General features: G+C 37.8%; 1 protein-coding gene across 1 annotated transcript; it reads left to right on the forward strand.

Annotated features, from left to right (window-relative positions):
- The first annotated feature begins 31,671 nt into the window (after window positions 1-31,671).
- On the forward strand, window positions 31,672-103,841 carry ptchd1 (patched domain containing 1). Its single transcript, XM_004911662.4, has 4 exons — window positions 31,672-31,763; window positions 31,904-33,299; window positions 63,984-64,644; window positions 101,509-103,841. Exons 2-4 carry the CDS (start codon window positions 32,871-32,873, stop codon window positions 103,161-103,163), a joined length of 2,745 nt encoding a protein of 914 aa, XP_004911719.1. The 5' UTR covers window positions 31,672-31,763; window positions 31,904-32,870; the 3' UTR covers window positions 103,164-103,841.
- Window positions 103,842-144,179: the final 40,338 nt, after the last annotated feature.

The following is a 144,179-nucleotide window of genomic DNA, read 5'->3' on the forward strand; positions in this document are numbered from 1 at the left end:
TAATGCACAGAACGCCTTAATGTTGATAGCAAATTGATAATAGGTGAGTACAGAGGAGCTCTCTTTTTCACCTGTTTGTCAAAGTTGCCTAATTTGAAGTATCCAAAAGTGATCAATAAGATGTTTGTTGTTTGCAGGTGGCCAGAAAATCAAATGCTACCTGCTGGTTACATTGGGTTACTGCATCTAGGCAAACGTAGGGTCTTTTATAACATAACACTATTCATTTTTAAAACATGACTTTGACAGGTGTGAGGCCACATGGGAAGAGTTGCACTTAAAGGGTTATGAAAACATGTAGGTACTAATAGCTGAGCATGACTACATTGATCCATTGGCCCGGAGTCAGGGTCTCCTGGTTGCAGCTTTTCACTCCTTTGTCACATGGGATTGAAGTGAATACATTCATACAGACATTGTCTATCGTGCTGCTTATGAGCATTGATTGAATTCTAATGAAAGCTTTGTTCGTTTGAAACATGTAGAACGCATACTTAATGGATTGCTGTGAACCCTGTTCTCTCAATTAAAAAAAAACGAATTTGCAGATATTTTCACTGAGTTTTGCAAATGTTTTGGTGAAGCGAAATGGGACAGATTCACTCCAGGCTTTCCATAAGTTGGATCCAATGCTTTGTCTACTAAAAATAATATAAACATTAATTAAAATATTTGTTTTGCCTCCAGTAAGGATTAATTATATCTTAGTTGGGATCAAGTACAAGGTACTGTTTTATTATTACAGAGATAAAGGAAATCATTTTTTAGAATTTGAATTATTTGTTTAAAATGGCGTCTATGGGACATGGCCTTCCTGTAATTCAGAACTTTCTGGATAATGGGTTTTTGGAGAACAGATCCTATACCCGTATTTAATTTTATTTAGTATATTAGAGATTGTTTAAATGATTTGTCTTTCTGATCTGTTCTGCTTCTGATATATTTCTCTATAGGCTTTTTTCTATGTACTTTCCAGTCTGTCGTTTAAACAACTGGATTTGGATCAGTGACCCTGGCAAAAACGTAGGTGTTGAAATGCAATGCTGTAAAGGTAAAGAACCAAAATGTGTCATAGTTTTAAAACACACAAAAGAAAATGACAATAGCATTCATTTTTAGATAACCACATAAGACTACAAAGGGTTTATCATGAATCTGAAATGTGCAATTGTTGTTCTGGTATTCAGCACAAGGAATTGAACTATTTCTCCAATGCATTAATAGCTAATATGTATCTAATTATACAAGATTCTGTCACTCTCTTAATCATTAACAGCGATGCTAGATGTGTAGCAGCAACCAATAAACCACAGGTCACTGGTTGACTGGATACTGTCATGTTTTTAATGGTGTACTTTTTATTTCTAAATTACACTGTTTACATAGCAAATAATTCACTCTACCATTTAGTATATTGTTTTTAGTTAATATTGGTGTGTAGGCGCCATCTCAGTGCATTGTGCTTGAGTCTGAGCTTTCAGAAGTAGCCAGTGCTACATAAAGCTGCTTTCAGGTAACCGATAGTTTCTCCTACTCCTATGTAACTGGAGGAGTCCAAAGCCGGACTTGGATTTCTTACTACTGAGTGCTATTCTGATATCTACTGGGAACTGCTATCTTGCTACCTTCCCATTGTTCTGCTGATCGGCTGCTGGGAGGGGGGTGATATCACTCCAACTTGCAGCTCAGCAGTAAAGTGTGACTGAAGTTTATCAGAGCACAGGTCACATGGTTGTGGCACCCTGGGAAATAAAGAATATGACTAGCCCCATGTGAAATTTCAAAATTAAATATAAAAAAATCTGTTTGTGTTTTTGAAAAATGGATGCTGGAGAAGCTCTATTACCTGATGTATTTTGAAAAAACATGTTTTCCCATGACAGTATTCCTTCAAATATTGACATTATTAACATGCAGAGATGATACTTACCCGTAACATTCTGCAGAAAAAGAAAAAAAACCTTCCTGCAATACTGTTTTACTTAACTTTCTACCTCTACCTTGTTCTGTGTTGCAGATGGTTGTACTACAGATGGAACACCTAATCTGCCAAACAAGATCACTGATTTCCAAGGGACGATCTAATATAGGAAATTATTATTAAATATTGTGTTGCTAATTTCATATCAATCTTAAAACATTGGCAACTAACCAGATCATCTTCATTCTTTGCACCAATGTAACTCCAAAAGCTTTCCCACCATTTTGGTGCACCAACAGATGCATGCTTGGGTGAAGAAAAGGTCACCACAGCTCTAGGTATATTCACAAAGCTTTTGCCCAGCAGTATTATAATACACTGACCCATTTAGTCCTGAATTCATTATACATTTTGGCTAAACCAAAATCAGTTTTCATGGGAGGATCCCCTCTAAAGGTAATTATTGTTTGCATATAGTATTGCTGATTTCAAACCAATCTCATGACATTGTGAAGGGAAGAGGTAGAAAATGTAGCAAAAACATGACCCATTTTGAAGTACTTTAGATTACCATGTGCTAACCAGTGAGAACCTCTTCATGTTTTTTACCTTTTGTCTTTCCAAATGAAAACCTCACTTCAGTTTTGGTGCAGTTGGATGCTTGGGAGGAGAAAAGATATTCAGAGCCATAGGTATATTCACAAAGTGTTGTCCAGCTGGTATTCTACCCATTTCTCCATGGATTCACTATTTTTGGCATGTGAAAAGCATTAGGGAGTCCACGCTAAGCATTTGTTTTAAGGTTTATCCTAGACCACATCAGGGAGAGGAGTATTGCAGGAAGTTAAGATGGGGGTCTGAAGACCTTGGCGCTGAAATCCTCATTTGTCATTTAGTGACCCATGTATAATAATTACAATATTTGATTCAAAGACTCACTTTCAAAGAAAACAAAAGCAAATGGCAAAAATATATTTACCCCTACAGCACTGGTATAATAAAACAAATGTAATTGCTGTTAGAATGGCATTAAATAGTTCGTTTACAATTGGGTCATAATTCTAACATCCCAGCTGCTGCACTGGCACAATTTTACAATAATTCATTGTTTCTTGTTGATCAATTAAACATAATTGTGAGATAGAGCACTGAAAGATGTGGGTTACTATAATTAAACTTCATTTTCACATCCCTCACTTAACTGGGCTATTAAACATTGCTACAAATGGTAATGTATGAGTTGAATAAAGTGTGCTTTCCAATTAATTATTCACAGTGAATGAATGACTGAATGAATAAAGCATGGAAAAACAGGGAAAAAACTATTGAAATGAATTCCTGTGGATCATTGGGGGTCTTTTCATTGGTTCAGTTTTTTATATAGTTACATAGGGTTGAAAAAAGACTCCATCAAGTTCAACTGGAGTCAGGAAAAGGTTTTAACCCTCAGTGCAGATTGGCTGAGCACTGGAGCATTTCTTGCCTTCTCTGGATCATCATATGCATGCGTGTGTAGAGTGGGAGCATGTGTGAGGGGGTGCGTGTGTAGAGGGGTGGATGGGTTAGTGTGTATGTTGAGGGGTGGGTGCTTGTGTAGAGATATGGGTGGATAAGTGAGTGTATGGAGGAGTGGATGGGGGTATGTGTGTAGAGGGGCGGTTGGAGAAGTTTGCATAGAGGGAGAAGTGGAGGTGTGTGTAGAGTGGTTGGTGGGTAGAGGGTTGATTGTGTAGAGTAATCATGTCCCCTCACAAGCGCCTTTATTATTACTATTATTTATTATTATTAATTTCATCCCTTGAGTCAATGCCCTTTTTTATACAAGACAGCACTTTATTTGCTTTAGTAGCCACAGAATGACACTGCCTGGAATTAGACAACTTGTTATCTACAAAAACCCCAGATCCTTCTCCATTAAGGATACCCATAACACACTACCATTTATCGTATAACTCGCCTTTATATTATTTCTACCAAAGTGCATAACTTTGCATTTGTCCACATTGAACCTCATTTTCCAGTTTGCTGCCCAGTTTTCCAATTTTGTCAAATCGCTCTGCAAAGCGGCAGCATCCTGCATGGAACTTATAGTTTTGCACAATTTTGTGTCATCAGCAAAAATAGAAACAGTACTCTCTATGCCCACCTCCAGGTCATTAATAAACAAGTTAAAAAGCAAAGGACCAAGGACTGACCCCTGTGATACTCCACTAACAACACTGGTCCAATTGGAAAATGTTCCTTTTGCAGTATATTTTTTATTTTTTTATGTAAATCATAACAAAGTCTTCAAACTATGAACAGATAAAATGTCATCGAATTAACTTGTCTATAGATGAGATACAGTATTAATATTCCAAATCATATGAGAAAAGTAGGGACTAGTGATGAGCGAATTGGCCCTGTTTCGCTGAAAAATTCACTAAACTTTGAAAAAATTAGCGACACATGAAAAATTGTCACACACTTCAAAAAAATTATGTGCGTGACAATTTTTTTTCTCCCCATAGATGTGTACTCACTCCCACTACCCATAATATAATTTGGCAAGGTAGGGAGCAAACATTTTGGAGAAAGGATACTCAATGAAATAGGAAAATATTATATTTAGTGGGTTAGAGAAGGAAAAGGAATCATACGTGATAAAGGGGATGCTGTAGCCTTACTATTAACCTTTGAACAACAGGAGTGGCAGATTTCAAAGAGGCTGTTCAATGATTTGGAGATCTGAATTAGGGAAAGATCCTGAAAACCCTAGGTCCCAGGTCACATTTTCGTGAATCTGCTCTAGAATTTTGCCATACATTTTGTGTTGCTGGAAAAAAATCATACATTGACAGTCTCAAAACTTGTAAAGGGGCAGATTTATCAAAATGTGAGATTATAGTTTAGTATATAAAAGCTTTCACCCACTGATTGATGCGCTAAAATTCCCATAGGAATGAATAGAATATATTTGATTAGAATCCTGATTTTTTTTTTTTTTTAAAATCGAAATATAATTTGAATTTGAGTTTTTTTAGCACACAAAAACTTGAATTGTGAAAAAAGTCATTGATAATTCTCCCCCTAATAGTTCAGCATTCTAGGGGCAATATAACCTCTGAATTTAATAATAGTGATGGGCGAAATGTTTTGCCAGGCATGGATTCGTGAAATGCATGAAAAAATTTGCCACGGAAAAATTCGCCACACGTCCAAAAATTGTCGCCAGCGTCAAAAAAGAATAGTTGCGGGCGTCAAAAGAATAGCCGCGCAATGGAATAATAGCCGCGGGCGACACAAGAATAGCCATGCGACAAAATAATAGCCGCGGGTGACAAAAGAATAGCCGCAGGTGACAAAAGAATAGCCGCGGGCGACAATTTTTTTTGCCGCACAACATTTTCGCCGTTTCGTGAATTTTTTGCGGAACAGGCATGGATTTGTGGTGAATTTCTGCGTTTCGCCATTGGCGGATTGTTTAGCGAAATGGATGAAAATATTTGCCGTGGAAAAATTAGTCGCGGGTGTCAAAAGAATAGCCTCTCGACAAAATAATAGCCGCGGGCGACAAAAGAATAGCCATGCGACAAAATAATACCTGCCGTTTTGCGAATTTTTCGCTATTTCGCGGATCTTTTGAAAGATTCGCTAAATTTTTTCGGTGAAGCCAAACAGAACAGATTCACTCATCACTATTTAATAACTAAAATAATGAATTATAATTGACTTGCAGAATGCAGAAACACTCATTTGTAAGAGCTCTTAGTGACACACAGCATTACAGTGTTGGCTGCGGAAGGGAAGAAAATATTAAGTTGAAGAATTTAAAACTGTTTGCGGAACAGATTTATTAAACTTCCAGTGCAGTTTAGTGTATGTTTATAATACATTGGTTCCCCTATAAATATAACATATAACATTCATATTCAAGGTTTAAACTAGAGGTCATTTTTACGAGTAGGGTACAGATGTTGCAGTCATTGTGGGAAACAAAAATAAATCACTGCCCCTTTGACAGCTGACACATTTAATACCACAATTTAACTTTCCTGTATATCTGAATTCTGATTGGAGAACAAAAGTCAAGCTATTTTAGATTTGGGGGTCATGCCAGATCATGTTATTTAAATGATCCCTAAGGCTTTCTTTGGAGTAACGTGAAGAATAACACTCTATCCATATTGTTGTCACATGAAAGATAAATGGTTTTAAAGCTGAGATACACACAATGGTGCTTCTAATCAAAATGAATGATGAAAGAGAGATCATGGCACCGCAATCTTTCAAAAAATGAAAAACAATTTATAGGCTCACCTGATAGCAAAAAATATCAGTGAAACATGCCATAGGCCTGTTATTTATCTACACTTTAGTAGGAAGAATAAAATCCTCAGATCTGTTTATGTCTGTAAGCAAGCAAGTCCAATTCTTATATACTGTATTTTTTACACCACCCTGCCATGTAACCTGATTTGGCTATTTACCTCTTATATAGATAGCCATTAAATGAAATAACTTTCCAGAGTTCAACTGAATATTTCCCAGAAAACGGATCATTTTAGCTTCAAGACCAAGGTCATTAACAAAGAACACAAAGAATCACTCACTCCAATTTTCAAAACACAGACCTTGAAAATGGCAAGAGAGTTTCAATACCATTATCATTAACAAGGTTAAAGCCTGAAAGGGGTTGATTACACATGGATGATAATGCCATTATTAGATAAAGAGCATATGATTTAAAGGACCTTGCTGATGTATTCTCACTTAACTGCAAAACACATAAAGCTCAAATAAATGTCCAGTCGATGGGTTAAAATAAAATTGCAGTTAATCAGTAAAACTCCAGTTAATGGGATGAGCGAATTTTTTCATCTGATACTGATTTTGATATGTGCTTTGTTGCTCTGGAAACAAAGCATGATTTTTGTATAAAAAAAACCAAAAATTGCAAAAAACTACACATTGATTCCAATGCATTTGTTGCGGGGGAGAAAAATAGCCATTGACTTCATTGCATTTAGCACTAGAACCGTGGCAAAAAATGGCAATTGACATCAATGCAAATTTCTTCCCTGAGCTTTCAGGGAAGCAAAATGGGGCAGTTTTGCTCATCAATAGCTATAATTTATTAATTAAAAAAATGTATGAATCACAAGTAAATATACCACTCTGTACACTGCCTGCCCTGACTCCTTGCCTGACTTTGATAGGATTTCTGTTTACCCTTTCCTGTACTGTGCTTTGGATCAAACTGCACAGTGTTGAGGTTCTCTCTGCTGATCCAAAACAGAAAGTCTCGGGGGCCCCAAAAGAGCCACAGTGAAGACTGGTCCTGGCATGGATCCCTTGCTCAGTGAAGAGTGTGATTGCTCGTAGTGGTTAAGTTCATGACTGTGTGTTGTCTCTTTGTTTTCCTGTACCAGAGACACCCAGCTCTCTCCTCTCTCCCCTCTCCTGCTCCCCCCTCCCTCAAGAATGCTAAGAACTCCCTCCCCCCCTCCCTTAGGAATGTGCGATCTGAGCCAATCAGCAGGAAGCTTCCTCATAGTCTTACAAACTGAGCATGTACGCCGGTCTTGGTCTTGGGGCAGGAGTAAGGCATTATGGGAACTTTCTTTACAGAGTTTTTTTTTTCCTATGAGGCTTCTGATCATCTGAACGGGAGAAATATGGGGAGACTTAAGGGCACTATTGATACAACTGAAGGTATGCCTGCAGCTTGAGATTAACTCTTTATTAGCCTTTCCTTCTCCTTTAATCCTAATAAGTCTGAGCCCCATTCTGATAAGACTATTCTGTGAGTTGTGGAAAATGTAGGTTTTTCATCTTGAACTCTGTTTCTGCATATAAGATCTATAAGTATGTTGTTAAAGGAAGTGTTTTTTTGAAAATCTACCAAGATCTAAAGTAAAACATGTACAAGTACTCAGTTAAAACCACTTGAAAAACCGATGAGTGATTATATTAACTTCGATAAAAACTGATCCTGAAGGACTGGACTGAAAAAAAAACACAAAAATAGATCTCTTCTCCCAGGCAATTAAACATTAGAACAAACTAAAGTGAACTTGTGGTTTTCCAGATAAAGGATCTTTCCGTAATTTTGATCTCCATTCAAAAAATTATTTAAAAAACCCAATGGAATTGTTTTGTTTCCTGTAAGGATTAAGGATTAATTATTAGTTGGGATCAAGTACAAGTTACTGCTCTATTATTACAGAGATAAAAGAAATCATTTTCAAAAATGTGAATTATTTTATTAAAATAGAACCTATGGGAGACGGCCTTCCTGTAATTCAGAACTTTCTTGACAACGGGTTTTCGTATAACAGATCCCATACCCATAGTTTCAATTGTGAGAGTTCTTGAGACTATTAGGTTTTTCCAAGATGGGAATGTCCCAGTTAATAAGAAGCAATCTATTATGGATGGCATCAATGCCATTTTAAAACCTAATTATTTCTAATTTGAGCACCAGTTTTATCTGCATTTCTGTATCACTGACATGGGGACTTTTGTATCAATTATTTTTATTGCTTTTGTTTTGCAAAAGATCAATAAACAGTGAAACAAAGGAAAACCTTGATATTACAGCTCATATGGTTATAGTACAAATGTACAAATATAGTACAAGAATTGATTGCAAGTGTACTGAGCACCATACTATGTTATCAAACAAAGGAGTGAAAAGTAATTAGTAAACTACCTAATAAGCTAAGGATATGGGGACTTTATGTGAACCCAGTTATGTTCTGCAGTGCAAAGGAGCCCTGTAGTAAATGCTTGCCTGGTATTTATTATAGAGCTTCCAATGCCAACTGACATTCCTGTTTGCATGTCATGACATTTACTAGTTACTACTTATATAGACTAATGATCTATTAAAATTAAATGAATAAAATGTAAGTTGACTTTTTCAGTTGTTCGTTTTAATATATTGGGCACTTTATTCTACACAGAGACATTTATTAGGCTATATTGAGTCAGTCAGTAAGAATGGTAACTGAGATAAACGTAGATAACGACTCTAATAACAGGATGTCCTTTGTTTGCCACTTTTTTCCTACAAGGTTTTATTTTGTGATTTCCTGGGAATCTGGACCTATAAGAAGTGGTTATACTATGACGGCTAATGATGCTGCCACTTCTAACAATAAAGTCAAGCAGGAATGGATGTATTTCGTTTACCAGCCGCCTACCTATCTATCTCTCATACTACTATGTTTCTAATACAAACACTACTTCACCTGTATGTGGCATTTCATTGTGTTATGTTGTACAGTTTCCACTGCCTCTTCCACCTTCCAGTTCTGAACCATCTTTCAATATCTATCATTTACAACATTAAATAGTATCCATAGTCTAATAATATCCATAGTCTAATAAATCAACACTAAACATGCTCGAATGCAAGCTTTGGACCCGCTGGTTTATTTTGCCCTGGATTCAGCCTGGCCTGGCCATTCAGAAACCATTGATGCCTATGCTATTATTTTAGTCATTTAATAAGGGCAGCACTCTAGGGTGGAAGACTGATGTCACTGGGTACAAATTGTACATTGTGGTTCATTCATAAATCACCTCCCTTGACCCTTTTAGAGCATTAGGTCAACTGGAAAATTCTCTCTACCTGGTGCATCTATGGCTTCTTAATAAAACATATTTTAGGTCACATGAGAGATTACATTCTGACGTCTGGGACATCGCATCTCCACTTTCAAGATGGTCAATACCTAGCTGGCTGCTGTTCTTGATGACAAAAAAGCAGGCTGAAAGGTCAGAAAATGTATCTCTGTTTCTAAGAAGGAAATGATTGCTAAAAGAAAAAAATCAGTTAAACTGCAGTTGTTAAATCTCACAAATGGTGTTTATTTTTTGCAATTCTTTACATTCAAAACTCTTTATTTGGGATCGCCTCTAACATTGTTTTCCAGCCACAAACAACATGCTCACTGATATCATGGATCAAACTGGTTGATTCCAGCATAAGAAATCTGCAATGCAGACTGACAAACAGTATTTTTAAAAGGAAAACTATACCCCCAAACAATGTAGGTCTCTATAAAAATATATTGCATAAACAAGCTCATATGTAAAACCTCACTAAATAAACCATTTTAGTAGTATGTGCCATTGGGTAATCCTATATAGAAAACTGCCATATTAAGTATCTGTTGGTTAAGTGTTCATTCTGGGGTATAGTTTTCTTTAAACTGTTTACAGCTAATAACTGATATTGCATGAAACAAATGACAGCAGAATAGCTCAGAATATTTTTCACTGATTTTTAACTATACATGTAAATCATAGGTTAGTTTTTAGGGTGGCAGATCATTTTCTGCTAGCAAGGCTTGAAAAAAAATAAAAAGAGTAAAGAACATGTTACGACACCACCAGATGTTTTTCATGAAGCTGTTCATGTGGGGAAGTGCAAGGATTATAGCCCTGAGGAGACCTAAGAAGCTCATGACGGGACAGAATCCTATAATCGGAATATCCAATCAATGTTGAAAGCACAGTGCAATGTGTACTGACATTATATCTTTCATAAAGATATGAGAAAGACCAGGGAAAAAATTCCAATACTTGAATCTCTTTATGGAATGAAGTACAATAAAAATCTTTTAGACCATATACCTACAAAATATCAAATTCTAATATATAAAATCATTTTTAAATATTAAAATTATCTCCTTAAAATGGACTCTATGGGATGACCTTCCCGTCATCCGGAGCATTCTGGATGACAGGTTTCAGAATAGCGCCCATTCTATAACATACAGAAAGTTAACTTAATGGTGAACCCATACCTCCCAACTGTTCCGATTTTCACAGGTCAGTCACGATTTTAACAGCTCAGGCCGCAGTCCCGGATTCATATTGAAAAGTCCCTCATTTCCCTTTGATCTACTGCGCTGAACGTAAAAAAAAGATACAATGTTTCTCAAACTTAATTAAATAAATAGGCTTTTGGCAGAGAGCCCAGAAAACTTAACGAGTAACACCTGCACTTAGATACAATTATAACTAATCAGCTGAACAGGTCTCTTGGGGGAATTGAGACTCGCAGCCTAAAGGGCAATTTTACCTTTTTTAGCAAAACTGTAATAACACATAAAACAAGACCCCAAACACTGGTAAAGTGTTCAAACTTTAAATAACCTGCCAAATTTTGTAAAAATGGGAGTGGTATTAAGGGGATGTGGTCACAAAACTGTGCATGCGTTTCTTTTTGTCCCTCTTTACATTTTTCAAATGTTGGGAGGAATAGTGAACCGCACATTGAATGAAATATATAAAATTTATCACAAGTAAATTCCGTGGCCTCTATGAAAAAAATAGAGCTTGACTTTTTTCTTGTATTTGTAGAGCTGAATTTGTCTTCTGTTACCACTATTAAAGGGCAGATTTATCAAAATGTGAGTTTAGAGCTTAATGTGTAAAAACTCTCCCATGTTCTATTCATTCCTATGGGATTTTTAGAAGCGTATTTATCAAATAGTTAACTCTAAGGGGCCCATTAACCATCTGATTTTTTTTTTCCTCAAGTCGGATTTTTAGAGCTAAAAGTCATCGAAAAAAAAGTTGGAATTTTTTTGAGATTTACTATACATCCAAACAGCTAAAAATCCAAATCCAACAATTCGACATCTAAAGCTTGCCGAGTTCATTTAGAAATCAATGGCAGACGTCCATTCCCTTTCCTGGAAGATCCTTCTTTTGTCTCAATTTGGATTTTTGACACTGGTTTTGTGTTACAATTCAAGTTTTGGAGCGACAATTTGAAAAATTTGAGTTTTTGCATCTTTTTCTCATAAAGACTTTTTCTATCGGATTTTTTTAGTAAATGATAGATATTCGAGAAAATTAGTTTAGTAGAGTTTGAAAATAACAAAAAAAGAGAAATTATAGAGTTTTAGTAAAAAAAACCCACCCACTGATAAATATGCTTCTAAAAATTCCCTAGGAATGAATAGAAACTGGGTGAGTTTTAAGCTCTAAACTCACATTTTAATAAATCTTTAGGGCAACCAAAATCTTTTTCCCGAATGTCTAATATTTACTATTTATTACGGAAAAGTAGCTGTGAGAAAAGTTGTAAAAAACATTTTTGAATTGTCACCTTGAAAATCCCGGTTTTATCAAATTGTCACTGCGACAATTTGAAAAAGTCATGATTTTCAGAAAAAAAACAGGTTAACCTGTAAAGATTCAAGATAAAAGAAAAAAACTTCAAGGAAAGGGACCTTTGCCATTGACTTCAATGGTTAGTAAATGAGCCCCTTAGTTTTACTATTTCTCTGAGCAGCATTTCTTTGACTTTACTGACTTTTCAGCTCTTAAATAGTACCTATGAACAGTTAGGACTAGATTTTTAAATGGTCATATTTTTTCCCGCATTTTTTTTGTATTTAGTTGGTGCTAATAAAAAAATTTGCCAATTTATTAGTCAAAACCTGTAAAAAGTGCAAATGTAAAGATACACCATCCAATTGCTTCAAGCTCATGTAGAAGTCAATGAGAGCTGTCGTCACTTTCAATTTTTAATTTTTTTTTACGTTTTTGTGTCCAAGTTTTTTTTTTTTTTTAATAGGCAAGGAAACAATTGTTGAATGTTGTCAAGGTTAAAAAAAATTCTAAAATAACACAAATATGAATTTTGCTAAATCTGCCCCTAGGACCTGAGTTAGACTCATGGACAGTTTGAGATTCCTGAGCCGAAGGTGAAGTAAATATGAACTAGTGCTCAGCATGTTGCAAATACATGTTGCGAGGTTATTGATCAAATCCACAGTATAAACAAAGTACCTCCACTTAATACAAGTACTGGATTTGTTGTGCAGCTAGCTGTAGGCACCTTCTGGCTATTATACAAATAAACTATGTGCCTGGCAAATGTTCAAACACACTTCCAAATATGTCCCGGCTCTAGTACAGACACAGCCACCATGGTGAAAGCATCTCATATTAAAAATGCTCAAGATAATAAAAGGTCACAATGCATGACTAGGCTTTCCTATTAATATCAAACGAACCATTTTTCAGCTTTAGCAGCGAAACACCCAATATCATTTGTAGAATACACTACAAAAAAATAATTCATTTGCTGATGATATATTGCAAAGAACACATTTTTTAAACATAAAGTAAGAATGGAAAATAGCCCGTAGCAGTGGCAAAACTATTGGGAATAGCGATGAGCGAATCAGTCCCGTTTCATTTTGAATGAAGAAACGATAAAAAACACGCGAAACGGCAAAAATGTTGTATGTAAAAAAAAATTGTAGTATTCTGAATTTTTTTTGGCACGCATGTTACACTGTGCACATGTTACATTGTGCGTGTAAAAAAAAAACAACATGTGACAATTTTTTTGCCATGCGTCATTTCCTTTTATGCACCTGCTTTGCAAAACAATCTGCCAATCGCGAAACGCGGAAATTCTGCATAAATCACTCATCACTAATTGTGAAAGCCAAAGAGTGGGTCCCAAACCGCAGGGTCTGCTTCCTGGGTAGAAATCCAGCAGCTCTCCTAGCAAAGAGCTAGAAAAGAGTGGGGGACACAAAGGACGGGAGGTCAGACACGCAGGTAGGGGGGGCCAGGTAGGAGTGGATATGTGCACTGGGCCCCTCCATAGATCTTTTTTGTGAAAGGGGCCTGGCCACATATAGTTACCCCAGTGGCCTGCAGTGGACACACTTGAAATGTAGATTTGATGCTATTGGTTGGTATTTAACTCCAGCAATGTAGAATCTAAGGGGCTGATTTATCAATATGTGAGTTTAGAGCTTAATACCTAAAAACATAACCACATTCTTTCCTATGGGATTTTTAGAAGCGTATTTATCAAATGGTGAGCTCTAACTTTGACCCACTGATAAATGCGCTTCTAAAAATCCCATAGGAGTGAATATGTGAGGATGAGTTTTTATTTATTTTGATTAAAACTCACATTTTGATAAATCTTCCCTTTAAGCATTTTATATTCTAAAGGATGGGGGGGGGGGGGGGTCAAGCTTTTAAAGCTAGCTGAGCAGTACTTTCCCATTTAAATAATATTTCCAAATTGTTGTCATTGTTTATTTCTTGAAAGCTTTTTAAAAGGGTGATTTACCCTTAAGTTAACTTTTACAATGTTATAGAATACCCTATTCCTAGCAATTTTGCAAAGGTTTATTCATTATATTTTTAATTTTTTTAATTATTTGTTTTCTTCTTTTTCTCGCTCTTTCCAGCTTTTAAAATAATGTCACTGACAATGGCAGCTAAAAAATATGGCTCTGTGAGCTACAATTTTGCTATTATTACTTTTTATTACTTATCTTTCTATGCAGGCACTCTCCTATTCATAGTTAAGTCTCTCATTCAAGTCACTGCCTGGTTGCTATAGTAAATATGATGCTAACAACCAGATAGCTGCTAAAATACCAAACTTGAGAGGTGCTAAACAAAAAGCTACATAACTGAAAAACCATACAACTTAAAAATGAGGACCAATTGCACATTGTCTCAGAATAGTAATATCTACATCATACTATAAGTTTATTTAAATGTAAACTACCCCTTTAAATGTGAGCATCCACTTTAATATTTTCTATTAAACATCAGCATTTTGTAGTGTGATGTAGTGTAGTACTCTTAAAACTATTGCTAGTTTGGAATTATGCAGATTCATTAGAAGCAATTGTATCTTAAATTCTTACCAAGGTCAGTGAAAATCCAAATGAACTGTTCAAATAAATAGATATGGAATACAGGTATTTCTATTTATTTTTGTTTTGTATTTAACGTAATTACAGTACAAGTATGGGACCTGTTATCCAGAATGCTCGGGACCAGGGGTTTTCCGGATAAGGGATCTTTCCATAATTTGGATCTCCATAACTTAAGTCTGCTAAAAATAATTTAAAAATTTAATAAACCCAATAGGGCTGTTTTGCCCGCAATGAGGATTAATTATATCTTAGTTGGGATCAAGTACAGGTACTATTTTATTATTACAGAGAAAAGGGAATCATTTAACCATGAAATAAACCCAATAGGGCTGTTCTGCCCCAATAAGGATTAATTATATTTTAGTTGGGATCAAGTACAGGTACTGTTTTATTATTACAGAGAAAAAGGAAATCATTTTATGATATTAAAATTATTTGCATATAATGGAGTCTATGGGAGATGGCCTTTCCGTAATTTGGAACTTTCTGGATAATTGTTTCCGGATAAGGGATCCTATACCTATTCTTGCACATTCTGTATTTAATACATATCTCAATATAAGTTGTAACATTGGATTCCACACTAATAAAAAATGCAATCTAATATGAAATGGGTGAAGTAATGCAGCAGCAGTAGCAGCTCAATTAATCCCCATATAAAAGAGATACCTCTTGCTAATCATTAGTGATGGCAGCCAAAGCTTACATGCAGATGTTGTATTTGTAGAAAATATTTACAGTTTGATTTAGAGTTCTTCTCTTGAGAGCTTTAAAACCACCTTTTTTTTTATCATCTGGAGGGAATATAATTTAGATCGAATAGTCCCTTTAACCCAGATGAGTCAATGTTTTCAGCAAGATGTGTTCCTTTTGTAAAGTATGTTAGGGCTTGTGTTGTTGTCTCTCTTGTAAGGTTAATAAAGCATGTGTTGACATCTCCTTCAATGAACCTCACCTATCCTTTCCAGTCTCCTGTTCTTGTGCAAGAAAGAAAGAAAAAGAAAGGTATTTGTAAAACAGCAACAGTGAAGATGTTTTAATGGAAAAAGGGAAAACTGTTATCACGCATACAAAGAAGCCATCAGAGCCTCAGTTAAGGCCTGGCTACTGTACCAGCTAGCATGTACGAAGGTAAAAGGGAAACAGAAAACAAGGAAAGTGGGAAAGGTGGCCATAATACAGACAAAAAGGGAAGCATGTGACAAAAGTGGCAGAAAATAAGGATTTGGGGGAGTAACAGACGAGATTCCGAAAGTGATCAGGAAGGAAATGCAGAAACACACAATGTGAAAGGGGTTCTCTATATTAAAAGTAACATCTAAAATGAAAGGGTTTTAAAGGAATGACAATAAAATGTACTGTTGCCCTGCACTGGAAAAACTGGGTTTTTCCAGTGGTTGCTCTGTAGCCATGGGGGCAGCCATTCAAGCACAGGATACATAATAGATAACAGATAAGCTGTTTAAAATCCCATTTGTATACAGCAGAACAGTATATTTTAGTTGAATTACTTTAAAACACTGTCATAATTTCTGTTGTTTGAAAATGTCACAAAAATGTGTTTCTTGGACGTACGAAAATATCGTGGTTACAATCTGAAAGTTACAAAATTTTCGTATCCGAACGAACGTAAATGGCATGAAAACCTTCAATGCATGATTTTGGAAGCCTCCCATAGGGCTCAATGGCACTCTGCAGCTCCAACCTGGCCCAAGGAAAGTCTCCCATAGGGCTCAATGGCACTCTGCAGCTCCAACCTGGCCCAAGGAAAGTCTCCCATAGGGCTCAATGGCACTCTGCAGCTCCAACCCGGCCCAAGGAAAGTCTCCCATAGGGCTCAATGGCACTCTGCAGCTCCAACCCGGCCCAAGGAAAGTCTCCCATAGGGCTCAATGGCACTCTGCAGCTTCAACCCGGCCCAAGGAAAGTCTCCCATAGGGCTCAATGGCACTCTGCAGCTCCAACCTGGCCCAAGGAAAGTCTCCCATAGGGCTCAATGGCACTCTGCAGCTCCAACCTGGCCCAAGGAAAGTCTCCCATAGGGCTCAATGGCACTCTGCAGCTCCAACCCGGCCCAAGGAAAGTCTCCCATAGGACTCAATGGCACTCTGCAGCTCCAACCTGGCCCAAGGAAAGTCTCCCATAGGGCTCAATGGCACTCTGCAGCTCCAACCTGGCCCAAGGAAAGTCTCCCATAGGGCTCAATGGCACTCTGCAGCTCCAGGGTCTCAAGATATATATTATGGAACCATACCTGTACTTTGCATACAATTCAGAATCAGTGCTCTATGTACTGAAGTGCCAAAACAAATATTACATAGTATATATTAATTGGTCTTACATCAAGTAAAAATTTCAGAAAGGGCTGATGATATTAGAAAGTTGTTACTGTGAGTATAAAGCAAAATGGATTTAGAAATTGTACTATATATAAATGGAGTCATGAACTTTTAAATATTATTTGTAATAAAACTAAGAATTTTGAGTCAGTCTGAATTATACAGTATATTCATAAAATGAATGACTGTGGTAGGGTAGGACAATCTCTCTACAGGCATACAGTACAACTATAGGACCAAAGGTATTCTGGATAAGGGGTCTTTCCATAATTTGGATCTCCATCCCTTAAGTCTACTAAAAAAATCAATAAAACATGAATTAAACCCAATAGCATTGTTTTGCATCCACTAAGGATTAATTTTATATCTTAGTTGGGGTCAATTACAAGGTACTGTTTTATTATTTCAGAGAAAAAGGAAATCAGTTTTATAATTCTGAATTATTTTATTAAAATGGAGTCTATGGGAGACAGGCTTTCCGTAATTCAGAGCTTTCTGGATAATGGGTTTCCGGATAAGGGATCCCATACCTGTATATATTTTTTTAGCAGTTACTGGTAGTAATTTGTTTTATGGTTGTTGAACTGGATGAATTTGAGTTGTAAAAGATTTTAGTATGCTGTTAAATACTTCACTGTCATATGTAACTAAATGGTGTTATGTTTTCTGGGGGAGACCACTAGATGGCAGTGCTCGGTTTGAGGTTTATTTTCATCTTCTAAACCATAGAGCTTGTGTTTTTGTGTGTTTAAGAGGATATAAATATCCATTAATATGTGTCTTTCTATAACAAGCACCTGGTAATGTGCAACATTTCTTATATAGTAAATGCACATATAGACATCATCGATTGTTTGACATCTCAATATACCATAAATTTCTCTGTACAGGTATGGGACTGGTTATCCAGAACACTCGGGACCTGGGGTCTTTTGGATAAGGGACTTTTCTGTCTACTATAAAATAATTTAACAATCAAATAAACCCAATAGGGCTGTTCTGCCCCAATAAGAATTAATTATATCTTAGTTGGGATCAAGTACAGGTACTGTTTTATTATTACAGAGAAAAGGGAATCATTTAACCATGAAATAAACCCAATAGGGCTGTTCTGCCCCAATAAGGGGTAATTATATCTTAGTTTGGATCAAGTACAAGGTACTGTTTTATTATTACAGAGAAAAATTAAATAATTTCCAAAAACTAGAATTATTTGTTTAAAATAACAAGAGCTCTTCCCATAATTCTGAAATTTTCGGATCACTGGTTTACGGATAATGGGTCCTATGCCTGTAGCTTTTGAAAGAGCATATACATTGGTTGAGGGGGCCATATTATTACAGGATCAGGAACTGTTACTAAACTCCCTCAAATATTTTGCCCAATGTTCTTCCCCTCAACTGGTATATACCATCTTTTTTATTTATTCTATCTGCCATTACATTTTGGCCAAAGGAAGGAGGGGTCTAGAGGCAGAGTTATCTAGAGATGAAGAGAGTAGAGCATTTTAAAATACATTCATGATTCCATGTTCAAAACTTAAGGACATGGAGCCAAGTAAAACCATGCTTCATCATACACAAACAGTATGTTACACTATGTTACACAAGCTATGGGGTTGGGGATAAAACATATGTTATAGAACTCAGGTCACACTGAGGGATGCAGGAAGATAAGAGTTAAAAAATAAAGAAAATACAACTTCATTTTGCAAGAATAATTTTCTAGGACCAAATAATTATTAAAAATAATACTTATTATGCAGTCAAATTTCTAGTACCTAATAATAATCTCCCCTCTAATTATAAAAACCGTACTTTCCAAGTTTTTTTCTATTGAACCATTTTAATATCTCGGCCGTTATAGCATACACGTTTAATTAGTTAATTTCACACAGAAAAAACGAATTAATTCATTGAAAGAATTAATTCTACTATTTCCCGATACTCTTTAAAAGTGAAAATAGAAAATAAATGAGGCAAAACACTTATTAATCATATTGAATTAATGAAATATTGATTTCCTCATGCAACAAATGTTTATTATAGTTTTTGATTTAGAAACTGGCATCACTGATCTCAGCCTGAATAAATGTGTATTCCCAGGCCTCTTGCAGATTCTATTAAGGAGGTGTTCTTTTAAATGACTCAGGAAGTGGGGGTATTCAATAGAAATACAACAATGCCAAATGTATGCTAGTGGCTGCAGCCAGAATGCTTCCAAGAAAAATAGGTAAGAGATAAATGAGATGTTCTTGTAATAAGTATGTCACTTTTTAGTCTATGTTTTAGGTGGGCTTCAGTAGTACATTTCTTCATTTTATTTCTATTCATTTCTATTGCTTTAGGAAGAGGGGCTTTAAGAAAATGAATTTTGGGGAATGGAATTTCTCCTGAATGTAGATGCACCTTGCAAACAGTTCAGGTTGCAATATATTTCCATATTTGTAGTAAACTTGAAAACTTCCACTTTTCCCTGTGCAGATACAAGACACATATGAATATCAGAAAAAATTCAAAGCTGGACCCAGTGCTATGCTATTAAACTGCGACCATTTGGCTACAGGGCAGGGTGCAGAGTGCAAAAACACAGGTACAAGCTGTCAGGTGCAAGTGCATTTTGAATCATCCTAAGGCTGATGCCACACGTGGCGTTTTTACGCTGCGTATTTTCTAATTCTCTCGGCGGCTGAAAAACGCACAATATCATCATCCATAGAAATAACTTGAAAAGACTCGAAGGAAAACACACAATGCGTAAATACGCTAGAAAACGCCTTACCACAGATTTTTCAAGCGTTTGCCGAAATACGCTGTTATTTGCACAGCAACCTATTCCTATGTATACACAAAGGCAGCTGCCAGACCTAGCGGAAATAGGCAGCATTTTTTACTATTTCGCACTATTAGCACCATGAAAACGGGATTTGCTACGTCACCAGTACTAGGCTGAAAAACGCCATAGTCAGGAGCTGTGTGGCTTGTGCGGCGTTTTTAGGCTGAGAAAATACGCAGTGTAAAAACGCTACATGTGGCATCAGCCTAATGGTTCCGATTCCCCCCACCCTTAGTGCTCTAGCACTTGAACCTGAGGTCTTATTTAAATGACCCCTAACTTTTAGGCAAGTCTGTAGTACAACCAGTCTACATGGTTAAATAAGCAACCCCAAAACCTTTTGTAATAAGGAGTGGTTAAATTGAAGGACTTATTTACGACTGCAAGAGTAGTATGCAAAAGGGCAAAACTGGGCAAAAGTCACCATGTTTTACCCACAATGCAGTGTTTTTTTTTTTTTTTGCAATAATTCCAGAATCAGGGCTTCCACCAGGAAAAGGTGTACTTGCACTTCAATGCAAATTGGACAGGATTGCGCTAAAAATATTAAGCTACAGGATTTTGTTTCCAGTGATCAACTTCAAAATGATGTCTGTGCTTTATTCCGTCGGGACAAGTGTGCTGCATATATTGATGCAGGCTGCTGTGGGAATACTGACACTACTGCCATATGTCAATAAGTGAACTGTCAAATTATCCAGACAGACTAGTGAGAGTATTGACACTTCCTTCAAAACACACAAGTGCAAGGAGTGGCTTTAGACACAAGTACCTTTAATGAATTGCACTGAATAATGCAACGACTGTGTCCATCTTCGAACCCACCACAACTGCAGTTGTGCTTCATAAATGAGCTCTCAAGTGATCTTAAAGAGTATCTAATATAGACTGACACATTTGAAGACTGGATTAACAGGGACAATCCCTTTAAGTAGAGAAGTAGATTTATATTACACTGTGTACATTGCAAATAATTTATTTTACCATTTACCATTGTATTCTTGATCCAATAAATATATATAAATAGTTGTAATATTGGTGTATAGGCAGCCATCTAAGGGCATTGTGCCTTGTCCTGTATTGATCCTGTGCTTTCAGGAAGAGCCAGCACTTCTCAATGGAACTGCTTTCAGATAAGCCAGGGGTCCCCCAGCGGCCCACTTGAAAGCCGCCCATGGCCCGGTACTGGTCTGCGGCCCGGCAGTTGGGGACCCCTGAGATAAGCTACTCAATCCCCTACTCAATGTAACAGTAGGATTCATGACTGGACTTGGGTGTTTTACTATTGGCTGCTATTCTCATTATCTACCACTAGGTAGATGGTTCTAACTTTCAGCACGTATCAATAGAATGTAGACAGAATCACCTTTCCATTAAAAAGTCACTTTTATTCAGTCCATTAAAAACATTACAGAGTCTTACAACAAGCTGTTGGTGTAATACTCTGTGATGTTTTTAATGGTCTAAATAAAAGTGACTTTTTAATGAAAAGGGGATTTCAGTGCTCCGTCTACATTCTATTGATATTGGCTAAGCTGTTCCTGGATCGGGGTTGCTTGGAGACATAGTACAGTTATGGGATCCCTTATGCGGAAACCCATTATCCAGAAAGTTCCAAATTACGTAAAGGTCATCTCCCATAGACTCAATTTTAAACAAATAATTCAGATTTTTAAGAATGATTTGCTTTTTCTCTATAATAATGAAACAGTACCTTGTATTTGATCCCAACTAAGATATAATTAATCCTTCTTGGATGCAAAACCATTCTACTGGGTTTATTTAATGTTTGAATTATTTTTAGTAGACTTAAGGTATGGAGATCCAAATTATGGAAAGATCCCTTATCCGGAAAACCACAGGTCCCGAGCATTCTGGATAACAGGTTCCGTACCTGTAGCACAGTGCATCCTGTTGCAGCTAAATATGGCGAGTGCTCCTCTGTATTGATTTATCCAACTTTCAGCATAGCATAAAAGAGTGACTATATTTAATCAGAGCACAAGCTGCATGGCTGTGGCACCTGAAAAACTAAAAACAAGTTCAAACAAAATTAAATTTAAAAAAAAAATAATATTGCTTTTTTGAAAAAATTGATTTTTAATACAGAATTCTGCTGGAGAAGCACTAATGCATTTTGTAAAACACAATCCCTTTAAAATACATGTAAAATACCTGCCGTTCCTGTCGTTCAAAGGTTAATAGTAAGGCTACAGCATCCCCTTAATCACTTGGGATTCCTTCTCCTCCTCTAACTGACTCATCCCCCTCCCTTAGGAGTTGACTTTGGCTCTTGGCTTACTTGGCATGCTCAGTTCTTTTTAACTCAGGTTACTAAACACACCCTTCAGTCTAGCAGCCAATGAAGAGATGGAAATGATGCTATAGCTGCGCACTCTGCAGGAGAAACATGTTTTTTCTTATAACCTCCTTTTTTGAGCTCAGTAACCGTTACAGAGCGCAATCCAATCAGGACTTTTTATCAAAGTAAATCCTGCCTTTGTAAGCCTGCATTCTTCATTGCATGAACTTTACATTGCACATGTGCTGTTTGCAGATGTAAATGTCCCTAAAGATGTTAGAGAAAAAAAATGGCCACTGGGTGAAAGCTGCTTCATGTTTTAGGAAAATGTGATGGTGGCAGAGATGTGCCCAACTTATATACATAGTAGGAAATTGTAGGGTTTATGTGTTCTTTAATCGCATTTGCCTCATGTGCTTTTGCACAATATAAATCATGAAAATGATAGAAATAAATAAAAATAAATTTGCCATTTCATGTCTGCGTATTCATTTATTTCATTAGCACGAGTAATTTTACTATTTATGGTGATTTATTCACTTGGCTAGTAGTGATGTATTAGTATCAAACTGGGGAATCTTGTAGGATTTCCTATTTGACAAAACTCTCCTAACTTCTAGCAATATTTTCCTGACAGTCAGAAAAATATGAAAGAATTAGCTCATTTATCAAACCTGGTAACCATATCAACCAACCAGAGTCTACCAGTCACAGTCACATACTATTGGGATCTATGGAGTAGTAGTACTCAGTTGCCTTTTGTAACTGGACAATTTGGCACCTGGCAATAACTAATAGTAGCCAATCAGTGATTTGTTCAGACGGCTACAGGTACATGTAGAACAAAATTTAATTGGCAGCCATAGAATAATGTCGAGGTGCAAATTTGCCTGGCCTTGGTAAGCAAGCATCATTGTTTTAGAATGTGAAAGCAGTGAAACCTAAGTGCCAGCAAACCCTAATCCTTAAGCAACATACTCAATATCTCTCTAAGTCTATTTCAAGATACGCCTTCCAAGGTCAGCCTTCACAATTTCATTTTTAAGCTGATGAACATACTGATTGGAAAACTGACACAAAATATGAGTACTGTCTCTGGACAGTTTGGGGGTACAAAGATTATGAACAAGCAACATCTCAAAATAATCTGTAGATATAGTAAAGCTATCAAATAATATGAAATAGCCAATAAAAAAGCTTACTCTTCAGATTGAATGAATACTTTGCCTGGGGGAAAAATACATGTGAATAAAAAAGTTAAAGTTTTTGTGAAGCAATATTACTAAAGCAGATTACGCTGATGATAATTTTCCACTCCTGTGCATTTAATGCTGATGGTATGACCCAGACAGAATATAGCCTAGCAAAATCCTGCACGTGACATCTGTGGGCCTATGCACCAGGCCTTTAGAAAAAAAATGACGTCTTGCTAAGGTCTACAGTGGCTTGACAAAGTCATCTGACAATAAGTCTATAAGTGTTAAAATCTGTATCCTGACAGAACAAATAGATGAATATTAAAAACAAATTACGATAATGTAGAACATACTCCTGTTGTAAAAAAGAAAAATATTAAGATATTATCACAATGAGTTCATTGACTATATAAACTTTTTATGTACAGGTATGGGATCTGTTATCCAGAAAGTTATGAATAATGGGAAGGTCATCTTCCATAGACTCCATTTTAATGAAATAATTCACCTTTTTTCAAAATGATTTCCGTTTTCTCTGTAATAATAAAACAGTGCCTTGTATTTGATCCCAACTAAGATATAATTAATCCTTATTGGAGACAAAACAATACTATTATTTAAATAATTCTTAGACTTGAATTATTGAAACAGACCCAATTAAAGAAAGACCCGTTATCTGGAAAACCCCAGGCCCTGAGTATTCTGGATTACAGTTCCCATACCTGTATTATATTTGAATGAATGTGTACATCATAATATAATACACCTGTTCTGTAAGTCATGTGACACAAGAAACATCCCGAAGGCAGTGGACCTCTCTAAGCTCCATTGATGACTGATGACATACCTAACAGGCCTCTGTTCACTAAGGTCTGGAATTACCTGTGATGCCCTCTTCCACGCCTTGGAACTAACTGACTGATGAGAACCATGCCATGTGGGGGAGTGAAAGCCCAAGTAGGGGATTACCTATAGTTCACATTGAGACCCCTCCTAGGTTATGTGGAGGTAACACTATGGGGAGGCAATTTCTATTGTTTGATTATTTCTCACAATTCATATTTTTGCACCAGAATACGATTTTGTCACGAAATCTCTGATAATTAGATTTGGATTTACTTTGGAGGACCAATTTTGATTAGGAGTTTATCCTATACCTTTTATAATATTATCTATAAATTAGTTTGGCCTTGATGCTCTAAATGAACGCTAGCCTGAAAGTGTGTAAGTGTGTGCCTTAGCCCTCTGCATGTTGTATGTTGGTTAACCATTTGACTGCTTGTAGGAAAAGTGTGTGTCCCAATTACATTAACCCTTTTACTAGAGTGCTTGGAACTCTCATCACCAGTGTTAAGAATGAGTGTGGTGGCAGCAAGTTTTGTGTGAGTTTTGTGGGTGTTGGTTGGTCTTTGGGGTACTGTGTCGCTAGTAGTGATGAGCGAATCTGTCCCGTTTTGCTTTGCCAAAAAATTTGCGTATCTTTCAAAAGATTCGCGACTATTCTTTTGACGCTCAACTTCAATTTTGGCACCCGCAACTATTCTTTTTACGCCTGCGACTATTCTTACAACAGTTTTTGAACGTGCGACTATTCTTTTGACGCCCGCGACTATTCTTGTGACAATGTTTGAATGCGCAACTATTCTTGAGACAATTTTTGGCTGTGCGACTATTCTTGTGACAATTTTTGGACACGCGGCAAATTTTTCCGCGGCAGATTTTTTCATCCATTTAGCAAAACAATTCGCCAATGACGAAACGTGGAATATCGGCGTGAATCCATGCCTGGCAAAACATTTCGCCAATCACTAGTCGCTAGTCTAGCCTGTGTACAAGGTGCTTGGGAGACTGAACTGGTGACCATTTATAGCCATGCCTAAAGTCACATGTGGTTGAAAGTGTTGTAATCATGAAAGATCCTTTTTAACTGTTATGTATTTGCTGAAACATTCATTCAAACCATCACTACAGTATGTCAGTGCAATAAATAATTTTTCCAGTTGGGGTGCACATATATAGTAACTAATAGCAGCACTGGCAATGCTCATGCCTACTCACAAGTGTTGATATACTGTACGTTTTACACTGCACAATTCTCCATACCGCTCTGCTTTACATGACATAATCAGACAATATGAGCAGAAGAAATATATATTGTATGGCAATCAAACTTGATCTTGCCTTTTTATAATAATCTTGTTTCCATCAAGGTGATCATCATTCATTCTTTTTTAATGTTTTAACTTATTATTCCATTCTCTGACAGTCTCACTATGAATACCACCAACCTTGCTCATCTAATTATTTACCATAGGTTTTAGAACTCTCGCTGTATTGATGACATTGAGCTGTACATTCGCCTCCGCTCCCCACATTCATGTTTCAATATTAATTATAATTCAATCTTTGACAAAGACAGGTTTGGTTCTGTATATCATTTGTAAAAGGGGGACCTTTCATGAAAGGAAGAAAAACAATGTTGCAATATCAGCGTTATCCCATAGAAATAATAGACAATTAAATTCTAAACTAAATTCTAAACAATCAAGTTTCTCTTTACTGTCCCTCAGGTTCTAAGTCATAATTATATATCTCTTTTGGTTTTTCTAGTACAGAAGGCACTTCATAATGAATATTATTATCTTAATAGTTAATGTCCAGATATCCGAGTAAGTCATATTACATCTACAGTGACTTGTATCATCTCCAGTACATTTCCCTTCATGTTCCATTCATGGAAGCCAGATTGCTACATAATCATTGTATTTGCCATAAATAGAAGCTGTGATTTCCTCCATAAGGCAAAATTCTTTACCATGTGAATCAAATTTTCTATGATAGTAGGATTTTTTCTTTTCCAGTCCATAAGTATTAAAGCTTTAGCTGCAATTAACAATTGTAGTAAGATATCCCTTTTGGTAGTATTTTCTACAGTGGTCCAAATATACGTAAGAATTATATGGCCAGGCATGGATTTGCAGCAAATTTCCAGGTTTCGCCATTGGCAAATTGTTTTGCGAAACTTCTGCAAAAATCCGTCATGGAAAAATTCCTTGCGCGTCAAAAAAAGTCACAGTCGCGTAAAAACGGGCACAGTTGTGTCAAAATAGGCGTGGCCACAGCAAAAAAATACATGGGCGACACGGTCGCGCGCCAAACACATTTCACAGATTTTTCACCATTTCGCGAATTTTCTGGTTGCTAAAGCAAATAAAGTGTTGTATTGCATAAAAAAGGGCTTTAACTCAAGGGTTGAAAACATAATTTTGCCCTTTTATAGGTCCCTGGTAAGGCCTCACCTTGAGTATGCAGTGCAGTTTTGGGCTCCAGTCCTTAAGAAGGATATTAATGAGCTGGAGAGAGTGCAGAGACTGCAACTAAACTGGTAAAGGGGATGAAAGATTTAAACTATGAGGTGAGACTGTCGAGGTTGGGGTTGTTTTCTCTGGAAAAAAGGTGCTTGCGAGGGGACATGATTACTCTGTACAAGTACATTAGAGGGGATCGGGGGTTTTCCCCATAAAAACAATCAGCACACCAGAGGCCCCCCCTTTAGATTAGAGGAACAGAGCTTCCATTTGAAGCAGCGTAGGTGGGTTTTCACGGTGAGGGCAGTGAGGTTGGGGAATGCCCTTCCTAGAGATGTGGTAATGGCAGATTCTGTCAATGCCTATAAGAGGGGCCTGGATGAGTTCTTGAACAAACATAGTATCCAAGGCTATTGTGATACTAATATCTACAGTTAATATTGATGTTGGTATATATTGTTCATAAAAAAGCAAGTAAAAAATAATACAGATTTAATACCATTTTTTACACAGCGCAATCTGGCAATGTGAGGCAAATGTTGTTGTCGTTTTTTACACAGCATAATAAATCTGCCCCTAAAAGTCATTTCTAGTTTAAACTCAAGTGTGCAAGGGGGATATTCCTATTTTAATGCTTGCCAAATCTTCTTTTCTGCATGTTTTTCAGTTGTGTAATCATACTGGCAAAGTTCAATTTTGTGGGCAGAGATTTTAGATAAGATAAAGTTATGTTTTTTGAACTCACAGAATCCTCAGCTGAGCTTCTTGCATGCCTTGGGGCTATCCTGCATCCATGCTGTGCAGCCAGTAACTGCGGGGATTCATTTGTTTTAGGCATTTTACAATCCTCACCTCCCATCTCTATGTTTCTTGTGTTTTTCCAGGATGATCAGTGTCTCCTGATGTATAATCTAGGTAGCAATCTCTTAGCATGTTTTCGGCCAGGTTCCGCAGTCAGCCCCGCCCCTGCCTACTGATTTATTGCAGCAATTGAGTTGTTTGTTTGTGAATATATTAGCGCTAGTTTACGAGGTGGAAGGCAGGTTACAAAGAGCAAAAAAAGGGACACAATCAAGCATTTTTTGGATAATGTATTTTGTTTTGCAAGCTGTCTGAATTGCTGCAGATCTCTGTTTCAGAGCACAGTCAGAGACCTGAAGCTAACTCCATTAATACAGTGCTGCCAGCATTCAGCTGCACTGTATTCATAACAGCATGGCAGAGGGAGACATGGAAGCATCCCCCCCACCCTGTGTCTCTTAAGGGAGTGGCAGAGGATGCTGGCGCAGCAGGGCCCAGTCCTTATGTCTGTCCTGTGAGACAGGTGTAAGGACTGAGGTTCATGGGGGCTAGACAGCTATAACCCAAAGCTGAAACAGTAGTATTAGCTTGGTAGCCATAGTTTACATTTCTACAGAATTGCATTGTTATGTAATAAAATACACTAATTTGCCCAGGTGCAGTAACCAGTAGCAACCAATGAGCAGGGTGCATTCCCAGATCACCTATTTAAAAAAAAAAACATCTTGTTGGTTGCAAGGAGGTTACTGCACCTGGGCAAACTTGATGCGTTTCATACATATAGGGAATAGAGCATTGCAAGAGAAAACTAACTAGGATAAAAAGAGACAGCACAATAGAAAACTAGTTCCTCTGATAAGCCAAGAACACTATATATTTAACATTTTATGACTTGGTTATGCCACAATGAGCTGTTGAGCGGCTTCTGCAGTTAGCAAAATTGTAAATAATGAATTATGAACCTGTTTTATCATGCTTTCTCTCTTTTAAGGGTAGATTTATGGGTAGGCATAAAGGAAAACACACTGCAACCATTCAATATTTTCTGTCAGCTTCAAAGGTTTGGATTTAATGACCATGTGACTAAAGTGAAAAATCGACAGAGCCACAAATAGAAATTTTCGAGATGTCAGATGCTTGAGAATGCATAGTAAGTCATTAACTACTGTTAATAGACTAACGTTAAAAGAATAAAGGCTATTAGTCTTCTCTCCTTGTTAGCCATTGCTTAAAGGACTGATGCCTCTGAACCACATTGATAAATCAATAATGCTGGTTATAGCCACAACACACTTACCCGAGTGTCCATAAGTCTCTATAACCTTCATGTCTGCTCCACCTTGACTTTTCCTCACAATTTTAGGAATAACTGATGTTTTCTCAGAGATTTTAAACCTTTTTCATTCAGAGTGAGCTTGTATACTTATAAAACTTTATGGAGTTGTTAATAATGTAATACAGAATAGAAGCATAATGGATATTCATATTTCATGTGTATATTATTTTGACATATTGGATACATTTTACTTTTTATGTAACATTGCATAACAGGTCATGCTTTAAAAAGTGTTGTAAAATGAACAGAGCAGAGCAAGTATCCACAAGCAGATGGCACTATTTCATTTTGTGAATGATGCTTAATTTCCTGTTTATCAGATGCATAAAAATATATGTGAGTAAAATGCCTCAGAGCAAAATGTAGTAATATAAATATGACAGTACATAAATGAACTGGTCTTCTCATTGCTTCTTAACTGCATTGTAACAATATAATGCATGGATATGATTTTATTGATATTTACAAAGTGACAAACACAGACAGGTGATAAATAGATAGATATTAATACATGCATACACACATTCTTTCAAAGGCAGATATATTATGGATATACAGATGGGGAAACAAAAAGAGGGAGAGAGAGAGACATACATGAAGATAGATAGGTAGATAGATGATAGATAGATAGATAGATAGATAGATAGATAGATATTAATACAATCAAACATATATTCATTCATAGGCAGATATTTTATGGATATACAGATGGGGAAACAAAAAGAGGGAGAGAGAGAGAGACATACATGGAGATAGATAGGTAGATAGATGATAGATAGATAGATAGATAGATAGATATTAATCCATCCAAACATATATTCATTCATAGGCAGATATTTTATGGATATACAGATGGTGATACAAAAAGGGAGAGACAGACAGACAGAAAGCCAATACATTGGAGATACATAGATAGATAGATAATAGATAGATAGATGATAGATAGATAGAAAGATTGATAGATAGATAGATAGATAGATATATAATTGTAGATGAAGATATACATTCGTAGACTTTTATATGTATTATCACTATTATAATCAATATTAGTATGGACAATAGTTATAAGTTATAAGTGCCAACATATGCTGCAGCACTACACAAATGAAGAGTAAAATACCTCAACATACAAATTCCATACAATAACAGATCTATATATGTGTATAGGGGGCCCAACTCAACAGAGCTTACATTCTAAAAGTATGTGAACAGACATAGATGACTAATAGAAGAAAAGGAGAGAGAAAGTGTAGATTGTAGATTGTAAGCTCTTTTGGGCAGGGCTCTCTTCACCTCTTATATCGTTTATTGATTGCTTTATATGTTACTCTGTATGTCCAATGTATGTAACCCACTTATTGTACAGCGCTGCGGAATATGTTGGCGCTTTATAAATAAATGTTAATGTAATGTAATGTAAAGTGGGCATAATAATGGGTATAAGATATAACAAAGAAACAGATACATTGCAAATAGATGACAGATATATGATAGATGGATTGATTGATTGATAGATGAGAGAGAGAGAGAGAAAGTGAGAGAGAGAGAAGGAGATGGGGGAGGATGGGGGGTAGCAGCCCATGGTGGAGGTTGCTGCTACATATCAGGCAGATGACTGAACAAATCAGTTGCGGGACCTGTCCGTGGTGCTGAAGGCGCAGCGGCAGAGATGCAGGGAGGCTTTGCAGACAAGTGACAGATACCACGTTAACAAGAGGTGGGCAGTGAGCATGATTGGATCGCGCAGGCTTTTTTACTACTGGACTTGCGACTGAGTGATGAAGATGATGATCACACTCCCTAACAGAAGTTTAACAAATAAAAGATGATGAATAAGGCTGCAGGCGCGTTATACTGCGGCTCATTCAGCGACTCCTGCGCAACACAAACACACTTTTCATGGCTTCTGACGTCACACAAAGCCAACAGTACATCTGATTAATTAACATTACATTGGCGGAAAGATAATTAAGCCTGCATTGTGCAAGCACTAAATCTAAAAGGTTGGATACGTGTAAACCTGTTTCTATTCTAAAAAGGTTTCTCTTTTGCTTTAGCCATGGTCATTGTATGGCCGTCTCTAAAGGCTAAAGGCGTCTGAACATTCTGCTCACAGATATCTAATAAATGCAAACAGGTTTTTTTTTTTTAACAGCAAAGCCTGTTGCTAATGTTCGAGCCTGACAGTAGGACAAAGGGGGGGAGTTGGAGTCCAGCCTGGGCTTTGCACTCATGAGATAAAGCCGCGCAATAACGCGCATACAGAGCTGGAGAACTGCGCCCTGGGGAGGGAGGGGCCAATTCTGCAGCCCAGAAAGGTTATTAAACCAGACACACGGTACATGCAGCTCTGACCTGCTACTCTTACTGCTGATGCAGACACGGCCCCTGGGAATGTGCTACAGTATACATACCTGCACTGTAATACATTGTGCATAGTGAGAACACATGAATGTGTATGTGCCTGGGTATATATAGATACAGATTCACTGACACACACCTTTCCCTTCCCCAACACTGTAACTAATTGCTCATTAATGAGAAATATCTCTCGCAGCCAGGTTATCGCAGCAGTGTTCGGGATCAATGCAATGAAGCAGTTCTAGCAGAAACACTAACGCGATTTTAACGATCCCTGGCACGTCCGTCTGTGTTAGTTCTAGCGATTCCTTGTGTAGGAGACGCCGCACAATAGCGGCACAATCTCTGCTTCTTGTGTCTGGCAACAATCGCTCCCCTAACAGAGAGACCGGGCAATAATGACAAGGAGGCGAATGCCAATCCTGAAAGTATTTCATGGTGATTTATTTCAATCAGCTTGTATTTCTTTCTAGAAGGAGGGGCAGCCCCTGTGGCAGTTGATTGAGGGAGGAGCGGCCGGGGAGGGGGTGGGAGATAGGGATGTGCAGTATAGTATTGAATTAGAAGACATCTTACTGCTTCATGGGGCTGTACCTTTATATTTATTAGTAAGGTTTCTGCTGCCCACAAGCTGGAGACGCCTTGCCATGTTCCCTGGTAAGATGCAAGTTTTCAAGTTCAATTAGTGGCTGCTGTACATCTCTGTGCCAGAGTGACAGACATTGGGTGGGCAGCCTGCCTGTTGTATCTTCCCATTCTACATTCCCTCTTACTTTATCGCTGCCTTCTTGTTTCAGACCTGCGAGTGGATGATTCATTGGGAGCCAAGCCTGGGAGAATTCCTGCCTTACTATGCAAGAGGGGATGCAGCTGCACGGTGGCAGCGACAGGGAGAGATTTCTGACATCTCCTAGACGTTTCTGGTGCCTGTAGGATTTTTGCTGTGTCCCCCCATGATGTGCTGACAGATAGATAATCGCCTGAGACCAATGAAATACACAAAATTGTATCTATGCGGTGATCTTCCCAGTGCAACAATGAAGCAGGTTTATTCCCATCTCTGGCTGAGACCCTATCAAATACTGATGGGGTTCTAAGAGGGGAGTTACTTTAACTTTTATATTCATCTTATTGACAAGGCGAGCTGCCATATCATCTATATCTCTGTATACTAGCACCTATCAGTCTTTTATCTCCCTGTGATTTTGCCTCTTGCTCTGCAAAGTCATGGGACTCACCTAAAGTGATTAGATACTTTCCATCACTGGATGCTGCAAGATGGTTAAATGAACAGCTGGGAAGTCACACTCACCTGGACCATGGCCACATATTTCCATCTCCATAGGAACATGGGACGCCAGCAATTAATAGCCTGTTACTACTGAGATTACCAGTGCAGCAAGCGGACTGCTCAAATGCAGCTTTCCCGACTGTCACTAGAGTAACCGATCAGTTGCAGGCAGTGCTAATAAATTAACCAGGTAAGAGCTGCTTCCTTCAGGATGATGAGGATTGGCTAGCTGTCCAGATTCCTGAATATGCTTTTACACTTACTTGAGACATTGGGAAGGCAGAGATATGCAACGACTCTAATCTTTCAGCCAAACTTTATATTGCACAGCTTACATTTCCATTTAGTTAAAACTGAGCCACAGAGTAAGATATCTTTACACACAGACTGTACTTGCTGATGGTCTATGTTCTGGAGCATCATATTTTTCACATGCTAATTAAGAGAACATCTCCGTATGTTTGTGGTCCCTGATGGTCCTGGCCAGGCTCTGGGGGAGCTTCCAATCTCAGCCTGTGACTCTCCCCCTCCTAAGCTCCCTCTGCACTAGGATGTTGCGGAAGGTTCTGCACAGGGGGCTGAGAAATTGCTTTTCGAGACTTGGCTTTTTTATTGCCAGCCATCCAGTATTTTTTATCTCGGCTCCAGTACTGATCTCAATCTTGCTGGGGGCCAGTTTCAGTAGGTATAGGGTGGAGGAGAACATAGAATATTTGCTTGCCCCTAAACACAGCCTGGCCAAGATAGAGAGGAACCTAGTGGATAGCCTGTTCCCAGTAAACCGATCCAAGCATCGTCTGTATTCTGATCTGCAAACTCCTGGGAGGTACGGCAGAGTCATCATCACATCTTCTAGAAGAGCCAACATGTTGGACCAGCATCACACTGATCTTATCCTAAAGGTAAGTGACTGCCACAGACACTGCTGCATTTTACTTGGCTGCCACAGACACTGCTTCACTCCACTTGTTGCCTTGTTATGATTTACTAAGTATCAACCCAACACATCTGTATAAATCTCCTCCCTTAGCACCCATCCAAACACATACATTCATTTTATAATAGTCATATTCTGCCTTGGGTATTTGCTAACTTGCTGTGTGAGAGGGGATTGGAAAGCAACATACTGTATGTTTAGCGACAACAAGGGGCAGATTTATCAAAATGTGAGTTTAGAGCTTAATACAGAAAAACTCACCCACATTCTATTTTTTTCCTATCTGATTTTTAGGAGTGTATTTATCGAGTAGTGAGTTCTAACTTTCACCAGTTAATAAATATGCTTCTAAAAATCCCATAGGAATAAATAGAATGTAGGTGAGTTTGTATGTATTAAGCTCTAAACTCACGTTTTGCTAAATCTGCCCCTATATGTTTAGCATTATTACATTTCATATAAAGCCCCATTGTTGCAAAGTACAGGGCTTGTATTTTAGGGATTCCAAACAATGTTTTTGAAGATTAAATTCTTCTAACTGATGTCATAATGGTTAATGCAGAAATATTGCTATTATTTAATCCCCCCCCCCCCGATGTCATGAACAATATAATGCAAAAAATAGTTTCACTCACATTAGGGTAAAACACTTTTCTACACTGGCCTTTAGGTTTGCTAGTAAGTGAGTGAGTGTCATCATACATGCAGTACCTTTACTTTAAATACTTTATGTAGCAAAAGTTTTCTGGGCAGATATGTCCTGTGGTAAGTTAGTAATAGGCAACTTAACAGGAGGATATGTAAAATGAACTGCAAAAACATGGGCATCTCATGAATTTTGGTGTTTAGATGAAGGAAATGAAAAGAGAGATAATTTTACGTGGGATGCACTTTAATTGAAGTGTAAATGCATAAATAAATGTGAAATGATAGGGCCACTGAGAAATACTCACCATACAAGCATCTACACTGTGCACTTATTTCCAGCATTTGGCACATCTTAATATCAGCAGTGGCCTAACTAGAAGTCATAGAGCGCCCTTGCAAAAAAAAAAAAAGTTTGATCCCCTGCCCCCACCTGTTGACCTGTTGGCCAGCTAATGTTAGCATCCCCCTGTTGTACAGAGACTATAATAACCCTGTGCATGGCTGTGGGCCTCTGGAATACCCAGTGGTGTGCCAATGTAGTGGCCCTGTCAGATAACAAAAAGCTTATTTATTTCATTATTCATTTATGTCATTATTTCAAAAATGGACTGTGGGTTTGAATAGGATCTGTGCCACTGTGATAGAATGCTCTGCTATAAAGATAGCTAGAATCTCAGCCATAAAGCAGGGCAGGACTGCTGATTCTCTGTGGGTTTCTCTGGAATACCGAGTGTGCCAATATAGTGGCCCTGGTAGATAAAAAAAACTTGTTTTATTTCAATAAAGGAATGTGGGTTTGGATAGGATCTGTGCCACTGTGGCAGAATGTTCTGCGATACCGATAGCTAAAATCTTAGCAAAAAACAGGGTTGAACTGGGGGGTTCAGGGCCCACCTTGCCTGGTGATCAACCCGGGTTATGTGTGCCCCCTCTCTTGTCCTGCCCCTCGTGTTGCTAAGGGCAGCATCGTATATCAATCACAAGTCCTCAACACAGTGAGGGTGCCTGGGCCATGTGACCAATTAGGTAGTGTCTGGCAGGGAAAACTACTGTACGGCACTGCACGTGCCTAGGATTGCCACACAGCTGGTATTTTACTGGCCTAGCCTGTAAAATACCTGCCAAGGCTGGGGCCACTACCATAAACTTACTGGCAATGTACTTGTGGGTAAATTTGTAACTCTTCCTCTAGTCCCAGCCTGCTCCTGATCTGCCTCCGATCCACCCCTGCCTGCCTCCAATCCCCTTTCCCAAGTTGGCCCTCTACCCGGCGTTACTCCCTTAGTTTATGTGATGTCACAGCCCTGCCCCAGTTGCATCACAAATCTGCCCCTAATTTCATTGCCCCATTTTTTTACAGACACATCCCCACCGGTTTTAAAGAATACAAAAGGTGGCAACCCTAGAGATGCCAAAAAAGTGGTTAGTTAGTTTATTAACCTGTTAAAACATCAAATAAAATCCTTTCCAGGCCTGCTTCTCCCCTCCCCACCACCAGCTGTTGAATCCTCTTCCTCAGTTGTTACACCACTAAATATCAGCGTCTGTGAGAGCAAATTACAACCTAAGTATTGTTTTTGTAAAGGATTGGGACAGTTACTGAATATACATTATTCCATAGAGTAGCATAGTGGCCATAAAAGTGTATATGATTGCTTGTAATGCAAAAAATGAAAATTACATAACAGGCATCAAATGCATATTGCTTTTATATGCCCAGTCATCCAAGTGCAGATCATCAGCTGAAGTCCTGGCCTGCAAATATTTTCAAGCAATGTTTTAAATCCCTTAGGGCCCTTAGACACTGGCGTTTGAACGTGCATCTATTGAAATGAATGCTGAAAGTATGCAAAGGAGTATAACTATGCTAAAACACAAATCTGAGAGATGATGGGTAATTCCAGGCAATATACAGTGGAATCAGTTAGCTCATGCATTTGAAACATCTCTGACTAGTGATCAGCGTATCTGACCCATTTCAATTTGCTGAAAAAATTTTTTTTGCTGCAACTTTTTCCATATTGCAGTTTTTTTTTACTTCTTTGCAGCCAGTGGAGTCTGTGGCCGTGTTATCACAGCAAAAAATTCTGCTCATCACTATCCCTTCTGCCCCTCCTACAAAAATCCTGTAGTTAAAGGCCCTTTGGTCCTCCCAGGACTTCTGCAGTCCAATGACAAATAGCATGGAAACCCATGGAGCACTGAAGGACCGAAGCTTATATTAGAAGAGAGATATCTAGGATAGCCACCTGTCTGGTTTAGACCCCACCAGTCCGGATTTCGGAAGGGCTGTCTGGGTCAAAACCTCCTGCCCGATTTCCCAAATTAGGAAAACTGAGCAGGATTCATTGACATTGATGTGGCAATCGACAGATTGGTGATCGCTGTGTCATAGCCCCACCCCGTGACATCATGACCCTGCCCCTTCTCTGCCCCGCAAAGTCACGGCCCCATCTCTTCTCGACCCCCTTGACGTCACCCGGCCCCCTACCCGACAAAGAAAGCCAGCAGAGATGGCAACCCTAGAGATATCTTATGACATATAGGGCCTCATTCACTAATGGACTAAGTTGAAAGTGCAAAACTGAACTGAAAGTTTCCAAGGTTTCCCCCTACACACACATGAGAATTAGCTCAAAAATGTGCCCCAGGCAGTTTGGCCACAACTTTTTAATACACAGAGAGGGGTTGTACAGGCTGGAGATGCCAGCCTATGAAAAATATGACACAAGGTAAATAGTAGCCAAGGGCCAGTTTTGACTGAAAACATTACATTAGGGTAATGCTAGACAAGAGAATCTGAATTTATTCTTTAGAACTTGTTTTAGTAAACAATCCCCAGGATTCAAGTCTTGGATCCCTTATCGGGAAATCTATTATCCAGAAAGCTCAGAATTACAGAAAGACCATCTCTGATAGTCCATCGTAAGAAAATAATTAGAATTTATTTCCTTTATCTCTGTAACAATACAACAGTACCTTGTACTTGATCCCAATTAAACGGCATGAATCCATATTGGAGGAAAAACAATCCTATTGGGTTTATTTTTTTAATGTTTAGTTAATTTTTAGCAATTTTTAGAATTATTATTCAGAAACCCTAGTTCCCAAGCATTTCAGATATAATATTCTATACCTGTACATTTAAATGGATTAAAACAGTACATGCGAGTGATAAAAAAAACAAGTATAATGTGAAGGCAATGCAGTAATGTGCTAACGTGCACTTCTATTTGTTTTTATGAAATTGCCTTTGCTGCACTATGCTATTCAAAAATAAATATTTGCTCTGTATACTGTATTTATTGCATTTTCAAAGGATTACAGGCAAACACACATTTGTTTTCATTAGTCGGACTATACTAATGGTGCATATTGATCTCTGCACTTGACTGCACTGCACCACCATAGAAACTGAAGGTTGGAGTTATATCACAGTATTTTACTTTGCTATAGCAAGAAAGTAGGGGTCATTTATTTTGAGCCCAAATGCAAATGCAAAGGTACTAAAGCACTTTCCTTAATTCTCATTCAGAAGGCCCAGTTGCTTTCTGCACTGCTCCCTAACTTGTGTGCCTGAATGACACCTTTGTGCCCTTGCCCCATCCAACCCTCATGTAGACAGCACTGCCAAATGGTTCCCTTATGTTATTTTGGTGTTGTAGAAACAGCTGACCAGTTAGTGTGCCCCAGAAAGAGGTGTCTGAGAGAGCTTCAAGGTTTACTGTTCTGGATCCAGGTTGAACATACAAGGTTGGGGCTGCTGTTACCTCTTCGGTGTCAGAGCACGTCAAGGAGGGGCTGTGTCGCTAATGCAGAGAGCACTATTGTCTAAACTAGCAACACAGTAACTGAACACTTACCTTGCCTCATAGAAGGAGTTGCCCTGATGGCTCTGTTCACTTCAGCTAGTGTGGGTTGAGGGGTAGTGATGAGCGAAACTTTGCAAAGTTTCACGAAACGGTGGCTAAAGGAATCCTGGGATTAATGATGTAAGGCGTGCCTCCATTTTAAAGTTAAATGTATTTTAAAAATAGATTTGTACAGAATTATGTGTGAGGAGCCCAATTAATTGATGTGTGTCATTTTAGACAATTACAGTTTGGCTCAAATAAATTTGCAGTGATATATTCTGAGAATTGACACAAATGCTTTTTTATTATAATGAATAGAGTTTTTAGTGCCTATGGCAAACGTGATTACTCCCTACACTGCATTCTGGGCCAATCACTGTCCTTTTGTGCTGCAAGCACTGCAGTTCCCATTGAGTGTAATGTGAAGTGATTGGCAGCAGTTCTTGACATTTTGTCAATGGGATTTTTACAGAGGGCAAAAAGCATAGGGCTTAAATGCCATCTGTCATTGCCCTTAAGTTAAAAACTTGCCCTTTTACTAAAATCATTTTGTAACACAGTGTACTATCCCTTATTTGTAAAAACATTCACAGTTGGCCGGTGCGAAGTACAGAACTCCCTTAGCTCCTTGCACCCATAGGTACCCACTTTTGTACCTAGGGAATAGCACTCAAGTAAAGGGCATGTAGGTGGGTACTCATGCCCTGCTCTCATGGCACCCTTTATGGGGCAGAAGCCAGGAACATCTTGTTCACAAATGATGAGATTTCACGGTACAGTGGTTTCAATTATGCTTTAAATGGGCTATAATTATGTATTGTGGCTACAGAAAATGTCAATTTGCACCTATTTTTGCACTTTGTACCACTAATGAGCCTTATTTTCTTTGACAGATACATCATGCTTATGTGTGTGTGTATCTATGCTTTGTACAAAAGAGTGCATCTGCATATACAGAGTAATATAAGGATATGTGTCTCACACCTCCCTAATGAAATTTAGCGACATACGGATCCATCCAGAGTAATAAAACAATTTGTCACAGTGTGCAAACTTAAATAGCTGCTTCAAGAATCAACTATTAGAAACAGTAATAATATAACTATTTGAATGACAAGTTATACCTTTGTGCAGTAATACAGCAACAGTAGGATAGAATATTTTGGATTCACTTGTAGGTCATGTTTCGCTACTGCCATGCTATTCTTTGTCATTATGGATATTTTCCAATCCTATTTTTAAGGAATGCCATAATTTTGAGTCAAAAGCAAGTGTATGAATGTAGATCATTTTAAGCAGGAGGAAATGAATGAAAGGTCTGTGATGATCTCAGTTTGCTGTGTGATTAATTTTGGGTGACAAGACTTCAGCAGAATGACACACAAACAGTTTGTGAGATGAGATAGCAGCCATAGGAATGTTATGGGGAGATAGGAAGCGCTAGTAATCATCAGGTGTCAGATCAGTTGGGAAGCAGAGAACAGAAGGCCCAGGAGAGCTTTGAGGCAGTTGAACACCGACAGGGAAACACTGTCTTCCATAAGGAAACCCTTTAACTGTATCTGCCAGGAATGTAATCTTTATGTAGAAATTTGGCCATAAAACAAAAAAAAAGAATGTTGGTTATATACAGTAGAATCTAGTTACAAGGGATACATGTGGCTACATGCTGTGAATAATCACTGCCCTCCCTTTGTTTCAAGACAAGTACAAAATTTGTACTTAAAAGCTCCCAAATACAAATCAGGTGTAGGCCCTTAGTGTCTCATAGTGTTTCATTTTTGAAATTAATGAAATTCTGAATAAATCAGGATCATTTTTAGGTAGGACTTTGTACACTATCTATAAATCCCTTTTTGGCAACAGCGGTGTATAGAAATAATTTTAAAAATGCACCAAATCAATTCCATGTGTTGACAGTGTTTTTCTGGCCAACAAAATAATGCAAAAAATAAAGATTTACCATTATGATTACTATAGTGCTTACTGCAATTTTTTTTTGCCCGATTGGGTCACAACCTGCTTTATGATAATCTCATGATTTTTGTATTAAAAGTTCATCCTACAGAGCAGGGTTGTCTGACTGGAGGCCCATGTGACCGCGCTAAAATATTTTTATGGCACCAGTCAGCTCAAAGGCTCCATAAATTTCACTGTATGACATAATCATTTTAATTTAAGCAAACATTCTTCATGTGAAATAATTGACCCATTACATGTACAACACTGCTATAGCAAAATCTGAATCTGAGTTTTTTCCTTATTGAATTAAATCTTTATATTTTTACATTGTAGGTTATTTGCACTATAACCCCAACAGCTGTTATAAACCAGTTTATTCAAATAAAAAACAGTAATTATACATTTCAAAAAACTTTTGAATAATATTTAGAACCAAAACAAATGTAAATGGGCGTTCATTTCCACGAATCCTCTTTCTTTTTCCCAAACAGGAATTGCTCCAGCAGCCATTTTAGGAGTATTGGCATTCATTCTTAAAAACAATAATGTGTTTAAGTTTCACTTGAAACTGGGTGAAATAGAAAACAATGATGGGGTTAACTTCCCCTTGAAACTGAGTGACAAAGAAAACAATGATTGGATTAACTTCCCTTTGTAAATGTGTCTAGGGCAGGCTGTCACTGACAGCCAAAAAAAGTTAACTCAGCATTAATATATCATGAATTATGGGGGTTTATTTAAAAAAAAAAAAAACATTTTGAAAAAATATTGGAAAAATCATAAATCTTGACAATATCTAAACATAAAAAAATGAAATTTTCTCAAAATAGTGCCGTATTTGTATATTTGCTTTCTGGGAAAAGTGCAGAACAGGGTGTTAATGAGCAAAAAACATATTGGTTTGTGCCTGTTTTTGAACCCTGTATTGCTCTGTGCAGGTCTTAAATTGTTGTACAGTGGGGTAGAAATACTGCACATTATGTTTTGGGCTTCTGTACCAGCCCAAGGCAACCACAGCCCTTTAGCCAGGAAGATCTGTGCCTCCAAATGTGCCCCCTGTAGCTCCCCATATTCCAGGGGTCTCAAACTCGCGGCCCGCAGGCCATTTGCGGCCCTCGGTACAGTATTTTGTGGCCCGCACCAACGCCTTCTCAAAAGCAATGAATGGATCGCGATTTTTATTGCGATTCAAGGGATAATGCAAGGCACGGCGGGCGGGTGCTGTTGATTGCGGAAATGACGTTATGCCATCATAACAGTTATTATGGGAAGACGTTCTGTGTGCACAACTAGCTGCTAAGGAGCTAATTGTGCACACAGAACGTCTTCCCATAATAACTGTTATGATGGCATAACGTCATTTCCACAATCAGCAGCTCCCGCCTGCCGTGCCTTGCATTATCCCTTGAAAGACAATTTTTTGTGAAATCCCTTATGCGACCCAGTCTCATCCTGACTTTGCCTCCTGCGGCCCCCAGGTAAATTGAGTTTGAGCCCCCTGCCATATTTTTTTCTGATGATTTAGTTGTAATTAATTACAATACAAGGCTGATTAGTAATTCATTTAGACTGACATTGCACAGCAGCCCAGAAACCAGTACAGTAAGCATCATTATTTAGTTATCAGCCCTGTACATCAGCTTCTTTGAAATGTAAACCACATTTTTTGCTTGGTGATTTGAGATGAGCCCTAAGCTTAGTGTCACAACACTGAGCATGCTCAGAGCACACTGAGATGTGGAAACTTTACGCTGGTTCAGTAAGTTTTATAAAAGTTTATAAAAATTATATATAGCCACATTCTTTAATATTGTCCACATTTACAATTAAAAAAGAAACAGTTCACTTAGCTGCAAACATCTCCTACACCTAAGATGCATTGCCTCAATATTGAATTTTATGTTTAGAAAATGAACATGAAAATGAATGAGAAAATAATTTGTTAGCCAAGCCTAATTTATTTATGGTTCCTGACCTCAGAAAAAGAGTTGCTTTATTCCCCTGGAGATAAATAACCTTCAGTAGTATTTGGTTTTGTAAAAAATGTGTGGTTAGTATTAGAAAACCTCAGACTTTATCAATGCTTAACTCAGTGTTTATCTCCAAGCTGCATATATAATTGGTAAGTGTACCCAGGTGGCAGTGTGTACCAACAGATAGCTGATTAGCTAAATATTTGTTCTAAGAATATATTAAATGTGCAATGAAAACAAACAGGTACAGTTTGCATCAAACCCCACTGTGAATGTCATACTTATTGACATTATAAACCGTGAACATATGTAGAATATTCAGTCCTTGTCAAACTGTAAATGAAATGTAATGGTGCTTAATCCGTTTTAGTAGCCACGCAGGCCACATTCCATCTGATTGGTTGAACTCTTGAAGTGAATAAAAAATATGATTTTTGCATCCTATATAGAAATCTGAGCAACCAATGTTGAATACCTTAAATACACAAAGCAATTGTTACCCACAGGCCATGGGGAAGGGATAGGGTTGCCACCTCTCCTGCTTGGGAACTCTGGGCAGGGAGGCGGGGCATGCTGTCACTGGGCAGAGCAGTGATGTTTGTATTGGGGGGGGTAGGTCTGCGTTATCACATGGGTGGTGCTAAGACATGGTGATCAGTGATTTCTAAATTGTGATAACCAGGCAGGCAGTTTTGACCTGGACAGCCCTGACTAAAACCGGGCTGTCTGGGTCAAAACCGGACAGGTGGCAACCCTAGGAAGGGACTTCCATTTTCACTCCAAAAAGAGTGATAGTGGGACAAGACATCATAGAAGAGGAAATGGCAGGAAATTGTATTTTCTGCCTTGGTGGCACATAAAAATATATATAGTTACATATTTTGTGGCACATAGCATATTCAGGTCAGCTGACCACTACAACCCTAACTTTTTAAATTTATTTATCTACTCAAAACATGTGGTACGGTATGTGCTTCTTTAGGTGGTATCACTCAAAAGTGCCCTTGTGCTACATGCTTTAATGTAATTACTGTATTTGTAGATACACTGCTATTCTGTAGCATCATAGCCCAAAGACTTCCCTTGATAGCAGCGTCGCACTGGTTTGCTAGGGAAAATTCCGGTGGACCCAGGTCCTGCTGGGGCCCAGGCCTCCCTCTCACTAATCCCACCCACTAGTTCCACTTGCAACCTGCCATGGCGCCACTGACAGTTTAGGAGCTTTGTCTATTAGTGATTAGCAATAGTAGCAGGGAGTGGGGACGTTAGCGCAGTGTGCCAAGGATCTGCAGCGTTGATGGGGATGTGTTAGTGCGGCATGTGGAGGATCTGTAGCAGCCGGCAGGGAAGGGGAGCTCTAGACGTTGGGTTCCCAATGAGCCTACACTAGCTCAGTCTGACACTGCTTGATAGAACAGGAAATTAAAGTCCTGCTGTATAGTGTCCTAGGCAATAATTCATTAGTGTACACATTAAGTTTCGTTCCCTGATATTTATTAAATCTGCAGCTGGATTCAGGATAACATGGGGGAAAAAGTTTAACACTTGTGTTAATTATAGTATAAAGGACAGTCATACAGTATAGCTGTGGACCTCACACAAGGGATTGCAATAATGAGTCCTAAACAGAAGACTAGTGATTGGCGAAATAATTCACCCAGGGAAGTGAAACAGGACAGATTCGCTCATCACTACAGAAGACCAAATATCATAACATGGCTGTGGTTTCACAGGAAGGAGATAGGCAGGGCTAGGATTGGTTATCTTCCTTGTATATAAGTATATAGCATATAGCATTACTATGGGGCTGATTTACTTACCCACGAACGGGTCGAATGGAGTCCGATTGCGTTTTTTTCGTAATGATCGGTATTTTGCGATTTTTTCGTATGTTTTGCGATTTTTTCGGATTCTTTACGAATTTTTCGTTACCAATACGATTTTTGCGTAAAAACGCGAGTTTTCCTATCCATTACGAAAGTTGCGTAAAAAGTTGCGCATTTTTCGTAGCGTTAAAACTTACGCGAAAAATGCGCAACTTTTCGCGTAAGTTTTAACGCTACGAAAAATGCGCAACTTTTTACGCAACTTTCGTAATGGATACGAAAAACTCGCGTTTTTACGCAAAAATCGTATTGGTAACGAAAAATTCGTACAGAATCCGAAAAAATCGCAAAACATACGAAAAAGTCGCAAAATGTTCGTTTTCAAGTCGGAACGTTTCCAATTCGGGTCGGATTCGTGGGTTAGTAAATCAGCCCCTATGTGTGCATACTGTTTTTTTGTTCCTGATGTGAAGGCTATTGCATCACATGACATTTACATTTCAAACAAACAGGCAGTAAACAGTGTCTGGCACAGGTTACATAGCAGATAACAGATAAGCATTGTAGAACACCACTGTATTTACAGAGTTTATCTGTTATTTGCTATGCAACCTTTGCCTTTTCTCCTTTTTTTATCTTGAATGGTATGCCCCCCATGGTTGTAAGTGAAACAGGGACTGTCTATGTGTTCATAATAAGAAATATCCAACTAACAAAAAGTTATATAGCTTATGTTAATGATTGTTCTACAGTATATGCTTAGGAATATGTCAGACTTTATAAATAAAGACTTGTTATTATTAATAATAATAATAGCACTGAGTTTTTTGTTGGCTTTAGTTATCCTTTCACACAGTAGAAAAGCTGCACTTATTGAAGCATTTTAATGGCACACATGAGGAAAATTGCTCAACTCCCTTGATATCGCCCTAAGAAGCACAAATCGTGTGCATTGTGATAAAACACATTAATGGATGTCTTTGTCTATTAGGAAGCAGGTTATGCATTTTTAATTGATCTGACATTATGAGCAGCTTACAGCTAACGTGCCGAGGGTCATTAACAATTAGTTGAATCTGCATGGGATGGCCAGTATGTTAAACCCATCTTTTAATAATTAAAGGCAGATATGAGGGAAAGAAACATTATATTCAGCACACACACATTTATTCAAACCCTGTAATTATGGGTACATTATAGAAGTATATAACCTATAAGCCTAATATTTCTCAAAATCCTAGGCTTATAGGTTTGCCACAGGTTAAGTGGGTTTAAATACTTAAAGAAACAGTAACACCAAAAAATAAAAGTACATTGAAAGTAATTAAAATATTATGTACTGTTGCGCTACACTGATAAAAGGTTTGTTTTGTTTTAGATAAACTACATATAAACAAGCTGCAGTTTAGCCATGGGGGCAGCCATTCAAGTTGAAATAAGGATAAATGGCACAGGTTACATAGCAGATAACAGATAAGCACTGTAGAACACCATTGTATTCTACAGAGCTTGTCAGTTATCTGCTATGCAACCTGTGCCTAATCTCATTTTATATCTTGAATGGCTGCCTTCATGGCTACACAGCAGTTTATTTATATAAAGCAAACACAACTTTTACTGGTGTAGGGAAACAGTGCATTATATTTTATTTTCTCGAAAATACTTCATTCTTTTTTTCAATCATTTTTTGGTGTTTCTGTTCCTTTAAGAAAAAGGAAGAGAAGTCCTGTTTCTTTTATGTGAGGCTTTTGTTCTTTAATAGACAGGAGGCCCAGATTGGCAATCTGTGGGTAGGTTTGATGGCGTTTTTTGTACTAAGTCACAGCTGGTGGGAAATACTTTCTATTTGGGGGTATATTCCCAGTGATTATTACAACTAAGTAGCCTACTGGATTTAAGGCTGGCACACTGTGGGCATGGATCCCACAAAGTCGTGCCAATTGGTTACCTGGCTTCAGTTGTCTATGTTCTCCCTAGGGATTAGGTGGCCGGTATGTCAGGTAGACCAGAATGGCTCTGCCAATCATTCCTTAAGGGGTCATTTTGTTTTTTATTCATTTACATTTGTCACATTATATGTGCTTTGACCTTTTCAATCCCAAATTGAATGTCATTCATTGACTTACTGGGGGCTTAGGGGGTAGAAGAAATGTATTTTGGGAATATCTGCCATCTTGACACTTGGCATACTATATACGCTTTCATTTCATGTAAGTTGTTGGTTCATGGTTTTAATTCAGTAATCATTCTGTCACTAGTTTTTAGCAGATATCGATACCTGGAAGATGTCAAAAATAGGTGCAAAAGGGTTATCTGGATCCCAATCCCCCAAAAGACTGGCACTGATATTTAATTCTGCAAGACATACAGGAAGAATGCATTCTGTATTTGTTTAAATAATAGGATTTGTGCTATGCAATCTTCCATTCTTCCTACCTCGCTCCTGGATCAATAATGCCCATAAATCTTGTGCTGTGCTGCTTTAACCATATATTTTACACACTGTGCTACATATATATGTAAGCAATTACTTAACAAAGGATAGTGAGCTATTACTGTATTGACATAGATATAAAGCGTTTGAATTGTTGGAAGTCCAGTCCCAGCAGGTAAATTTTACATGACAAAGAGAAAATATTATATCCTCATGGTTGTTTAAGGGTCAGCTTTAATTAAAGCCTGTCTGGCTTTTCCTTTTTATTATCGTGCCATATTTGCCTGTTATTTCCATGCTAGATGAAGCAACATATCACTGTTGTCTCGGATGCAAGTTTATACTGCATCATTTCCCATTGCTGTTTGTGGCAGCACAGACTGTGTTGGGAAGCTATAAAAATTATTTTTGTAGGGTTATTGGGCTATGAATTTTAGATGCCTGTTTTTAACTAATATTTCAGGCTAACACAATTACATTTGGTCTTTATTTAATACCCTTGTGCACATTAGCTTCAAAAATATCTTGTTTTCATACATACATATATGCCTATAATACATAGTATGATGCAACTGTATTGAAAGGAATTCATGCATGTAACATGTTTGTCCCACCAGTCAGAAAAATAAAAAACATTATCATTCCTCTCTATGGAGTCCCCAGGGCTGCTTTAAACCAGAAGGAAAGGTAAAAATTGAGTAAGCTTTATCAGAAAGGTGTAAATACAGCCATAAGCACTCACAGAAAAGTCCTCTTTCAAAAGAAACAGGATTTCTTTTATTCTTTTGTGTATGCAAGTTCTTCTGTGTCTTCTCTCACAAAAACCCTTCAGGGCACAACTCCTCTCAACTCCTCCATCTCTCACTCCCCCTCCCAACTTTGCTGTGTAATCTGAGCTACCAGCAGCCAGAGCTGCAGCCTGGAAGCTACTGAGACCAGTCTAAAATGGCAGCTGCTATCTTAAACAGAGGGAGCTTCTTGGGCTGTTTACTCAGGTACAGTGTTCTAGCTTGCACTATTGTGACTAATATATTGGAAATAAAATGCCAAAATGCCTTTCCTTCTTCTTTAAGGTAACTAGGGCAAAGAAGTCATTGGTGGACCCTCTTAACTGTCCTAAGAGATTTGTAGCAGTACTAACTAAAATATAATTAGGCAGGCAATAATAAAAGCAACCAAGAGATCTAATTTTGGGCAGCCTTGCATCTTTGGGGTCCTAGGATCGATTCCAGCAAGGCTTGTAAGTTCCCTGTATACTTGTATTCTTCCCGCACTCCAAGACATATGTCAATTGGTCAATAACATTGGCCGTAGTGTGTGTGAATGCGATAGTGAGCCCTTCCTGATTCACAACAGCAAGGACTGAAATGAATGATTTTATTGTGTAAAGCTATGCAGAATATGTTGGCACTACTGTATGTTAATGTAAACAAGTAGAACTTCACAACCCACCTTTATGTGGGACACCCCCCAAAAAAACCATAGCTATTAAAGATATGAGCTTAGGAATATTTGTTCCAAGAAAAAGTTGAATAAAAACTGGTATGTTGCAGAGCTTTTTCAATTTGTTATTTCTGGGGATGTTTCATGCAAAAGTATAGGCAGACAGAAGGTCTGATGGAGTGCTATTGCGTCCTGTGGGCTCTGAAACATGCCACTTTGGTGCATTATTAAGAGGGTGAAGTGTCCTGGAAGTCATGTCACATTGATTTAACTGCAACTGATTAGATCCAGTTTTGGATAGTGCCTTTCCCTTTAAATATTGATTTAGAATTCATTGCTAGGGAAGCACAATGCAGGATGTTGCCACTTGGCAAAAAGATTTGACTTAATTGTAGAACTGGCCATCAATTTGATTTGGCAAATGAAGTTCATTAATGACCCTTATGTGTTTCAGAATATTGTGCCTCATTGTATTAATAACATTTACATTAATAAATAACTTAGCATAAGACCGTTTTAGTATAAATTGTTTACATTTAGTAATGAGTGAATTTTTTTGGCAGGCATGGATTTGCAGGGAATTTCCACTTTTGGCCATTGGTGAATTGTTTTGCGGAACTTCAATGAAAATTAGTCATGGAAAAATTTGTCATGCGTCAAAAAAAGTTGCGGCCGCATCAAATTGGGCACAGTCGCATCAAAATAGGCGCGGTAGCATCAAATTGGGCGTTGTCACATCAAAATAGCCATGGTCACAGCAAAGACAAAAAAAACCACGCGGGCAACAATAAAGTCGCTGAACAAATGCATTTTGCAGATTTTTCCGCATTTCGCAAATTTTCTTGTCGTTTCGCAAATTTTTCACTGAAGCAAAATGCAAAATTTGCTCATCACTATTTTGATTGTTTTATCATGCTGATTATATATAGTTATATGTAATTAATTATAAAGAATAACCTAAACTGAAATATAAAGTATAAAAATGTAAGATATGAATGTCCAAACTATTATTGAACCTCTGTTGACAGCATCCTTCCACAGCATTATTCTAAATTCACAGTAATGCTTACATTCACACTTTAAATATGCTCACTGGATACAAACATAAGTGATGTCACAGCTGGTTTTGCTAATCAGAAAAAGGCTTTGCTTTAGCTGCTTCACAATTTAGAACATCAGGTTGGACATCAATGACTTATACCAGTATTTGAATTTGTGCTACACAGAGATGCTCAAGTGAATTACAGTTAGCGGCCAATGGGTTACCTAACTTTAGTCGTACAAACACTGCTAAAATATACTGCTTACTTTGTTAATAATGCCTTTATTCAACCATGTTTGTAAATTAGCTCCTCAATATTATTATTAAATACATATCATCATAGGCCAATGGTTGCTAGGCTGTATTCTTTTTTTATATAGAAGCTGCATCTGCTTTCTAACAGATTACTTGCTGCTGCTACTGCTCATTCACTGCATACGTCATTGATCTTATGAATGAGGGATGCCAAGTTCACATTTGCCATTCACTTTTAGCAGCCCGATTCCCAATTATGCATGCTAGAGTAGGGGAGATTTCCAGTTGATATGTTCCTACTACACATAAAAGCAGCTTTATATAAATGTACTATAACCAAATGATAAGTCAGAAGGCTTTATTTGCCCTTCTAAAGAATCATTTGTAAACTGGGGTTTGTTATTATCATTAATAATTATGCCTTTGTCCTAGTTCTAAATGATAAATTCATTTTGTTGAATTATTTGGAAATAAAATCTTTCAGACATGAAAGCACTAATTTATCACATTCTGAATGGGTGCCTTATTTATTTCATTAAGAAATTGGTTTCACACACATTCTAGAAAATGAAAACAAATACATAAAAAATCAGACTAATTAAAGGTCTTAGTTATAAATCTTCTGTAAAGAAGTTATTGTGTATTGCAAGGTACCAATCACATATAGGTATAGCCATTTATATAGCTGTGCTGCATATCTAGATATCTCTAATGATCCCAAGCATGGTTTTACATATCCATTTACCCAAAACCCATAGTCACTATTCTATCCAGACCTAGAAGGGAAAAATATTATGATTTTAATGAACAATGCATATAATTTCACTAAAGTAAATAAAGTGTTCAGAGAATCAAAGTTGACTCCATTCTCAATTACCTATTAACAGTACTGTGCATCCAAAACATAAAGGAGCATTACACTTAAAGTAATACTGTCGCTGGAAAATATGTTTTTTTTTTTTTGGTTTTTTTTCAAAATGCACCGGTAATGGAGCTTCTCCAGCAAAATCCTGCATCGAAACATATGTAATTTTGCAATTTCACATGGGGCTAGCTGTGGTCTCTATTCCCCAGGGTGCCACAGTCATGTTACTTGTGCTCTGATAAACTTCAGTCACACTTTACTCTCCTTCCCCCCCCCCCCAGCAGCCGACCAACAGAACAATGGGAAGGAAGCAAGATAGCAGCTCCCAGTAGATATCAGAATAGCGCTCAATAGTAAAAAATCCAAGTCCGGCTTGGGACTCCTCCAGTTACAAGGGAGTAGGAGAAACAATAGGTTACCTGAAAGCAGTTCTAATGTGTAGCGCTGGCTCCTTCTGAAAGCTCAGACTCAGGCACAATGCACTGAGATGGCGCCTACACACCAATATTACAGCTAAAAAATACATTTGTTGGTTCAAGAATAACATTTTAAATGGTAGAGTGAATTAATTGCTATGTAAACAGTGTAATTTAAAAATAAATAGTATAATCATAAAAATCATGACAGAATCCCTGTAGTCCCAGTTACCACACTGTAATTTGCTCCCTTCAAGGCCACGTCCTCAGTGGCAATATAGAAGCAAAGAGCAGAGAAAGCATTTAGCATGTGTTATAATGAACATGGAAATAGTGAGTAGGCTTCACACTACTAGGGGCTTCAGTTACTAAACATGATTGATGGTTTTAAGTGTAAATTCACTGGGGCTGAATAATGAATAATGTTACACTGGAGCTTATGGGTCTCTGTGTACCTCAGTAGTACCCTACTGATGCAATATTCATGTTACTAAAATGTGTCTTACTGACACAAGGCATTAGCTGGCCTTCTAGTAAGAAACTAAACATCACTATTTTATTCACTTCCATTATGCAATTTTGTTACATGACTTCCATTAAAAATTCCTACATCAGAGTATAACAATACCTTTAAACTATGCTACGTGCATAAAGGTGCATTTGGCACTCCATGGGGGGGTAGCTCAGATTACCCAGAGTTGGGAGGGGGAGCAAATTCTGATGGGAGGAGGAGGGAGGGGAAGAGGCAGAGAGGAGAGAGCTGTGCAGACTCCTGTCTGTGTCCTGAAGGATTTTTCTCAGAGCAGGAAGTCTGAAGAAGAACATGTTTACAAAATCCTGTGTTTCTTTTGATAGAGGACTCAGTGCAGCATTTCTGTAAGTGCTTATGGCTGTATTTACATAGACTTTTCTGATAAATCTTACTTAGTTTTTACCTTTCCTTCCCCTTTAATTTAGTAGGCGATTATACGCTGCTTTGATGTGATGCACTTATCCAGTGGCACAATCCTTGAAAAATACAGCTGGGTAAAAGACTTATGGGGTTATGTAATATAGGTAACTAAGTTTGTCCAGGAGCAGTAACCCATAGCAACCAATCAGCAGGTAGCATTAACTGGTCACAAGTTTAAAAGCTGACATCTAATTGGTTGCTATGGGTTACTGCCTGTTAATACATATGATGGTAATAGCTTAAAAGTTATACACTGTGCAAATCGTGATATTTACATATGTGTGACAATTACAATGTTGTTTCAACTGTTGCAATAACTGGATTCTTTCATATTTTCCAAGATTGTCCTGCTGTTTAGCTTGCACCAAATGTACTTTCTGCAAAGTAATAAGCATAAATGCTGTAACTTAGTATTTTGATGCAGTGGCAGTTTATCAGAATGCTCACATTCCCACAAGCACATTATTAGTGTGAAACGTAAAGCAGCCACATAGTCTAGAACCTGTGGCAGCTTGAAGTGGAATCCTGGGAGGTTAATTTTGCAATGACTGAAGTGGCAAATGCAGTTTTAAACTAATTAACCAGAATAAGTTGCTATAAAGATAACCTGTTGTGCTGCAGAATTTGAAAAAATCTATTATAAACATCCACAGCGATCAGAAGCTGTCTCCATTAGAGGACAGAAGACTCCAGCAGAGGCCACAAATGTATCACTATAAAAGAAACATCTGTCTGTCTGCTCTTACTACAATGGTGTGCCAAGTGTTTCAAAATAAAGAAAAAAACATCCCTATCCATGAACATTATTTTGTGTATGTGTCTACTACTGAGCCCCTTAAAGGAGAAGGAAAGGTAAAAACTAAGTAAGCTTTATCAGAAAGTTCTATGTAAATACAGCCATAAGCACTCACAGAAACGCTGCACTGACTTCTCTGTCAAAAGAAACAAGATTTGTTGTCTCTTTGTTTTCCTGTGTCAGAGACACCCAGCTCTCTCCTCTCTCCCCTCTCCTGCTCCCCCCTCCCTCAAGAATGCTAAAACTCCCTCCCCCACCTTAGGAATGTGGATCTGAGCCAATCAGCAGGAAGCTAACTCATAGTCTTACAAACTGAGCATGTACACTGGTCTTGGTCTTGGTGCAGGAGTGAGGCATTATGAGATATTCCTTCACAAAGCTCAGCATTTTTTTTTCTTGTGAGGTTTCTGATCATCTGAACGGGAGAAATATGGGGAGACTTAAGCACACTGAGAGCACTGAAGGTATGCCTGCAGATTATTATTTATTAGTCTTTCCTTCTCCTTTAATCCAGTAATAGAAATTAAACGTTGGCTTAATAGCTAGAGGTATAGAACATAAATCGAGGTAGCAAATGGTCAATAACATAATAATAATTGAATGGGTTTTGGGTGATTTCATTCCTATAGCATAGCCTATAAAACATACAGATTTAACTTTAATATGAAAACCATTATGGCCTGGCATAGCCATAAGAAATAGACGCAGAGCTATTTTGTATTATATAACCAATTCATAATTGCATTTAAAGTGAATGACCTTTACTTAGAACCTCAGTAGGATTTCTCTGTAATGCATTATGCATCACCGAAGCCTACATTCGTTTTATGCTTTCTACTAATGTAAGTAATGGACTTGTTTTTGTCAAGTGCCCTGGAAGTTTTTAATATTCCGAGCCTGTAATAGGTGTAATGTACCATCTCCTGTGCCAGGTCAAACCCGTGAGCTGATTAATGAGGTTGATTTTAACCATGGTATGCACATTAACTCTGGTAACTTAAAGGTCTGGGAAATAATGTGTAACTTAATACCAGGGGGATAGTAATATTTCATCTCTGTCACGGTGCAGGGCTGTGCCGGTATAGGGAGGTGCAAATGGTACATGTCACACATGTTCTCTTCAGGCAAATTGTATGTTGTAAGCAAAACAGCAAAAGTACAGTATCTACAGCATTTCTTGAGCTTCTACTTCTCTTTTAGCTGTAGTAAAACCTTTTTAGTTCTGGATCCGTTGGACTGTGCAGTACATAAAGGGAAACTCTACTAAATGGTAATGTGTTGGGGGTATCCATAATGGAGGGTTTTTGTAGATAACAAGTTGTCTAATTCCATTCATTCATTCTGTGGCTACTAAAGCAAATAAAGTGCTGTCTTGTAAAACAGGGCATTGACTCAAGGGATGAAAACATAACTTTGCCTCTTTATAGGTCCCTGGTAAGGCCTCACCTTGAGTATGCAGTGCAGTTTTGGGCTCCAGTCCTTAAGAAGGATATTAATGAGCTGGAGAGAGTGCAGAGACTGCAACTAAACTGGTAAAGGGGATGGAAGATTTAAACTATGAGGTTAGACTGTCGAGGTTGGGGTTGTTTTCTCTAGAAAAGAGGCGCTTGCGAGGGGACATGATTACTCTGTACAAGTACATTAGAGGGGATTATAGGCAGATGGGGGGGGGTTCCCATAAAAATGATCAGCGCACCAGAGGCCTCCCCTAGATGGAGGAACGGAGCTTCCAATTGAAGCAGTGTAGGTGGGTTTTCACGGTGAGGGTAGTGAGGTTGGGGAATGCCCTTCCGAGTGATGTGGTAATGGCAGATTCTGTTAATGCCTTTAAGAGGGGCCTGGATGAGTTCTCGAACAAGCATAGTATCCAAGGTATATGTGAGTGTATAGATAGGTCAGTATAGGTTTGTGTGTGCTGGGTTTACTTGAAGGGGTCTTTTTTCAACCCTATGTAACTCTGTAACTGTGCCCAATTACAACTTAAGCTTTTTTAAAAGAAAACATAGTTTCACGTAACTTTGCAATATACATTAAATAAAAAAGATGCAGCCTTTTCATCATTTTAATGTATTAATATGATCTGGAACAGTTACCTAAGCCCTGGCCCCCAGTTTTCTTTTGATCTGACTGTCCTCAGTCTGCCTTCAACCTGCATTCTCCAAATCCCACAATTCCCCTGCACACGTGATGTAAATAAGGAAAGGAACATCTCAGTGCAACACTTTGTTTGTGTTAAATAAGGAAAGGAACATCTCAGTGCAACGCATTGTGGATTATGTAATTACTGCAGGCTGTTGTTACAATTTCAACATCAGTGTTTTAGTCCCTCTTCCCCTGCCAGGGTTTTAAAAGATGCCAAAAGAAAAGAACTGTTTTGCAGCTTGATTCCAAAATATAAAAATTGTATTTATTCATACCTTTTGAAGGAAAAGATTCTAGTAATAGGCATGTTAGGAGTTAGGAGTTAACAAATTTTGATTCAAAAGCCTCTAGATTCATTATTCATTCAAAGGGTACCTATGTGTGCAAACTGATATATCCAGAGTGCGTTCTTTTTCATTTCACTCACTAATGTTACGAGGAGTTGGCTTCTATATAGTGTAGTCGCGTGTAATTGCAGCTGACAGTTTAAACATTTATTTTAAGGCCATTGTTTTTGAGGCACATTATTTCCTATAGAGCTGATGGGGCCTTCAGCTTCAGTATAAATTGTAGAGTAATAAAGGCTCAATTTTTTTTTAACTACAAACTGCAATTTTCTCTCTCTCTGCTCACTTCAGGAGAATGTCCTATGATCTCTTGAAATGAATGGCTCTGACAAGCCTCAGGGACATCCAGACAGGGGGAGGGGAGGAAGCCAAAGTGCTGCTGATGCACACTAGCATCTATGGATTAAGAATTTAAAGCCCTGATATCATTTTATGAATACAAATATATTACATGGAATATGCGTGTTTATCCAATAATTTAAAGCCAAAGATAATCATAAAAATGTCTAAAATCTAGTTCTGTTTCTGGTTTATTTACCTTTTAATGGTAAAAAATGTATACAGCAGGTCATCTGCTCTATGTCTTCCATTGACTGTCAATCGATGTTTCAGTGGGGTTCCTAACGTAAACCAGACCTAAAATTGTGACACTATTTTTTCTCTCTCAGCATTTCTTCTCATTGCTGGTTTTTGATTGCGGTGATCAAAACACCATGGCCCACGTGTGATTACTTCCAATTCGTTAGAAGCGGCTGCTGAGTAGAAGACAAATGCACTTATCACTTGAAAACACACCAGCATACATTTGTAGCACCATTCAAAGGTGCAATGAGACTTGCAGCAGTCTTTATGGCATTTAAAGGGAAGCAATGCAGGGCAGATATTGCTCACATAACTCTTGATAATGTCAAATGGCGGTGTATATTTGGAGAAAGGCCCAAAACCACTTCCGCTTCTTCCAACTGAGCATAATGGAAACCACCGCCTGCCACCTGCTGGTATAAGCAGTGAAAAGCTAAAAAAAAAATCTAAGTGCACAGTTTTGGGACAGAAATCTCAGATGTCAGCGATCACAGTCAGTTTTTATTGCAGTGAATGGGGGGCAGCACAGGTGGTTTCTTTCACTGCTCCACCGTCATAAATGGAGAGTGAAACTGACTTGTCTGACATTAGCCATGGGACTTCTGGGGTTTGAGTTTAGTTGTATGTCACATTAATTAATATATATATGTATAATTAGTTATATATGTATATATTTATGAATGTATGTATATTTGTATTTATATAGTGGTCTGTAAAGCTATAACAGTTAAAACCATGCAGTAAATAAAACCTGCAAATGACCCAGCAATGTTGCTATGGTCCATGAGTGGCTTGTTGGCTAGTGAAAGTTCCACAGTGCGGAAGCTCATGCAGATTATTTATCAGATGGGCTAATTATTTTGCATGTACTCTAGGTTGGCACGGAAATCACTTTGTTCAGGGGTTTTTTTTTTGTAATCTTTGTAACAGTACATGCTTTGTAGATACAATTAACCCCAAACAAAATTCAAGGAGAATCAATCTGATCTCCCAATTGTGCCTAATATGAGCGGTTGGAATATTGACAACCCTGGCATTAGGATTATTTGCCAGGAATAGATTGAGATGAAAATGGCCTTATAACCATTCCCAGAGTGGCAAGCAGCATTAAAGGCATTTCAGAGACAATAGCAGATGTATTTTGTCCTTATCAGAAACTTAAATAGTTTAGAGCCTACTGTAAATGTATCTTGGGCCAAGGTGTTCCTTTCATTTAAAGAAGAAATGGTAAAGCTTCCTGAACAAGAACACTGGCTTCTAAACTAGGTTTGCCACTTGTCTGGTTTTAAACTGGGCAATTGGATTTTTTCCAGAACCAGACCATTTCTGTCTGGGTTTCAGCATCTAAGACATGAACTAAAACCACCCAATCCCCGCCCCCTGATACACCTAATCCACACTCCCTATGCACCCTATTCCCAACCCTAAAGCCACCAGTCCCAAGTCACTGTATGAAACTGGTGGCAACCCTGTTACCTAACCTATAATCAGCAACTTACATATTCCAAAGTTTCTATAACTTGCCCTCTATTTGTACACAGATATGTATCATTTGTCACATGATATTAGTGCGTGATAAGGTCAAGTTTATTGTCTTCCTGACATGTAAAATATCGGATTTTAAATCAGTGAATTTTCTATTTGATATCACAAACTAACTATAGCCGTTAAGCAAGGAAATTGGCTAGTCTGTATATTTGACCCAAGTACATCTTAAAACAAAATGTAGGTTTTCTTACATTTCTCGTGTATGCTTACACTATTATTATATTAAAATATATTACTATGAGTCTAAGGCATTTTTTTTTTGTTTTTATTATTACAATATAGATTGTAAGCTCTACGGGGCAGGGACCTCCATCCTCTTGTGTCTTTGACTCTTAACTTATTGCAACTGTATCTTGTGTTTATTTGTATTTATTTATTTATTTGTATTTATTGTTATACTTTGTATTTATCTATTATTATATTAATAACCCCCTGTTTGTATTAATGTATTCTACTGTACAGAGCTGCGTACATAAGTAGCGCTTTATAAATAAAGATATACATACATATACATACATAATTCGAATTTTAAGATGTCCTAGCAAGTATAAATAAATAGGTGGCAGTCCCGCATATTAGTAAAAGAAATTGTATTTTTTATTTTTCCTTTTTTAAGTTAAAGACCATTGTATGCAAATATTGTATTAAAAGAAATGGTATTTTTTTAATTTTAATTTCTTTTTTTTTGTATAGGCTATGCTCAATCATATCTTTTTATATTTTTTTATGGCTTTTTATAGTTTTTGATATCAGCTTTTTATATCCTAGCCAGGCATATTACCATCCCTTGAAGGAGAAGGAAAGTCATTTTGGCATTTTACTGGCAATAGATTTGCCACATTAGTGCCACCTAGAACAATATATTTATGCTGCAGAAAGCTTTACCTTACCTAAATAAAGAGCCCTAGAAGCTCTCTGTGTTTGTTTAAGAAGCAGCTGCCATTTTAGCTTGATCAATGAAGCTTCCTGCTGCAGCTCTAACCGTTGGTAGCTCAGATCATTCATTCAGATGGGAGGGGGGAGTGAATTCTTATGAATTCTTATGGGAGCAGGACAGGGGAGAGAGGAGAGAGCTGCGCAGACTCTGTTCCCAGGAATGAAGGATTTTTCTGAGAGAGGAAGTCTCATACCAAAGAACATATTTACAAAAAATGAGACAAGAAATCCTGTGTTTCTTTGGATAGAGGATTCAGTGCAGCGTTTCTGTGAGTGCTTATGGCTGTAGTTACATAGACCTTTCTGATAAAGTTTACTTAATTTTTACCTTTCCTTCTCCTTTAATGCCCAGGCCACTTGACCATATCCCTGCTGGTTACTGGTAAGGGGATTATAAAACTAAATGAAAGCAATGGGGGGGGGGGGGGTTCAACACAGTAAACTGTGAGCATTTGAACCCATTATTTAAAGAGCCATGTCTAATTAACATGAATTATTAATATGAATTAATAAATCATGAAAATGTTTGGCAACTCTGTGCATTTTAAGATTTTATACATCAAATGTACAAATATACAAGGTAAAGAGATCTACACTCATAAGAGTTTAAATAAGTAACTGTATATAAAATGTACATGATATAGTGAATTTGACAGCACTGGTGCAGAGGAATCTGCCTGTATTTCATTCTATATTATGCACAGCTGATTTAGCTCTACACCATACAATTTTATTTTTTTCCCTTTTGCTTTCCCAAACTCCTGAACACAAGTAGAACACTTAGAACAAACTGATTAATAATGGAACAGTACCCTTCAACTAATCTGCCCATACAAATCTAGTTTTCAAATTGCAGCTAGTTCAGAGAAATAGACTTAATGTATTCTCCTTTCCAGCTGGGGAATACTTCTATTTATTATAATTTGAGCTGATGTACAGGGCAAATATTTAACAGCAGGTTAACACAATGAAGTATATCTCAGGTTGAACAGAAGCCACCTATTACATTAAGTATATGCGATTGCTGTTATTATCTGGCAGGTCCTATTCAAACAACTTGTGATCATTAAACTGTTGCTTTTGTTTGGTAGCTGAATAGTAGGCAGAAAATCAAATTATCTGGCAACGCGTCTCTTTGCAACAAAGGCATGTGACTTCAGAAATTAATTGGTAGATTCAATTACTGCTTCTAAGATCTAAGATGAAGATCCAATTTATAAAAAAAAATAGCTTGCTCTAGCTGCAATTATTACTAGTAGAAGTAGTCTAGGGGGAGTTAATTGGCACTTATGATACACAGTTTTGTATAATACAATGCAACCTTTTAAAGTATATATTTTGCTTTTTGCTTTAGTAGAAATAGCTTGCCTTTTATCTCTAGCCTTTGAAGCCTCTACAGGTAAGTCTTATGCAGTGGCCTTAACAAAGAACAGTGGTTCTTTATCTACCAGAGCCTCCCCATACACACATTCACCTGCACAAAAACGGTGTGGCAGTACTCACTGGTAAAACAATTGTACATCTCATGCCAACCATTAGTGATGGGCAAAATAACTTGGCAGGCATGGATTTGCAGCGAATTTCCATGTTTTGCAAGTGGCGGATTGTTTTGCAAAACGGGCGACAAAATTCTCTATGGAAAAATTTATCATGCATAAAAAAATTTTCGCACACGTCAAAACAAATTGTTGCACGTGTAAAAACATTTTTTTACGTTCCCGTCATTTTTGTGGCACATTACATTTTTGTTGTTTCGTGAATTGACCATTAACGCTAAGGGCTACAACAAAATGAGAGTGTAGAGAATGTACAGGTACTTTATTAAGCAAAACTCCTGCCATCAATTATCCAAGGTGCACATATGAACCTGTAGATAGAAAAGTTTAATGCATATGCATTTACGCTTTGCAACATGCTAATCGGCTATACTATGGTTACCAATCGGTAGTGATGCGCGAATCTGTCCTGTTTCGTCGCAAAGCTGTAGAAAAATTGGCGAAACACATTGAAGTCGATAGGCGACAAATGTTAAGCTTGACAAATCTTTTTTTACTCCAAATGCATTAAAGTCGATTTTTGTGTCCGTAATATTTTTGTCTTGGCGACCATTTTGTCCAGGCGACATTTTTGTCTCTACAAATTTTTTGTTGTGGTAACTATTTTGATGCAACAATTTTTTTTCCCAGTTTCACAAAATAATTCAATGATGCAAAATTTCACTGCAACCAGTTTCACCCTTATATAGACTTATTAGTGCAGTTTCTGCTTAGAATATTCAGAGCCAGGGAAGAGGTTCTACTGGGAACAGTGGCGGAACTGGGAACTGGGTTCTACTGTGTAAAGTGGCGGAACTACTGGGGGTGCAGGGGGGGTGCACACAAATCTGGCACAAAGATTTTATCTTGAGGAGGACAGGGGGCCCAAGTGCACACCCTGCATCCAGGCCCCGCAACCTATAGTTACGTTACTGAAATTGTATATTATATAAGTCCATGTTGTAAGCTGGTTACTGCAGTTGAGACATGGAGGAATTAATAACAACGTTTGAAAACCTATAACTTTTACAAGTTCTAGCTGTTCCTATTGCTCCACTCCTGCCTCTATAGTTAAACTCTTCTAGAATTTGAATTCTGCCCAATTTTACTCTGATGACAACCAATTTACTCATTTAAAATGAAATGTCTGAAGCTATTTTCTAAATTGTCTAGCACAATATTACTTAGTGAAAAGGAACAGCAGCCAACTTTAGAATGTGAACACCTTAATGCAATCAGTTCACTTAAGTGTATGACTCTGCCCATACCTAAACAGAACACTTTAATACCTGTTAAATGACATATAGTTAAAAAAAAGTTAAGGCACAAATAAATGGGAACTCTTATTATTATATCCCCAAGTACAGTTTTTTTACGTCTGTATTCCAAATAGCGCATTGAATACTGAAGGCCTTGAACAATGTATCAATGCCAAACATGAATGAAAAGGAAAGCAGCTATAGAGCCAGCAGAAGGATACAGGGTAAAATGCATAATGTCAATGGTTAAATGTTAGGATATGATGGCTGAAGCAGGCTTCCCACATGACCCAGTTGTTGGGTCTTGGGGTGTACTTTCTAAATTTGTCAATTGTAGTAGGAAAGATTTTGAAAGAATTTTTGCCATGAAGAAAGGACATTTGTGGGAAATAAGCATGGAGGGGGAGATGTATATAATAACAGGCAAAAGCAGCTGCTTTATCATTATAATGGCAGATTGCTAGCCTGAACCCAGAGAAATTGTCTTGGCAAATATTTGTTCTCAAACTCTTGATAAATTGGCAAAGATCACACTGGACAAATTTCACCTGCCAGGTTGTGAATTTTCACCAATGCAAAGAGAATTTTCACCAGTGTGAATTTAATTTCCCAACACTCCTTGTGGTATTATTATTAATAACATGTATTTATAAAGCAGAACATATTCTGCGGTGTTGTATCTTTGATGTCATAATATGCTAAATTTCAACTTCCACCCTTAGCAAGTATGTCCCATAGAGCCACAAATACATCGATGTGTTTTTGTGAATGAAGTACAAACTGAACAAGTTATACTGTTAGTAAGTTAATAAAAAAATCACGTGTGGGTATGCATCTAATATAGATGAGTTGGGTCTACAATATTTTTTATTGCTTTGCTAATGATTGTATGAAAGGTTCCACCACAGTTTTAGTGGATCTTATATGACCTATTGTGCATGCTGTCAAAGAAGTTTTATAATATTCTGGCTGCATGCCACATATTTATTGTTTATTGGTCATTCAGTAGCTTTATAGAGTAACTGCATGTATAGGAATTATAAGAAAAGTCATCTAAAGCAAGGGAATCTTAATGGTAAAGTGTTACCACTAGGGATGTAGCGAACCTCAAAAAAAAAGTTCGCGAACCTGTTCGCGAACTTCCGCCGAAAATTGCGAATATTCGCAAACTTTGCGAACCCCATAGACTTCAATGGGAAGGCGAACTTTAAAACCTAGAAAACCCATTTCTGCCCAGAAAAGTGATTTTAAAGTTGTTTAAAGGGTGCCACGACCTGGACAGTGGCATGCAGGAGGGGGATCAAGGGCAAAAACCTCTGAAAAATTGACACACGCCGTTTTTCGAAATGATCGGTAATTTTGCGACTTTTTCGTATTTTCCAGCGCTTTCGTAAAGTTATCGTAAGTTTTGCGACTTTTTCGGAGCTTTCGTACCGTTATCGTAAGTTTTGCGACTTTTTCGGATCTTTCGTAACGTTATCGTAAGTTTTGCGACTTTTTCGGAGCATTCGTACCGTTATCGTAAGTTTTGCGACTTTTTCGGAGCATTCGTACCGTTATCATAAGTTTTGCGATTTTTTCGGTGCCGGCGAACCCAAATTGCGAACATCACGAAAAGTTCGCGAATTTGCGGACTTGCGAACACCCGATGTTCGCGCGAATTAGTTCGCCGGCGAACAGTTCGCTACATCTCTAGTTACCACATGTGCATAGTGGCGCAGTTATGGAACATTAGACTACACATATATAAAGAATGCCTTAATATACAAAATTACATTGATAAATTAGTTTTGGGTTGAATTGGATATTGTATATTGGGTATTGCATTAAATCAACAGGACTCATGAACCATATTTTGAAAGATTTTCTATTTGACCATATTTTAAGACAATATGCACCTATTTTTAGTATAGGCAAAATAAACTGAGCATGTACTGAAAATGTGTTCTGTTCTACTATTATATTTTATTATAAAGTGCAATTGTTTTGTTTTTATCTGTGTCTCTCACCCCCCTGAGTCTAACCACCCCATCCCCAGCTGTTGCTTGTGTCTCAGGTTTATAGATGAGAAGAAATTCAATATACAGAATTAAGTGGCATATGGCTTTCCTCTGGTAGCACAGAAATGCTGGTGGAGAAAACGCCAATACTACTTGATATCAGCAGTGTAGACTGCCACTGACTAGGCCCGACTTAAATCAGTCCCGTGGGGACAGCCAGTTTCTATTAATGCCATTCACAATCTGCAATGCCTGCGTGGGTTTTTTTCTCCACCAGCAGACAGTAGAATAACTGGGTAACTGGAACCCTAGCAACCAGGTAGCTGCTAGAATTCAACACTAAAGCTGCTGAACAAAAAGCTAAATAATTCAAAATCTGCAAGTAATGAAAAATTAAGCCCCATAGCAATTTGTCTCAGAATCCTACTAAATATTATTTTAAAGGTGAACAACCCCTTTATAAGTCACTCATGTATTTTTTAAGGTAAACCATAACAAAAACAACAGATATTTTGATCTATATGGAAATGTGTAATGTAAGATGCATAAAACGTTCCTAAATTCTGTATTTCTTGATCTATGCTCTGTGTTTTACATGGCAACACAGCATATACCTGACCATCCACACTGAAAGGGTTAAAGGATAAGTAAGCCTTTTATTTTAAAATCCTCTTACTAAACAATTTACTAAACAGCCTCCAGAATAACATACCTTTCTCCCTGCATGCAGATTTAGTTGCAACTGAAATGCAGCTCTTCTGACAATTTCCTTTTTTAGCATGAAGCTCTGCCCCCTCTTGTTTTCTGAGCACTCCTTCTGTCTCTGACTATGTAGACCTCAAAGAGGTGTCTACTGGGCATGCTCACTGCCTCCGCTCCAATTAAAATCAACCAGGCTTGCACTGTAGGCACCTCTTTGAGGTCATCATAGTCGGAGAGAGAAGGAGATGAGTGCTCAGAAAGCACTAGACAAGGAAGATAAAAAAGAACTGTAGTTGAACTGGCTGTAATAGAGAAACAAAATAAATCTAGATGCACGGAAGGTATGTTATTCTGGGGGCTGTACAGAGTGTTTTCAGAGATTTAAAAAAAGGTTTACTTATTCTTTAATAGAACTGGTAAGGTCTCACCTTGAGTATGCAGTGCAGTTTTGGGCTCCAGTCCTTAAGAAGGATATTAATGAGCTGGAGAGAGTGCAGAGACGTGCAACTAAACTGATAAAGGGGATGGAAGATTTAAACTATGAGGTTAGACTGTCGAGGTTGGGGTTGTTTTCTCTGGAAAAGAGGCGCTTGCGAGGGGACATGATTACTCTGTACAAGTACATTAGAGGGGATTATAGGCAGTTGGGGGATGTTCTTTTTTCCCATAAAAGCGATCAACGCAGAGCCCCCCCCCCCCTTTAGATTAGAGGAACTGAGCTTTCATATGAAGCAGCGTAGGGGGTTTTTCACGGTGAGGGCAGTGAGGTTGGGGAATGCCCTTCCTAGTGATGTGGTAATGGCAGATTCTGTTAATGCCTTTAAGAGGGGCCTGGATGAGTTCTTGATCAATCAGAATATCCAAGGCTATTGTGATACTAATATCTACAGTTAGTACTAGTGGTTGTATTTATAGTGTATGTATGTGAGTGTATAGATTGGTAGGTGTGGGTTGTGTGTGCTGGGTTTACTTGGATGAGTTGAACTTGATGGACTCTGGTCTTTTTTCAACCCTATGTAACTATGTAACTATACAATACAGGACAGAAAATCCCAGTCTGACTGTTACATTTATATATATTACAAATGTTTTATCTAGGTGTTTCTTTTTTTCTTTCCTTTTTCTCCTGTAGTTGCATTCAGCTGTGAAAAAGATTCAAGTCCACAGACCCGGCTTTAACTATACATTTGCTCATATCTGCATGTTGAGCAATGAGAAGACCTGCATAGTGGATGATATAGTACATATTCTGGAGGAATTAAAGGCAGCTCGCTCGCAAAACAGAACAAACTATATCATCACGTATCCCATCACAAAGTTAAAGGATGGAAAAGAGGTGTATAATGGACACCAGCTGGGAGGTGTAACAGTTCACAGCAAAGATCGGGTTAAATCCGCCGAGGCCATTCAGCTCACATATTACCTTCAGGCAATCAACTCCCTCAATGAAGTGGTGGCAGAAAAATGGGAATCTGTTTTCTGTGAAACTGTGGAAAACTTCCAAAAATTAAACAGGGAAGTCAAATTGTACCCTTTTACTTCTTCATCTCTAGGACAGGATTTTCAAAAAACCAGCAGGGTTTCCGAGCGCTACCTGATCACAAGCCTTGCCTTAGTTGTCTCACTGGCTGTAATCTGTTGCTCCATGCAAGACTGTGTCCGAAGCAAGCCTTGGCTTGGTCTTCTTGGATTGGTAACTATCAGTCTTTCTACACTTACTGCTGCTGGAATCATCAATTTAACAGGTGGAAAATACAACTCTACTTTCCTGGGGATTCCATTTATCATGCTAGGTAATCAAATGCTTCTCTTTGTTCTTTTATCAAAATAAAAATGTTCTAGGCATGATTTAGCAATAATCTATTATATCTTTTTATGTTATGGTACCAATAAAAAATAAAAAAAATTCTATTTATCTAATTATTAGCGCAGAAAAAAAATGGTTTGAATCCTTTTTCCTCATATAAATGGGGGAAAAGGCTTTAGGCAGGTGTTAGTGCTTGGTGTTGCTGATGAATAGCACGGAGTACTGATACCCAATAAAAATGTACTGAAAAAAGCAACGAAATACAACTATCTATTTAAAATTGGTTGCCCTGTGTATAATCAATTGTTTCTTATCTTACAACCTCACAGGCAGACAGCACAATACTGTTGGCCACAAGATGTCCCTGTCTGTTAAGTAGAAGGATTTCCTATTTCTTCTGCTCAATGACTCTCCCTATGCTGTGCAAGCTAGGGGGCAGCCAAGGGGATGCCCACAAGTCACGCATGTGTGGGCAGTGCTGTATTCAGATGGAGCACAAAGAGCTGTATCTTTGGGTACAACTTAAGGGGCAGATGCAAAATTAAAAAAACAAGGTGCTTTGCACCCTGCTCACATTTACTATATCTATATCATTATATATGTACAGGAGCCCAGTGCCAATGCCCACTCTGCCCTATCCTTATACCAACCCTGATGATAATTGTTGTTGTTTGTATCAATATGTTTTTTTTCTGGCAGTGATAATGTTTTTAACATTGCTTATAGTGCAGTGCACATTGCTCCCAGTCCATCACACCCTGGAACATTTCTTACAAAGTTGAAAGACCCCATTGTACTTTATGATTGTTTACAACTCAGACGTCTGCAGTGGTTAATCTAGCAAATTACAGTTTGTGCAAGACAGAATTGATTTCTATTTAGATAAATGGAAAGTTAGAACAGAAAAAGGCTTCATTTATAATTATTTTGTCAGCATAAACATATGCAAAAGAGGTAGATTATCGCAGTTAAGTATGACATGAAATCTATAAGTCTTTAGATGGGACGTACAATGCAGATAAGTAGCCAAGATTCCACATAACAGACACAAGGCCCCAAGCAAACTGCTCTTATAGATTATAGATCCATATAGATTATGGAACTACACAGTGGCTTCTAATATCCTTCTATTTCACAGCAGTTGCTATCTTTTTGCATTTACATTAAGTTCATTGAGAAGTAACATATTCTGTAGGTTGCTCATGTGTAGTAGTTGTGGTTTTGGTGGTGTTTTATAAACCTATATACAGCGTTGCAATGGATATGGGTTCATTATTGTATTGCAGCCAGATATTTGCTTGCTGTTCAGCCACAACAGCAGAAAATCTGTCTAATTTGCCATATAATAATGATAAAACATGTTTGTGTTGCATAACACGCAGAATCATTTGGCCACTGACATTCTGCATTATCAACCCACCAACTGTTGTGCTGGATATGACTTGTGCTACTTACACTTTCACACTCTGGCTTGCTTATCTAATAGAAAATGAATGCTCATTTAAGTGGATAAATTTGCTGCATGATTTTATAGATATGCTAAGCTGCCCACAGTGCACACAGTAAAGAAAGCAAATTACATAGTCTTAAAGGGAAAAAGAAATATTGTTCAAAGGCTGAACATAGGTTTACTGAATGCTGTCAAAACAATCAAGAACTAGTTATTTACCATTATCAGTGGGCCAAAAGCGGGAGCACAAAAATGGAAAATGTGTACCCCTTGGATCCCATGCAGGATTTACTTGCTCCATGGCAATGGCTACTGGATTAAAAATCAGGCATACTATACAGACCCTTAGCACCTTCACCTTTCAGGGCTGCTTAACTTGCTCAGAATCTGCTTAGAATTTCCTTCATACAAGTACATTAATTATATACAGTCACCAGGCAAATTGATCCTGTAGAATGATCAGAGCTGAAATGGCCAGTAGGGCTATAAGTTTGTGCTGTCAACTGGCCAGGGATCTCTGTGTCTGTTCCCAGACTTACAGCAAATTCTTGTAAACTCTGCTGTGAATGTTGATTATTATTGCCTTCCCTGCCTAGTTTTTTATTCTTCTCAATGTATATTCATCATTCTGATCCAGCAGAGAGCTACAACACGCCACTTAGTGTTCTTACATTTGTACCCCCTGAGGTTCCCAGTGACCCCTAAGGAGCTTAAACATTTGCTTAAAGCTGAAAAAGATTTTTAACGACTGATTTATGAAAGGCGGATAAGCTGCACAGTGCAAAAGTCAGGCACAATTACAAATATGATTATAGGGGTCATTAACGAAGACACCCTGCAGAATGGAAGCAATGGAGGGCTCATACACATGCATTTTAATATGGTACCTGTGTCCAAACCCACTTCTGCATTTTCATAATGGAAATGGATTGGTTCCTGATGCATCCATCTTGCCTTCTCTGATGAAGGTACACGACTTTGTATATTTATGGTACCATGGAACTATTACTGCCCTGGATCTAGCAGTAGCTCCAGGTTGTGTCAGTAGGTGAACCAGACTTGTGCTAAGTAATTCACATGTACATTTTGAGCACACACTACAGATGTAACCCCCAACTGAGAAAACGCTAAGATGCAAACCAATTTACAACACAAACATAATTGCTTCCATTTTGACACATCAGGCACAATTACAAAGGCCTGGCTGCAATTATGCTGGAGTTCTGGGAAGAAATTTTGCATGGGTAAGAAACATGGCAATTTGGATCTAAAATTGCACTTTTAATGCCCTACTGTCTTTTTGCCCACAATGCACTTTGCCTCTACTCTTTTTGCGGCCTTAAAGATCAGGCAGACATTTTTTTCACACACAGTATGGGGTGCAAATATTTCTTACAGCAATGGCAAAGGTCACCCACCATGCAATATGTATGGGTGGGACAGTCACACCAATTTCACGGCGTGCACAAGGAGCACCAGTGAAAGCAAGGTGCATGTGGAGCCACCAGTGCAAGGTAAAGAGTGCACTTTGGACTGAACCTGAGGTAGGTACAAGTGTTAAGTAAATGGCTTCCTAACGGGTACTATTCTGTGTGGAGAAATGAACCAGCCCTTGTGCATGTTCAATGGAAAATTAACCCTAGCTCTCTAACCATTTAAAATGAGTTAATGAACATTTAGCATTTCTGACATTCCTATATAGTCGGTAGTTGATATAATATAGATGATATCATTTAGATACATTCCTTTCATTTTTCTTCATCTTTCCTTTTAAATGAGTATATTTTTATCTTTTTTCTAACCCAGGCAGTAAGCTCATCAGTATTCATTTATCCCTGTTTTTTTCCACGTTATAATTTATAGTACATTTTCCAAACACCATGTTCCTCCCTCATATACAATTTTTACTGAAAAAAGGAACATATTGCTGTCACATCCACACAGGATTGCTTTGCTAGCAACCAATTAGGTTACATGTTAGCTTCCAGCTTCTCATTTCAGCCTTCTGCCATTTCTAAATCTTCTCAAATCCCACTTCCAATTTCCCACTGTGCATTTAAATCATTTAAACTTCTATGAAAACTCATTTTCTCCTGAAGGAATCTTTAAAGAGCTTTCATGACAGGTGCGGCACCGACTCTGTGCAGCGGTATTGTATTAATATTCTTCTCCTCTAGCAAATACCTGTCATTGTGTTGGTTCTGATTAGCTGGAGACTCCATTTTCAAATTATGCTTTTGCAATGTAACAGTTTTCAGTGCAATATGGTATATACTGTATGGTTAATTGGATGGATGGTTCTGAGTATAGAGGTATGTTATTACAGACATGTCCAACACAAGATTACACATGTACGTCTGCATGCAGGGAGCAAAGTGCAATTTTGCCAAAGTGCAATTTTTTGCCATGTTTTTCCCGCAATGTTTTTTTCCCAAAATTCCAGCATTATTGAGGTGCAAGTGTGCTGCCCCTATTGACGCAGGGTGCAAATGGAAACCTGAAGCTACTGCCTGGTCAGGAAGTAGTGGCAAGTCCTAGGTTCCCCTGCGTCAATAGGTGCAGCAGGACTCAATTCAGAATGGAGGGCAGAAAGGACTGAGTGGTGCCAAGTGCAACCATAAGGAAGTTTAAGGAGCACATGTTAATGCAAATAACTTTAATGAAAGAGGTTTTACGCACAACTGACTCTGGGAAAAGTGTGGAGAACGCAGCTGCACTTGTGGATGTATATGAGCGCTATGGACCTTTTAGATGATGTTACACTAATAGAATATGTAAAAACAAATGTAAAATGATATTTCATTAAGGGAAAATGAAACCTACTAATCTTCATTGTTGGTGCTAAAAACTATATTAGCAAACCTTCCCTTCTTCTGCGTCATATGGTATGCACTTGTGCCCAGGTAATGCTCTTGTGTGGCTTTTTCTGTGGAATCTGAATGGTACCTTTTCAGCTACATTAGATCAAAGTATGGAGCAGGCAACACTAAGGGGCAAATATATATATCAAAAGGTAAGAATAGTGGGCCACAGTTCTCCTGAGGAACACTCAATCTCTCTTTTCACTTAAATAGGATTTTGGAGCCTTCTTAATCTCTACATTCTAAAAAGTTGCTAGATGTTAAATCAGAAATTGTAAGCTCTTTTAGGCAGGTCCTTCTTCACCTTTTGTACTGGTTATTGGTTGCTTTGTATGTAATTCTGTGTGTCCAGTTTATTAACCCACTTACTGTACAGCGCTGTGGAATATGTTGGCTCTTTATAAATATGTCAATAATAATAAATGTTAAAAAAATGACAGTAAACGTATATTTTTTTTAAGGTAATAGGTATATAGAGTAAAATGATAAGGTGATAGCATCATCTCATAAATAGACAGATAAAGCATGAAGGATTGCACAATTTGCCTTTAATAAAGCTCTGGTAAAACATATCAGGCATTTTCTAAACCATTTTAATTTCTTTTTTACATATTTGAGCCATAACCAGACCCTGAGGTCTGTGTAGCTTTTTAACTGGTTATTTTGTTTTTTATTATTTCAAGAATCCCCATGAACTCCTCTGTGACTTCTTAAATAAATATATATATCTATATTACCTGAAGGGTGGCACACCACTTTAATTATATACCCAGGTGCACCTGGGTATATATATATATATATATATATATATATATATAAAGAGATAGATAGATAGATTACAGTCAGAGAGATAGGTAGATAGATAGATAGATAGATATACAGATGGATAGATAGATAGATAGATAGATAGATTACAGTCAGAGAGATAGGTAGATAGATAGATAGATAGATAGATAGATAGATAGATATACAGATGGATAGATAGATAGATAGATAGATAGATAGATAGATAGATAGATAGATGATAGATTACAGTCAGAGAGATAGGTAGATAGATAGATAGATAGATAGATAGATATACAGATGGATAGATAGATAGATAGATAGATAGATAGATAGATAGATAGATAGAATACAGTCAGAGAGATAGGTAGATAGATAGATAGATGGATAGATAGATAGATAGATAGATTACAGTCAGAGAGATAGGTAGATAGATAGATAGATATACAGATGGATAGATGCATGAAAATATGCACACTATCTAATATGCTGTTTTAAATAGGCACATTCCTGTTAAATGATCATTCCTTTTTAAGGAAATAGCTCTTGACTGTTTTTATGGAAAGCAAGATGTTTAAAGAAGTAATTATAAACCACAAGCACTGGTTAAATTCATTAGTGAACTCCCAGTTCTGTAGGTCCAAGTTTTTTAAAGATCAAAGTCACTAATGTGCCTGTAGAATGGAGCCTGCAGACCCCTTTGAAAATCACAAAGTCAGAGATTTTTCTATTCAGCAGCTTATAAGGCCCATACAAGGTGTGAATACAAAGGCTTCTCTGAGAGGTTAGGTAAGGGCTCAGCCAGATAATGTGACAGATATCAATCAGGTTGGCTGGAAAACACAGTCAGCCAGGGCCAAGAATGTGGTTTAAATATTGGCCCAGGGGCCAAACTATTGAATGAGCCCTAGGCGGAGAAACTGTGCAAAGACAGTCTTGTACAATGGGCAAACAGCACTTATGGCACATCATCACGAGTGCTTACAGTAGTTTACAATATTCTGAGTGGATACCAAAATGTGACCTGTAAAAGTGACATGCTTTAGTAGCTCATGTATGAATCTGGTTGCCTGTTTGCAGAATAATAATATAATTGTTTGAAGACTCCTGGTGCATCGCAGCACTGTCAAAAATAAATTAAAATGATGAGTTTTTTGGCCTCCAGGATACCTAACAGTATTCATTTCCTTATTCCTTTTTTATTTGAAAGGCAATAATTGATATTGAGATATGTAGGTATTTTGTATGCATGTGTATGTGCACATGTGTGTATTGTGGCTTTTTTACAGTGGAGCTATAAACGTGGGAGCATCGGTATCTGAGAGATTCTTCCCTCAAAGTTTATTGCTGAGTAAATCAAACATTCTACAGTTTTTCATTATAACCCTGGAGACATTGATTCATTAGAATTTATGAAAGAAATATAATTTTACTGCAAGGATTATTACAGCTCCTATGCAAATAAATACAGACAATGCTGTCTATTGGAAACATCTATGCAAATGTTTGTTAAAGGGAACTGTTGTAAAACTGCAAATGCACTTGCGCTTCATCACATGGAAATGAGAAACTTTCACAATTCTGTACCGTTTCTAAAATAATCACATTTCTCTTCACTTTCCCCATCTCAGCAATCTGTCTCTCTACACGCAGCTTTGTGTCAGAGTCAGTTATTTTGAAACACAGTTTGCTCTAATACATTGTTTAGGCAAAGGCAAAGGGAGCACCCACTGTTAATGTATTAGAGCTGTCAATCAAATTCCTATTGTGACACCTACATGTAGAGCAACAGATTGCTGAGAGGGGGATACTGTATTATTTTTAATTCATTATGATTAGAAAGTTTCTTATTTCCATGAGATGACACATTAACTTTTCATTTTCTTGATAGTTCCCCTTTAAGTACAGGAAAAAAATTATTTTCGTGCCACATGTAACATTTCATTATAGTCTACTACCATATTATTCATACTGCTAACTACTTATGTTCCATGATATTAGAAACTTTGTGCCTTTTATGCTCACTTCTCATTTTATATTGTGAGTAGTGCTGAGCAAATCTGTCCCGTTACGATTCGGCTAAAAATTCGGAAAACACCACTCCTGGTAATGTCAAAAGACGAAATTCAAATTTCATCTCTTTGGCTATTGCGCTCTCTGTATTAGCGATGTAGGTAACCTTGACTCTCTCTAAAATAAAAAAATTAAGCATTGAGGGACACAAAAAAACTAAGCATAGAGGGGCGAGGGGGCGACGCTATATCACCTAGTTGATAGTAGCCTCTAAAACAATTAGTACTGAAGAAGGGCTGCCACATTAGCTGTGTTGGTTGATTAGCTCTAGTATGTGTATGATGATGCGGATGATGCGGAAGTTGCAGGGTTGGACTGCAGTGTAGTATATTCTACATTTCTACATCTATTCAGCAGCACAATCTGTTTTCGCTAAATATAACATGACAGAGCTATGACTTGATTGTATGTAGGAGTGCATTACACAGGAATTTTAAGGCAGAGGGTATTGGTCAGTTACCTATAGAATTTAGATGTTAATGTAAACCTTGTTAGTTTAAAAGAAGTTAGTTAAACAGATTTTAAGGTAGGTGTTAGGTAGATTTCACTTAATTATCTTAGTGGGCATTAGAAGCTGATTTCATGCGTTTTGAGCTCACATGTCAGAAGTATAGTAGGGTATATAAGGGTATATATAAGGTCAGCCTAGCTGCTAAATGGTCCCTATCCTACAGTGCAGTATGCTGAGTGTCGCTGGCTCCCTTGCACAGTCTGGGAAAGGAGGAAGCAGGGAAAAAACAAATGGGTGGGTCTAGTAGGGTTTCTGGAAAAAAAATTCAATAAACAAGCCCAAAACATATCTTTTTTTGAGCACATTCCTTATGTATTCAGAGGAATGTAATGCACTGGCACGTTCTTGTTTTTTTACACAATATGTCCCCTTTAACTTCTAAGTAGGCATTTTTCATCTGTAGTTCATTGCTATACATGCAACCAAACCTTGGACTTGACGATTGAGACCTAATTACCTTTAAGGTTCCTACTAAGGGAGAAAGCATGGCAATGAAAAAACAAATCAGGCCCAAATTACTATGTGTGTGCCTTTGCTCTAAGAATTGCTTTTCCTTTCAGCACATTTCTAAAATCATCTCTACAGACAGAATATGACATTGCACAAATTGGCAGATAACTTCTGGAAAAAACCCTGACTGCATCAGACACAAACACACAGCAGAGCCTATCCACATCCCAAGAGACATATCTGCTGGCTTCTATCATTCCTCTAGTCTGCCAGTTGAAGTTTCTTACATGGCAGTTAGCAGCACTGTCTCAGACACCAGATAACGGAGATTTTAATTCCAAAAAATAATTTACTTTTACTTTATATAGAAGCAAAATGACAGTGGGGGATGCCATATTGTATCTGTATTTTGGTTAGCATATTGGTTGGCTAAACCAATGCAGTCACTCTTGTATTTATATTTTGGCTGGAAGAAAAAATGCTTCTATAGGGCATAAAAGATGCGAAATAACCTACATGATATAATTAACATACAAATATATGTGCCTTCTCTACAAATTCACTTACAGCCATATTATGTCCAACCTACAGCTTCTAAATTGTGGGTGGTTATTTGTGAGAGCAATTTAGTGAAAATCTTGGTGCATTTAAGAACGTAAATAAAAATGTAAAGTCTAAAAACTAATTTAAATGCTAATTAAACCCAATAGGATTGTTTTTCCACCAATATAGATTCATGCTGTCTTAGTTATGATTGGATCAAGTACAAGGTACTGTTTTATTATTAAAGAGAAAAAGGAAATCACTTTTAAAAATTTTCAATTATTGAAATAAATTGTAGTCTATGGTAGACGTGCTTCCGGTAATTTGGAGTTTTTTGGATAATCGGATTCTTGATAACATCCCATATTCCATTATTCTCTAAGGAGGTCAGTGTAACAAAAAGAAAATGATATAAAATGTAGGGTTTGGATTCACGAAGAAGCAGACTGACTTTGCTGTTAGTGGGCTTGACTTTAAAAATAGGCTGTATTGTTAATAGGTTATGGTGCAAGCGGCCCAAATATTACAGGGCAGTCATGGTCGGGAATGAGAATGGAGAATGAATATTCAATACTGCTCAGCATGTTACGAGGTGTAGAGATGTAGCGAACTGTTCGCCGGCGAACTAATTCGCGCGAACATCGGGTGTTCGCGAAAATTCGCGGACTTTTGCCGATGTTCGCCACTTTGGGTTCGCCGCGGTTTTTTTTGGCGCCGCGTTTTTTAGCCTTGGTTTTCCCACCGCGTTTTTTCGCTTCGTTTTATCGCCTATGCATATACATAGGAATAGCTTGCGGTTTTTTTTTTTGGCGTTTTTTTTACAAAGTATTTTTCAGAGAAGTTTTTGCCCTTGATCCCCCTCCTGCATGCCACTGTCCAGGTCGTGGCACCCTTTAAACAACTTTAAAATCAGTTTTCTGGCCAGAAATGGCTTTTCTAGGTTTTAAAGTTCGCCTTCCCATTGAAGTCTATGGGGTTCGCAAAGTTTGCAAATATTCGCGAGTTTTGGCGAAAGTCCGCGAACGGGTTCGCGAACATTTTCGGCGATGTTCGCTACATCACTAACGAGGTGCCCAAAATGTGGCAGTTGCATGAAGAGTCCATAAAAAAATACATTTGTGATGGTGGCCCAGTTGTTTGATTGGAAATGACTAGAAGGGTTGAGTAGACTTTATACCAGCATGAGGGTCCTATTTAGTGAGAAATTGTAAACTAAGAAATTCAAGAATTCTTACAAGATAGGTAAGCTGGTGTTGAATATGGTTGGGAAGGCATTTCTCTACATTTTCTGCTATTCTGTAAAACAGACTAGGGGGCACATTTACTAATCCACGAATCCGAATCACGAATGGGAAAAAATCAGATTGGAAACGAAAAATTCTGAAGATCGAAAATATTACGAAAATGCTTATGAAAAAATCGTATTAGTCACGATAATATCGTATTGGCGATCCGAAAGTCACGACATTTTCGTACCGAACAATTGTAAACAGCGGTAAAACATTTCCGATTTTTTCGTGCAAACATCCGAAAAAGTCGTGTGGCGTACGAAAAAACTCGTGCGGCGTACGAAAAAATCGTGCAGCGGACGAAAAAGTCATGCGGACGCCCGAAAAAATCAGCAAAAATATGCTCGGAGTGTTCATGCTTTTGTAAATGTGCCCCTAGATAAAAGAATATGTTCTGTGTTGCTCTTCTTTAAATCGGGGGCCTGATTTACCATTAACTGGCACAATGCTAGGAACAGGAATGCAGGGCCAAAATGCCATAGAGTCTATGCTTTCTTGCAGCTGGCCCGAATGTTCTCATTGCACTTATTACTGTGACTTACTGTAGATGCAAATGTACCCTGTAATTTACACATGCCATTCACTTGGCATTAAGTGCGGGGTTGATACACGCTCATTTCCTTGTGCCACTCACTTGGAAGAAATGTAACCTCTGCCCATGCCCTGCCTCCATTACTTCTGTTGTGTGCAATTATTCCAGCAGAAGACACTACATCAAGGGAAAAAAACCATGACAGTGTGCTGATATTTTGTGCTTTGCACGTAGACCCTGTTATTAAATCAGGCACAAATGATTGTTGAGATACGACAGGTATTTTGTTTTCATGCTCCTCTCTATGGCATTGTATTTTAAATGAAGTCAGAGCTGATTTCTTGCAGCGGTAACCATGCTAACCATGCCCAAGAGCTTTCTTTATGCAAACTTGTCACTCAACTAGTTCCTAGATATTCTCAAAATGAATTCATTTATTTTCAGAGATTGCACTGACATATTCTATACATAAATCCAACACGTGTGCCCATCCTACATTTTTTTGTTTTGCTTTACATATTCCTAGCAGATATTTTTCGCCATAGTACTATTCTTTTTCAATTCTCATAATTTCTGAATCTGAGCATGTCTAATTCAATCCCTTTCACCATGTACATATGATGGAGGCATTAATATGAGGCATTAATACTATAATGTATGTGTGCACCATAGATTATGAGTTAAGCCTTCAGATTTAACTATTTATCAGATTACAAAACATTTGAACATTAACCTAGATATAACTTACAGTGGGATGGAGATCTTTATGCTGATCTAGAATTAAGCATAATATTGGGACACTTATCAGACTGAGATACTTTCTTAGTAGATAAAAGTAAATTAGAAAAATGCTACACTCAATTGGATTTACCAATAAAACAACAAAATCAACAGTTTCAGTTTCATAAAGGTGACCTTCCATGCACACAAGTCCCTGGGGAAGATCACTGTCACAGAAATATTGGACTATATACTGTATGATTTGACTTTCTCAATAAATTGCTGCTGTTAAGACTTCAGTACTTTTTATTTTGATTACTTGCAAACATGGATATTCTCATTTGAAAGCAGCGTTCCTCTTTGGACTACAGTACATATATTCACCCAATACCGCCATGCACTGCCATTTAGTGGTACTGAGGTTCTTTTTATTATAAAGTGCATGCTATTTCAATCAGCTCTCCATAAAATAATTTGAATGCATTTATTCAATTACAGGTATGGGATCCATTATCCGGAACATTGGTATCCAAATAAGCCCCAAATTACAGGTAGGCCATCTCCCATAGACGCCATTTTAATCAAATAATTCAAATTCTAAAGAATGATTCCTTATTTCTCTGTAATAATAAAACAATATTGTGTACTTGATCATAACTAGTATATAATGAATCCTTACTGTAAAAACAGCTATCCTATTGCGTTTAATTCATGTTTGTAAGATTTTTTCTAAACTTGGGGTACAGTATGGAGATCCAAATTAGTCCCCTTATCCCCTATTAATTAATTGTGTCTTGCTCATCAAGAAATACAAATTCCAAACTGGAGAGCTGTGGAACAATAATTGAAATATTTAAAAAAAAAAAAACAAATGATAAAAAATGAAGACCAATTGCAAATTGTCTTAGAATATTACTCTCTACATCATACAAGTATGGGACCCATTATCCAGAATGCTCGGGACCTGGGGTTTTCCGGATAAGGGATCTTTCCGTAATTTGGATCTCCATACCTTACGTCTACTAAAAGATTATTTAAACATTAAAAAACCCAATAGGATTGTTTTGCCTCCAATAAGGATTAATTATATCTTAGTTGGGATCAAGTACAAGGTTCTGTTTTATAATTACAGAGAAAAAGGAAATCATCTTTAAAAATTGGAATTATTTGCTTATGATTTAGTCTAAGGAGATAGCCACCAAGTAATTTTTAACTTTACAGATAACAGATCCCATACATGTACTAAATTGTAACTCAAAGGTGAACAGCCCCTTTAACCTTCCTTCTTCTTTAAGCACTTGCCCATTAGTGAAGGAGCCCTAAATGTGTTAAGACTATAGAGGTTAAAGGGAAAAAGTGTGAAACTTCAGAGGCTGTCTTCTTGGACGTGGTGTAATTGAGCATTTATTATTTAGATCTGCTTTTGTTGATTCAGTTTTTCAGCACCCAACATGGCATGTATCTGAAAAGAACACAAGAAAGCTGTAAAAATCCTGCTTATGTTTGTTTGCACTTGTTATCCCCCCATGCATTATTCGGTTTTTTTTTTATAGATTCATTCATTGATAAAGTCTTTGTTTTACTACATGAATATGAAATAGTAAACAATATGTGTATGATGATTAAGATTATTATTTCTTGTTTATGGCACAAATATAAATGAAGCCCACAGGTCGGCCCTTCTGGGAAGTCTGCCTGTGCATGTTGATCGCTGCCACCAGGATTGATGCTCTTCATGGCCACTGGGGATGTAGAAATAAGTTGTATTGTTAGTGTGCATTTTCTTTTCGATTTTCTTTTGTCATATATGAATACTAGACAGCAGCAGCTACCAGTGGTTGCACTTGGTTGGTAAAGTGGAAAGGTAAGGTCCACTAACTTTGTGTGGATAGGCTTGGAGAGCAATAAAATTGTATTGTATGCTGCTTATGGTAGGTTCTCATTTAGGAGAAAGAGAAAGAAATATATTTTCATTGTTATTGGGTGGGAATGGAATGGTTGCATGGTATATCTAATTGCTTAATATTGGGGTACTTGGTTTAATTCTAATAAGGGTACTGTCTGCACAGAGTTTGTATATTGTTCTATGTTTGTGCTGGATTCCCCCAGTTGTCCATGCCCCCCCTGCAATCCAAAAACCTACAGCACTTTTTTAAAATTAAACTGACCATATTGTATGTACGACCCGGATTCCAAAAAAGTTGGGACACTAAACAAATTGTGAATAAAAACTGAACGCAATGATGTGGAGGTGCCAACTTCTAATATTTTATTCAGAATAGAACATAAATCACGGAACAAAAGTTTAAACCGAGAAAATGTACCATTTTAAGGGAAAAATATGTTGATTCAGAATTTCATGGTGTTAACAAATCCCAAAAAAGTTGGGACAAGTAGCAATAAGAGTCTGGAAAAAGTAAATTTGAGCATAACGAAGAGCTGGAAGACCAAATAACACTAATTAGGTCAATTGGCAACATGATTGGGTATAAAAAGAACTTCTCAGAGTGACAGTGTCTCTCAGAAGCCAAGATGGGTAGAGGATCACCAATTCCCACAATGTTGCGCAGAAAGATAGTGGAGCAATATCAGAAAGGTGTTACCCAGCGAAAAATTGCAAAGATTTTGCATCTATCATCATCAACTGTGCATAATATCATCCGAAGATTCAGAGAATCTGGAACAATCTCTGTGCGTAAAGGTCAAGGCTGTAAAACCATACTGGATGCCCATGATCTCCGGGCCCTTAAACGACACTGCACCACAAACAGGAATGCTATTGTAAAGGAAATCACAGAATGGGCTCAGGAATACTTCCAGAAACCATTGTCAGTGAACACAATCCACGGTGCCATCCGCCGTTGCCAGCTGAAACTCTACAGTGCAAAGAAGAAGCCATTTCTAAGCAAGATCCACAAGCTCAGGCGTTTTCACTGGGCCAGGGATCATTAAAATGGAGTGTGGCAAAATGGAAGACTGTTCTGTGGTCAGACGAGTCACGATTCAAAGTTCTTTTTGGAAATCTGGGACGCCATGTCATCCGGACCAAAGAGGACAAGGACAACCCAAGTTGTTATCAACGCTCAGTTTAGAAGCCTGCATCTCTGATGGTATGGGGTTGCATGAGTGCGTGTGGCATGGGCAGCTTGCATGTCTGGAAAGGCAGCATCAATGCAGAAAAATATATTCAGGTTCTAGAACAACATATGCTCCATCCAGACGTCATCTCTTTCAGGCAAGACCCTGCATTTTTCAACAAGATAATGCCAGACCACATTCTGCATCAATCACAACATCATGGCTGCGTAGGAGAAGGATCCGGGTACTGAAATGGCCAGTCTGCAGTCCAGATCTTTCACCTATAGAGAACATTTGGCGCATCATAAAGAGGAAGGTGCGACAAAGAAGGCCCAAGACGATTGAACAGTTAGAGGCCTTTATTAGACAAGAATGGGAGAGCATTCCTATTCCTAAACTTGAGAAACTGGTCTCCTCGGTCCCCAGACGTCTGTTGAGTGTTGTAAGAAGAAGGGGAGATGCCACACAGTGGTGAAAATGGCCTTGTCCCAACTTTTTTGGGATTTGTTGACACCATGAAATTCTGAATCAACATATTTTTCCCTTAAAGTGATACTGACACGAAAAAACTACTTTTCAAAATATGAATATACATAAAAAGCTACCTATAGGTCGTTTTGACGGTTTTTCGCTGACAGGTTTGGTTTTGTAAGTAACTGTTACTTGAAGTTCCTAAACCTGACTGTTTTGCCAACCTGACTGTCCCTTCCCAACCTGTCAGTTATAGCTTCTAATGCTAACAGACAAATATGGCCGCCCCCTCATAGAGGAACACAGGGGATCAGACAGGTAATATAAACGCATCAGGCAAATATTTTTATGGCAAAAAAGTTCTTGCAAAGACAATGTTATGATAGATGTAAAAAAAAAAGATTTGCTTTCTGGTGTCAGTATCTCTTTAAAATGGTACATTTTCTCAGTTTAAACTTTTGTTCAGTGATTTACTGTATGTTCTATTCTGAATAAAATATTAGAAGTTGGCACCTCCACATCATTGCGTTCAGTTTTTATTCACAATTTGTTTAGTGTCCCAACTTTTTTGGAATCCGGGTTGTATGTATAACTTTATTGATAAAGCGCCACAAGGGTACGCAGCGCTGTACAGTCTTACAGAATACAAAATTACACACAGGGAGGACAAGTGATATAATAAATAAATACAATAAATATATATATATATATATATATATATAAGTGCCATGTGGTATGAGACACAGTAGGAAGGAGGTCCCTGCCCCGTAGAGCTTACAGTCGAAGTGGTCAGGTAACATACAGGCACCAATTGGAAGGTAAGAGTGCACCAGGTATGGGCATTTGCAGGACTGGGCAAAATAATGTTTTAGTGCTCCAGAAGGTAACAGCCGAGAGTTTAATCTTAAAGAGAGTGGGTGAGTTTTCCCTACGGAGGGATTCAGGGATAGAGTTCCAGAGGTACTCTGGAGCAGCGAGATAGAAAGGTTTAAGACGAGAGAGCGCAATGGGTGTGGATGGTGTAAAAAGACAGAGGCTCTGAGAGGAGCGGAGGAGACGACCAGGAACATGCAGGGAGACCAGTGAAGAAATATAGTGAGGAGCAGAGCAGTGAAGGGCTTTGAATGTTAGCGGAAGGGTTTTGTAAGCTATCCTTTGCTTAACAGGCAGCCATGCCAGTGAGCTTAACTGAGCCTGAGCAGGTTCCCTCTTCGGAGAGAGCAGGAGGATCCTGGCAGCAGAGTTTAAAACTGATTGCAGGGGAGAGAGGTGGGAGTCTGGGAGGCCGGTTAACAGGAGATTGCAGTAATTTAAGCGGGAAAGGATAAGGGCATGGATTAGTGTTTTAGCTGTTATTAGTGAAAGAAAGGGGCGTATCTTGCCAATATTGCGCAGGAAAAAGCGGCAGGTTTTGGCAGTGTTATTAATATGGTTAGAGAAGGAGAGTGACTGGCTGACTGACATATTCTGTAGGGTAACTGCCTGTGGGAAATAAAAAAAAGATAGTAAACAGGGACTGAATGACTAAAAATTTTCTGCTAAGCCCTGAGGGGTATGTACTTAAAATTGGTTGAATCACTTTAGCAGTGTGTATGGGGCTGTTTTTACTTGGAATATGGAAAGATCTTGAGGAAGCAGTTCCTCGTTTATGACTAGTCTACCTGTTTCCTAATGTTTCGACATCATATGCTGAAAAACATGTTGGTAAATGGTTTAATTGTGAATTGGATGCTCTGCAAACAATGTAATCATTTGATATTTTATAATATATGCAAAGTCATTTCTATTCATTTGTCTTTTATATGCAGTAATTGCTTATATGTGATGGGGAGCCTTTTGGGGTGCGCGAGTTATAGTTTTAAATTATATCCTATGCAATTTTGTTATCATTTTACAAAGATGAGTCTCTAAATATATTATTTTTTACTGCAGTGTGCAACAGAAAGAGATCACCATGTATTCAAGGGGTAGAAAACTGTATTGAACATTTTACCAGTTGGGGAATGGTTAAGGTGAAGGATGGTTCTGGTGAGCACACCCTTCTCTTCTAAATTGGAGAGAGGGTCCCATGGAAACTGCAGAGCACATTTATTTACACTTGCAGCACAACACAGGGGGAATGGGGTGGTGGGATTCAAAAGTATAACTACATTTAATTGGAAACATATTAAATGTAAAAAGTTTTACCTGTGAACTAAAAATAGAACAAGGACTCCATAGGTCTAGCAGTTCTCAATGCTTCTGCGGCACAGTAAAATGTCACATTCTATATTCCTTGAAATAAAACTGCCAGGCTAATTTTGATAAAATAATGACATTTGGCTATATCCTTGGACTGCTTGAGGCACTTGCTAGTTATTGAGGCAGTAGGTTGCCAACATTATGTGGATTTGTATTATTTATGAGAGTATTCTAACATAATCACTTCACAAAGAAAGCAGACAGCTTTATTAGAAAGATTTTGACTGGATTTGCTTTGTAATGTTTTTCATTTTGCTTTCCATCATATTATACCTTGCAGGAAATTCCAGTAAAAACATAGCTGAAGGGGAAATACTGTAGTTTGCTGGCTTTAAAAGCTTCAGAACTTTATGAAAGAAGGCAGTGTTTGAGCAACATGACAATAAATAATGGGTATAACCGCTAAAACTCCTAAGGTTAAATGCAAGAACAGGCAAGCAAAAAGGGAAAGGATATACATTTGGCTGTGCCTTTCCTTTACAATGTGATTTACTCTAATGCAACGGTTAGGAACAAGACTAGGAAGAAGAGTAAATAGAAAAATTACTGAATCATCTGATTTCCTGGAGCCCTCTGAGTGTCAGAATTACTAATCATAGGGATTTATTATCCATACAATATATTCTGCTTCTTGGGGTAAGACAGTTAAGGATCTAAGTTAATATTTCTTTACTACATTGTAGGTTCCTCGTATGTCTTGTTCTGCCACAAATCATGGAGATACCTTATGTTAATAAGGCAATCTTTTTTCATTCTTATAATATATCTGCCTGCTCTTAAAAAGGACTAGCAACAACCAACATTGCCATGACAAATATTCTGCAGTCTTCTCGCATGGTAAATAATGGTTTATAATGCTGAAGGTGAAAAAAGATGTCCTCCAGTCTTACACTTCTGTGAGAAGAAAGGTTACCCTTTTTTTGATATTTTTGTTAGGTGTTACCAAAGCTCCAATGAAGGTTTTGTTGCATTCCATGTCCAAATGGAATTTTAACCCATAAACATTGCAGTGTATTGAAGATAGCCAACTACTTGACACCTTGTTTTGTTTGGCCACATTTTAGTAGTTCTATGCACAGTGCAGAGGATCTCTTGTTTCTGTCTACGTGAATTTTGTTGATCATTTTTGCCACTTTCGTTGGTAGAAAATGTTGTGGTCACAACTGTTCCTGCCACACCACATCAAAAGTCACACAGAGAAGTGAGGAACCTTATGAGTCGGAGCGACAATAACTGACCAACTCATTTTTTCCGTTTTTCGGTTTTCTAATTCCAGGTTTCTATTTGCCAGCTCTGTTTCGCGCAGCCTGCCCTGTGTATAGGAACTCACACAATTTGATGAGAAAGTGTCCAATGTGACAGGGAGTCCAATGTGACAGCATTGTGGTACAGCAAGAATTAGCAATTTACCAGAGATCCATGCACCACTATCCATAGGAGATAGTATGGATATAAAGGAATAGTCTCACCTGTTAAATAGATTTTCTGGGTTTTTTTTCTATTGTTTTTCTCCTGAACTTAATCTTAGTACCTGAGGATGGAATTCATAAATTAGTTATCATCCATTATGGCTGCAGTTGGTTCATTTCCCTAGCTGGTTGACATGACGCATTGACAGAAAACATTTTCAGACCTGACACAAAACTGACACAGATATCACATAAATAGTGGAAAACCTCATGTCCCCATGACTTCTGGATAACAGGTCCCATATCTGTATCAGTTAGATTTTTTTTTTACTGCTTAACCCACCAACAAAAGGTATTAGGACATGTCAAAATCCCAGTTTGTTTCCCATGTACTGACTAATACTGGGTAGCACCCCTCCAACAAACACTCAGAGATAGCCTATTATACTCCTTGTTAATGTATGAGCTGCTACAGGCAAATAGACATATTAGGGAGAGGAGCCTCAAACTAACAAATCAATAGGCATTTTTCCAAGCTATGTTTCTTTTCTTTCTCCTTCAGGAGCCATAGCGGACACTAGGGAAACCCAGCTCCATTCACAAATAAATGATGCTGCCAAGCGACTATGGTTACCAAATTATAAAAAATGTACTTCTGAATCAGGATGCAGATAATTTTAATGCCTTTTGTAATTAGAAGTTTCCATGCTGATTAGCCCAGAAATGTATTTGTTTCTCACTTTCTATCTCTACTGTTTTTGAGTCATGTCAGCAATACAATTATCTCTTTATATACTGTACATTATTATCTATTACTTACACACCAAGACTCTAATTAACTTCCAGATTAAACCTTAGACACCAAAGTAAATCTTGCAGTGTTGGACATTCATTGCTATGCCATAGCACTGCTAGTATAAGGGGAGAGCAAGCAGCCTCCACAAAACCATATAAATAAACATGTTTCCTGAATGAATTTCTAAACAGACGGCGCTTTTATCGCCCTGGGGAGCATCACCCAGTGAGAGAAAAAATGTGTATCTGTATATTTTCCTTCCTAAAAATAATAGCATCTAAAGTATGGCAATAAAACAGCATCTGTGCAGCATAGCATTGAATTTTAAAAAGTAACAATGTGGGGACCATAATAAGTTGAATTCTTCCTCTTGCTCAAGTTATATGTATTCTGGCAAAGCAGTTTCAGGCATAGAGAGGAGATAATAAGCACATAGATTATACCATACACCAAGAATAATCAAAGCACCAATAGGAAAACTTTTGCATTTACACAAAGTAGATACACAGATATATGATGATGATAGATAAATAGATAGATAGATTATTATTCCTGTTGTTTACTTGCAATGATCTAAGCTCTTTCTATATTTTACAGTGTATGTAACTGTATGCTTACACATATAAATACATGTTAATGCTCAGATATAGCGATGAGCAAATTTTTTTCGCCAGGCTCCGGATCTGTTCCGCAGAGAAATTCCGCATTTATAACTCCACATGAAAATTCTAAAATACTTTTTATATAGAGAGCCACGCCTAGGCATAATAATCAGGCACAACAGATAGAAATGTCATTTAAACCACTTAAAAAATTAGAGCCTAGCACTATCGCATCTACCCCTATTTCAATGCTCCAAATACGTAGTATTAAATGACATAAGCCTAAAGTAATTTGCTTCAAAGTAACTGCATGCATCCCTGGTATAATCCTAACGGTAACAAAATATCATATATAAGTATATCAGTTAATGTATCAACCAAAATGTTATAGTAATTACAGTGTATATAGATACAGTCAGGAGGACTATTAATAAGTAAGTATAATGCATCAAACAGGTGACAGCCATTTATAGAAAGCAGGAAAAAAAAGTATTGGAAATTCTGGTTCCAACCTGATATAATTAGAATTTGTAAAATATTCTGATTATTATGCCTAGCCATGGCTCTCTATATAAGAAGTATTTTACAATTTTCATGTGAAGTTATATTATTTTCTTATGAGCCCCCCCCACCTTAATCACACTAAAAGGCTGCAAATGAACTTTGTTAAAGGTGTGGCAGTATAGGGATGCGTTTTCATGTATCGTGAAATTCCACTTTCACTATTCCACTTAGCCATGGGCGAATTGTTTTGCAAAACTGCTGCAAAATTTTGGCACGAAAAATTTGCAGACGTCAAAAAAGGGTGTGATCCTGTTTAAAAAGGGTGTGGGCACTACAAAAAAAGGGCACAGACGTGTCAAAGAACTCACATGCCTCAAAAAGTCATGTGGTACCCGCATTTGTTTTTTTGTGCGTTTTGTGAATTTTCCCACAGTTTCACAAATTTTTCGGCGAATCCAAATGGGACAAATTCACTCAACACTACTGAGATATGTATTGCAGGAGTATTGTACAGATATGGGATCCATTATCTGGAAGCCCATTATTGATTATTGGGATTAATAAATGTGTACATGATTTTTTAGTAGACTTTAAGGTATGGAGATCCAAATTATGAAAAGACCCCTTATCCAAAAAACCCAGGCCCCAAGCATTTTTGTTTACAGGTTCCATACCTGTATACTGTTTTAGGCAGAACACATTCACATTCTGTTCACTGGTAAAGTTAGAACCAGTGATAAGCAAATTTTTTCGTCAGGCATGGATTCGCAGCAACTTTACGCATTTCGCCATTGGCAAATTGTTTCTCAAAACGTCAGCGAAAATTAGCCGCAGAAAATTTAGTTGTGTGTCAAAAAAAGTTGCGGTCAATGCAAAGTAGGCGCGGTTACGGTAAAAAAAAACATGCGGGACAACATTTAACACTATTTTCTGCACTGAAGCAATCCCTGAATGTAATTTGCATCAAGGATTAATAATAGGTGTCGGTATGCAGCGCTACTGACACCCTCTGAAAAATAATGTGTTCAACTGCTTAGAACAGACTGTTTCAATAAATATGTCATTTCCTTAACACTTCCCTTAGTGCCGGGAAAGTTTTCCTAACAGCCAAGATAGTGTTGTTAAGTCACAAAATTAAATGAAATCCCAAGAATGATTCTGGATTTCCCAGTTCAATGTTTATTAATAATAATAATAATAATAATGCTGAAAAAAGCTTCCAGTTATGGAAAGGCCATTAACCATAGACGCCATTATAATCAAATAAGTCAGATCTTCAAACAAGATCCTTTTCTCTGTAATAATCAAACAGTATTTTGTACTTGATCCCAACTAAGATATAATTATTCCTTATTGAAAGTTAAACAATTCTTTTTAATGTTTAAAGAATTGCTTAAGTAGACTTAAGGCATGGTGATCAAAATTAGTCCCCTTATCCAGAAATCCCCAGGTCCCAGGCATTCTGGATAACAGGTTCCATACCTGTATTGTAGTTTTACAAAAAATATTTGATGTCACAGCTGAAAAAATTGGCACTTTTATACTTGTACAGGGGAATCCTAGTGTTTATGCAAATACTTATATTTCCTTTCTAAACAACATAGATTCTATGGTAATAGGCCCACTGTCTCACATCACAAGGCATGATAAAATACCCTTTATTTATAAATGCAAAGGGAATGTTAACCAAATAAAAAAATGTTGCCTTATGAATTAAATAGTAATTCTAAGTAACTTTTATATATAAATTAATTACAGTAGAACCCTCATCTTGTGTTTTTCAGGGGACCAGAAAAAATGGTGTAAAATCAGAGAAAATGTAGAATCAGGAAAATGTATTATGTTTATTTTATATATATATAAAAAATATAAATTATTATTATTTTATGCTAAGTCCTGGTGTGTGCAGCTCATTGTCTTGCTTTATATATATATATATATATATATATATATATATATATATATATAAAAGTCCACACGACAGCACCACACTCCGAAAGTTGCTGCAATGTAGCTGCCCCTGTGCACGGAATACCAAATAGATACCAAATCAAACACAACCAGCACCAAGGGTCTTGTGGTTCAAACAAATATTAGTGTATTATAATTGCATGTACAACCGACGTTTCGGTCCCTTTTGGGACCTAAAAGGTCCCAAAAGGGACCGAAACGTCGGTTGTACATGCAATTATAATACACTAATATTTGTTTGAACCACAAGATCCTTGGTGCTGGTTGTGTTTGATTTGGTATATATATATATATATATATATATATATCAGTGAAACCACAAAAAAACAGTGTAAAATGAGGGTCTAAAATCAGGCTATGTAAAAATGAGTTTTCATTGCACAGTCTTTAAATATTTTTAAAGTTATTTGTATGTAGTAAGTGTATGTGGTAAATAGAAATCCCAGAGCTGGGCCAAGAGCTACCGGTGCCAAAGGCAAGCCTCTGGCCATCACCGCCATGTTGCAAGAAAGAACCAGCAGTGCAGAAGGGGACAGAAAATTGCTAAAAAGACAATTACATTTACAAATAACCCGACATGCATGTTTAATGAAAGCATATTGGAAAGTTGCTTTGATTTTATTTTTGGGTATACATTTCCTTATAAGCTCTATAAATATATGAAATCTGAACATCAATGTGATTAATAACATACCACTATTAAAGCCTGTAAAAAGTAAGATGGGTTTATAGTGAAAGGGGGTAATTATGTGATGTCAGTATCCCTTTAGTAATCCCCTACAGACTGGCATTGCCTATGGATCCATTGCAGTAAAGGTCTGTGCTCCAGCAGCAAGGCGCCTATTATCCTGCCCTTGTACAAACATCTTGCTCAGTCTAACCTTTCTAGCTAACCTACTGCATCATGGCAGGATGAGACTCAGTTTAGTATGCAGAGCTGCTTGTTCTCTGAGGCAAACTTTTCAGTGACAAATTACACGGGCGCCTCAGGGCAACTTTAGAAAGAAACAGTATTTCAAATGGGTCGTCTCCCTACAGCGTGTCTGCTCCAATAGGCATGAGTCACATGAGAAATGTGATTGTAAAGATCCCGTAATATAATAACCGGCATTCTTTCATGGCTCCTTTGTGGCCACTATTCTGTAGATTACAGTATAAATTATAAATAAATGGCATATGGAAAGGAAATGCTAAATAATAAATGAATTGTTATATATCATACAAAAAAAAAGACATTTAAAAACCTGCCACAAAAAAAAAAACATTTGTAATATGGGAAAAAATTTTTTTTAAAATGGACCCTATGGAGAGCATACAGTATATTGAGCCAATTCATTGAGGCATTTGCATCCAAACAAACTCATGAACATTCATGTGGTTGCCAATGCAGCCATCCTGTGTCTTCTAATGAATGGTGGGCAACTGCTTCTGTTGGTGCCGAGGACCTTGGAGCTTCCTCCACCCTGTACTTGGGGGTAGCTCCAGGGATCCCACAGTGGGCTGCAGCAAAAGGGGAAATGCCACTTCCAAGTGATGCAACCCCCACTCTGAAAATCCTAGATGCAACTTGCATGTGATTTATAGCAAACTCAAGTGCAATATCATCTGTTGTGATACATGGGGCTCAACTGAGGTGGCCACAATTGCAGGAAGAATCCTGCATTATGGGTTAAAATCAAGCATGTAAAACTGCACTTGCATGTGGATATGACCCCTATTGTCTTAAAAGAGAAGAAGAGGTACTGATTCACCTTAAAGTCAATAGATTGGCCTAATGTGTTATCCTGAACCTTTTCAAAAAATGTTTACTATATTTAAGCAAACAATGAATATACTTTTTTATTCAGCCACCATCTTTATTTGGCTTGATCTCTCTCATTTGGCGATTTTGCCTAGGACCATATGATCGCATTGCTGTGAAGGGGGTAAGGCAAGTCAGAGTGAGGACCACATAAATGAGTTGATGCGGTCCTCAATCTGACAGAGAAATCAAGCCTGCCCAATCAACATCTGGCTGATTTTTGGACAGATATTGGTCAGGGAGGCCTGTCGAAGGCCCCATACACTCTCTGTGTAAGTCTAAAGAATATGGAGGAGAAATGAATGAACATAAGTGTTCAGGGAACAGGGAATAGCTCTGTAATAATATAACCAATATATATAGAGCTTAGAGTCTCACTTAAGTGGTACTTTGTTACAACTTGATAGAAAGTAATTGGCTAATCCCGTTTTTCATGCCATTTGCTGAACTACTGTTCTTTCCAGCAAGTCATAAACGTTCTTTATTTACCCAAGATATATATATATACAGATTTGTTTTGGATTTTATTATTTAATAAAACTTTCCTTTCTGCCAGAAATATTTTCCTGACAGTCAGGAAAGTTTTTAACAAATGGACACATTTATCACTGCTGATCCCCGAGGCAGAAGCTACAGCTGTCGAGCGATGTATCATCTTATGTAACACATTGTAACAGTTTAGAAAGTCAACGGTCTGACTTACTGAGCTGCTGCCAGGGGAACTGACCGCGGGAAAAAAACAAATTCATTTTTGCAACTTATATTTTTATAAAATGAAAACAAAAAAGGAGAAAATAGAAAGTGACTGAAAAAAGTGCAAATAAATTATATTAAAACTGAAATTATTTGTGGTGTACTATTTAAAATAATGATGGCTTGATAAGGTGAACTGCCCCTTTAACGTAGTTACACACAGACAGTTTTCAGGTGAATATTGATTTTATTTAGACTAAAGGCCAGAAAATTAGTCACTGCATTGTTTTGCCACATAAGTGCGTACAGCACATGGGAAGGAAAAAATGATGGACCCTGTCAATCCCAGATTAGCCAGTGCCTGCTATTTGCAGATTTCCTAGTTACAATGTAAGCCTTATAGACAGGTAGCCTAAATGTGGCCATACACGGGCCGATATCGGTCCCTTGGACTGATTCACCAGCTTATCGGGCCGTGTAGGGGCAGGATATCGATCGGGCAGGTTAAAAGATTTCGTCGGATCAGGTCCGCATCGGCTCGTTGTTGTGGTCCCCAAACCGACTGCCCCGTTGCCACCATTATAATTCTATTGTTTGGCCCCAGGGCCAAACGATCGAATTAGCCTACACCCGTAGGTGAGGATATCAGGTGAAGATCTGCTCGCCAAGCGAGCGAATCTTCACATGTATGGGCACCTTTATGGCATGCGTGTCCAGCCAGCGCCAGCCCCCCCTCACCGAGTGCGCATGCGTGAACGCGCGAACACCCCACCCCCAGCACAGAGCGGGCAGTGGGGAGAGGTCTCCATTTCTCTCCGTATGGGAGCAAAATTCAAAAATTTTGTTGCGGCGGGGTGGCATGCCGCCCCTAAATTTCTGCCGCCCTAGGTCCGGGCCTTTGTGGCCTCTCCACAAATCCAGGCCTGTGTCCAGCTCCAACTTTCAGTGTATGTAAAGGTGGCCATGCACGCACTGATATTATAGTAGGGATGTGCAAGTCAATAAACATCTGAAGGAACACAAGTTGGGCAGGGTCAGGCTGGGCCAGCAGGCCACCAGGAAAAACATGTTGGCCCTGGCCCTCAAGGGCCCGCTGACACAGAGCCACTGCTTGGATGGGATCTGCAGCATCCCCCCAATCATACTGAAAAATGTGAAAGAAATGTTACCGAGTTGCAGATCAATTTAACATTTTCAGAAGGGATAGAATGTGAAAATGACTTTTTCTCCAAGCTTTGATCAGTCTGACCCATGATGTTACAGCAATTGGAACTGCATCTTTGAATCCCGACTGAAAGATGTGAAAGAAGTTTTAATGAGTTGCAGGACTGTTCTTTACCCATTCATTGTGATACATTTCCTACAGTCAGAAAAACCTTTCGCAACCTATAGGATTTCACATCAGACCATAATTGTGGATTTCATAATTGCTGCTTATGTTACTATGTGTATGTTAGCTTTGTGCCTCATACAGGCAGACTGTGATTAGAAGCAAACACATAGCCCCTTATGTATACTGAGCAATTTCCGGCTTGCTAATGCTGTATTTAAAAGCATTTAGCAAACTGGTATCCATAAATTTTATTTCCCATAAGCTGTCAGTCATTAGTAGTAACGCCACAATTCTCCTGCATCAATAGGTGCAACTGAGCTAGATTCACAGCAGTTGGGAGGAAGGACTGAGAAGGGCTCAGCGTCACAAGGAAGTGCAAGGAAAATATTGTGGAGCAAGTAACTTTAGACTGCAGGGAAATTTGTGGTACCGCAACTGCTTTTTTTGTCGTAAATGACCGCTTTTGTCATTTACATTTTGCCAGACTGGTGGTAATATGAGAGTTTTTAATATGATAATTTGCACTTTTGGGACAAGCATTACAAGGTTACCATCCAAAATCTGCACTAATCTTTTAGTGGGCCATCTTTCTAAAGTGCTATATTTTGTTTTGTGTAATAGATGCTTTGGGCCTGAGTTTTTATATAAAACCCTCTGCCATATAGCCAGTAGGGATGTAGCGAACCTAAAAAAAAAAGTTCGCGAACATACGCCAAAACCCGCGAATATTCGCGAACTTTGCGAACCCCATAGACTTCAATGGGAAGGCGAACATTAAAAACTAGAAAAGCCATTTCTGGCCAGAAAACTGATTTTAAAGTTGTTTAAAGGGTGCCACGACCTGGACAGTGGCATGCAGGAGGGGGATCAAGGGCAAAAACTTCTCTGAAAAATACTTTGTTGGCACAGAGTTGCGCAAAAAACGCAAGCTATTCTAGCGAAAATACGCGGCTTTTTTGCTATGTCGCGCTTAAACACCATGAAAACGGGATTTGCGGAAAAACGCCATGTGTGACTTGTGCGGCGTATTGTACAATACTTTTGCGATGATAAAAAACGCGGCAGAAAACCCAAACTGCGAACATACGCTACATCTCTAATAGCCAGACAGGGCTGCCATTGTTTCCATTGCTGTGATCAGGAAATTCACTTCCCCATGGGAACATAAGAAGTAGCTACAATCATTTTCAGAAGTTAAGTGAATACATTTTTATTCGTATTTTCACTTCTTTGCATATAAACAAAATCAGTACAATGAATTAAAACATTTTTATTTTGGAAACAGTATAGTCCAATAATAACCTTGCACAGATATTGATTTTCTCACTTAGAGTTATTAATAGAGCGGTAATTAACACTGCATTGAGTTCTGTGGCATGAACTATATTACTGTTCTTGTTTCGCACCATGAGGCTGCAATTTACATTTCAGGTAGCCTGAAATAGTCTATATCAATGGCAGCTGATAATAGCGCTGATCACTGACAGTTCCAAGCACAAGCACAGCACGGCACAACTCCGCTACAATAAGTGCTTAAGTGCTAAGTAACCTGTGTATATTGTGTGAAAAGCCAAATAATGTTCAAAGTTATCCAACCACTTAGTGCATAATAACTAAATTACGAGCCCTTTAGCCCAGTTTGTGTTGGATTAGATTTTTCCAGTGCAGCCTCCAAAACAATGTAGTTTACAAGGCATATCATTCTTCTGAGCGTATAGTAAGCAATAGCAAACCAGAACATCTTTAATCTGTTAAAAGAAATCTTAAGATATGCATTGTATTCATGAAAAGACAGTTGGGCATAAGGATCCCAAACTTTCAATTTATCTATCTTCCCCTGCCTTATTTAGTTGTCTTCTGTGACAGCGGTGTAGTCTGAGATCTGTCTTGTAAACCAATTCCCTTTTCCTAAGTGGTGCTACTGGAATACTGGAACCAATGATACATATATACAGTGTTGGACTGGCCCACCAGGATACCAGGAAAACTCCCAGTGGGCCCAGGTGTAAGTGGGCCCTCCTGCTCTTGAACATTTAGCCTGTTTCATGGTCATTCCCTATCTCTGAATGGGAGCAAAGAGGAAAATTGGATGGAAGAATATATGCTAGCATGTAAATAAAAGAGTGTAGGAGAATAAAGAGGTTGGGTGAGGAAAAATAGTTTGGAAAGCGAGCCTAGGTTCTAAGGTTTTGTGGTGGGCCCCTGGGTTCCCAGTCTGACACTGCATATATAGTCCTAAAGCTGCAATATTTTGGAAACTGTGGTATCTACAATCAAAAAGTGGCTTTTCACTGCCATAAAAAAAAGTTGTATTCCCAAAGTTTAAGGAGGGCTCCTTAAAATGATTTTGTTGTGGGGCCCAGTAATCTCAAGATACGCCACTGTCTCTTAGTACTCATTTTCCAGCAATAGAGAAAGCAATGGCTTCTTTTTCTATGCAACACATTCAGTATCTGTCCCATTTCCCTTTAGTCAGCTTCTTGCTGTAAAATTATTTATGCATTGCAATTCATATATGTGTCACTCTCTTTCCACAGTACAGTGGTGCTATAAATCACAGTGGGAACTGGCACAGAAGATCTATTTAAGCAATGTGTCTCCTTTTAACATTCATTTAAAGAGCTGGCTGTAGGAGCCAAGTATTTTGTTGAGATATTCATCTACAAGATCAGGGAAATTCTACCCATTACCAGGCACCCTTAAGCTGGCCATACATGCACCGATAATATCGTACAAAACCTCGTTTCGTACGATATTCGGTGCGTGTATGGCAAGTCGGTGAGTCGACCGATATCGCAGGAGGCTGCTGATATCGGTCGACTCCCCGATCGGGCCGGTTAAAAGATTTTGATCGGGCACCTGATCAAAATCTGCCTTCAGGGCTGAATTGGGAGAAGGAGGTAGAAATCCTATTGTTTCTACCTCCTTATCTGCCATTTCAGCCCTGAACAGTTAGTGGCTGATTGTAAGATCTTTCGTGCGACCGATGGTTGCAAGAAAGATCGGAAATCAGCACGTGTGTAGCCACATTTAGCAGTTTTCATTAAGCAATCCCAACAGTTAAATATTATTGTGACTACAGGAGCAGCCTTGCTAATTTTCCTGGAAAACTCCCATACAGTATAAAAATACTTTGAATTCTTTGGCAGGCTGGCTGGCGTTAAGTGATGTAGCCCCTTCTTATGTGGCAAAAAGCACCAGGGTCAGTATCATTCATTAAACACTGAGGCTTACGGGCATTTCATAAATACACTTCTGAATAGAAAGTGGGTGAGTTTTCTGTGGTGAGCTGTAATCTCACACTTAAATCTTCCCCTATATGTGATCAAGTGGACATCTTGAAAAAAATTCTGTTTCATGCTATATTATCCTTTTCGCTCCTGTATATTCTAAATTTACTAAGAACTTGACTCATAACTCAATGTATACTTTTAACTGATATGGCTTGATCCTAGCAAGGATACTCTTTTAAATCTCGGTAAGGCGATACAGTACATAGTCCTTCCTGTATTATCAGCCCTTGAACGCCACAATCTGCTGCTGCTGTTGCTCATTGGTTCTGTTTCTTGCCTTTGCTATTCCACAGCAAAGCCATCCATTTTTCTCCCAAACACACACATCTACAAGCATTCCCTTGACTCCTTCCCTTTACACAGAGGATAGCTAGTACAGCATTCCATTTGGGAGATAATAGGAGACACGCAGAGAATGTTGCACAGTTATATGGATGCTTCATAAATCCAGATTCTGTTTTGTGTGCACATGGGAATGAGTGATGCTTGTGAGATACATATGAAAGATATATATTGTGTGTTTAAAAAAATATTGGTTATTTATGATGCTTTACAGTAAATAGGAACTTCATCTTTTGTGAACTGTTAAACAAATATTTTAAGGAATACTAATATATATACTAATATATGTGACCCTTATCAGCGCTTCAAATAATTTAACAGTGTCAAAATAAATTTATTGTTCTTAAGGAACCAATGTGAGGAAAAAAAAAAATACTCTACTTATCTATTGTCATATAATTGATATTTAATGTGCACCTTTGAGTAGAGATGTAGCGAACTGTTCGCCAGCGAACTAATTCGCGCGAACATCGGGTGTTCGCAAGTCCGCAAATTTGCGAACTTTTCGTGATGTTCGCAATTTGGGTTCGCCGGCACCGAAAAAATCGCAAAACTTACGATAACGTTACGAATGCTCCGAAAAAGTCGCAAAACTTACGATAACTTTACGAATGCTCCGAAAAAATCGCAAAACTTACGATAACGTTACAAATGCTCCGAAAAAATCGCAAAACTTACGATAACGTTACGAATGCTCCGAAAAAATCGCAAAACTTACGATAACGTTACGAATGCTCCGAAAAAATCGCAAAACTTATGATAACGTTACAATGCTCCGAAACAGTCGCAAAACTTACGATAACTTTACGAATGCTCCGAAAAAGTCGCAAAACATACGATAACGTTACGAACGCTCCGAAAAAGTCGCAAAACTTACGATAACATTACGAATGCTCCGAAAAAGTCGCAAACTTACGATAACGTTACGAATGCTCCGAAAAAGTCGCAAAACTTACGATAACGTTACGAATGCTCCGAAAAAGTCGCAAAACTTACGATAACGTTACGAATGCTCCGAAAAAGTCGCAAAACTTACGATAACGTTACGAATGCTCCGAAAAAGTCGCAAAACTTACGATAACTTTACGAAAGCGCCGGAAATTACGAAAAAGTCGCGAAATTACCGATCATTTCGAAAAACGGCGTGTGTCAATTTTTCAGAGAAGTTTTTGCCCTTGATCCCCCTCCTGCATGCCACTGTCCAGGTCGTGGCACCCTTTAAACAACTTTAAAATCAGTTTTCTGGCCAGAAATGGCTTTTCAAGGTTTTAAAGTTCGCCTTCCCATTGAAGTCTATGGGGTTCGCAAAGTTCGCGAATATTCGCAATTTTCGGCGGAAGTTCGCGAACAGGTTCGCGAACTTTTTTTTTGAGGTTCGCTACATCCCTACCTTTGAGCTGCCTTCCTCTATTTACTCCCTAAAGTATTTCCAATAATAACCCCTAAGAGTTGGCACTCACAAACCACCACATGTGATAAAATCAATCAGTTTATTTAAATTTAAAAACAGTGATTATTAAAAACAATGACAAGTAATTCATCCAATAAAAATAAAAATAAAGTGCATGTTAACATGCCCTTAGTTCTTAAAATGGCAATTTCCTCTTTAGCATTACCCAATAGCACATACTACTAAAAAATAGAGATGTAGCGAATTGTTCGCCGGCGAACTAATTCGCACGAAAATCGGGTGTTCACAAGTTCGCAAGTTCGCGAACTTTTAGCGATGTTCGCAATTTTGGGTTAGCCTTAGCTGGAGCCAAATTTTGACCTCTCACCCCAGAGCCAGCAGATACATGGCAGCCAATCAGGCAGCTCTCCCTCCTGGACCACCCCCGGACCACCCCCTTCCATATATAAACCGAAGCCCAGCAGCCATTTTACATTCTGCCTGTGTGTGCTTGATGAGTTAGCATAGGGAGAGAGAGCTGTGCAGGGGTTTGAGGGACAGTTTAGGTAGCTTTGCTGACTAGTGATCTACTTTCTACTGCTCTGTATGCTCTTTGCGTGTGAACCGGCTGTAACCTTTACTCGACTTGATTGGCATGTAGACGCTGGACGTTTTAAAGCAGTTTATTACACAAGTTTAGAAATGTAGTGTGATTTCTGCCCTTTACAGCACAAAACGCAACGCTGTGTCAACAACGTATTTTTCAGAGAAAATGTGGCCCTTGATCCCCCTCCTGCATGTCACTGTCCAGGTTGTGGCACCTTTTAAACAACTTTAAAATCAGTTTTCTGGCCAGAAATGGCTTTTCTAGGTTTTAAAGTTCGCCTTCCCATTGAAGTCTATGGGGTTCGCAAAGTTCGCAAAAGTTCGCACTTTTTGGCGGAAGTTCGCAAACGGGTTTGCGAACTTTTTTTGTGAGGTTCGCTACATCTCTACTAAAAAAGTATATTTTTATGAAAATGGTTTATTTAGATGAAGCAGGGTTTTGAGCTTGTTTATGCAATATATTTTTCTAGAGACCTACATTTTTTGGGGGTATAGTTTTCCTTAAATGGTTATTTTGGCAATAGGTAAGGTAACTTTCCTCTTCAACATAGCTATGATTCCAAAATAAAATGAATAGTAGAACATTTGCATAAGTTGAGTATGCTTATTATGGTCTTTAAAAATGTCCTTGATTTTTTTCTACCTTTTCTATAGTTATGCAAGGCTTTGTTTATCTACATTTGAGTTGCTCACTAGTACTGTTAATGCCTTTTTTCCTCTCCCGATTTTCAGTGAATTATCTCCTTGACACTGCATTGGTTGCCAATAGAAAAGAAGTTATTGAGTAGGAACAATAAAATAAAGTTTTTTCATGCAGAAATCAGCAGTTCCCTTTTAGACTGAAAACCAGTTCTTTACAAGGAGTGTGTTCTGCAGTGTCAGTGAAATAAATGGATACAAATGCTGTAGGAGGTGTGGGGGTGTTTAATAGAAAGGTTTCTTAAATGGAAAAAAAAAAGATTTGTTATCCTTCGAGTTCCTTCACACTTTTTACACAAAATCTTGGAAAATGTAAAGTATTGCATTCATTGCCACCTAACGGGCAGGTTTATCAAAGTGTGAAATTAGAGTTCACCGCAGTAAAATTCTGCCACTCTCCCATACTGTATTTGCGAGTAAATTGTTAATCATTAGTTGTTTCAGACCAGGTCCTTGCCTAATCTATCCCAATTCGCTTCCCCAGTTCCAAAGTTATAGCAAACGTTGCACTTTTTGTTATATAACCCCTAAAAGTTTTAATTTATGACAGATAATTAATAATGTGATAATAAAAGATGACATCAGTGTCAGATTGGGGTACCTTGGGACCAGGGGCGATTCTGGACATATCGCCGCCTGAGGCGGCTCCTGGATGCCGCCCCCCGCCGCTCCCCAGCGCTTACCTTCTGAGCGCAGGAGCGGGTCCGGGGGCGGTGAGATCGCTAGTGCAGAGAGCGCAATTGCGCTCTCTGCACTAGAAGAGCCGAATTTCCGGTTTAAAAACCGGAAATTCGACTCTTAAAGTTACCAGGAGCGGCTTTTTGCCGCCCCTGGTAACTGGGGCGCTTCTGCCGCCTGAGGCGAGTTTCTCAACTCGCCTAATGGCAGAAGCACCCCTGCTTGGGACACTGGGTACCTGAATCAGGGGCTCACCACCCAACCCCTTCCTGCCCCCCTTCTGCCCCACTGCCCCACACTGGTACTTACTACTGCTCCTGCTTTTAAGATAAACGTGCATTCCACGGTAGAACACACTGCCATCGTTAATTTTGTTTGGAGCTTAAAAAGGTGGCAGGGATCAGCAGGACCAGTTCCCACTGGGACTTTTTAAAGTGTCCTGGTGAGCCAGTCTGACGCTGGACTGCACATTTCTAAGAAATCCTCTTTACTAATTTTCCCACCAGTTTTGTTGCTCTGGAGCAGGTTTAAAGATAAGAAGCCACACGGGCTGGAAATCACTGTCAGACAAATTAAACATAATAGCAGTAAAAGGTGTTGCCTCACATGCACGGAACCTTAGGAGGAAGTGACAATTCATCTTGCAGGCAAGGCAAGTGCAGGGTGTGGAGGACGTGGGCTTCAAGTACAAGGAAATGTGACTTAGAAGTGTAGCATTGAGATACAGGAGGCTAAGCCAGTCCAAATAGGCTGTTCAGTGGAGAGTCCCTTTATTATAATCACCATGTTCTCACATCAGAATGTACCCTTTATAAGGATATATTTACAGTATGGTTTATTGAGAAATGCCCATACTGTAGATCAGTAATCCCCAACCAGTGGCTCGGGGGCAACATGTTGCTCACCAACCCCTTGGATGTTGCTCTCAGTGCCCCCAAACCAGGTAGTTATTTTTGAATTCCTGACTTGGTGGCAAGTTTTGATTGAATAAAAACAAGATTTACTGCCAAATAAAGGCTCCTGGAAGCTGATAGTGTGCATAGAGGCTACCTAATAGCCAATCTTAGCCCTTATTTAGCACCTCCATGAACTTTTATGATGCTTGTGTTGCTCTCCAAGTCTTTTTTTACATTTGACTGTGGCTCACAAGTAAGAAAGGTTGGGGATCCCTGCTGTAGATTATATAGAGAATAGCGCACCCCCTTTCAAAAACATTAGAATATTATTCTATCAGTGGAGTTTCTTCTAGGTCCCCAGCAAATTACCTGTGATTTTTTGTGCGTCGGTGGTCACACAAACGCAGGTCACCGGGAGGTCCATGAACCCCCTAAAAGGCCTGTTTATAGAGGAAGAAGAGACCGAGGACCCCCCTACTGTTACTCCATTGAATTCCATAACCATATAAAAGGTGCAAAGCTGAAGTCTAAAATAATTGATTCAAAGAAAAAATGTTTTGTTGCAAAGAAATAACTTAATACATAAATTTAGAATTCTCATTGTATATCATATTCCCAGCCTTCATAAATACATTATTAATTACTTTGACACTGTATGTACTTGTTTGTTTAATGGATAGGAATAAATATTATATTGTGCTAAGCCTCTTCAGCATGTTTGGCACACTTCATATTGCCAGTTGGGTGAAGGATAAGTAGTTTGTCCTGTCCCAAATACGTCTGAAAAGCCATAGCCCATTTAGGAGTTTGCCCTTGAACACCGCATTCCACCTAATTGGCCATATTTCATAATTGCTGACAATTCACAAACGTCCCTATCAAGCAAGGAATGAAATGAATACTAAATATCAGATCTTATTTGCAAGGTCAGATTGCTAACTGAGATACAAATAACCCTTAAAAATTGTATATTTATTTATCTGTGCAACATAAAATTCAGTTTATGCACATATTGTACTTTGTTTGTCAGCAGTTATCAACCAATGTCCAAAAATGTTTAAGAGCAGTAATAGGCAAAACTTTTTGCTGTTAAATTGCACTCTGAAACAGTAATATTTTTCTCTTTATGGGGTTTGGAAAACATGCTGATTTTTGCTTCTGTTATGAATAATAATATTCTCTGAAGCCATTTTCTTGGTTGAAATTGCTGGAATAGGGAGGAATACATTTACCCCATGTAGCATTCAGCTTTTTTCTGATTATATAAGTATATCGTTATATAAGTCCTTTTCAAGGTTGTGTCTGTTTACACTAATACTCATTTGCTCCCTACATATGTAGATCATTTCTTGGAATTGGGTCTGTCAAACCAAAGGTTATTTGCGAAAGAGATTTATTTAAGATTCATTACAGTTGTTGTTTTTATTTAATTTTATTTAACAGCCACACTTCCCCTTTGAAGGGATAGGAGGGATCATTTTTGTGCCCTATGGCTAGGAATACCTTTTTTATTTGCCTCTACTTAGGGTGAATAAAATAGCTTCAGTGGCTGGTCCATATGTAGCCAATGACAACTATAATTGATGGAAGACCATAAGTTGGCCGTGAATCAAGGGAGCCACAGCAAACATAACATTATATAAGATGGTTCTTCTAACATATCTGTATCTGTGCCTCTTACAATCTATTCTTTAAAAATGAGAAGCCATTTCAATGCACTGAAAATTCACTTTAATAATTGAACTCTTTTGAGTTTATCTATAATCATTCTTTAACTGCAAAACCCTCAGCCCAACTGTTTGAACCTACCAGGCGTATGATTTGCCCTTCATATTCTGTTTAATTTCATCAGGATTTAAAAAAAAAAAAAAAATCTTATAATTTTTGGGATATGCCCTCAACAATGTTGGGATATGGCTCGACAAATGCAGCATGTTAGTTTGTCATGCCTACTATTTGGGTTGGGTAGGGATAACAGGTCCATCACAAGGCCTACGGTGACAAAATGGCAGAAAAAAACCTAAGTTACAGGTATGGGATCCATTATTATCCTGAATTACGGGAAGGTCACCTCACATTTTAATCAAATAAGTCACCTTTTTAAAAATGATTTCCTTTCTCTGTACTTATAAAACAGTGCCTAGTACTTGATCCCAGCTAAGATGCTATCAATCCTTATTAAAGGCAAAACAAACCTAATGGGTTTAATTAATATTTAAAAAACTTTTCAGTAGACTTAAGGTATGCAGATCCAAATTACAGAAATATCCCTTATCCGGAAAAACCCAGATCCCAAGCATTCTGGTTAAAATGTCCCATACCTGTACTTTGTAAGCCATCACAGATTAAGCACAGGATATATCTCACTACCCAGTAATTTTTTACAATCCCCATTACACACAATAACATTGTTAAGCATAAACATCTACAACAGAAGTTTATTATGGTACTAGGTATTCAGCATTTCCCTGAACTCCATCTGTAGTTTTATGTATTTAGGACAGTGATTCTCAACCTTCCTAATGCCGCGACCCTTTAATACAGTTCCTCATGTTGTGGTGACCCCCAACCATAAAATTATTCCTAAGACCATTGGAAATATGTGTTTCCCGATGGTCTTAGGCGACCCCTGTGAAAGGGTTGTTCGACCCCCAAAGGGGTCCCGACCCACAGGTTGAGAACCACTGATTTAGGATATGGGCAGTAATCAAAATGTCTACATTTAATTGTAAAAAGAATGACGTAACAGTGTATTAATATTGTACAATGAAAATGATGTGGAGTCGGAAAAAAAGAATGAATTGTAACTTTGCAATATTTTTTTCTCACTTCAAGGTCATGGATTATATGGAACATTTGAAATGCTGTCATCTTGGAGGAAAACTAGAGAAGATCAGCATGTGAAAGAGAGGACTGCTGTTGTGTATGCAGACACCATGATCTCTTTTACTCTCACAACTGCCATGTACTTAGTCACTTTTGGGATTGGTGCCAGTCCCTTCACAAACATCGAGGCTGCAAGGATTTTCTGCCGCAACTCATGTATAGCAATCTTTTTCAACTACCTCTATGTGTTGTCATTCTATGGCTCTAGCCTTGTGTTTACTGGGTATATTGAGAACAATTACCAGCATAGTATATTCTGTAGGAAGGTGCCAAAGCCCGAAATATTACAGGTCAAGTCATTGTGGTACAGATTTCTAATGACAGCAAAATTTAGTGACGATACAGCAGATGCCGAAGAAACAAATTCCTATGAAAGTCATCTTTTAGTTTGTTTCCTCAAGCGATACTACTGTGACTGGATAACAAACACATATGTGAAGCCTTTTGTAATTCTCTTTTATCTGGTTTATATTTCCTTTGCCTTAATGGGCTATTTGCAGGTCCATGAAGGGTCAGATCTACGTAACATTGTAGCAACTGAGACACGGACAATTACGTACACAACTGTCCAACAGAAGTATTTCAGCAACTATAGCCCAGTTATAGGCTTTTATATATATGAATCTATAGATTACTGGAATACAAGTGTCCAGGAAGATGTTCTAGAATACACAAAAGGATTTGTCAGAATATCTTGGTTCGAGAGCTACTTGAACTATCTCAGAAAATTGAACATGTCCACTGGATTGCCTAAAAAGAATTTTACAGATATACTAAGATACTCGTTTTTGAAAAACCCCCAATATGCACATTTTTCTGAGGACATAATCATACCCAAAAAATACAACAATGACGTAGAAGTGGTAGCCTCCAGGATGTTTTTGGTGGCCAAAACCATGGAAACAAACAGGGAAGAACTCTATGACCTTCTAGAGACTTTGAGAAAACTATCTTTAACCTCCAAAGTGAAATTTATAGTCTTTAATCCATCCTTTGTCTATATGGACAGATATGCATCTTCAGTCGGAGCACCTTTACAGAACTCTTGCATAAGTGCTTTGTTTCTGTTGTTTTTCTCTGCATTTCTTGTTGCAAGTTCTATCATTAATGTTTGGATCACTTTAACTGTTGCCTCTGTAGAATTTGGAGTAATCGGGTTCATGACGTTGTGGAAAGTTGAACTGGACTGCATATCTGTGCTTTGCCTAATCTATGGGATTAATTACACAATAGACAATTGTGCACCTCTTGTATCAACTTTTATCCTTGGAAAAGAGTTTTCAAGGACTAAATGGGTGAAAAATTCTCTGGAAGTGCACGGGGTAGCTATTTTACAGAGCTACCTATGTTATACTGTTGGTCTGATCCCTCTTGCAGCTGTGCCTTCAAACCTGACCCGTACACTGTTTAGGTGCTTGTTTTTAATAGCTTTCGTCACATTCTTTCACTGCTTTGCTATTTTGCCAGTTATACTGACATTTGTTCCACCATCAAAGAAGAAAAGGAAAGAGAAGAAAACCCCAGAAAACCGCGAAGAAATTGAGTGTGTTGAAATGGTGGACTTGGATAGCACGAGAGTAGTTGACCAAATTACAACTGTCTGATATTTTGAATTTATACTTTTCACCCTAGGTCTTACTAGAAAAAAATATTTTAATGAAACATCTAATCTATGTGGGTAAGAATCATGAAAAAATTATCCAATACAGCCCATAGGATGGATGTTCTTGAAAAGTACTTTTAGCCTCAATAGAAATGAACAGATTTTACAATAAATTATACTTACTTTTTAAATACGGTGGTGATATGATGATAGTTGACAAAAATATATTTCTAAATTTTGTGTAACGCGTACTTGCATTGCCATAAATGGTACAAAAATGTTTGACTTTTTTTCCAGAAATCTGGGTCTCAATGAAATTTTTTTGGCAGGTTAGCCAATAATTTATTTCAGTTTTGTTTTGTTTTTTGAAAAAACATAAATGGAAAAGGCATAAGAAGCACTAGCAATTTTTTCTAGCTGGAATTGTACAATTATCAAATTCTTGCTAACTTGAATACATAAAAAAAAGATTAGCACGATCAGTTCTTTTGAACAATTTGAAATTAAGGTTGATTTTGATGGTTTTTTTATGCATTAATACCTTATGGTAATAAGTTTGCCCTTCTAACTGTTCTTTCTGCTGGGAGTGTCATTATTATACTTCATGTAGCTTTTTCAATTAAAAAAACACCTCTTTTTGCTTTTTAGAATCAATTAAACTTGCATATTGCTTCTCTGGCTCAGGTTGCATCTTTTATGTATCATTTACAAAAAAAAATGTCAATTGTACAGTAAATTGTACATTTAATAAAAAGAAATATTTTAAAATACTTTTCAGAAAACTAAAAATTGGTTGAACTTCATGAGACAAAAAATCACAGAATCCCGGGTGAGCACTCCCCCCACTGGTCGATATGCTAAGTTTATGGATAAATATACAGATGTGCCAAAAATATATCTTTAGAAAGAAAAATATTTGTGTCCCAAATGCAGGGCCAGAACTAGTGGTAGGCAGAAGAGACACCTGACTAGGACGCAACGTGGGTGCCAGGGAAGTACCTCTCCTGCCTACCCCTAGTCCACGTTCACTTGTCATTACCCTTGACGCTTGTCATTGACAGCATTGCACAAGGGGGGAAGGGGTACAAGGGCGAGGGGGTCAACTGTGTTGCCTAGGGTGCTCAGTCAGCTTGGCCCGCCCCTGCCCAAACATTGAAAGTTTCTGAAGATATCTAATCTTTTCCTTTTGACATTTTTTGGGCTTTCCTTAGTAATTGTTTGCTTGAAGGTCATAATAAAGTATAAATGAAAAACAAATGGATAGGATCCATTAGAACAAGGGCAAATTACAGATATGGGACCTGTTATCTGGAAACCCAAGAAGGCCATATCCCATAGACTTCATTATAATCAAATAATTCCAATTTTTAAAACAGTAGCTTTTACTTGATCCCAACTAAGATATAATTAATCCTTAAGACAAAATAGTCCTATTAGATTTATTTAATGTTTAAATTATTTTTTTGTAGGCTTAGGACAGATTTACTAAAATGCTAACAATTCTCATTTTTTTCTTTTTAAAAATTCAAATAAACCCATTTCCATGAATATCTTACATTTATTAAAAGTCTGAACTGAAAATTATGCCTGTGGAAAAGTTGCAGAAACGGCAACCTTTTGAATTGTCGAACCAAAACCTCTACTTTTTAAAATTTGCACAAAAAACAGCATCAAAAATCTGAAAACCTCTAAAGTTTTGAAAGAAGGATCTTTTAGGGAAGAGAAGAGACATCTGCCATGGACTCCTACATGATCTCAACATGTTTTAGCTACTAATTGCCAGTGTCACGGTCGGCACCCTAAACCAGAACTGATGCCAAGTTCCCTGGTCTCGGCTTCATCAGTATTGTGACCGCCTTTGGCTTCGGGAGGAGCCCTCAGCTACTCAGATGCCACCTGGACTTAACGAGGGGAACAAGGCGAGGAGTTCTGGCAAGCAAAGGGGAAAATCAAGGATCGTCAGACAGGCAAGGGTCAACCAGATAATCAAACAGCGGGATTAGGCAAAATCGGAGTCAAAAGTACAAGCCGGGGTCAGGATATGGATAACAGAATAGTCGGGGACAGGCCGGGTCAAAAACACAGGAAAGCAGCAGCAGGATACAAGAATACAAGTACAAGGCTCAGAAAAGGCACCAGGAATCAATCCTATTACGAAAAAGTGGCAAAAGTCCCTTTAAATCCTTTTGAATTTCACGCCATTGCACGCTGACGTCATCACGGCAGCGCGCATGCGCCTTAACATGCGGAAGTGAAGGAAGCCGGCACAGGGAAAGGACGGCGCGGCGGGCGTCCCCGCCGAGCCGGTAAGGCTCTTTTTGTTACAGCCAGATTTGGATGTTTAGCAATTTTATTGCATAGTAAATCTGCTACAGTGTTACTAAAGGTCCCCCTAAAGGTATGGAGATTAGTGATGGGCAAAACATTTGCCAGGCATGGATTCGCTGTGAATTTCCGCGTTTCGCCATTGGTGAATTTTTTCTCGAAACAAATGACAAAATTCGAAGTGGAAACATTTGCTGCATGTCAAAATAATTTTCGTGAGCTTCAAAAAGAATTGTCATGAGTGTCAAAAAGAATTGTTGCACGTCAAAAGAATTGTTTCTTGGGCCAAAAAGAATTGTCTCTCTCATCAACAGAATGAATTTTTTGACGCACCACTTTTTCGTCATTTCGCGAATTTTCCGCTGTCTCACCAAAGTGATACGGGACAGATTCAATCATCACTAATGGAGATCCAAATTATGGAAAACCCCAGGTTCCAAGCTGTATATGTATGTATTAGCACCAATTACACAATTAATTAGATTGTTATTCTAGGGAGTAAACTACAAACCATGAATACTCTAAACTAATCTAACTGAGTTAATGGATCCACCTGTATTTTCAGGGCATACAGTTAAAAATTAACCTACAGTATATGTGAAGTATTATTATAATAGAAAATAAAAAAAATCAAATTACAAATTAAATTACATTAAGTTATAAATGTGCAAATTGTATATTTAGTATATATATATATATAACAGTCTTTTTAGGAGCCGGCACTCACGTTTAGAGATCACTGGATGCCCGGGTGCAGTATTAAACAAATCCAGATGTGTATCAAGCGAAAGATACCGCACTCACAGGTCTTATTTGAGAGAAAAATGGTGATTTATTTTTCACAGCATAGCACTGACGTTTCGGCTGTTTCGGCCGTCTCCACAGCCTTTTTCAAAGTTTAGTACCAAACTGTATATATATATACAGTTTGGTACTAAACTTCTTTGGACAAGACTCATTTCTGAACACTAGGGATGTAGCGAACCTCAAAAAAAAAGTTCGCGAACCTGTTCGCGAACTTCCGCCGAAAATTGCGAATATTCGCGAACTATGCGAACCCCATAGACTTCAATGGGAAGGCGAACTTTAAAAAATAGAAAAGCCATTTCTGCCCAGAAAACTGATTTTAAAGTTGTTTAAAGGGTGCCACGACCTGGACAGTGGCATGCAGGAGGGGGATCAAGGGCAAAAATCTCTGAAAAATTGACACACGCCGTTTTTCGAAATGATCGGTAATTTTGCGACTTTTTCGTATTTTTCGGCGCTTTCGTAAAGTTATCGTAAGTTTTGCGACTTTTTCGGAGCTTTCGTAATGTTATCGTAAGTTTTGCGACTTTTTCGGAGCTTTCGTAACGTTATCGTAAGTTTTGCGACTTTTTTGGAGCTTTCGTAACGTTATCGTAAGTTTTGCGACTTTTTCGGAGCTTTCGTAACGTTATCGTAAGTTTTGCGACTTTTTCGGATCATTCGTACCGTTATCGTAAGTTTTGCGACTTTTTCGGATCATTCGTACCGTTATCGTAAGTTTTGCGACTTTTTCGGATCATTCGTAACGTTATCGTAAGTTTTGCGACTTTTTCGTACCGTTATCGTAAGTTTTGCGATTTTTTCGGTGCCGGCGAACCCAAATTGCGAACATCACGAAAAGTTCGCGAATTTGCGGACTTGCGAACACCCGATGTTCGCGCGAATTAGTTCGCCGGCGAACAGTTCGCTACATCTCTACTGAACACAAAGGCAGAGTGCAAAGTGTAATTTTGAATGTATTCACCATTTTTATAGGGGGGAGGAGGGGGAGTTGCACCTGATACGATAGTGCCTAAACTATCAAAAGCACACAAATTGGACACAATTGGGCTCACAATTGCAAATCATTGGGAAGGCATTGCTTTTGGCACTTGGTTTGAAAATGATATCTGCGTCTGATCATTTAGGCGCAAATCTGCTGCACCTATTGATATCCCATCCAGCAGTGGGAACCCTGAAACTAATGCCAGATTAAAAGTAACAGCAGCTCCAGGGTTCCCCTGTATCAATAGATGGAGTTCTGTGAGATTCAGAACAGAAGGAAGAAGACAGTAGTGCTGAGCGCAACTACATGTCATTGGATGCAAGCACGGATGACTGCATTCATTTTTGTTTAAACGCAACTGCAGTGGCTTCATAAATTAGCTCTATTGTCTGTTACATCTCACAAAAATAATGTCAAACTCCGTCATCCGCCATCTTAAAAGTTTCTTCTTTGTTCATTCATAAACTAGAGATGTATGTGGGTGAAGCTAAGCAGACTTCTGTCACTCCTGAAGGAGTCCTCTATACATAGATTATGAAACGACCTGCCATTGCTGTGCTTTAACACACAGAGTATGAACTTTTAACCAATAGTATATTCCATAAAAAAGAAAATATTAGCATGAAACTGGGTTTCCTTTCCTGATTCTCTCTGCTTTACATACAAATAAATAGAGGGTCTTATCAATTTTTATTGATCAAAAAGCCCTGTACAGGTATGGGATCTGTTATCCAGAAGGTCTTCTCACACAGAAACCTTCATCTGGAGGTTTTTCACTCCAGATGAAGGTTTCTGTGTGAGACCGAAACGTTGAGTAATAAACCTTTCTATATTTGCATTTACATTTTGCTCACAATTCTTTAAATCCTAAGAGTGCTGTCCTTGTTCCAGTATATACACTGCTCAAAAAAATAAAGGGAACACAAAAATAAGACATCCTAGATCTGAATGAATGAAATATTCGTATTAAATACTTTGTTCTTTACATACAGTAGTTGTATGTGCTGACAACAAAATCACACAAAAATTATCAATGGAAATCAAATTTATCAACCCATAGTGGTCTGGATTTGGGGTCACAGTCAAAATTAAAGTGGAAAAAAACACTACAGGCTGATCCAACTTTGATGTAATGTCCTTAAAACAAGTCAAAATGAGGCTCAGTAGTGTGTGTGGTCTCCACGTGCCTGTATGACCTCCCTACAACGCCTGGGGCATGCTCCTGATGAGGTGGCAGATGGTCTCCTGAGGGATCTCCTCCCAAACCTGGACTAAAGCATCCACCAACTCCTGGACAGTCTGTGGTGCAATGTGGCGTTGGTGGATGGAGCGAGACATGATGTCCCAGATGTGCTCAATTGGATTCAGGTCTGGGGAACAGGCGGGCCAGTCCATAGTATCAATGCCTTCGTCTTGCAGGAACTGCTGACACACTCCAGCCACTTGAGGTCTAGCATAGTCTTGCATTAGGAGGAACCCAGGGCCACCCACACCAGCATATGGTCTCATAAGGGGTCTAAGGATCTCATCTTGGTACCTAATGGCAGTCAGGCTACCTCTGGCAGGCACATGGAGGGCCGTGCGCCCCCCCCCAAAGAAATGCCACCCCACACCATTACTGACCCACTGCCAAACCGGTCGTGCTGGAGGATGTTGCAGGCACCAGAATGTTCTCCATGGCATCTCCAGACTCTGTCACGTCTGTCACATGTGCTCAGTGTGAACCTGCTTTCATCTGTGAAGAGCACAGGGCGCCAGTGGCGAATTTGCCAATCTTGGTGTTCTCTGCCAAATGCTAAACGTCCTGCACAGTGTTGGGCTGTAAGCACAACCCCCACCTGTGGATGTCCGGCCCTCATACCACCCTCTTGAAGTCTGTTTCTGACCATTTGAGCAGACACATGCACATTTGTGGCCTGCTGGAGGTCATTTTGCAGGGCTCTGGCAGTGCTCCTCCTGTTCCTCCTTGCACAAAGGTGGAGGTAGCGGTCCTGCTGCTGGGTTGTTGCCCTCCTAAGGCCTCCTCCATGTCTCCTGATGTACTGGCCTGTCTCCTGGAAGCGCGTCCATGCTCTGGACACTACGCTGACAGACACAACAAACCTTCTTGCCACAGCTCGCATTGATGTGCCATCCTGGATGAGCTGCACTACCTGAGCCATTTGTGTGGGTTGTAGACTCCATCTCATGCTACCACTAGATTGAAAGCACCGCCAGCATTCAGAAGCGACCAAAACATCAGCCAGAAAGCATAGGAACTGAGAAGTGGTCTGTGGTCACCACCTGCAGAACCACTCCTTTATTGGGGATGTCTTGCTAATTGCCTATAATTTCCACCTGTTGTCTATTCCATTTGCACAACAGCATGTGAAATTGATTATCAATCAGTGTTGCTACCTGAGTGGACAGTTTGATTTCACAGAAGTGTGATTGATCTGGAGTTACATTGTGTTGTTTAAGTGTCCCCTTTATTTTTTTGAGCAGTGTATATAAATATATATATATATATAGAGAGAGAGAGAGAGAGAGAGAGAGGAGTAAATAATCAAAAAAAAACTTTGTCAGGCTCTTTTTTCACTTTTCCAAAATAAACAATATAATGTAATTTTTAAATTAAAAAACTGTATTATCCTAATTCATTCATTTTTTCACAGAAACCCAACCACAGCAAAGGTAAAGCTGTGTTGCACACATTCAGGTGTTTATTTGGTATGACTGCATTAATCAGAACCACTGCCGACGGCCAGACTTTTGTAACACGGATGTAGTGTTCAGTTCAGTGGTTAATTATTAGAGTATTATCACCCACATAGTAGTGCTCTAATACAGATATGAAATAGCATGCTTCCCAATTCCTTTAATCTTCTTTGCCTTATGATGCTGGGTCTCAAGTACTGCAATAGTAATCCCCTGATATTCCATTTGTAGCTAAGCTTTAATTAAATCATCAGCAGGCAGAGGCAAATTGCAATTTATTGTAAAATATAATATATTTCACTTTTCTTTCTGCTGGCTACCAAAAGCGTGCTTTATTTGCATATAAAAATAAATATATAATAAATAAATAATAAATAAATATAATATGCCCAGTCTGAAGAATGAGAAACTGTTGAACTGTTTTAAGCAAAAAATATTATTATTATTTTCATTTTAATAGCTACCAGCCTTAAATAATGTTCCTTGTTGATCTAAATCTGGGGAGGCTTGTTTATAAAAATTCAAATTAATGAATTTTAGAGATTTTTTTTTTCAGTTTGAATAAACTTGAAATTTTGCCAAACTCAAATGTTTGTTTATTTATTTAAAAACTCAAAAAATCTACACAAATACTTGATCGAATAAAACTGGAATGCATTGCACTAGTATTCTACTTGTCATCTTTAATGGGTCTACAAAACTCTCAAAAAAGTGCAACTAGAGCTCTTTCAAAGTCCCCCAGAGTGATATTCCGCTGCTTTCTATTCATTTCTAAGGAAAGCTCTATTTTCACTCTTTGATAAAGTCCCCAAAGTCCCCTGCTGTGCAGTAACACTAAAAAGCTCCTGCCCACCCAATGCATAGTCATAATATAAGAGCAGCAACTTAATGGGGGAATAACCATGGGAAAATAAGCTGGCACAGATGGGATGGCTGGCTCTGCACAATAATAGATAGCCGTGCACCTACCATAGGTTTTCTAGGGCAGCTTATTTGCCTGGTGCAATTAGGCTTACATATATGAACTGTCTTGTTTAAAGAGATACTGACACTAGGGGGCAAATTTACTAATCCACGAATCCGAATCCAAATGGGAAAAATTCGGATTGGAAATGAACATTTTGCGACTTTTTTGTATTTTTTGTGATTTTTTTATCGCCGTTACGACTTCCGCGAATTGTCAAAACTTTTTCATAGACGTTACGATTTGCTCGTATATTGTCATGACTTTTTCTAATTGAGCGCTCGTAAACGGCGGGCAAACCTTTCAGACTTTGCATGATTTTGGAAGCCTCCCATAGGCACTCTGCAGCTCCAACCTGGCCCAAGGAAAGTCACGATACTGAAGCTTGAATGAATCCAAAACTTTCGTACTCAGCGCGACGGCTACGAAAAAATCGCTACAATTCGCGCAAGTCGTAACGGCTACGAAAAATACCGATCATTACGAAAAAAATGCATTTGTATGCTTTTTGGACGTTCGTGGATTAGTAAATGTGCCCCTAGATGTTTACATCTAACATAACGTTGTTTTTGCATAATTTTGCCATAAGCGTATTCCCTGATGCTGTTACGTTCCACATCAAATTCCCATGTTCCTCTATGAGGGGGCTGCCATATTTGTGCTGCAGGAGTCTGTTAGCATTAGAAGCTATAACTGACAGGTCGAGAAGGGACAGTCAGGTTGGCAAAACAGTCAGGTTTAGGAACTTCAAGTAACAATTTCTTCCAAAAGCAGAGTTAGCAGCGAAAAAAAAGGTCAATATGACATATAGATGAAGAGTTCTTTTTTAGTATCAGTATCACTTAAAGGGGGGCTGTTACCAAATGGCAGACTTCAACTGGGGTTTTGAACCCAAAAAGTCTAAAATGTCTGCCTAATCTACTGTTTCAAATGTTCATAACCAGGAACAATGCACCATTTCTCAATACATGTCAGGGACAACAGTATCCAGTACCTCAGAGAGAGCTCCACAAACTAATCTATCAAGTATATGGAACAGTGGAACACTGGTAGTATTAGTATCTATTTCAGCCAAAATGCATTTTTTAGAATAAAAATATATTGAGTTTGTAGGCTAAATAGATATCACAATAAACAGTCAGGCTTATAAATAATGTCCAGCAAAATGATCGTAACCTGGGCTGCAGCATTGGAAGCCAATATGGATCCATGAACTATAGTAGGTTTATACAAGAACCAAACACTTTTCTACTGTTTAACCAAGACTTCCCCCGTGCTCCCCACTTTTGTCTCTGCCATTACCATTAATCTGTCACTTCATTGTCCCTTTAATCTCATGATTTCTAGAGGTATACGTGGTTGTTTAAAAATTATTGAATCTCTAAAAGAAAGAGGAATTGCACAAATAACCTTAAACATTAATATGTGTAGTGAAATAAATAAAGCACTTGTAAGCATTATACATACAAATGCATCAAAAGAAATACCTACCGACATAGCAACAAATGAGTAATTTCAAAAAAAAAATCCAACAACAATGCAAAATAAAAGAAGCAACACAATTATTCACAGCTTCCATGTTCAGGATATAGAGGGACAGTTCTGTAGAATTCATACCTGCTCTTGTTTCCCATGAGTATCGCAGCATAATGGTGATGTGATGTCTTTGGCATATTGTATCCAGGCAACAGGACCACAGAAAAGATTTATCAGATTGCCAATTTAAAAAGAGGGCTTAAATCAAGATCCAGAACCAATGAGCAAAGAATAAAAGGAATCATCTGAAGATTAAACACTGTCTGGAAAATGTATAGTACAGCACTTTATAAATGGAATAAGTCCATGAAGTTAACAACAATGCGCTACTTGTTTATCTGCTGCCATGGAAACAGGGCACCAACATCTGAATTAGGGAAAATTGTGCAAGATCCTCTGTAAAATAATGCAATTTCAATTAACGCATAATGGATGTATACACACACACACACACACACATATACATATATATATATATATATTTCTAAATGAAAAAATAAATCTATTATTATGTAAAATAAAAATAAAACAATGAAACACTTTTTAGGAACAACTTTAGCAACAACTTGAGATTAGATTTTAAAAATGTTTTCTTTACAAAGAAAAATCTGGAGCACTAGCTTGTGTCTTCGACATCCATTTAAATGACATTTAAGGTGATAGCTTTCTCCACTTCCCTGGCTCTACATGTAACATAGTAACATAGTAACATAGTAAGTTGGGTTGAAAAAAGACATACGTCCATCAAGTTCAACCATAATGCCTATATATAACCTGCCTAACTACTAGTTGATCCAGAGGAAGGCAAAAAACCCCATCTGAAGCCTCTCTAATTTGCCGCAGAGGGGAAAAAATTCCTTCCTGACTCCAAGATGGCAATCGGACCAGTCCCTGGATCAACTTGTACTAAGAGCTATCTCCCATACCCCTGTATTCCCTCACTTGCTAAGAATCCATCCAGCCCCTTCTTAAAGTTATATAATGTATCAGCCAGCACGACTGATTCGGGGAGGGAATTCCAGAACTTCACAGCTCTCACTGTAAAAAATCCTTTCCGAATGTTTAAATGGAACCTCCCTTCTTCTAAACGGAGTGGGTGCCCTCGTGTCCGTTGGAAGGACCTACTGGTAAATAAAACATTAGAAAGGTTATTATATGATCCCTTTATATATTTATACATAGTTATCATGTCACCTCTTAAGCGCCTCTTCTCCAGTGTAAACAGACCCAACTTGGCCAGTCTTTCCCCATAAATGAGACTTTCCATACCCTTTACCAGCTTAGTTGCCCTTCTCTGGACCCTCTCTAACTCAATAATGTCCCGTTTGAGCACTGGAGACCAAAACTGAACAGCATATTCTAGATGGGGCCTTACCAGCGCTCTGTAAAGGGGAAGAATAACCCCCTCCTCCCGTGAATCTATACCCCTTTTAATACAGCTCAAAACCTTGTTTGCCCTTGCAGCTGCTGCCTGGCATTGCTTGCTACAGCCAAGTTTATTATCTACAAGGACTCCAAGGTCCTTCTCCATTAGGGATTTGCCTAGTGCAGTCCCATTAAGGGTATACGGGGCTTGCATATTTTTACATCCCAGGTGCATGACCTTACATTTATCCACATTAAATCTCATCTGCCACTTAGCTGCCCAGATTGCCAGTTGGTCAAGATCCTGCTGCAGGGATGTCACATCCTGGATAGAATTGATTGGTCTGCAGAGTTTTGTGTCATCTGCAAACACTGATACATTACTCATAATACCCTCCCCTAAGTCATTTATGAACAAATTAAACAAAAGTGGACCCAGTACAGAACCCTGAGGGACCCCACTGAGGACCTTATTCCAAGTAGAGAATGTACCATTAACAACCACCCTCTGTACCCGATCCTGTAGCCAGTTTTCTATCCATGTGCAAACGACTTCACTAAGACCAATAGACCTTAGTTAGAAAGCAGTCGTGGGGAACAGTATCAAATGCTTTGGCAAAATCCAAACAGATTATATCTACTGCATCCCCACTGTCCAGCTTCTTACTTACCTCATCATAAAAAGCAATTAAATTGGTCTGACATGACCTGTCCTTCATAAAGCCATGCTGATTACTGCTCATAATGGCATTCTCCACTACATAGTTTTGAATGTGATCCCTTAACAAGCCTTCAAATAACTTGCCCACCACGGATGTCAAACTTACAGGCCTATAATTGCCAGGCTGAGATCTTACTCCCTTTTTAAATATGGGAATGACATTCGCCTTCTTCCAATCCCTAGGTACCATACCTGATGAAAGAGAGTCTGAGAATATCAGAAACAAGGGCCACTGCAATTCTGCCCCTAGCTCTCTCAGTACCCGAGGGTGTATTCCCTCTGGCCCAGGTGCCTTGTTTACATTTATCGTGTGTAACCCTTTAAGCACCATATCCTGTGCCAACCACTGTGTAGTTGGAGCTGAGGCAACAGTGCAGCTATTGGGTGGGACTTGGCCCACTGGCTCCTCTACTGTATACACAGAAGAAAAGAACTGGTTAAGCACATCTGCCTTTTCTGTATCCGCTGTAACCATATTGTTATTATAACTCAATGGGGCCACACCCTCAACCTGCATCTTTTTACTATTAATATATTTAAAAAACTTTTTGGGGTTAGTCTTGGCCTCAGCCGCGATGCGCTCCTCATTTTCTATCTTTGCCTTCCAGATTGCTGTTTTACAACACTTGTTACAGTGTTTATAATCATTAAACGCATCTACTGTCCCCTCTGACTTATATTTCTTAAAAGCTTTCCTTTTTCTCCCTATTAACTTCTTTACCTCAGAGTTAAGCCACATAGGGTGATTCTTAACACTTCTACTTTTTCTTATTAATGGAATAAATTGAGAACAGTAATGATTTAATATCATTTTAAATGACAACCATTTCTGCTCTGTGTTTTTATCAGAAAACATAATGCCCCAATCTATGCCCTGAAGCGCTGCCCTTAAGGAGCTAAAATTTGCCTTCCTAAAATTCAGTGTCTTTGTTGCCCCCGTGTAAATTTGTTTCCTGCACCAAACATCAAATGAAATAACATTATGGTCACTATTACCCAGGGGTTCAACCACTTGCACATTTGCTATACGTTCTGGGTCATTAGAGGTCACTAGATCTAGTATAGCATGGTTCCTGGTTGGCTCCTCAACAACTTGGGACATAAAGTTGTCATGCAGCAAGTTTATAAACTTGTTCCCATTTACTGTCCTGGCAGTACTATTGCCCCAGTCAATATCAGGGTAATTAAAATCCCCCATTATTATCACTTGCCCCAAACTAGCTGCCTTTTCTATTTGCAACAGGAGCTGGGCCTCCTCCTCTTCGCTTACATTAGGGGGTCTATAGCATATCCCTACAATTAGTTTGGTAGATTCTTTACTATCTGTGAGAAGCTCAACCCATAAGGATTCCCTCGGTTAACCCCATCACTTCCTCCTTAATATTTGCTTTTAATTCCTGCTTAATGAACAGACACACTCCTCCTCCTTTTCTATTGCCCCTGTCCCTCCGAAACAATGTATACCCCCCAATATTAACTGCCCAGTCATGAGACTCATTCAACCAAGTTTCAGCAACTCCAATCACATCATATTTCCGCTCCAACGCCAGTACCTCCAGCTCTCCCATTTTACCAGTCAGACTCCTTGCATTGGTAAACATACATTTAATACTGGTTCCGGCGTGAGAATGACGTGTAAACAACTTATGGGCCTCCCTGCCATGTGCTGATTGGAAAACTGATAAGACCCAATAAGAGCCAATCCGATCTGCATTAGGAAATCCAATCAGCTGCCTGGCTGTGTTTTAAAAACCAGTGGGATAGGCTCAGTCTTAAAGGTATTCCATGTTAATGGAAACTCTAGGAGTGATAATGGGCTTCCTTTCCAGAAGTCATTCTGCTCTTTATCCTTTCTGGAAATAGATGACTGCCTGTAAAAGTTAAACAGAAGCCTTGCCCTTAATACATTTATGCTGCTACAAAATACTTGCCCTTGATTGGTTGGGAAAGCTGACCAGTAGTTGACAATAAAATTCAGATGTTTTAGATCATATCCTGAAATCACCAAAACCTCAATTATTGTCAGAGTAAGTGTCACTGCAGCAATTTTGAAGTGTCCTGACAGTTATGTTTTCTGGGCAGGGCTGCCATCACAAATCATTGGGCTCCATACTATATTGATCCACTCAGACCACACCCCATTACAACCATGTGCATTCCCCATTCATTCTAACCCCACCCATTTTTTTTTTGGTGTGCAAATCAGAGTTTAATGTCTTTCAGTGCCACTTACTGTCACAAAGACCCTGATTCCCACATAGGATTCCCACATATCCAGTCTGATGGAGGCTTTTTGGTATTTAGACCACCTCTAAATTACATTGGGAGACTCAATTCAGAAAGACGCTTAAAGAGTTGCAGAGCCTATATGATATGAAGCCAGCAGTTAGAGATTAATGTTAATGGGGTTGTTAAACCAAAATATCACCATAGGGAATATCTAAAAATTGATTGCAAACATTTTTGCAGCAAGAGAATTATACTACAGGGGCGTAAAACAATTTATTGCATTAATGTGGTCAAATCTGCTTATATTTCTATAAATGTAAATGTGTACATTTAGGTGAATTAGTCACTTACTGAAATATCAATATTTTCATATATTTTTAAATCTTACATTATTTGTTTCATTATTTGAAACAGAAAACACTTCCTTATTGCTACTTTCTTTATGGAATGATGGGCGTCTCATGTTAGTTTCTCTACGTAAATCACCTTGATGATCCATTTGATATATATATATATATATATACACACACTATGTATATATGTAGCTGTGAATATAGTGTATATATAGCACTCTCAAAAACAGCAGATATTGATCAAATTAAAACAAATGTCTTTAAGCCTGTTAAGCAGCAATATTTAAGGTTAACCAAAAAGCCGCTAAAACATAAAACAGTAGACTTGGCAACCGAGAGTCCTGACCAACTAGTTTTCAGGTTTATAGTAGTAAAACAGACACCTCATAACAAGGAGTACACTGGTAAAGCTTTGTGCATTCCGTCTTTGTTTCATTTCCTTGGGGCAGTGGCATGACCCAGTTTCTCGATAGCATTGTCAATCATTTCTTAACTGAAGGCATCAGCACTGACCTTTCTGCAATCTTAGCAATTCAAATTCCAGCAGGGAAATATGTAAGCTTGTTCCACCTTAGCTTTTGAAACTTGCTCTGCTTTATGGCTAGCAGCTCTCTAATACTTTCATTCATCCTTCCTCTGGTCTTTGTTCTCTGTGTTGGTTTTTATACTGTACTTTCTGTTCATTGTTACTTTCCATCTTTCTTTCCATCCTTCCATCCTTCCATCCTTCCATCCTTCCATCTTTCTTTCTTTCTCTCTTTCCTAAATCATGTGTCTAGTCAAATCAAGATTTACAAAAACATCATGCCCCCTTGAACTTCCATTGCAGCCCCTTAAAGAGTTGTTGTCATTCTTGTCCTAAAGTGTGGAATTTCCAAACTGCTGCCTTTATATAACTGTGTTCCCCTGTATTCAAACCACTGCAGTGCCATATGGAAGACCTAATTATACAAAGCCCCTTCTTTCAACTCTACTTGTGGGGGCAAATTAACATTTCTCTTTTTTTGTTGTAAAGGAATACTGTGATAGAAAAACAAACACAAACAGAATCAGATTTTTTTATATTTAATTTTGAAATTTCACATGGAGCTAGCCATGTTCTTCATTTCCCAGGGTGCCACAGCCATGTGACCTGTGCTCTAATAAACTTCAGTCACACTTTACTACTGAGCCTCAAGTTGGAGTGATATCCCCTCCCCCTCTCAGCAGCTGATCAGAAGAACAATGGGAAGTAGATATCAGCATAGCACTCAATAGTAACAAATCCAAGTCTGGCTTGGGACTTCTCCAGTTACATGGGAGTAGGAGAAACAATAGGTTACCTGAAAGCAGTTCTGATGTGTAGCGCTGGCTTTTTCTGAAAGCTCAGATTTAGACACAATGCACTGAGATGGCGCCTACACACCAATATTACAACTCGCAGAAAAAGCATGAAAATTGGATCACTTGCAATTTTTATTAGTGCATAGGTCTTCCCCCCTCACCCGGTCCCCATAGACCATCTAAACACAAATGTAAGCTGGATGCAAATGTTAGATAATTGTCAGATGGATGTGTTGTAGTAATTTCCAAGCAAGAGTCACCTGAAGACATTTGCCAAAGTAGTCAACAGTTGGTGATTTGGGGTTAATAGGTAATGCCTCTGAAACTACTAAAAAAACATGGGCACCCAAAATCACCTTGTCACTATCTAATCTAAAGGGATTAGTGATGAGCAAATCTGTCCTGTTTTGCTTCGCCGAAAAAATAGCAAAACCTCTGAAAAATATGCATGCAAAACGAGACTTTTTGACATGCACAACAAATTTTGATGTGAGCCCCAATTTTTGCGACCGCAACACTTTTGATGTGACCATGACTTTTCCACAGCATAATTTTGCAGCTGTTTCACAATAAAATTCACTGATACCAAAATGTGGAATTTTGCTGCGAATCCATTCCTGGTGAAAATATATGATATATCATCATTAAAAGGCATATGATTGTGGCCTCAGGAAAGATCTACTGTCAAATTAGTAACAATTCCAACCTGTCCAAGCTTTCTTAAAACCTGTGACCTTCTGTAACCATAAATACTGTACAACTACCAAAACCAAAATACTTTAGTTTAGAAGGAAAAGGTTTAATTGACTCTACAGTGTGACAAAATCTAAGTAAAACTCCAACTTATTACTTATTACGTATTACTTATTACATGAACAATGCCTGCCATAACTTATTAAGTTTTATTGCAATTCCTGCTGATGTTTTGCGGGTATGTCCCCTTTCTCAAGTGCTCCTGACTAAAACAAAGTGACCTAGCTAAAACAAAACTAAGCTTAATAGGTACTTGTGGATATATTATATATTACAAGAAGTGAGCACCCTCCCCTTCTTTTTATTTAAATTTAAGGATCACTGGTTCTCTTAAATTATATAATTTGCAAACAATAGATATTCATTTTGTTAAGGCCCCTCACTCTCAACCTGCATTGCAAATGTTTTGGGATTGGCCCTTGCAAGTCAAGCAATCAGGTCTTAATTTTCAATTGTTGGTGTCTTGCGTTATAGCTCAGATTTTATTGATCCTAAAAGATGCATCGGTCTTTTCTGACTTGCAGATTTGAAACCCTTCATGCTTGCCCATCTAAACAAACATGTGCCCTTTATTCTGCTTTGAATGGCACAAAAAGGGTGCCATTAACTTCTACATAATCTCGACAAGTTTTAGCTATATTTAGTTTATAGTCATATATTAAAGATTTATATAAAAATGGTTTAGCCAAAACATTTCAAATGTATTCCTTCTGTACAAAAATGTACAGCACAAAATATAAATTGGAAATATGGTTATTAGAATGTGCAAGATGAGGTAATACATCATCAGTAAGACAAATAATGTAATAACTGTATTGTAATGCAATCTGATGGATGTGTTGGGTAGCAGTAATGATGTTCAAATTAAAAATTAAATGAATAGTATTATCCCTCCTGATTAAATCATTCGTCTATTCAATTTGAGGTATGATACAGAAATTTGTAATTCTTTTAAAAATGTGTTTGGTGCCCTGTTTTTAAGTTCTATGGGACTCAAGGTGATTAGGTCCATGTGGTCAAATGTCCTTCCCTGCTTGACATTGCTCCTCTTCCCAGTGTACAGTAAGAATGCTAAAGCAAGCATTCCAAAGCATTTCCCACCAGACAACATCTGCCAAAGTGTGTTCCCAAATAATATGAAAGAAAAGCAATATCATGTACAGAGGAATGTTTTCACTAACATAGTCCTCCTGAGATCAACACAGTGGTCAGTTCCTGCTCCCGGTTTTAGAAATAATGGAACCAAACATCTGATTTTTAACTTGCAAGCAAGATGGTGGTGGGGGAAAGGCACAGGCAACCATGGGGCCAAGTAGTATTACCTTAGGCAGCTATACTACATTGTCTCTTGGTGGGTCAGAAATAATACCTTTTCCTTGTTACAAATGGGACCTCAGGGTACAAAAATTTGTATAAATATGACCTTAGGGTGATTCTACAAAATATGTCACATTATTAAATTGAATATTGCAAAATAGCCAAATAGGATAAAGTAAAAAAAGTTCAAACATGCAGCCCTCTAGTGACCAATTACATTACTAAATTGGTTAATTGATGTCTGCATTTTAAGGTTATAGGAGTAATAACAGAGAGCCATTGAGCGCTACCAAAGCGCTACTGAGGGTTATGAACCACACGATAAGCAAAACACATGGGCCCGGCATACCATACCACACCAATACCTTTGTGCAGGTCCCTAGTTGAGTAAAATGGACCCGGTAAAACCAACCTAATTTTACCTCGAGTCCAAAATTAGTCAGATGTTCATAAATGCCTACATAAAACTAACAGTCAACTAAACTCATACACAAGTATGGGAACTATTATCTGGAAGGCCATTATTTAAAAAAAGTCTAAAATAGGGGAATTTGCTAAAGAGTTCATATTAAAGAAATATGTGTTCTTTCATTTCCTTTTTCTTTGCAATAATAAAACAGAACCTTGTAGTTGATGCTTTAAGCTAGCTTTAATCCATGTTGGTGCAAAAATTCTATTTTTAAATATATTTCTTTTATACTGTTAAGTTATGATGATCCAAATCAGGGAAAAACAGAACCTGTATCTGTGGGAAAAAAGCTGAAAACTGCAATCTGAACAAGATAAACTGCTAGCGTGCTCTTTTAGAAACTTAGAAACTTTAGAAACTTCCTGTTTCTATGGGTGACTGCAATCCTCATGTCACATATGTCAAGGTAATACCTGGGCTGTGTATACTAGGGATGCACCAAATCCATTATTTTGGCATTCGGCTGAACCCCAAACCCTTCATGAAAGATTTAGCCGAATACCGAACTTAAAAAGTCACGTTATTTATGGATTCAGATACAGTTTACCAGGAACCAAATCGAATCCTGGATTTAGTTTATCCCTGGTGCATACAATACCCAAATAAACAATACAGCAGGGATCTCCAAACTTTGTTTTCTAGTGAGTCACACTCAGATGTAAAAAGTGTTGGTGAGCCACACGAGCATGAAAACATTTATTTGGGGATGCCAAATAAGGATTGTGGCTGGCTATTTTGTAGTCTCATGTGGACTGCTGGCCTTCAGGAGGCTCTGCTTGGAGTAAAACTGGGTCTCCCACCCACATACACACTGCATTCACTAGACATCTGAGAAACCCTCTGAAGTGAAAACCCTCTTTGCATTAGTTTGATAGTTATGATGGTGTCACAAGACAAACTCGTGAACCACAGGAAAAACATAGGTGCGCATAAAAGTGAATTCTTTTGACACTTAAAGCATATACTAGCATTTCTATCCTTCTCTGTAAGATAAATTAAAATGCCAAAAAATGTAGGTTTTTTTTTAATTTTAAATCTGATGATATTTGCAGTGCTGATAGCTCTGCAATGCCATCCCCTTGCATCATTTTGAATTGCAGTAGCTGGAAGTACACTCTGCCCTGTTTGATTTATACCACACTATTAACTGCATGATATCATTTATTGAACTATAGTTTGAAAATATCCTTGAACTTGTCTGATTTATTCCAGGAAGGTACAGTATGGGTGAAAATATAGATTGTCTGCAGCCCCTCTTACGGACCTTGCCTTGACAAAGCTGAAGGTGGGAGCCTGTCGGAGAAAATGTTATCTAAACTGTTCTGCTCAGTTCTGCTCTGTTTTTCCTATAAGGCTACTTTAGGATTTTTTGCTGTGTTAGAGGCAGAAAAACTCAAAAATATTAGTGCAAACCAATGTTTCAGTTCCTTATATATTTATAGTATATGTATGTATGTATGTATGTATGTATATACAAGTATGGGTCCAATTAACCAGAATCAAAAAAAGGGAATCATTTTAAAAAATTTTAATTATTTGTTTAAAATGGAGAGATGGCTCTTTTGTAATGCGGAGCTTTCTGGATATATATGTATACATACATATATGTAACTCTTTTTTCAACTGTGCTGCAGTAAGTAAAGGGATAGAAAGGGATCCCTTTGTTCTGTACAGGAAAGTGCATTACAAAGGACTGGGTGAAGATATTGTCACTCTGCTCAGTAATGTCACTTTCATTTCATGTCTGACTGAAATAAAAACAGCACAGGAAAAGGGCAAGCGAATAAAGAATAGCATAAGGATGCCGAAGGTCAGAAATGTCAATGACCAGGGCTTTGTTCTGCTACACAGACATCAATCTCATTAGAAATTACAGAGAAGCTCAAACAGCATATGATCCATCAAAATTAAGGAGGACGGTTTAGCATAAATGTGCTAAGCAGTAAATAATAAACGCATGGGTCTCGCAATTAATTTTATAGTAGCTCTACTATGGAACAAAGTAAAAGTAACTGGCCCTATCTAACTTCTTTTTTCCTTTTTAACATTATCTTTTTATCGAACAAATACATAAATGTAAAGCTTAGCAGAGAATTCAGCAATACAAGCCATTTCCAAAGCAGTGTGTGTATTAAAAAGATGTGTCTTCCAACTGACATCTTCAACAAAACCCTACAATGAACAGATCAGGTATTTGACCTTGCAATGGTTCCTTTCTGCCTTGTCAGTCTATGGTGTGTGCATTGTATGCTAATGGTCACAACAGCATTTGAGAAACCCTTTTTTAAATTTGATATTTCTTGAAAATAGTATACAAACATTACATGTACCTTTTATTAACAGTAAATGAATTAGACAGTCTGTATCAATTATTATGCAAAAATGTTGGCCATCTTTGAAATAAGGTAGAAACTTAATTGTGAAGTAAATACATTGCAATTATTAAGCCATTTTATGTAATATAAAGATACAAAAACAAGTGCAGAATTGCATAGGATATGGAATTTTCTGTTTACAAATTATAAATGAAAAGTTGAACAACAAAGAATCAGTACAGGAAGCGTATTAATGCCTTTGAACTTTGGTCATGGCGAAAACTTTTGAGAAGGCAAGGAAAAGTGACAATTAGGCCCCATTACAGAGTGGAGCAGAGGTATGAAATGTATGTTCACTAATTCAAAATCTTAACTGCTTTATAGGGGAAGCTTGAGTTAATGGCCCTAGATTAGCATTATTATGTAATTATGTTATTGATACTGATGATACATGGCTGAATGGCAAATGACTAAACCGTAAAAACTGAAAGCTATATCATGTATCAAAGAGGTAGGATAAATAGAAAAGGAGGGGGTCTGTCTATGTAAAGTTTGGGGTAGTTTTACTCATTGGTGATTTTATTCACCTAATAAAGTAGCATTACTAAAGGACTTTCTGAATGATAAGGCCATGTCACAGATTGTTCAAGACCCAACCAGAAATTATATTAGATGTAATGATCTCAAATGTTTAATCCAATGCATGATACAAATAAACAACACAACAGGCATTAATCTTCAGAAAATGTTACCATATTAAGGTCATTGTAAATTGTAATTACAAAATATGTTTTAAATTAATAATTTATATAATAAATAATAATAAACTATGACTTGTTTCAAAGTATTAAGGCACAACCTATGGAAGAAGGATCTACAATTCTGCCTTCTATAAAGGCAATAAAGAAGGCAACAACAGTGGTTCACATTTTTTTCAGGGCTCCTTCACCACCCCTGGGCAAAATTGCTGGACACGTGCGCTGTGGAAAAAATTGCAAGTGACCTGCGATATTGGTGTTTAATTGGTCAGCTGTGGGCTCCCTACAAAAAAAGCAGTCCCAGCCCCCCACGTCTCTGCTTCCTCTGTAGTTATGCCACTGGGCAAAACTAAAAAACAGGGAACTAATTTCTTTACCTGCAAAAGCCAATGCCTTTTTTTTTTTTTAAAAACAGTACAAAGATACAAACTGAGAGTTTGGATCAGTTAAGGATTTTGATTTTGAAAAGTGCTTAATTCCTTTTTCCTCAGTAAATAGAAAATGGCCCACTGTTTCAGCATTCTACTGTAGTGGAGAAATCTTACAGTCTACACACAAAGGGGCTGATTTACTAACCCACAAATTCGAATCCGAATTGGAAAAATTCCAATTGGAAAACGAACATTTTGCGACTTTTTCGTATTTTTTGCGATTTTTTCGGCGCCTTTACGACTTTTCGGAAATTATCGCGACTTTTTCGTTACCAATACGATTTGCGCGAAAAAACGCGAGTTTTTCGTAGCCATTACGAAAGTTGAGCTTTTTTCGTCGCGTTAAAACTTGCGCGAAAAGTTGCGCTTTTTTCGTAGCGTTAAAACTTAAAAGGCGCGACATTTTGCGCAAGTTTTAACACTACAAAAAAAATCGCAACTTTTTGCGCAAGTTTTAACGCTACGAAAAAATCGCAACTTTCGGAATGGCTACGAAAAACTCGCGTTTTTCCGCAAAAATCGTATTGGTAACGAAAAAGTCGCGATAATTTTCCGAAAAAATCGCAAAATACCGATCATTACGAATAAAACGCAATCGGACACATTCGGCCCGTTCGTGAGTAAGTAAATGGGCCCCAAACTGTCAGTGGCTGACAAAGGATATGAGGGTTGACTCACTAAAGGTCGCAATTTCGAGCGCTATTTATAGCATGCGTTAAAAATTTTATTGCTTCTTATTTTTGCGACTTAATGCACGATTCACTATAGGATACTTGCATTTATTAAGATGCCATTTTGTTTGTGTTATTTAAGTCGCGATGTGCGTTTTTCTAGCATTATTTTCCATGCGTGTGTTAATTCCCGCTGTGCGCGATATATTTTGCCGCTTTCTATATTAGCGCATGATTTAACGCACGTAACCATTATGTTCGTAAAACTACTTTTCTGCAAATGCCCATTTCCCTGAAAACTGGAGTCTGCATCACTCTAGGGCCAACAGATACTTGAAAAAATCCCACTGCAAAGTCCATATTGTGTTGCCAAAAGCTAACTAACCACAATTTTCTTCAAGTACTGCCTGCCCAAGTAGGTGTTCATTTTCCCACAGACTAATGCGATATTTAGCGTGTCTAACACTTCTTATGTGTTTGTGAATCATGCGTTAATATTATTTCTATGCGAGAATTAACGCAATGCGGTAAAATTAACGCCTTGCGATCATGCATTATTTAGCGCATGCGATATACGTCTTAACGCAAGCAATAGTAATTTTGCGCATCGAGCGCTATTTTTTGTGGAAATTTCAATGCAAAAAAGCATGCAATGACATTTATCGCACTTTAGTGAATCAACCCTAATGGTCTTAAAATACTTAAGCAGTGTTACTGTGGATAAGGCTCCACATTATGCAGAACAGTGGACTCCATTTGGGATGTGTTGCTCTTGCTGAGGATCTGGATAAACTAGCTTTTAGGGGGCTAAATTGCAGATAAGATTAAAAATCAAGATTATGTTCTGTATTAAAAGGGGCATGGGTTCACAAGACCAGAGAGTAATTCTTCCCCTTTAGCAGTGTTCTGTCTACTGGTATTCAAAAGTCCAAAAAATATCAATTGATCTGGTAAAGGGCATGCACAATTTCAGCTGTAAAAGAAACCAGAAAGGATGGTCACATTGTAACTGTAATACTAATAAATGATTGTCTGTTGGTAGCCATGCTATTACAGTTCCAGAACCTTTAGGGAATTATTTATTTACTTTGGAGACAAACATCACCAGTGGTGTTGCCCACAGCAACCAATAAGCAATTAGATTTAAACGGTCGCCTACAACTTAGAAAACAAAAGCAAAGATCACATTGGTTGCTATGGGCAACATCACTGGTGATGTTTGTCTCCAATGTTCATAAATACGCCCTTTAGAGTTTATAGAAAGTGCTACGACAATACTACTTTTTGACCCTTTAACAGTTAAAATTGCAGGAAATTGCATTAATTATATGTTTACTGTGTCATTATGTGTACTAACATGACTGTCAGAAGACAGAAGAACTGTTAAACACAATGAATATGTCTTTATTGTTATTATTTTTTTTCTAATAACATGTTTAGATCTCTGTGTTAAGTATAGTCTATGCCTTCACAAAGAAAGGAGGCTTCAATATAAAATGAGTCATTGGTTTAAGAATGTACTTTAGATTATTCATGAGAAAGAAGTGTTTCTAGAAGAGGGTTGTGTGCCTAATTCTGAAACAACTGTAGAACCTAGACTGATATTGTTGTAGCTTGAATACAAATAATGGACTTTAAAGGGGTCAGCTAATGATAACAGTTTCTTGAAATACAGGTATGGGGCCTGTTATCCAGAATGCTAGGGGTTTAGGAATCCATAGTCCTTACCGCTTTCACCTCTCAGAACATATCTTCCCATTACGATTCCATGTGGCTCTCTCTGTTTAGAGTTGTGGTTGTCAGACTTTGTGAGTTCAAGACCCCTTTAAAGATCCAACGTTTGGCCAGGTCTCCCCTTAGTTTATAACAATGTTATGAATATAGGAACATATAAGTGTATTACCCATTCAGTTACAGAACAAAGAATATTCAGGCCAGAAAACCAGCTTTTACCCAAATATTATCCTAACTGACCCTCAGCTATCAGGTATATCTAGAAGAACAAATAGTCCTTCTCCTCAAATCTTACCCTAACTAGTCTTCAATCTGAGCCCCCCATGGCATTGCTCCAAGTCCCCCAGGGTGACCAGCCTAAAGTTTGAGAACCACTGGTTTAGTGTAGCCTGGAATGCATGTGATGGTCAAACACTAGACTGACCCAAAGCACAGCACTCCAAAACTAATTAGCTGATCCCAGGGATACAGTTTTTAAGAAAAAAAAACTGTGCCTTAACCCCATTGCAAGGATAATGTAGTTTTCCCCATTCTTTCCACTTAGGACAAGGTTCCCATACATTAAAATGTTTCTGACACCTGTATCTATGTGATTTATAGACTATAGTAAAAAACACATATAAAGAAGAAATGTTATGGGAATGCAATATGCCATACTCTAAGGTTACGAGATCATTTAAAAAACTCAAGGTGGAAATTCACAAAAGAGGTTTCAGACAAAATAAAAGTGGAGATAGATTTGTCGGATTTTTTTTTCCACCTTATTCACAAACCTCTATCTCCACTTTTGTGAATTTGTGTTTTAAACAGACAGTTTTCAGATTTTGATTAGGGCGTCTAAATACCAAAAAAAAAGAAAGAAGAAGAAATCGATATTTTGCATGATATAGGGATATATACCACAGAAATATTTGATTTTATATGTGAAAAACAATTGATTTAGAAATCTACATGTTTCATGAATGTGCCAATACCAAATATGTATAGTTTTATGGATTTCTCTAGTTTTTTATATCACAAAACAAAAACTGTAGTACCGTGTTAGCCAGTGTCAAAAATAATAATAAAAAAACAACAAAACACAAATACAAGAGTATTGTAGAAATGATACCTATATTGCCTAACAATAAAAATACATTGCAAGCTTTCGGGGCTCTAAGGCCCCTTCATTTTGCCTGATGAATGGGCCTTAGAGCTCTGAAAGCTTGCAATGTATTTTTATTGTTAGCCAATATAGATATAAATTCTACAGTACTCTTGTGTTTTGTTGTTTTTTTATTATTATTCTAGTTTTTTTATAGAAATCCTCTAATATTAGTTTCACCCAAGGAAACCCTATATTTTTGGAAAGTACATATGAGGAATCCAATATAAATATGGCTTTCTGTTCCAAACTGCCAGACTACAAAGCTTTCCTTCATTTGGGGTCTCTAAATGCCAGCATGGATTTAACTAGCAACATGGACACAGTGTCAGACTGGTGCATTTGGTCGGTGAAGTGATCAAAGAGGGGGTTAAAACTAAAAATTTGAGTGGGAGGCTTCACTTTTCTTTTGACTAAAGTTTGATACAATATATTCACTCAAAACATTATCAATGCCTCATTCATTAAGCTAAAACTAGCATAAAATGTATTTATATAAATGATATATATTTTATATAAAACTTTTTATTTGCAATATATACTTGTTTACAAAAAGGTTAATGAGCCTTTTTGTGCCTATTGTTCTAGGGTTAGACAGAAACTTGTCCTGTGACAAAAGGCTGCTTATCCCCATTTATATGCTAAAGACCCCCAGTGGCACTCCTATTAGACATGTGAAATGTAGTCTGGATGAAACAAAGCAAAACAGAAGAGCTTAGAATTGCTCTGAAAAAGTAACATTGAGTTTTATTCCATTTTAGAAATGTTGGGGAATAGTTTAATTAAAATGTCATTTAAATGACGTTTAAAAAACATGTTTACAAAAGTGTCTGTAAACTATCTTTCTTTCACCAAAAACTGAAAAGTGGCGGTTGAGTCGGAATTTAGGCGGATTTATGTTTGTGAATATGAAGAAAGGGTTTTACACCACTTTTACCACCACTTATCTCCAAAAAAGGGCTATCTCCACATTTGTGAATTCCCCCAAGGACTCTTCTAATAAAAGCATGTTGCTGGTCTGCATTGATTGCAGGCAGTTTGCTTAAAAATTAATCATCAGTGCAGCCATTCTATCAAAATTTTCTAAAAGCTTCCCTGTTTTATCACCTAATCCATAACCTAACCATAAAACAATATGTTTCTTCTTAAAAAGCCTAAAAATGTAAAGATAGACCTCTCCTCATGAGCGCAAGTACTATTTCTAAGGAACTAAAATGCCCCTTGCCACTAGTTAATTAGAGTAGGCTGAACTATTATTATTCTCAAAGGTACTCTTTGCAAGCAGTGTATATAGACAAAAGTACCATAATATTATTTGCCTGCAAGTTTGTGCATGGTTTTGCACTTGCCCTTGCATTTGTGATTGATCCCTATAGACTATAGGTATAGGACCCATTATCCAGAATGCTCGGGACCAAGGGTATTCTGGATAAGGGCTCTTTCCATAATTTGGATCTCCATACCTTAAGGGGCTGATTTACTTACCCACGAACGGGTCGAATGGAGTCCGATTGCGTTTTTTTCGTAATGATCGGTACTTTGCGATTTTTTCGTATGTTTCGAAAGTTGCGTAAAAAGTTGCGCATTTTGCGTAGCATTAAAACTTACGCGAAAAGTTGCGCATTTTTCGTAGCGTTAAGTTTTAACGCTACGAAAAATGCGCAACTTTTCGCATAAGTTTTAACGCTACGCAATATGCGCAACTTTTTACGCAACTTTCGTAATGGATACGAAAAACTCGCGTTTTTACGCAAAAATCGTATTGGTAACGAAAAATTCGTACAGAATCCGAAAAAATCGCAAAACATAAGAAAAAGTCGCAAAATGTTCGTTTTCAAGTCAGAACTTTTCCAATTCGGGTCGGATTCGTGTGTTAGTAAATCAGCCCCTAAGTCTACTAAAAAATCAATAAAACATTAATTAAACCCAATAGGATTGTTTTGCATCCAATAAGGATTATTTATATCTTAATTGGGATCAGTTACAAGGTACTGTTTTATTACTACAGAGAAAAAGAAAATCAGAAGTCTATGGGAGACGGGATTTCCATAATTCATTGCTTTTTGGATAACGGGTTTCCTGATAAGGGATCCCATACCTGTACTAAAATGATCTTTTTTTGGCTATTAATGCACTTCAATATTTGGTGTATATTTCCCCTTTGAAATTGTTTTTCTTTTGACTTGGTCAACTTTAATCCTCGTTACAATATTACATTTCATGACATCCCGTTGAATCCAACAGATATGATAAGTGCATTAAATTCACTGTATATTATGTCTTAATATCTTAATAATATGCTTGAAACTCAGAACTCAGATATATATTTATATATATTATGCTCAAAAGCACTTATACTATTCAAAAAGTCTAATGCTAGAGGAACCAGCAGATGTGACACTTTTGTCCTGTTTTCTTTCAGGATAAGACAGCTATGATAGCAAGGATGAAGAAGTGATGTATCTTAGGACGTGTTGCTGATGAAAGTTAATCTGTAACACCTTAGATAGCATCAGCCTTAGAAGCTTCAGTGTCATCACAAACTGTGCAGGAGCTTGTGAGTTATGAGCTTGAAGGGATAATGTTATAAGCTGAATCTTGCCAGACCAACCTACATATGATGCATCTGGTGCACAAAGTACTGATGTTAATGGTAAAACCAGTGTGGCTGTGTGCATCAGTAAGGATTCATACTGTAGTGTGAAACATTATCCACCAGTTAGCAAGTTCCAGGGACACTGGATCAGTCAGCCATACAGATTGAGAGACAATTCTCCCCTATGCTTAAGTACACGTTAGCAGTAACCCATCCTATAGGAACCCATATCAGCATAGCCCAGATTCACTGACAGACCTGACTTTCCTGAAAATACACTGTTAAAGGAAAACTATACTCCCAAATGAGTACATAACCAACCGATAGTTTATATTATATTTATATATTTGTTAATATTGCCCTTTTGCATCTCTTAGCTTGAGCCACAATTTATGATGGTCTGTGCGCTTCATTAGAGATCACCTGACAGGAAATAATGCAGCTCTAACTGTAACAGGAAGTAGGGTGGAAGTAAAAGGCAGAACTCTGTCCATTCATTGGCTGATGTGCACTAACATCTATGGGCCTGATTCACTAAAGTGCGATAAAAATTATCGCACGCTTTTTTGCGTTAAAAAACGCAAAATAATTTCGCGTGCGAAAAATCGACATTTTCGCATGGGTTATTTCTCGCACTAGTTTTACCGCATGCGTTAATTTCCGCGCTGAAAAGAATACGATCGCATGATTCACTATAACTTTTGCGCGCTAAATATCGCATTCGGCTATGCGAAAATTAACACCTACTACAGGCAGGCGAAAAATTATACAAAAGTACAGTAAATGAGTTTTTGCAATAAAACTTACAGTGTTATTTATTCAAGTCTGTGTTTCCCCCAGAGTGATGCAGCCGGCAGTTTGCAGCGAAATGTTCATTTTTAATACAGTAATTTTCTGCAAGTATTGGCGTGTATGGCTAACATGGCGTGCGTTCATTTGCGCGACTATTTATATAGTCGTCATAATATATAGTCGTCAAAAAATAATAGTCACGGGCAACAATTTTTTTGCCTGCACAACATTTTTGCCGTTTCGTGGATCTTTCGAAAGATTTGCTAATTTTTCACTAAAGAAACCAGAACACATTTGCTCATCACTAGTGGCTACTATTTATAAGCATCTACTATTTATATGCTACCATTTATATGCTACCATTTATATGTGGCTAATATTTATATACACCATTTATATGCGGCGACAATTTTTATACACTATTTCTAAGCTACCATTCATATGTAATTTAGCACATGTACCAGCAAATACCGCATTGAAATAGTCTTTGCGAGTTAAATAACGCATGCAATATCGCGCATAAAAAAGCGAATCGTGCGAAAAATCGCCAAAATTAAGCCGCGGTAAAAATTTTAGCGCACAATAAAATTAGCGCACGTTTTATCGCCCTTTAGTCAATCAGGCCCTATATGTGCCTCTTGTTTGTTTACACCATAAATCACATGATCCCAAGGGGGCTGTCCTTAGTACTTAAAATGGCAATTTTCTATTTAGCCTTACCCAATGGCACATACTAGTAATAAAGTATATTTTTATGAAAATGGTTTATTTAGATGAAGCAGGGTTGTACACAAGTGGTTTTATGCAATATAATTTTATAGAAACCTACATTGTTCAGGAGTATAGTTTTCCTTGTCAAGGCCTGACACTAATGCTGGAATGGGGGTGAGTGAGGTTTTTTAGTGATATTGGCATGATTCCTGTTATATAAATAAATGCTTCAGTATCACTTTAACAGCATTTTCAGCTTTACTGGTGACATTCTTTAAAATAAGAGCAATAACCCTCTACAAGTAATGAGTTTGAAAACCCCCACATAGTATGATGCTGCCAACCTCATGATTCACAGCTGGGATTTTATTATTTGGCCAAAAATTCTTACCCTTCCTCCTTCATATATAGTGAAGATCATTGTTTGGTTTTATAAGGCCATGGTGATGGTCTCTCTTATGATACTATACAAACTTTTGACCCAAAGGAGATCCAATTCCTATAATAAGTAACATCTAGAAAAAAAATTAGTCTCTAAATAACTGGGCCATAAATTGGGCCCTCATATAGGTATAAAGTAGATCCTCTATTTGACTTAAAACAGGCAATATATGGTAATATGAGATGAGTTGTGATAAATTAGGTTTAAACATCTTTAATAAGGTGTATGTAAACTTTAGGACTTAACTGTAATAGCATCAGAAACATCTACAAATTGCATTTTGCGTTTAGGTTTCCTTTTTAAATGTGACGTCCACAGTTATGAATATTCACCTATTGTAAAGCAGGATGAGAATAAATGTAAGAAGGCAGGTTCTCTATGCTGGGGACATGGACGGAAGCTCTTGTTGTATTTATCTTAGCAAAGACTTGACATTTTTCTATATATTTTCCATATCTGAATTGTTTTCTTAATTCAAACATTTGTCTTTTAGTATTTGCAAAACTTTAAATTGAGCAGATGAGCTGACTGCCTCCGTCAAGTTGATAAATAACTATTAGCTTAATGAGCCTTATATGCTTAGACCTCCAGCCTATAATATGGATTCGCCTCAGTTACAGTTGACATATGCATATATTTTGTCTAGGAGCATGACAAATGGATCATTTTTGAAGCTTCATTTAACAGATGCAATGGGGATTCCAATAGACAAATCTATTTTATATAGGGAATTCCCGGCAGTAAAATAGTAATGAAAATAAATTAAGCCTTGTCTGGATAACAATAGAGGACATGAAATTCTGAAATAAAATAAATCAATAATAAACAATAAAGCAATTGAATATGTTACATAATGTTCTCATTTAAAATATGCTCCAGGGTAATTCTTAGCAGGCATCTAAAGGCTATAAATTCAAATCAAGTTTTAATAACCTATATTGCATGTATTGAATGACCCAAGCTTTATTTTCTTTATAAAGTAGCATGCCCATTAAGTACTGTGTGTTTTGTTAAACTGCCTGTGATGCACTTTAGAGAGTTGTGTTTTATATAGACAAGATGTGTATTCCCCCACATCATGTGTTATGTGAATGTTGGGTTTAATGTACAGTACTATGTAAAAATGTTGGTACGTTAGTTCCAGAGAGTCGCGCATTACAGTGATGTTTATATCTACCATCTGCCCTGAAGTAGCTGCTGCTGTTTACAGGGAATTGTAACTGGTATTGGAACATACATGACAGTATAATAGGCCCCTTTTTCACTTTATATTCTCTTACCCATTGTGACTGTAGTTCTCCCATAGTTGAATACAATTTTTGCACCCAAAATTCTTTTTTTTAAAATGCAAACAGATTTTTTCATATTTAATTTTAAATTTCACATGGGGCTAGCCATGTTGTTCATTTCCCAGGGTGCCACAACCATGTGACCTGTGCTCTGATAAATTTCCCAGCAGCCGATCAGCAGCATAATGGGAAGGGAGCAATATAGCAGCTCCCTGACATCTGTATTGCTAAAAGTGGTAGATATCAGATTAGCACTTAGATAGTAAAAAAATCCACGTCCGGCTTGTGACTCCTACAGTTACAGTGAGTAGAATAAAAAATATCTTACCTAAAGCATCACTCTGTGAATTGCTGGCTCTTTCTGAAAGTTGAGAATCAGGCACAATGCACTGAGATGCCTGCCTACATAAAATAACAAAAAATACATTTGTTAGTTCAAAAAAAATATATAAAATGACAGAGTGAATTATTTGCTATGTAAACAGTGTAATTTAGAAAAAAAAAGTACACAATCAAAATCATGATAGTATCCCTTTAAGGACTGCTCATTGAGTGCTGCTCTCTTTATTTAGCATTAGAATCACAAAATTAAAAAAACTGTTTTTTTCCCCCAAAGTATACTAATGCAAAACAGTTTATCATATGATTCTTCATATGTTCAAAAAATCTATAAATATTCTTTATCTTCAAAACAAATTACAGGAATATCCTCAGATGGGCACAGTCTGTAGCATCCCAATGACTGTGCTGAGATAAATCCATATGTTCATAAATATCAAACTTTTATGGACGCAAATATATTCCATACCTCTGATCTGTGATGATAAAAGTGAAATGTATTTAAACATTATATAGTAATGTTTAATTAGAGTAGCATGATCAGATTAATAATGTTTCGCTCATTAATAGCACTGTTAGAAGTGTGCCTTGCCAGAGCAGTAGATTTATTTGAAGTGTATTCGCTCTGCGTTCTCTGACTCTCTATGGCATTTGTGCTCTTTATGTTGCCTTGAGGTGCTATCTAAGCTTTCGAAGAACTCTTAGTTCCACTGAATTGCTGTAAAAGAGAGGAAAAATATCTTTTTATACTTTTCACGCAGCAATAGTTTTCTCCCAGCATAAACCTTCATCCTGACTTTAAACTCATTCCCATAACCTTCCGTATTCAATTTTCTTTGCAAACACTGCAGTAACTTCAGATAAGGTTGGAACAAAGTCTAAGCAACCAGAACCAGGACACGTACACTTTTATTTGTAGGAAGTACAAGTGCTGGTCTGTGGGGCTAATTTAATAGTACATTCAGGGTTGTTTTTATTAGGAGCACACCAAATGGCATTTTATTTTACAATCAGATTTATATGTGGCCAAATCATTTGTATTTAGGGTTGCCACCTTTTCAGGAAAAAATGACCATCCTTCCTAAATATTTATCTTTTGTTCCCATTAATAACATTGGCATCAAGCATTGTTTTTACTGCCCAGGTGGCAACTCTATTTGTACTGAACTGAACTGAAACCAGACACGTGTTACCTGTAACCGCAAAGGACTTTTGAATAGTATATTTTTGCCCTCTTATAGTCAAAACAATGCCAATCCACTGCCTTCCCTTTAGGATGCACTGGCAGATTTTGTTACAAAAATACAAAAGTATGCAAAAATCTACAAGCTCATTTACTTCCGCATGTGCAGTGGGCAACTTAAGCTTTTCCCTGCAGTGAGTTGTGTGTAAAACCACTTTCACTAAAAGTACTTGTGTCAAAGTGTGCTCCTTGCACTCATATAGTTGTGCTCACCACAGTTCAGTATTTCCTGCCATCCATTCCAAATCAGGCACTGCTGTGCCAACTGATGAAGAGAACACTGAAGCTACCACCACCTCCTGACCAAGCGGTAGCCCAGGGTTCCCACAGTACCCTGGGTCAATTGCTGCATCACAGTTGTGCCAAAAGAATAGGGCTCAAACATCACTCGCACGTCAAGCACTGGAAATGATGCCAAGCAGACTTGTAAACTATTACTTATAAATTATTCATTGCAACTGCACCCCGTTTGTGAATAAGCAATTACTTTAATTTTGACAAACCAGGCGCAGCACAATTGCATTAGGTTTAAACCCCTTTTGCGCCCACAATGATGCTGCAATTCTAGAAAAAAATGTTGCATTGTGGGGAAAAAACATGGTGATTGTGCTCAAAATTTCAATTTGCTCATAGCACTTGAGGGTGCAAATGAGCCCTCTTGTGTGTCCACTGACAGGGGGATGGCAAACCTGTCAGGGAAGTGAGAGGATTGGCATTATGACTGTAGCCAAAGAGGGCTGAATATGCACGTGGGGATTCTGCTATCTGTCTTGGCTCTGTTTTCCTCTTTGGCTTAGAAAGTGGCATTAAAAAGCATCTATAAAATGCATACTTAAAGGGGACCTGTCGCCTGTATATAAAAGGCTGTATAGTACAAGTCCTTTGCAAACTAAACATGAGACCAAAATTCTATTTTTATTTAAAATATCCATACCTGTTATAAATGTATTTAAAAATATGAGCTGTCGATCATTTATTGCCTGCCCCGCCCTTATGTCTCAGGCATGGAGGCAGGGCAGGCAATTACATATACACTCTACACACACACACACATGTATATTCACACAAATTTTTAGCCTTTTTGCCTGTATTTTTTTTTCCTAAAGAATCGTTTATTTCAAATGGCAATAGCATACTTACTAACTGCCAGGAAAAAAAAGTCATGGGATTTACTATGCGACAAAATGGCTAAAAATCCGAATCTGGAATTTGCCAGCTAAAATTTGCCGAGATCATGTAGATGTCAATGGCAGATGTCCCGTCCCTTTCCTGAAAGATCCTTGTTCTGTCTTGAAACTTTAGTGGTTTTGGATTTTTGCCACTGGTTTATGTGCACAATTTGAAAAATTTGAGTTATTGGGACGACAATTAGAAAACGTTGATGGTTCTGTGACTTTCTCCCAGTCACAGAACCATCATTTTGTAAATGTCAGACATTCGTTGAAATGAGTTTTGTTGAATTTTTAAAAATAAAAAAATTAGAAATGTTAGAGTTTTAGCAAATCTGCCCTTTAGAGTTCACCATTTCATAAATATGCTTCTAAAAATCCCTAGGAATAAATAGACTGTGGGAGAGTTTTCTAGGCTTATTTATCAGTTTTCGAGTTTGTGAATTTGAGTTTTGTTTTCTAAATTGAATAAACTTGCTTCACAAATGTTTGCTTATTTATTATAAAGGAAAATTTGTTTGAATAAAAACCTTGAATTTTTCAAGTTTATAGATTTGGGGTCATTTATCAACGGTGGGCAAATTGCCCTTGGGCAGTAACCCATGGCAACTAATTGTAACTTGTTACTTTCATTGCTCTACCTGCAGTTTGCTGAAAAAAGGTAATTACTGGTTGGTTTTTGGCATTTGCCCATTGCATATCCCAGTGTTCTTACTGAATTGACTGTGAATAAATTAAGATGTAATATCTACCAGCGCAGGAGTTATTCTCAAAAAGGATAAATGAGCAGCAATAAACTTACTTGAACAATATCATTTGTAAGTTAAATGGACACTGTTCCTCACTGACATCTACGCTTTAAATATTATATTAATCTTCCAAGAATCTTTACTGCATGTTGGTCATTTATCTACATCCTGAGTTGAAATCAATAGTCTGTTTTTCCGGTGTTTTGTAATACATTAGCTGGTTGCCCAAGAGTCATTTCATAATGTAGTACCTGGCGTGTACAAATGATATAACTAAACCCCCACCCCCAATCATCAAATGGCAGATTATCAGTCAGAGACTAATGCCAGTTGGATTTTTTTCTTACAAGACTCTGTAGTGTAATGGATCTGCCTAAAAAAAAAAAAAAAATTATATACATATATATATTATTATTATTTTAATTATCAAGCATGTGCATTTTGCTTTTTTAGATAATGGATATTTAAGAAGAAAACAGATAATAGATAAGAACATTTATATATATATAGCAAGCTTAGACTCAAGCAGTCTTGTGTGTCCTGAATAAGGTTTGAGTCTAAGCCGAGACCTTGGATTAAACACCATTTTTTTTGCTTGATACAAGTCATGTGAGTGCGGTTTGTTTGTGCTTACTAATTATGTTATGTTAACCATGCACCCTGGCGGTACCTGGAGTTCTCTGTGTGCACCATTCCTGGACTTATTATATTATAAATATATATATTTATATATACAGTGCAAACATAAGTATGTATGAATAATAACTAATATATAACAGTATATAAGAAACTGTGTGAAAGCCCAGACTGAGTTCAGAGAAACAAGTGCATATTACAAGCATATATTCTTGTAGCATTGATCTATAGTATATTCAGTGCCCAAAACATTTAGGTCTGTTCGACTGGGATTTTGCTCACTGCATCTCTGAGTCAGTATTGTAGTTTATCTTGCTAGTATTGAAATACAGCCATTTATATGGGAAAGCTGTTATAATGGGGGGCATTACTAACACTCATGTTTTTTATGTGATTCTATTTTTTAGCTAAAACTCATATTTTTTAATATGTATTTTGCAACAAAACCACAAAAAATGTGAATGTAAAAATACACCATCTAAAAGCAATCAAGGTCATGTAGAAGTCAATGGAAGTTGTCATAGGCAAATTGTAACAATCTTTATTGAATTAATGGTTTTAGAGGTTATTGTGGGATTTTTTTAACCTTTGTAATTAAATATTTGGCACTTATTATGCCAAACTTGTACACGGAGCATGCAAGATATGGGTTAGGGCAGGGGTGGCCAATACGTCGATCGTGGTCCACCAGTCAATACCCTTGTGGATTTCTGATTTTTTTTTTTTTAATTTTTAGCTGTTTTGATGCATAGTAAATATCAGAAAGAAAAATCTGACAGTTAGTAAATCGCCCCCTAAGGGGCCTTAATTGCCTTTTATGAGGAGGTGAGCAGGAAGCTCGATGCTGAAATGGCAATGGATGTCATCTACTTAGATTTTGCTAAAAACATTTAATACAGTACCTCACAGATTGAGGAATATTGGCCTAGAACATAATACTTAGATAGAAAACTGGCTGAAGAATAGATTATAAAGAGTGGTGGTAAATGGAACATTTTCTAATTGGACCAGTGTGGTTAGTGGAGTACCGCAGGGGTCAGTCCTTGGGCCTTTGCTTTTTAACTTGTTTATTAATGACCTGGAGGTGGGCATAGACAGTACTGTTTCTATTTTTGCTGACGACACTAAATTGTGCAAAACTATAAGTTCCATGCAGGATGCTGCCGCTTTGCAGAGCGATTTGATTAAATTGGAAAACTGGGCAGCAAACTGGAAAATGAGGTTTAATGTTGACAAGTGCAAAGTTATGCACTGTAGTAGAAATAATATAAATGCCAGTTATACACTAATAAGGAGTATATTTATCATGCTGTGTAAAAAGTGGAGTGAAGCATTACTGATGATGTTGCCCAGGGCAACCAATCAACAATTAGATTTCAACAGTTAGAAATACAAAGCAAAGCATCTGATTGGCTGCTATGAGCAACATCACCGATAATGTTTTACTCCACTTTTTACACAGCATGATAAATATACCCCATGGTAGTTTGTTGGGGGTATCAAGGGATGAAAACATAATTTTGCCCCTTTATAGGTCCCTGGTAAGGCCTCACCTTGAGTATGCAGTGCAGTTTTGGGCTCCAGTCCTTAAGAAGGATATTAATGAGCTGGAGAGGGTGCAGAGACTGCAACTAAACTGGTAAAGGGGATGGAAGATTTAAGCTATGAGGTTAGACTGTCGAGGTTGGGGTTGTCCAAGGCTATTGTAATACTAATATCTACAGCTAGTACTGATGTTGGTATATATAGTTTATGTACAGTATGTGAGAGTATAGATAGGTCAGTATAGGTTTGTGTGTGCTGGGTTTACTTGGATGGGTTGAACTTGATGGACTCTGGGTTTTTTTCAACCCTATGCAACTATGTAATTTACTAAAACTCTAACATTTCTCATTTTGCATTTTTAAAAAATTTGAATAAAATAATTTCCACATTTTTGACATTTACTAAAAAGACAGATCTTCAGCCATTTTGTTGCATATTAAATCTTGGAAAAGTTGTAACAGCTAAAAATCCAAATCCTTCAACACTTTAGAGGTTTTTGGATTTTCCCTGTTTTTTTGCAACTTTTCCCACATGGACTTTTTTTTGTAGTAAATGACATTTGTGGAGAATACAGATTTTAAAATTACAAAAAATGAGAAATGTTAGAGTTTTAGTAAATTTTCCCCAAGAGGTTTAGGCAAGTGGGAGCCCAAACTCTTCAACTTCAATCTAAAAAGGGTAATAAAATGTAAAAGTTTAAATAACTTGCTATTCCCAACCATAGCCCCTAGTTTGGGGCCTTTCCTACAATGAAGATTAAACTTCTGACTCGCCAATGGAGTGGGAGATAAGAGGTTTCACTCTATGGATGAATGCAATACCCAATGCTCCAGCTCTTGCCTTGCTTGCTTCTGATATAGCCTATTCCCAAACCTTGTGTCTCAACCCCTTCTCATTTTATATTGAAAGCTATTTGGGCCCTTCTATTGGCAAATCTGTATGTTCAACATATTTATTGTGCAGCCATGCAGAATGTTTGTGATTTTTAAATATATGTTAATAATAATAATAATTATAACAGCCTATTGGTACAACAGTTTTAGTTCAAAATATTACTTTTGTTATTTTTTAATAAGGGACTACACAGTTAAAAACAAAAAAAAAAGCACCGATTTTCTATGTTTTAATTAGCAAACGGCATTACTTTGATTTTGGTCTTTGTTACATTCCGTAACATGAAAGACAATGCGTAGATTAATTAGTCAGCTTTATACAGGCCTCTTGATTCTCTAGTTGAATTGCTATCTCTTGGGGGTGCACTATTTTACTTTGAGTAGTTTTAAATTATTGAGTGCATTACTTACAATTTTTTTGAAGCAATGTTGTCTCAATTCACCAAGGCAGCAAAAGAGCAAGCAGTCTGGCTTTAAAATGATGAGTTTCTAATTAATGATTCAGGTTCTGTAAGTTCGGGGATAGTGTTTATCTAGTTTAAAAAGCACATTTTAAAATAGTTCTGATTATTATATCTTAATTAGATGTTCTTATTCTGCCTGTTTGTTTAATGGTTTAGTACTGAAGGCAGCATTTCACTGCTTCTTGTGGCAGCCTATATGATGTTGTGCAATTACTAGTGCCTAATAGTGGCATTAGGAGTTCTAGGGGCCCCAGATGCTACAGAGTAGAGGGCCCCCACTGCTTTGCTATCCCTGCACACCCTACATTACCAAATAGGGAGTGTAACATTTGAGCACATGGGGGGTATGTAATAAAAGGTACAGTGTTTGCCCTTTAGCAGCAGCCCTTAGCAACCTATAAGATGTTTGCTTTTAAACAGGTGACCAGTACATTCTACCTGCTGATTGGTTCCTATGGGTTACTGGTCCTGGGAAAACTTAGTGCCTTTTATTACAAAACCCCAATAGAGTAGCTTTGGGGGTAGAATTATCAAAATGTGAGTTTAGAGCTTAATACATAAAAAACACCCATGTTCTATTCATTCCTATGGGATTTGTAGAAGTGTATTATCAAATGGTAAACTCTAACTTTCACCCATTGATAAATATGCTTCTAAAAATCCCATAGAAATGAATAGAAAGTGGTTGAGTTTTGCTGTGGTTAACTCTAATCTCAAATTTTATCCCTTGGTGTCACAGAGCACATATTCATTTTATTAGAGAAGAAGCAAAAGGTTAAAAAGACACAAGATGGAGAACCTGTCATATCACATACAACATCCTTTGCATCCCCAAAGTTAAAATTAAATTTTTGGTTCTTGAGGCACAGGGATATGCACAAGATAGAAAAAGTTGTTATATAACTAAGCCCTATCTGAGCCCAATTTCTAATCCCAGTTGTGGGTCCCTTGTGCACTTTATTCGTTTTGTTACACCTATGGCTAACTGCCGCTCCCTCCTCTACATTATAAAGTAAGCAGATACCACTGGCAGCCCAGCTACATAAAGATGAATATTTCTTGACTTGATTTTATGCAAGATCTCCTATAGGAGACAAAAGGTTTTTCAGACTCCTAGTAACATTGCTCAGAATTATATTTTCTTTCTTTGGGTTTACATCCCCTTAAATGTGATATCTAGTTCAGTTGATATAAATAGACTGAAACAGACCTCATTCTGAGTTGATTTGTGATTCATTTGTGGCATAATGTTCTTTTATTAAAACCTACTTTCACTATCGTTCCACAAATCCCAACGGACCAATTTATACCTGGCTGCTTATACGGTGATGTGCTATAAAGCATTACCTGAAATAAATGATCTATTCTTCAACAATAGCATTTCTTCTGCCTTAGCTATTTTACACAGCCCATAGCATTCTCATAGCAAGTCCTCATTTGACAGGAATTTATTTCCTTTTTAAACCAAAATTGATCAATTTAAAGGCTTATATAGCATACAAAGCCATTCATAGCATACATAGCCATACATAACATAGGCATATATAACATAGACATACATAACCTTTTTTTTTTTTTTTTTTTTTTTTTTAATTGTGGGCATTTCTATGGTCTTCAGGAAAACTGAAAAAAAAAATATAAAAAATGCAGGTATGAGAATGTCCTCCAGGTTGTGGAAAACATTTGTCATTATTTTTTTTTGGCACTACTTTCTGCAGCAGATTTATATTACAGCATACAAGGGGTGCATGAAACACCACTGAACTACTGAGGATCCAGCAAACCCCAGAACCTCTCAGGGTATGATGGGAGAGTGGGAGAGATTGGGAAACCTGATCATTAACTACAGTGGGGGAGATCTAAATGGTGCCTGGAAAACTCCCCCTTAGGGAATCCCACTAGGAAATAAATTACTCAATCTAGATATAGCAGCAACAATACAATTTATATAGAAAAGAGAAACATTTTATACAGTATAAAGGGTAAAAAACATCTAGCTATCTTATAGGGCACCCAGCATCTTACATACAATTGCCTCACACCCAGCTAACTACATCCCACCCCCCCAACCAATGATAGTTCATGCTGAGGGGGGACTAACACACAGGAGTCCAGATGCCAAAATGGATAACTGGAGGGTCACAAAGAAACAAAGTTTCATACAATAATCATTCTGTGTATGGTGGAAGACAAGATGACCAATATTGGCAAAAACTTTGGATACTGGCTGTCTAGTTGATCGGGCCACACTGAAAATTTTGATCAGGCACCTTCATCTGCAAACATTAATGCTAAATCGTCAGATAGGGGTAGAATTCTTTTGTTTATACCTGCATATCTGACGATTCAGCTCTTAACATTAGTGGAGTAGACAAACAATCTTTCCTACGACCAATGGTTGTGGAAAAGTTCGAAATTATAACAGGTATAACCACCTTAGGAGAATGAAATCAAAAGAGAAAATGAATATGAGAGAGAGGAAGAAGAGAGGAAATAAATAGCAAATAGGAGAAGGGTAGAAGAGGTAAGCATGTAGAGAGCAAAAAAGAAAGGTGGCAAAAAGGGATTTATGGATCTCCAAGTATTTAAGATAAAGGAGGGAACAGCAAAAAAAAAAGGGATGGGATATTTAAGAAAGAATGGACTAACGTAAAGGAGTGGTTCGCGTTTTAGTTCACTTTTAGTATGTTATGTTAAGCAACTTTTTTTATTGGTCTTCATTATTTACAGTGGTGTGAAAAACTATTTGCCCCCATCCTGATTTCTTATTCTTTTGCATGTTTGTCACACAAAATGTTTCTGATCATCAAACACATTTAACTATTAGTCAAAGATAACACAAGTAAACACAAAATGCAGTTTTTAAATGAGGGTTTTTATTATTTAGGGAGAAAAAAAATCCAAACCTACATGGCCCTGTGTGAAAAAGTAATTGCCCCCTGAACCTAATAACTGGTTGGGCCACCCTTAGCAGCAATAACTGCAATCAAGCGTTTGCGATAACTTGCAACGAGTCTTTTACAGCGCTCTGGAGGAATTTTGGCCCACTCATCTTTGCAGAATTGTTGTAATTCAGCTTTATTTGAGGGTTTTCTAGCATGAACTGCCTTTTTAAGGTCATGCCACAACATCTCAATAGGATTCAGGTCAGGACTTTGACTGGGCCACTCCAAAGTCTTCATTTTGTTTTTCTTCAGCCATTCAGAGGTGGATTTGCTGGTGTGTTTTGGGTCATTGTCCTGCTGCAGCACC

This window comes from Xenopus tropicalis, chromosome 2, assembly GCF_000004195.4.
Source record: "Xenopus tropicalis strain Nigerian chromosome 2, UCB_Xtro_10.0, whole genome shotgun sequence".
In the NCBI taxonomy this organism is placed as follows: Eukaryota; Metazoa; Chordata; class Amphibia; order Anura; family Pipidae; genus Xenopus; species Xenopus tropicalis.

Excerpts from the sequence above, each read along its gene's own strand:
- ptchd1 (XM_004911662.4), top strand. The coding sequence starts at position 32,871 with ATGGTCCTGGCCAGGCTCTGGGGGAGCTTCCAATCTCAGCCTGTGACT. Across the intron at positions 33,300-63,983 it reads ACACTGATCTTATCCTAAAG|TTGCATTCAGCTGTGAAAAA; the intron begins GTAAGTGACTGC and ends TTTCTCCTGTAG. Across the intron at positions 64,645-101,508 it reads GATTCCATTTATCATGCTAG|GTCATGGATTATATGGAACA; the intron begins GTAATCAAATGC and ends TCTCACTTCAAG.